Raw genomic sequence first — 124,267 nt, 5'->3', positions numbered from 1 at the left:
GCTGTGACTCAGTAAAGGCACAAACAAATGGTGGGAATGCTCGTGTCCAGTTTCCTATTGAAGTTTTGCGACGTCGCAAACACGAACATAGCGTAATAAATACTTTCATTTGTATTGCCGCATAAGGGCAAAAAGTAAGAAACCCTAAACAACGTATGTTTAGTATAATGACGAAACAAAAGCAAAACCCTTGTGGATTATAAAGGTTAAGTTATAGCACAAGGCCGCATGTCGCAGGAGTTTTCAACGGCGTTCTGCTTTAACACAAATCACGCAAAATTTTCTCCCCTCCAAGTATTTGTATTCAGTACAAAAATGAAAAATACGATATTTTTAGAATTGTGGTAAATGAAAAAAAAATGAAATAAATGACAAATATACACACGACACCTGAAGTTGATAACAAAAAGTCTTGGAAGTAATTTAATACAGCCTTACAACGATTGTCGTTCTTTGTCAAGTATTTTAGAAACGAAATTAAAAGAGTAAGGTCGTGTTTATTTACAGACGTCCGTGTTGAAAATACAAAACTATAGAAACAATAATACAAAACTAATGAAGCGAAACGGGTGACGCGGGAAAAAAGAAAAAGTGTTTGGGAAGTCACACTGCAGTAACATTGCTTCTGTGCACTAGAGTCATATATTGACGATGGATACGTAATGTCACATATATTTACATTTCATGATGCTTGTGTTACAAAGATAAATCAATGAAGCCTTTTCACAACAATGCCAATATCATAAAACCGTAGTTTAGTGTTATGTGATTGATAAAGCTATATATTTCGCAATATATTCGTTGAACACATATACATTGCAGGCGAAAAGTTACTATTTCAACAACAAAATATCTTGTTACAACACTGTGTCTATGGAAGCAACGGTTCTCTGTTGCTTTCCTTCGTTGCCTCAAAATGATTTTCAACTATTTCAAGCGAATTATCACTTTCAGTCGCAGCCGTCTGAGTTTCGTTTCTTTGCATTAATACTGGATCCATGCATTCTCTTAAGTACATCTGTCTCAGGTTTTGTAATCTTTGCATAAGCCATGTTGGTACTGCGGTTAACGTAGCACCAGCAGCACCAAGACCCCCCGATATCAATCCTTCAGCTAACTCAGTGGCCAACACAGAAGTAGCAGCTACAGCTGCCAATGGAGGGGTAAGTACCATCAAGCCCCTGCAACTGCACCGCTTGTGGCTGCATTGCCGATTTTGCCACTTTTTTTACGACCTTCTCGATGCTCGACCTCCTCATAAAACTTGTTGTTCATGAGTTTTCCGGCACACGAATCTCCACTAATGCAATTCAGTAACATCACGATAAACATGGCCACATTAAAAAAAGTATTTTTTTGCTAGATCTGACCTTTTTAACGTTTTTTGCCCATTCATTTGCAATGTCTCTGGCCATCTGTCGACCAATGTATATCTGCAGCAGGAATGCATGATTAGTTACTTTATATAATTTTTTGAAATATATGTTCAAACAGCACAGACCCACAGACAGATAAATTTAATTTATCCGTACACATGTCATTTAATGCTTATTGTTCTGTGGTGCGTACTTTAATTTTTTTTTTTTTATATGGAGTGATGTCATCAACGAGGTTTCCTTGGTTTAGAGTTTTCATTGCAGCAGACGTTTCGATCATAGACTTAGTTTCAAAATCATTTCCGTTTTCAAAAGTATTCTGTAAAATAAAACAGTTAAAACGCCACTGTAATGTATCAATTAAAGAAACACTTTGTTTTAACAATCAAAATATCAGAATATTTTATGCCATGCTCAGATCGCATATAGGCCAACCTGTGACATGCTATCCTTGTAGATTTTGAAACATATTGACACTTTTGTTTTCCTAACGGAGACTCAGCAGCGGATTAGTACAAAATATGATGAATAATCCTAAGTCGTCAGTCTGTTTCAAGTTTATACGACATACACAGTTCGACTATCTGTGCAGGCATCATTTTTTAATTCAATTTAAATCCAACAACTTTCCCACACTTCAATGCCATGTATTTCTTTCCAATGTCTGTGGTCAACGTTAAACATTTAAATAGATGTAATTTTTTTTAATGTTGCTACAACGACGTTGTGTCCACGCTTCTGGTTTTAGAAAACATGTTTCGCTTTTAATTAAATCATCTTCAGTTCTACGTTTCATCATTTTAGCATTAAACTATCTCTTTTCTGTTTATTTTGTTTGTAGAACTGAAGATGCTTTAATAAAAAGCGAAACAGGTTTTATAAAATCAGAAGCGTGGACACAAAGTTGTTGAAAATAAGTTGTTGATAAAATGCATTCCTTGTTATAAGCTTGAATATTGCAATCCAACGCAGTTACAATCCGAATATAAAACAACCTCATTGCTGATTCGATTCAATGAGGGAATTCGTTACAAGGTTAACTGGTTCGTGCAGCTACACCTCCTTCACTGTTACCAAACGTTGCAGGAAGGAATTACTGATCGCAAGGTGTCGCTATAACACTACGCCTATACATTACAAAGCAAGCAGTTATCGAAAATGAAACTGCGGTTTTGGTTGAGTTCACATCGACCTAGACCTAAAAATACGCTCTCTTACTTTTTGATGATAGTTGGCATTCGGCCCCACACCAAGATGACAAACTGTTCCTGATTTGTGCCCACGATAACCAGGGTTAATATCCCTGTGTGGTGTAAAAAGCTTTTCAGTTGTAATGCTGCTTATTGTAAAAAAATTTGGCCTTTAAAATCGTTTAACTATTTACGATAGAACGTCAGCACGAAAACCTAAACGGGAAAAACAACGAGTTTAAAAACACCTTGGTAGTTACGTCAGCTGTGTTATTGCGTTTTGAGAGATCGAAAGTTTATGAGGAATTGAGAACAATACGCGGAAGACTTAGAGTATCTCCATAACAAATTTCCTACTTAAAATGACCATCTGTATAGTAGAGCTCGGTTTATAAAAATTCGTACAAATCTGAAGGTACAAATGCATAACATCAACAATTTACTGCCAAACATATTTGCATTCCATTATTTTACCAAATGCTTTGACGCAATAGTATTTTTTTAAATGATGGATTTTGTTATAAGGTTAACTGGTTTAAAAAACGTATTCGGATAGTTTGTTTAATAACATAGGTCAGAGACAAAATGTTAGGCATGAAACAAAGTATTCGGACAATCCGGGGAATCGTCTTATCCGGATAAATTTATGGCGCAAATCGTATCCGAATTAACCGAGTTCTACTCTGGTTATAATGGCAACAACTGTATCTAATTTACATAAATATCTGGTGACGATCAAAATCACCCACTTGGCTTGTACAGCGGGTCGGGGATTTCTCGTCTCTCTCAACCGATGCGTGACGAGGATACGGAGGTTTGTAATACAACGTCTCGGTATCGACACAGGGAAAGCACCTGCACACAAAGTCATTCCCTGTCTTTTGTCACCAAGTAAAGTTCTAACCATTTTTCCACATCGTCCAATGCAAATTTTAACCAAAGTTCTTGGTTTGTGATTTGAAATTGTTTAGTGATACCTGCGACCAAACAAACCCATTCGAGCCGTTGTTACATATCTAAAAAAAAATAGCATTTAGAATCAGAGAAAAAGAAAATTCTGTGTCAGCGTATCTGATTTTAAGATTATCAGTGATTACTGCAACCGGAAAATCAATGTTCCCATTTTTTGGCTGAATTATGATAAATTTTGATCCAACTCTTAACATGTGCGTGTTTTATGTTTTATGCTCGTAAATTGAAATATAGCAGTGATTATAAGGTTTGTAATTTCCATGGAAAATAGACAGGACCGCCTATTTTTATAACCAGTATGCGTAGATATCGTTTTCACAACCTCGCGCAACCCTATCCCAGGCAGGTGTTGCACTCGGGTTAGTAGAAATATACGGACCAAGGTACGGACATAGGAGTGAGATGGTGAAACACATCCTGTTGTGTTGCTGGGAATGTGGAGACGATTTGGGTTCGTTCTTCACCACGTAGGAAAAAACACGGTGTGACGTCACGCACCTGCGTCGCTATGGTTTATGTATCAGTTGTGAATAAATGTCTTCAACAGGTTGACAATTGGTACCAGGTGATGTTAGCACATAAATATATTTATTGGAACAAAGAGCGTAATTTCGTATTTAAATCAGTGATTCTCACCTACTTAGACGTAAGAATCAAAAGCAAAGCTTCAAGTTTGTAAGGAGTCGCATAAAAACGACACAAGTTGATGAGAAATGACTTGAAGAGAAAAACAAACCAACAGAACGCAGCAAAATTACACAAGTAGCTGTTGAGAATCAACTGCTTTAAATCATTTAAAAAAAACAGTTACCTGTGCTTTTTAGTAGTCAATTTAATGTCTCGGTAACAGGTATTAATATTTGCTTATATATAATAAACATGCTTTGCAGGATATTGTTTAAATGAGAAGTTCATCAGTGGAACCGGTGGGAAATGACGCAACTTTGGATTTTTTTTCCATTATTTTTGTTCAGTTTTCCTCTTGCTTGTTCGGAAAGTAAGTTCTTATTTCAAAAACATTTATTTCTACGCTTGAAAATGTTAATGATTTTTTTCAAGGAACACTTGCTACTATAGTAGGAGAGAACAAGGCCCGTATTTATCCACCATTTTCATGTGGGGAAACGATTAACGTACAGAGTACGTATCCATGCTCACCAATGAAAACACAAATACCTCATATTTCAACTTGATTTATTTGCAGATAACAGGTTGAGTGCGATTGACATTACATACAACACTAGTACCCGTAAGTATTCAAAACATTACTTGTGAAACAATCATTTGTATTCCGTTTATTTCCAAACGAGAAACATAAACAAACCTGCAGCATTCGTTAAACTCATTGTGGAAACTTTTACCGATTGAATACAACAATTGATGTGTGACGTCATATAATATCACATTATTACGCAATGAAACAACAATACGTTACAGTGACGTCACTTGTGCTTTTCATGCAGTCACTTGTCAATACACATTTCATGAGGGAATGTGTTACAACGCAAATCAATACAAAATTGCTGCTAAATACGGTAAGCACTTGTTTATTAGAGGTGGTTTGTATGCATTTTGTTTTCACATTTTTGTATGAATAAGAAACCAAACGAATTACATTCGTTTTTACAAATTAAAGTTTTCAAGGACTTTTAAAATTATTTTATTATATCAATAAAAATTTTCTCGCAAATTTCGGTTGTTTTAGAAAGCTTTCACGTGATTTCCCGCAACAAAGAAACTTTAAAACTTTGCAGATACTTCACCTAAATCACAATGCAATATTAAGTACATCGATAATTGGAATGAAATCTCCAAGAATCTCTACCAAAAGTTCAAGATCACTGGAAAATGTAAAATCTATGTTTATATTTCATGTTTAACTGTGTTTTATCACAACATTCGTTTTTAACCCAGGGGAAGGTTACAGGGTGGTGTTTGAGGTTCGCCCATGCATTGAACAAGGTAATTTATAGATGTATCCTCTAAGTAAAAAAACAAACATTAAATTATGTTTATAAACAAACAAATAGTAACTAAGGTTTTATGTCAAACTGTACTATCTGCAGCAGGAAATCAGGAATACGCAATTACAACTGAAACCACGAACAAAGGTAATAAATACTAGAACTCGGCTTGTATCCAAACTTAGGTTTTCTGCATAATTACTGTAACTAACATAACAAAAATGTGTTGGCAGTTTGGGTCTGTTTGCACTCTGTTGTAATTAAAATGTTAAATAGAATGGTGTTACAACTACACAACCGGAAAATGCTACGATTCCAAAAAGGTTAAATTTGCAGGTATTTTTTTAAACTTCTATTCGCATGATTTCATATAAACGCAATACGTGGACAAACGTGTGGTCAGCGCATTGCGTGTAACAGCGTTTATTCAATAAGCGGTCGAACTTGATCATTATTTTATTGTTGAAAATATTTCTTCACAGGAAATTGTACTTTGGATAATTTGGAAAAATGGAATCAGTTTTCGTGTTCCAGATTCACCGGTAATATTTTGTTGTTTAAATCTGGGTTTCTGAAAACATTTCGCGACTTTTTTGTATTTAATAAAATTTCGGCGTCCCTTTGTGTTAAACAGTCGCTTATTTTTTTGTTATATTCAACTGTAGTTTTAACAAAACGGGTAAAACGCTTAACAGACCTAACAGAGTGACCCAACATACATGTCTGTAGATGTAGTAAGTTAATTTTATTAACTCCTAGTTGGTAAAATTCTACTGTGAAATATTGTGTACTAACTGTACTGACGATGCTTACATAAGCGAAATCGATTTTTTACAATAAATCTGCTGACTTCAATCTGAGCCTTGTTGCTTCATGATATATGCTAACTGTACTGTTGTTATGTTGGAAAATGTACCTGTAAGTTTTCAGTTGGTAAAAAAGGTTGATGTCAGTCATTCTTGCTACAACTACCCCTTTCTTTTTACATACAGTATCAAAAAACAACGACCACATATTTGAGATATCACCTTGCTTTGCCGACGACACCATAGGTAACGTTTAAACCAGCATTAAATAATCTGTGTTCCGGATAATCAGAAATCCTTAACAATTAATGTTTTTCCCTTAAAGTGGAAATGCAACCACATTGCACCGAATCAAGAGCCGAGATTCAGTTTCAAGGTAAGAAACGTTGTTACCTTATATGGTGATAGGTATGCAACCGCAGGTAGAGGTAGCAGGAGTTTTGCATTACACGTCAAATTTCCCCGAAGCGCACCAAAGGTAGTGCAGTCCGTTAATTTTATGCAAAATATTTTTATTTTTTCTCTCGTTACAAAACTTTGCTCAAACCCCTCTCCTGCGTGTATTTCTAATTACTATGTTTTATTCATTGCAGATCATGCAACGTGTACAGTTTCCTACGACACGAGTGAAGATTGTTCACATATTCAAGGTCAGGGAAGTAACGACATTTAATTCTGTTCGAGGCAAAATAAACAAAAGTTTAGTCATTCCATTAAATGAACCGATAAAGGGTTTAATTGCATATTTTAAACTTAGCAAGTTTACTAAAATTAAATTTATTCCCGTCCTGTGCTGAATCTCGCGAAAAATTCAGCAGTTCAGCAACAAAGAACTTACTTGCTCTAAACTTAGTGCAAAACACAAAACTTATTTTCTTGCTTATTGACAAAAATAATTTAACATTGTGCTGATTTACAGCATCCAGTAGCCATGCGGGAAACTACTGCAAGCATCAAAGTGGGCTGCCAGGTTAGTTGTAAACTTCGGTATCTTAAACAGCCATAATTGTTATGTGACAACCTCACAAAGCTTCTGTTAACATCAAAACGAATCAACTTACGTTTTTAATTCAATCGAACAACTAAACACAAGATAATTCTTTCTTAAATACTTGCGTTAAACGAATGCACTAAATTTACACATTTAATCCCACAACATCTATTGCATATTTTGTAGCTTGCACAAAAAGTTATGGTCTCTGGCATCATTTTCTACAAACCGACAACTGTTCCGACATCGCATCTCAACTTCAAACTTGTGCCAAGAATTCACAGGCATTCACCTGCAGTTGCTTCAATAAACTCCCAGGATGGTGTGAAGATAGCACAAATACCAATATGACTTCAACTGTGGGAAAGCATTACTGGAGAATGTGTCAAGGTAACGAGAGTACAACTGCCAAAACTATTGACAACAAACACAAACCGCTATCACATTATATAATCGCTTTCCGTTTTTTTTGACTTCGTGTCGTATGTGACGTCAGATGGAAATAACACTGAAATTCGGGTTCGTCTCTGCTCCACGATCTCAATACCGACTACCGATGCTGCAAGTTATTCCGAACCAACCGCGTCTAACCCGGTACAAACATCTAACCACCTGCAACTATTCACAACTACCAACCAACCATTGGAAACTACCCGTCTAGTTGACACAACATTAGTCAATACAACAATGGTAATAGATGGCACCACCCCCAAGCCAGGTAACAATTGTACATCACTAACAGGCATAAGACCCGCAATTAACCGACGTAATTATTTTCAGACCTGGTGATGGAAGCGAATAATTTCAACCCTCAAGATGCCGATGACGTAAATAATATTGAAAATCTGATCAAACGTATTGCACTATCTGATCTTCCGCCAAACGAAACCATCCACGGTCATTTGTACGTTAAACGGATTCAAATTAAAGAAGGGCAGAAGCAATTCACCACCATGCAGGAACTTGGCTCAGCGCTCATCCAATTTACATTACAGACAGACGGGTCGGCTCAAATCGTAGCTTCTGCGTTTGTTTTCAACACAAACTACTCACAAGTGGTTAAAGGATCATCTCCCAACCGTGATGCTCTCATCAAAACCGAATACATTGTTCCTCAAAATTCCACCTTCATTGTTATTATTGGACTAAAGGTCAACAAACCCAATACCAAAACCACTGACGATGATGAACTTCAGGGCAATGCAAGATACACATTATCTTCTCCTTTACAAGAAACCACCTGCAGGAAAATGAACGACGACAAAAAGAAAATCAACAAGATGGCGCCACTTTGTCTCTTCTTCGACCGAATGAAGAAGGAATATTCGGATCATGGTTGCTCCACATCCCAGGATGCAGGAACTGGGAAGGTCACGTGCAAATGCAACCACCTCACCTTGTTCACCGTCCTCCTGGCCGTCAAAACTACAACTATTCCAAAGCATTTGAAGGTATGAGTTGTGTTCCCAACATGCCATGTAGTTTGCACCAACCCTAAGTAATATTTCTGTTCTTTGTGTTTCCAGATCACCACTTACGTCACCGAATCTGTATCCATTGTCTTCCTGGTCATCACCATAGCAACGCTGTATCGTAACCGACGCAGAGGTGACAGAGTTCCTGTTCAAATAAACTTGGCGGTGGCTCTCCTTCTTCTTCACGTGATCAATCTGTCACATGATCTCTTTACCATGCATGATCAGTTATGCATGGTGGGCACTGCAGTCAACCATATTTTCTTGCTTTGCAGCGGTAAGTGCTTGGCCCAACTAACAAGATACCTCATCTAAACCAAATCAATGTGCTGGTGTTCATTAGGAATGTGGTTTCTGATCGAGGGAATACGACTCTTCATGGCTACCTCCAATCCAATCGACTTCCAAGCCCAGGATGCAAAACATCGACTCAAGTACTTTATGATCTTCGGATGGCTTCTTCCCGTCTTAATTGTGGGAATATCCGCACCCGTGGGATTCCACTTCGGCGTCTACATGAAACCACAGCCTTATTACGAGGCGTGCCACCAATATCAAAACAACACTTCACCAATTCCCAAGTACGACAGCTGGTTGGCTCCCAACACTCCGGTTTTCTACACTTCCGTCATCACTCCTCTTGCTCTCGTCCTTCTTATCAACCTCCTCATCATCGTAAAGACATCGTACGTGAACTTCACCTCCCGAAGGATGCGGAACAGAGGAGATGACCCTGATCAGGAAGATGCAAAGAGAGCTGGAAAAACGTTCATTTTCCTCTTCTTGCTGCTCGGTGGAACCTGGAGCTTGGCATTCTTCACTGGTGAGTTTCGAAGTTCCCAGTGTATCTATATTAGTGCTATAAAATCCTTGCTGTGTTTCAGGAATCGGAAACGAAATCTCGAACGAGGTTTTCATGTACATTCACAGCTTAGTGAACGGGATGCAAGGATTCGTCGTCTTTCTCATCTATTGCGTCATGGATGACGTCATCCGCCCGACGATCCTACCGTGTAGTAGGGCATGAACAGCATAAGGGCATGTTCGATGAACTTTAAATTGCAAATATTCTCTCGTAATTTGTAAATATGCGAAACCTTGTTATTGGCACAAGTGCAAGTGTTCAATATTTCACCGCAGTGTTCGTATTTCAAACAATATCACCCTTGGTTCTTTATTCCCTGCAAATATTGAACTTCCCAGTCAACATTCCGTTGCAAATGTTTGGATTTTTTTGACCAAAGTAATACAGCTTTACCAAAACAAGATCCCCATGTCGAGTTCGTACATTGAACCATTGCGCGATAATTCCGTCCAACCCTTTTATCTCCATGCTTTGGTATTTAAATTCTTGCGGTTATTAAAACCGTGCTCTGCATTGTTAATCGAAATTTCGCTGATTCTTTCGCTGTACTTGATTTTTCGTAACTGCAATAAGTTTATAATTTTACGCAATTACAGCAAACGTATGTGAATAAAACCGTTAATAAAATCCCAGTTGGGAAGGTGGAAGTTATCCTGTACAATTAGGGGAGGAATATAAAGTTTCTATATGAGAGGATATGACTTTTAGCGCTTAAAATTTAACATGGTGTATCACATAGGTGCAGCCTTTGAAGGCTAAATTTTTGAAGACTAAAAACCGCCTGTTCTAACAAAATGTTTTGCAAAATAGTTGTAAAAGCAATGAGAGATTTCAAAATACATACCCGAACAAAATTGTATGAATCTTGAAACACTGCAGCGAAGAAAAGAAATAATGTTAAAATATGGTTTTGCCTCCAAGGAGTTTCTTATCACGAGAAAAAGGGCAGACCTTGAGGAAACGACATGTAAACTAACAAAGATTTGCTCTAACGTTACGTTGCCTCTACGCATTTCTATGCCACCCATTTTCTGTTTATGAACTCTTTGAACCAACAAATATGACAAAGAAGTAATTAACAGCACAACCGTTTGTATATTTCCACAAAGGTTTATTTGCATCGCAGGCATTGCAACCAATCAGGATCAACATTTTTTTAAGATCCCCGTTGAGGTTTTAAGCTAACGACCCTAGGCCATCTCTGATATCAACGGCAAATGTTTCGAGAAATGAGAGTTTGATTTCTTCGAATCGCCTGTATAGTCCCTATGTCTAACGGAGACTCAGCAACGGATTTGTCGCGTCTGACCCTAGACTGTTTTTCTTGGGCGACGCTGTCGGGTTAGTTTAATTGGCGTGTTTTGAAACTGGCTTTACTGCTGCAGAATAAGCTGTTGACAGTCTGCTCACTTTTTTTAATAATAATTCCGTTACCACTGTACAGTACTTCACACATCACAATCAACTATGACGTCACAATACACCGTAACTTGATGTGTAACCACGTAATTTGTGACATCACCCCCTATTTAAGAGAAAACATCGTTTTTCGAGAACTAACACAAAACAAATTACGAAACACAAAGAAACACCACACAGCGATTTATGTACAAAAGCCGTACAACTTTTACCAACGTTGTTGTTACGACCTACTAAGAAAATCGGCACCAACATTCTCCGAACCCTTAATATACTCAAAGCGAATGCGATAACTCTGCAAATACATCGCCCAGCGCATCACACGGTCATTGTCATATTTTGCTGAGGATAGATACTTCAGGGAATGGTGATCCGTTTGCAACACAAACTCGCAACCGTAAAGGTAAATCCTGTACCTTTTAACTGCCCATATGATTGCAAGGCACTCCTTCTCAATAGTCGAATATGCCGCCTCCGCGGGAGACAACTTCCTACTTGCGTAGCTCACGGGGTAGAGTCTTCCCTCATGCTGTTGCAGTAGAACACATCCTATTCCGGTTTGGGACGCATCGGTTCGCAGAACAAACTCCCTGTGAACATCAGGCAAGCGCAATATCGGCTGACTTGTCAACATGCACTTTAAGGTTCCAGACGCACGTTCCTGTGCATCACCCCAAACAACTGCGTTCGGCTGTCCTTTCTTCGTTAAGTCCGTTAACGGTGACGCAATAGCCGCGTAGTTGGGGATAAAATCTCTGTAGTAACCTGTAAGACCAATAAATGAGCGAACTTCCTTCTTCGTCCCCGGCCGTTTCGCTCCTTTGATTTTCTCGACATTTCGGTCGCTTAATCCAAGACTGCCATCACACACACTGTGCCCCAAGAACTCGACAGTATGAGTCCCCACTACACACTTTGACGGCTTAATGGTGACACCTTTTTGTTTTAAGCGGCCGAAAAGTGCTTTTAGTGAGACAAGGTGATCCTCCCACGTTTCCGTGTGTAGCAGTATATCATCGATGTAACAATCAACGTGGTCAAGGCCCCGAAGCAACATCCGCATTGCTCTCATGAACGTTGCCCCCGAGTTTACCATACCGAACGGCATTTTAAGAAACTCGTACGTACCTCCGCTGGTGACAAACGCCGTTTTGGGGACGTCTTCGGCTGCTACTGGCACCTGCCAGTATCCTTTGGAGAGGTCAATCTTCGTAAAATATTTACTTCTAGAAAGCTTCTGAAAAATCTCTTCCGCCGTGGGCATCGGCTCTGGATCGAATATCGACAGCTTGTTTAACTTGCGATAATCGATACAAATTCTGTTGGTCCCATCCCTTTTCTTCACGATGACCACCGGCGAAGCATAAGCGGAACGCGAACGCTGTATTATGCCCAGTCGCATCATTTCCTCAATGTCCTTTTCGAGCTCCTGTCGCATGTGGTAAGGCACGGGATAAGCCTTAGAGCGCACAGTATGGTCGTCAGTCAACTCAATTCGATGCTCAATGAACTCCACACTTCCTGGATTGTCGCTAAACACAGATCCGTTCTGTCGGACGAGTTGTTCCGCTTGCTTGCATTGCGCCTCGTCAAGTTGTTCTCCATAGGTCACCTGGTCCGAACCACTTGCAACGAGAGCGGTCGCACACGAATGGGAATCCTGTCCGCACCTTTCTTCCTCAGCTGGGCCTTCCTTACCCGAGACATGTCTCTGTATGTACTGTTTTAACAAATTTATGTGGAACTTCTTTGTCTTTCCATTAATGTCAAGCACGTAGTCGTTGGTACCAAATCTTTCGAGAACGGTAAATGGACCTTTCCAGTGCATTAACAGTTTGTTGTGGTCGGTTGGGAGCAATAGAAGAACTTTATTGCCTTCTTTAAATCTCCGCGGTTTGGTTTTCCTGTCAAAGTACTGTTTGTACCGACTGTGTGATTTTGACAGTTCTTCTTTGGCTAACTGCAAGGTGTTTGCGATCCGATTCCTTAAGTCGACCACGCACTGGTAGCTCGACTTAATATCGGCCGGCGTGTCGGGGTTTGTCCATATCTCCCTCATGATTGCCATTGGACCCCGAACCGTTCTTCCATAGAGTAACTCGAATGGGGAAAACCCCGTCGCCTCCTGTGGTACTTCGCGGTAGGCGAAAAGCAGTGGATTAATGTAACGGTTCCACTGTTTTGGCTGATCACAACAAAGCCTTTTCAACATCCGTTTCAAGGTACCATTGAATTTTTCAACCAGACCATTACACATTGGGTGGTATGGGGTCGTAGCCAAGTGTTTGACCATAAGGAGTCGTTCCACCTCTTTCATGCACTCAGATACAAACTGTGTACCGAGGTCGCTAAGAACCTCATCAGGTATGCCAAGACGACTATACATGTCTACAAGTGCTTCGGCGACGGACTCCGTTGTAATTGATTTCAACGCTACGGCTTCGGGATATCTGGTCGCATAATCCACTAACGTGAGTATGTATCGATGTCCATCGTCGCTTACTGGGTGAATTGGACCAATAATATCCACCGCGACTCTCCTGAAGGGCGTGTCTATCAATGGCGTCGCTTGAAGGGGTGCTTTAATGGCACTCCCCTTGCTTACAGTTCTCTGACAAATGTCACATGACTTACAATACCTCCTTACGTCACCGGCAATTCCAGGCCAATAAAAGTTAGTAGTGATCTTATCATACGTTTTCTTTATTCCCATGTGACCTCCCATAATGGAGTCATGGGCAACTGCCATTACTCTTTCCCTTAGTGTCGTAGGTACAACAAGCTGCTTTAGCCACTCACCGTTGTTAACTTTCGGATGCTTGTACATTCTATGAAGAAGGCCTTCTTTGACTTTAAACTTAGTCACCCGGTCACCTCGCACCAGTTCCTCCGTACTGTCCCACAGCTTGGCAAGCGAAGTTTCCTTCTTTTGAGCTTTTAGAAATGCTTGTCTATCACAAACAGACCATTTGCTATCATCAGCAACAACCAACGGAACCAATGCCTTCTTTTTGCCTCCTGATCGAGTTGTAGCAGCATTTGCTTCGCACCAGAATTGGTTAGGATTATCTGCATTCCGTACACCCTCGATATTTCCAAGACACAAATCATTCGGCGCCCTGGGCAAGCACAACGCCTCTACAGTTCCCGTGTAATACGGCGTATCAATAAATATTTTCGCTACTTCGGTTTGCACCACTTGTCCATCAGCAAGCGTAACAGATCCTTGCCTTTCGACGATATCCTTGGGGTCGACAAACCTTTTATTTACCAGCACACCAGTGCATCCAGTGTCACGCAAACCATAACAGGGTGCTTTCCCACAAAACCTTTTGTGATTGGCAGAGACGCTGCTTTCGCCTCCATAACCAAAGACCCTGAAACATTTGTTGGCCGCGACGTACAGTTCTTAGCAAAGTGACCTGTCTTGTCACATATGAAACACCGCCTAGGCGTTCTGCTATCAACTTGCTTACGCGGACAGTCCTTTACCTTGTGACCTTGGCGTTTGCAATGCGTGCAGAAATCACGCATGTCTCGATCGCCCTCTCGCATGAAGTTTTTGCCATCATTGGACATTTCTTTTCCATGTGCAGACAAAAAGTGCTCTGCTAAGGCCGTTAATTCATCCAGGGACTTAGGCGCCTGCTCTTTAAGGTAAGTCGCTGTTTCCTTGGAACAAGCTTTAAGGAACTGTTCTTTGATAAACAACTGCCTGGCACTTTCCCATTCAGTTGTGTGGTTTGAACTTTTCACCCACTTGTCAAGGTAGCCACCAAGACGAACGACGAACTGTACAGGGCTTTCTCCAGACTCCGGTTTTGACTCGCGAAACTTGACCCGATAACCCTCCTCCGTTAGATCGTAACGAAGCAAAAGTGCCCGTTTGAGTTGATCGTAATCCACGGCGTCTTGATCGGACAATCTCGAGTATACCTCCAACGCCCTTCCGGTTAGCAACGCACTCAGCGAAGTCGCCCACTCTGATTTGTCCCACTTGCTGTTAGCCGCAAACCGTTCAAAGCGCAATAAATAACTATCGAGCTCGTCTTTTCCATCAACAAACGAAGGCAACTTTGGTGTTTTCGTCCGACTTGCAGCAACGTCCAGACCACCGTTTCTGGTTTGGGCAAGTTGCAATTCAAGTCGTTTTAATTCCAGTTCAGCCTCTATTCGACGTTGTTCTACTTCACGCGCCAGACGTCGTTCTTCACGCTCAAGCGCTTGCTGTTCGTTGACAAACTTGATTAACGTCTCTCCAGTAAGCCCCATTTGCTTTCCCAACTCCGCCAGCCTGTCCATTTTGTATTTGCACAAAGACTTCAGTTCGATAAACTAACGCCAAAAAAATAAGTGTTTCCGGACGAGCCCCCAGATGTCGCGTCTGGCCCTAGACTGTTTTTCTTGGGCGACGCTGTCGGGTTAGTTTAATTGGCGTGTTTTGAAACTGGCTTTACTGCTGCAGAATAAGCTGTTGACAGTCTGCTCACTTTTTTTAATAATAATTCCGTTACCACTGTACAGTACTTCAGACATCACAATCAACTATGACGTCACAATACACCGTAACTTGATGTGTAACCACGTAATTTGTGACAGGATTAGTACAAAATATGATAAATAATCCTAAGTCGACTGTCTGTTTCAAGTTTATACGACATATACAATTCGCCTGTCTGTGCAGGCATCATTTTTTAATTCAATTTAAACCCAGCAACTTGAGCACACTTTATTGCCATGTATTTCTTTCCAATGTCTGTGGTCAACGTTAAACATTTAAATAGATGTAATTTTTTTCAATGTTGCTACAACGACTTTGTATCCACGCTTCTGGTTTTAGAAAACATGTTTTGCTTTTTATTAAATCATCTTCAGTTCCACGTTTCATCATTTTAGCATTTCACTATCTCTTTTATGTTTATTTTGTTTGTAGAACTGAAGATGCTTTAATAAAAAGCGAAACATGTTTTTTTTATCCAGAAGCGTGGACACAAAGTTGTTCTAGTAACATTTGAAATTGAAATTAAAGGTTAACTTGTGTCACGCGAAAGAAGCGTTGCTGGTTAGGTGGATTTCATAAAGCAAAAACATTTTATTGTTAAATAGATGTCGTTGCAGCAGTGTTACATGAGCATTGACGTCTACCATAATAGTTTTGTTTTATAATTAAGGAATATCAATTTCAAGTTTAATGTTGACGGGAAAATTTCTGAAATATTTCAAGTAATTTGTGGACGTACCAGATTAAAACGGATAATCTTTTCACGACTAGTCCTCACCTACAACAAGAAATCATACCACAATGACGAATAAAGTGCATTTTGTTGCTGACCAATGTAAAGGTGACGACCATGTATTGGACAAAGAAAGGCCGTTGTGAAGTGAGTTTGTAAATTATGGATCGGCAGACGACATAAAAGCACGCTATATTGTAATGGAAACAATATTTAAACATTTCTTGTGTTTTCAACTCAAACGATGAGCAACCTCCCCCTCTTCTTTATACCCTGAGTAAAATATATTCCTTGTTATAAGCTTGAATACTGCAATCCAACTCAGTTACAATCCGGATAAAAAAAATATTGCTAGTTCGATACAATGAGGGATTTCGTTACAAGGTTAACTGGTTCGTGCAGCTACACCTCCTTCACTGTTACCAAAGGTTGCAGGAAGGAACTAATGATCGCAAGGTGTCGCTATAACACTACGCCTATATACATTACAAAGCAAGCAGTTATCGAAGATGAAACTGCGTTTTTGGATGAGTTCACATCGACCTAGACCTAAAAATACGCATTCTTACTCTTTGATGATAGTTGGCATTCGGCCCCACATCAAGATGACAAACTGTTCCTGATTTGTGCCCACGATAACCAGGGTTAATATCCCGGTGTGATGCAAAAAGCTTTTCAGTTGTAATGCTGCTCATACTAAAAATGCTGGTCTTTAAATTCGTTCAACTATTTACGATAGAACGTCAGCATGAAAACTAAAAAGAAAAACATGGAGATCAAAAACACCTTGGATGTTACGTCAGCTGTGTTATTGCGTTTTAAAGCGATGGAAAGTTTAAGGGGGTGGAGAACAATACGCGGAAGACTTGGAGCACCTCCATAACATATTTCCCACTCAAAATGACCATCTGTATAGTAGAGCTCGGTTTATCCAAATTCGTACAAATCTGAAGGTACAATTGCATGACATCAACAATTTACTGCCAAACATATTTGCATTCCATTATTTTACCAAATGCTTTAACGCAATAGTATTTTTTAAATGATGGATTTTACTACAAGGTTAACTGGTTTAAAAAACGGATTCGGATAGTTTGTTTAATAAAATATGTCAAAGACAAAATGTTAGGCATGAAACAAAGTATTCGGACAATCCGGGGAATCGTCTTATCCGGATAAATTTATCAAACAAATCGTATCCGAATTAACCGAGTTCTACTCTGGTTATAATGGCAACAACTGTATCTAATTTACATAAATATCTGGTGACGATCAAATCACCCACTTGGCTTGTACAGCGGGCCGGGGATTTCCCGTCTCTCTCAACCGATGCGTGACGAGGATGCGGAGGTTTGTTGGAATACGACGTCTCGGTATCGACACAGGGAAAGTACCTGCACACAAAGTCATTCCCTGTCTTTTGACACCAAGTAAAGTTCTAACCATATTTCCACTTTGTCCAATGCAAATTTTAACCAAAGTTCTTGGTTTGTGATTTGAAATTGTTTAGTGATGTCTGCGACCAAACAAACCCATTCGAGCCGTTGTTACATATCTAAAAAAATAGCATTTATAATCAGAGAAAAAGAAAATTCTGTGTCAGCGTATCTGGTATCAAGATAATCAGTGATTACTGCAACCGGAAAATCAATGTTCACATTTTTTGGCTGAATTATGATAACTTTAATCCAACTCTTAACATGTGCGTATTTTATGTTTTATGCTCGTAAATTGAAATATAGCAGTGATTATAAGGTTTGTAATTTCCATGGAAAATAGACAGGACCGCCTATTTTTATAACCAGTGTGCGCAGATATCGTATTCACAACCTCGCGCAACCATATCCCAGGCAGGTGTTGCACTCGGGTAGGAAGAAATATACGGACCAAGGTACGGACATAGGAGTGAGATGGTGAAACACATCCTGTTGTGTTGCTGGGAATGTGGAGACGATTTGGGTTCGTTCTTCACCACGGAGGTAAAAACATGGCGTGACGTCACGCACCTGCGTCCCTATGGTTTATGTATCAGTTGTGAATAAATGTGTTTAACAGGTTGGCAATTGGTACCAGGTGGTGTTAGCACATAAATATATTTATTGGAACAAAGACTGTAATTTCGTATTTAAATCAGTGATTCTCACCTACTTAGACGTAAGAATCAAAAGCAAAGATTCAAGTCTGTAAGGAGTCGCATAAAAACGACACAAGTTGATGAGAAATGACTTGAAGAGAAAAACAAACCAACAGAACGCAGCAAAATTACACAAGTAGCTGTTGACATCAAACTGTGATTTTTAGTAGTAAATTTAATGTCTCCATAACCGGCATTTTTATTATTTTTTTGTTTTTGTAGGATATTGTTTTAATGAGTAAGTTCATCAGTGGAACCGGGGGAAATGGTGCAACTTTGGATTTTATTTCCATTATTTTTGTTCACTTTTCCTCCTGCTTGTTCGGAAAGTAAGTTTTTGTTTCAAAAACATTTATTTCTACGTTTGAAAATGTTAATGATTTATTCGAAGGAAAACAAATTTTAGTGGGACTGGAGAACTGGGTTCAAATTAATTCACCAATCCCATGCGGGGAAACGATTAACATACAGAGTACGTATCCATGCTCACCAATGAAAACACAAATACCTCATATTTCAACTTGATTTATTTGCAGATAACACGTTGAATGCGATTGACATTACATGCACTGGTAATCCTGGTAACAGTAAGTATTCAAAACATTACTTGTGAAACATTTATTTGTATTCCGTTTATTTCGAAACGAGAAACATAAACAAACCTGCAGCATTCGTAAAACTCATTGTGGAAACTTTAACGGATTGAATTCAACGATTGATCTATGACGTCATGTAATGTCTCATTATTACGAAATGAAACAACTGAACGTCACAGTGACGTAAATTGTGCTTTTCATGCAGAGTATTGTCTATACACATTTCATGAGGGAAAATGTTACAACGCAAATCAATACAAAATTGCTGCTGAATACGGTAAGCACTTGTTTATTAGAGGTGGTTTGTAGGCATTCTGTTTTCACTTTTTTGTATGAATAAGAAAACGAAACAAGTTACATTCGTTTTTCAAACTAAAGTTTCCAAAACTTTCAAAATTATTTTGTAAAATAAAAAAAAAATTCTCGCAAATTTCGGTTATTTTACCGCAATTTTAGAAAGATTCCACTTAATTCCCCGTAACAAAAAAACTTTGCAAACTTTGCAGATACTTCTCCTGAATCATACTGCAATATTGAAAAGATTGATGAATGGAATGAAATCTCCAAGAATCTCTACCAAAAGTTCAAGATTACAGGAAAAAGTAATATCTATGTTTACATTTGATGTTTAACAGAGTAATGATAAACTAATATTTTTTAAACTAATATATACAATCGTTGTTTAACCCAGGCATACATGATTTGGCGGCGGTGTTTAATGTTCTCCCATGCATTGAACAAGGTAATATATAGATGTATTCTCTAAGTAATAACAAAATAATAATTTTCATAAACAAACAAATAGTAAGTAAGGTTTTCATATTAAACTGTACTATCTACAGCAGGAAATCAGGAATACGCCATTACAACTGAAACTACGGACAATGGTAAGAAATACTTGAACTCGACTTGTATCCAAAACTTAGGTTTTCTGCATAATTATTGTATCTCATATGACAATAACAAGTTTGCGTTTGGGGTCTCTGTGCAATTTGTTGTAAAACTTTGTTTACAGAATGGTGTTACAACTACACAACCGGAATATGCTACGACTCCAACATGATTAAAGTTGCAGGTAATTTATAAACTTCCATTAGAACCCTTGCAGGTAAACGGTGTCACGTGGGCCAAGCACCTGTGTTTACACAATTAATAAAGTTGCTTCCAAACGTATAACATCGTAATGTGTAATATTTAATTTCTTCAATGTGCCGTGTCAGGCTCTGGTCTATACCTACAGTACTTGCTGGTGCACTGCCTCCATTTGCACGAGCTTTCGCGAGCTGCATCTCGCTTCATCAGTTGCTGCAAATGACGTGACAATAAATGCGTTAACGACGCTGTTTTTTTCTAATATAAATGTTTAACAGTCAGTTTCTTATGAAAACAGTGCACCAGCAAGTACTATGTGCAATATTGTTCTGTTACATTACATGCTCTTTTTCTCGTATAATGTATTGCCAATGTGACTCTGGTAACGGCAAAACATTTCTTCACAGGAAATTGTACTTTGAAGAATTTGGACGAATGGAATCAGTTTCCATTATCCAGATTCACCGGTAATATTTTGTTGTTAAAATCAGGGCTTCTTTAAACATTTGAGTTCGCGACTTCTTTGTATTGAATTAAATTTCCGCGTCCCTTTGTGTAAAACAATCGCCCATTTTTTGTTCTATTCAACTGTAATTTTAATTAATCGGGTAAAACGCTTAACAGACCTAACAGAGTGACCCAACATAAGTGTCTGTAGAAATATTACAGTTAAATGTTGTGTATTATACATACTTCACAGCACTAACTGCACTACACTTTGATGTTGAAAAATTTCTAGTGTAAGTTTTCAGTTGATACAAGCAAGTTTATACAAATCATTCTTGCAACACACCTTTCTTTTACATACAGTATCAAAAAACGACAACCACATATTTGAGATATCACCTTGCTTTGCCGACGGCACACCAGGTAACATTTAAACCAGCATTAAATAATCTGTGTTCCGGATAATCAGAAATCCTTAACAATGAATGTTTTTGCCTTAAAGTGGAAATGCAACAATATTGCACCAACTCAAGAGCCGAGATTCAGTTTAATGTGGGAGGTAAGAAACGTCGTTACCTTATATGGTGATCGGTCTGTGACCTCATATACAGGAAAGCTAACGTTATCGGAAGTTACGGAGGCATTGCAGATTGCATAGTTTCCTGCTGTTACGTAAAGTCGTTTTATGGCCCTTATTTGGATGAATTGTCTCAGACAACAAACTATTGTACAAGAAGGTCTAACTGTATAGCTCAAAAGCGGGTAATGCACGATTGCATTATGTATTTTTCAGTTTGTTCTCGTCATAAAACTTTGGTTTCGTTAGTTCAGACTTAAACTCCCTCATACCAGACTGTGTTTTTCTAATAACTGTGGTTTGTTCATTCACGACCACGACCTCAGCACCAACTACCGATGCTGCGACTTATTCCAATCCAACCACTTCTAACCCGGTACCAACAAAACCAAACCCAAGCTAGATAACAATTGTAAATCACTATCAGGCATAAGACCCGCAATTAAGCGACGTGATTATTTTCAGACCTGATGATGGAATCGAGTAATTTCAACCCTCAAGATGCCGATGACGTAAATAATATTGAAAATCTGATCAAACGTATTGCACTATCTGGTCTTCCGCCAAACGAAACCATCCACGGTCATTTGTACGTTAAACGGGTTCAAATCAAAGAAGGGCAGAAGCAATTCACCACCATGCAAGAGCTTGGGTCAGCGCTCATCCAATTTACATTACAGACAGACGGGTCGGCTCAAATCGTAGCTTCTGCGTTTGTTTTCAACACAAACTACTCACAAGTGGTTCAAGGATCATCTCCCAACCGTAATTCTCTCACCAAAACCGAATACATTCCTCCTAAAAATTCCACCTTCGTTGTTATTATTGGGTTAAAGGTCAACAAACCCGATAACAAAACCACTGACGATGATGAACTTCAGGGCAATGCAAGCTACACATTATCTTCTCCTTTAGAAGAAACCACCTGCAGGAAAATCAACGAGGAAAACCACAAGAAAAAAATCAACAAGATGGCGCCACTTTGTCTCTTCTTCGACCGAGTAAAGAAGGAATATTCGGATCGTGGTTGCTCCACATCCAAGGATGCAGGAAATGGGAAGGTCACGTGCAAATGCAACCACCTCACCATGTTCACCGTCCTCCTGGCCGTCAAAACTACAACTATTCCAAAGCATTTGAAGGTATGAGTTGTGTTCCCAAAATGCCATGTAGTTTGCACCAACCCTAAGTCATATTTCTGTTCTTTGTGTTTCCAGATCACCACTTACGTGACAGAATCTGTATCCATTGTCTTCCTGGTCATCACCATTGTAATGCTGTATCGTAACCGACGCAGAGGTGACAGAGTTCCTGTTCAAATAAACTTGGCGGTGGCTCTCCTTCTTCTTCACGTGATCAATCTGTCACATGATCTTTTTACCATGCATGATCAGTCATGCATGGTGGGCACTGCAGTCAACCATATTTTCTTGCTTTGCAGTGGTAAGTGCTTGGCCCAATTAACAAGATACCTCATTTAAACCTAATCAATGTGCTGGTATTCATTAGGAATGTGGTTTCTGATCGAGGGAATACGACTCTTCATGGCTACCTCCAATCCAATCGACTTCCAAGCCCAGGATGCAAAACATCGACTCAAGTACTTTATGATCTTCGGATGGCTTCTTCCCGTCTTGATTGTGGGAATATCCGCACCCATGGGATTCCACTTCGGCGTCTACATGAAACCACAGCCTTATTACGAGGCGTGCCACCAATATCAAAACAACACTTCACCAATTCCCAAGTACGAAAGATGCTGGTTGGCTCCCAACACTCTGGTTTTTTACACTTCCGTCATCACTCCTCTTGCTCTCGTCCTTCTTATCAACCTCCTCATCATCGGGAAAACATCTTATGTAGCATTAACATCCCGAAGGATGCAGAACAGAGGAGATGACCCTGATCAGGAAGATGCTAAGAGAGCTGGAAAGACGTTTATTTTCCTCTTCTTGCTGCTCGGTGGAACCTGGAGCTTGGCATTCTTCACTGGTGAGTTACGAAGTTCCCAGTGTATCTTTATTAGTGCTAAAAAATTCTTGCTGTGTTTCAGGAATCGGAAACGAAATCTCGAACGAGGTTTTCATGTACATTCACAGCTTGGTGAACGGGATGCAAGGATTCGTCGTCTTTTTCATCTATTGCGTCATGGATGACGTCATCCGCTCGACGATCCTGCTGTGTAGTAGTGCATGAACAGCATAAAGACATGCTCGATGAACTTTACATTGCAAATATTCTCTCGTAATTCGTAAATACGCGAAACCTTGTTATTGGCACAAGTGCAAATGTGCCTTTTGTTTTTTCTTCCCTGCAAATATTAAACTTCCCAGTCAACATTCGGTTGCAAATGTTAGCATTTTTTTGTCCAAAGTAATACATTTTGACCAAAACAAAATCCCCATGTTGGGTTCACACATTTAACAATTTAGTGATAATTCCATCCAACCGTTTTATTTTCTATGTTTTGTTTCTATGGTTTGAGCACTTAATATTTTATGATTTCCATGCTTGAGTATTTAAATTCTTGCGGTTATTAAAACCGTGCTGTGCATTGTTAATCGAAATTTCGCTGATTCTTTCGCTGTATTTGATTTTTTGTAACTGCAATAAGTTCATAATTTTACGCAATTGCAGCAAACGTTTGTGAATAAAACCGTTAATAAAATCCCAGTTGGGAAGGTGGAAGTTATCCTGTACAATTAGGGGAGGAATATAAAGTTTCTATATGGGAGGATATAACCTTTAGCGCTTAAACTCTAACATGGTGTATCGCATAGGTGCAGCCTTTAAAGGCTAAATTTTTGAAAACTAAAAACCGCCTGTTCTAACAAAATGTTTTGCAAAATAGTTGTAAAAGCAATGAGTGATTTTAAAACACACACCCGAACGAAATTGTATCAAACTTAAAAACACTGCAGCGAAACAACGAAATAATGTTAAAACAAGGTTTTGCCTCCAAGAAGTAAATTTACCTCGGCTTGTAGCCGCTGGTGTACGAGATCTGTTTCTGGGGTGTGACTGGAGGCTGAGAATCATTCGGTTAATTGCTAGAATGCGTCGTCCTTTTTCGGTTATAAGCTCGCACACGGCAATTCAAGGCAATTACACTCCGAATGAAAAAACAACCTCATTGCATTTTTTGGTTCCAGAAAACTCGGAATGAACAACAAAAATAATTGCCGTCACGAAAAAGGTATCCGACATCTTCCATTCCACGATTTCACTGGACCAATGGAGCAACTATTGAGGATATGAAGCCAGTCTAACTTTTTTTATTATTGCTGTGACTCAGTAAAGGCGCAAATAAATGGTGGGAATGCTCGTGTCCAGTTTTCAATTGAAGTTTTGCGACGTCGCAAACACGAACATAGCGTAATAAATACTTTCATTTGTATTGCCACATAAGGGCAAAAAGTAAAAAACCCTAAACAACGTATGTTTAGTATAATGACGAAACAAAAGCAAAACCCTTGTGGGTTATAAAGGCGTTCTGCTTTAACACACAAATCACGAAAAATTTTCTCCCCTCCAAGTATTTGTATTCAGCACAAAATTGTAAAAATACGATATTGTTTTGTGGTAAATAAAAAAAAAAAATTTGCGTGATTTGTGTGTTAAAGCAGGACGCCGTTGAAAACTCCTGCGACATGCGGCCTTGTGCTTGTGGTAAATAAAAAAAAATGAAATAAATGACAAATATACACACGACACCTGAAGTTGATCACAAAAAGTCTTGGAAGTAATTTAATACAGCCTTACAACGATTGTCGTTCTTTGTCAAGTGTTTTAGAAACGAAATTATAAGAGCAAGGTCGTGTTTATTTACAGACGTCCGTGTTAAAAATACAAAACTATAGAAACAATAATACAAAACTAATGAAGCGAAACGGGTGACGCGGGAAAAAAGAAAAAGTGCGATTTGGGAAGTCACACTGCAGCAACATTGATTCTGTGCGCTAGAGTCATATATTGACGATGGATACGAATAATGTCACATATATTTACATTTCATAATGCTTGTGTTTCACAGAGAAATCAATGAAGCCTTTTTTCAACAATACCAATATCAGAAAACCGTAGTTTATTGTCACATGATTGATACAGCTATATATTTTGCAATATATACGTTGAACACATATACATAGCAGGCGAAAAGTTACTATTTCAACAACAAAATATCTTGTTACAACACTGTGTCTATGGAAGCAACGGTTCTCTGTCGCTTTCCTTCGTTGCCTCAAAATGATTTTCAACTATTTCAAGCGAATTATCACTTTCAGTCGCAGCCGTCTGAGTTTCGTTTCTTTACATTAATACTGGATCCATGCATTCTCTTAAGTTTGGAGGAACAACTGTCTCAGGTTTATGAAATCTTTGCATAAGCCATGTTGGGACTGCGGTTAACGTAGCACCAGCAGCACCAAGACCCCCCCGATATCAAACCTCCAGCTAACTCAGTGGCCAACACAGAAGTAGCAGCTACAGCTGCCAATGGAGGGGTAAGTACCATCAAGCCCCCTGCAACTGCACCGCTCGTGGCTGCAATGCCGATTTTCTCCCTCTTTTAAAAAAAATGTAGATACCGGATCTACTCCAAAATATCCTTCCTGCGAATTGTATTTCGATAATTTTGCATCGATAAATAAAATAAAATACTTTCTACATACTTTCTATATTAGTTTGTATGCATATTAATTTAAGTAAGTACGAAAACAGTCAATAAACGAATGTTAAAACTAATTTCTCGTAAAACACTATTAAAAACTAACACACTTTACCGTAAAAAAATGCAAAGGAAATAGCATGAGTTTTCCGGCACATGAATCTCCACTAATGCAATTCAGTAACATCACGATAAACATGGCCACGTTAAGAAAAGTAATTTTATGCTAGATCTGACCTTTTTTACGTTTTTTGCCCATTCATTTGCAAAGTCTCTGGCCATCTGTCTACCAATGTATATCTGTAGCAGGTATGCATGATTAGTTACTTTATATAATTTTTTGAAATATATGTTCAAACAGCACAAAGTCCCACAGACAGATAAATTTAATATATCCGTACACATGTCATTTAATGCTTATTGTTCTGTGGTGCGTACTTTTATTTTTCGTCTAAAAATGTTCGATTTTATTCGTAGAGCCAACAAGGAAAGCAAAACAACAATAATTCATATAATTTAAAGCCATCATTTTGTTACTTTTTCAAAAGACTTGTTTTTTTTCAATATTCAAAAATACACCAAGAGCTTTTTCATTACAAAGCTTTGTACTTGTTTCGTTTAAAAGTTATTGTATGAAAGTATCCTCCTAATTTCAAAACCATACCTCACACTGTGGTACGATTTTGTTCTTGAACTTTTTTAAGTATGGCGAGTCTTCGCTGATCGGATTTTCCCGTATTAGTTTTAAGGTTGTTAACTTGCTTTTCTCATCATATTTTTCTTTCATATCCTGAACATTTAATTCTGGGACCGATTGGATGAACTGTAGCGCAAAATAAAATGCAAAAAGTCTTAGGTCAACAAAATTTCATGCAAGTTTATATCAAATAAACACTAAACATTTTTCCTACTCACGTCTTCCATGAGCTTTTTGTAAAACTCAAAGCAATCTTCCAGTGGTTTCGCCATAACACTGTTCATTTGTTTCTGCAACGCATGCGCCAAGTGTATAAGGATACGCATAATGTATTAGCTAAAATTATATATACTTTTATCTGCTTAAGCCTCAATTCCAGCAGCACAGCTTAAAATTGGCCTTCATAACTTGTTTTGTTCAACAATTTGTTGCTTTAGCATGTCGATATATGGAGTGATGTCATCAACCAGGTTTTCTTGGTTTAGAGTTTTCATTGCAGCAGACGCTTCGATCATGGACTTAGTTTCAAAATCATTTCCGTTTTCAAAAGTATTCTGTAAAATAAAACAGTTAAAACGCCACTGTAATGTATCAATTAAAGAAACACTTAATTTTAACAATCAAAATATCAGAATATTTAATGCCATGCTCAAATGGCATATAGGCCAACCTGTGACATGCTATCCTTGTAGATTTTGAAACATATTGACACTTTTGTTTCCATGGCGAAGTCGACCAAACACTAATAAAAACAGTGTTTTTAAATGTTTTCACTTTTCAAATGGACACGGACTACATTTAAATTGCTTCGTGTGTTAAATAGGAAGTTTTTGTGTATTTTTTAAACCAAATAAGACATCAATAAAATCACTCATGTTAGAAGGTTTCACACCGTTAAAATTAGCCTTATTGAACCCTTGTATCATAAGTAGACCGATAATGATGTATGTATACGTTGTAGGTGTAATCATATTATTTTTATTATTGGTCTACATATTTGAAAAAACTGAACTACACACCTTATATTCTCTATTAATTTTTTGGCGTAACATCTCAACATATGTACTTAAGTCTTCAACGAAAGCGTTTTCCGACAAACTATTAGTGGCATTTGACCTTTCCTCTTTATCTTTTACTTCTAAATCTTCTTTATTTGTGCCTTCCATGTCAAGAAACTGACAACAAAAGATTGTTTGCGACATAAAACCAATAGTTTTTGCCAGAATAAAATTCTATAACTGATGTAAATTGGGAAAAAAATTAATAAAACGGAACAGCAAACAATAGTTTTGGGATAATCTCACTTGTTTCATGTTTTTCTTGTAGTTTTTCAAACAGGCAGTGACTTTTTTCTTCATCTTTAAATCAAAGAAATTCTGAAAACCACGATGAAAAAAATTTAGATATTCTACCACGGATTTCTTTCCTGGGGGTTTAAAACTCATATAACGGAGGGTTTCAGAAACGATCACCTTAAACGAGCTTTCCGGGGCTTCAAGCCTACTTGGTGATGAAAGTGTTTCTTTCAGCTGACTTGCAATGGCGAGGAATTCCCTTCCTTTTGGTGCAATTTCAAATGCTCGTTGTATGTTAACGGTTGAAAACAGATTGTTTTTAAACTCCAGCAATCTAAGCCACGCTTCTTGGTCTATGTCTGCAGGTATAACGAGATATTGTATTAAACTAACAAAATACAATAAAAAAGTTTTGTGCATCACTACCATTAACGCGTTTGGAGTCGGAATTATCCACATTTTTTCCAGGACAAGGCATTAAACAGCATTCCTTTTTATCGTAGAATGAATTTAGACATTCCAATTGAGGTTTGAGATCAACTGTATCTGCAAAAGACTATACCGGAGTTGCATGGAAATCTGCAATTTTTTTTTGCAGTCCCCCATTTCGAATATTTGCATATTTAATCATAAATATTGCTTTCGTTTTGTTTATTACTTGGAAATATGTGTTTCCCCCTTGAAAGCCATGATCGTGATCATTTGTGTATTTCCAGTCTCGAACCAACACCGTCAAACTCTGGATAAACCATATGCAGAACATTTTAAAAAGTTTTGTATAATATACGAGATATATATTTTAAGTATGTAAGGTCGTTGTAGAAAAATACAAATCCTAAAAAAACAAAGACTCACCTTTGTGTGTTTTGGAAGGTCACATGTGGATTCTGCGTGAAGCGTTAAAGCCTGGAAAGCAAAAAATTGAACAATACCTATAGTATAGATTTACTGCCTTCGCAGCTAAGCTGGATCAGCTACTTTTTCCAGACAAGTCGGAACAAGATTTGAAAAATCAAGCTCCCGGTGAGGTTTGAACTCACTATCCTGGGCTAACCAGGCCTAACGCTCTACCAACTGAGCTACAGGAGCTTGGTGGATCACGGGGTATATAGTGACCAAGGTACACTGGTGCGCAAGCACACAACCTTCCAGACATCGTTTACATGACTGCGCATTGGGGCAACCTTGCCATTCATGACATTGCATGAAACATTACTGCGTTACCTATAGTGTAATAAGGTATTTTAAAAAGTATTGCACAAATAAATAGTTACATCTGTACAATGTGGCTCTTTTGGTTCTTGTTATTGCTTTATGCACAGTATATTTAGTAACACTGATTAAGTTCGATTTTTACTGATGATTAGTTACCAGCCATGTACTATCTGACTACATACATATATGATTATTGCAGTGCTTTGTATTTAACATACCACATTAAAAAAAATTTTGGAATGTGGTGAATACTTACAGCGTATGTATCCAAAACCGGAAACTTTAAGAAATCTTTTTCATTCATGATTTGCATATAACTGAGTGTCAAATTTATGATGAAGAGGTCGCCTTCCTTGCATTCTATTTTATCGCCAGCCTGTGTGCCTTCTGTGTCCATAAGAAAAACTGCAATCTGTCGAAACAAATGTGGCTCGTTTACATAGTGATACTTTATTTTAATTTTAATTTTAATGGCTTGTTGTTGAAGTTTTTTCAAAATTCACAGAAGAAGTAGATTTCACTTTCGAATATGATAGTAGCCAACTCACCTGAGCGCCGTTATCTGCAAACAGGAAGATTGGTTCTTTCGTCATATGAATTCCATTCGTTTGTGGTTTGAAAGTAAACTTTGATAGAAACAGTTGTGGTATTTCTTGATTCACGCTTTCAACCTAAACCTTGATAGATCAGTTTCTCTAGTAAACTATAAGCACGTAATTTCATCACAGTACCTCATTAACCTTAGTAAATTGTTTCTCTAACAAGTACCACAGAACGTTGAGTAGATATGACTTTCCAGTTCTTGTTGGTCCAGCAATGGAATAAATATCAATTGGAACATCCAGTAGTTCCGGTTTGTTGATGATTGACTCAAATACATCGTATTGAAACTCTTTGTTTTCGTTTGTTAAACAGCACACACGATCTGACATTTTTCATAACTTAGAGTTGTTTTATTTTTTCAAAAAAACCCTTCTGCAATTCCGATTTTGCAGTTGTGGTAATTGTTTCTTAAAAACTTTTCTTAGGCTGCTAGTTGTTTATCACGCTTTATCACTTTTTGTTGTAAAACAACAACTAGTATTTTAACATTAGCACCTCGCAGCTTGCATATTGTCTTCCGTTTTACTTAAGTTGCCAAAATACGTTTTATTCATGGGTTTCAATTTTGAATTTTTCAAAGGTCTGATTAAAAACTTATTGCGTAACTCAAGGATCGCACCATGGGGGTCAACGGAAATAATAGATAATAGGAAAAAGTTTGTAGCGAATGGTATTTAGGTTAAAAGTTGTCCATATGCATATGTGCTGATAGTAGTGTAGGATATAGCAACAAATAAGCTTTGCTGTCGCCGTATTTGACAGTTTGTTTGGATAAAATAATAGTTCAGATTTTAACTACGTTTTGATGTTTTTATGTACAAACATAGACAATATTACATAAATTTCTTTAGCTCAGACACCATGGTACGTGAAAATTCAATAAGTGAACAGGTTAAAAGCATTGCTACCAATTGAAACAAGAAATTTACTGCAACTGCGCTTTACAACAGTAACCCCTTCACATTAATATCATTGCATTTTTTTGATTTCTCGTAACTGCCCCTTGCAAATATTGCTTGCCTCATGTACTTCTCATCTAAACGTAGAACGTGCGAGGCTAATCAGCATTCGAAATACTACCCACTGTTATAAAAGTGCTATAGAAGCGAGTAATTGAAATTGTATACTTGTTTCTAAAGCCGCGTAATTATCCGCCAACGCTCACATTAGCTAGTTACTCATTGGGTTTGACTGCGTTTAACGCCTCCACATTTACGTATGCAGTGGCCAACGATTTTTAAATACCTGATTCAACCAATCCTACTCGTTAATTGATTCTGTTACATATGACCCTAACCATTTCCACCCTTTGTGCAATGTCACTATCACAGAAACGTTCATTTCAGGCTAAAAGTTTAAATAATACTCTCTGTATCCTCCAGTGCAATAGTATAAATTTTAAGCACCGGTGACGGAAAGAGACTTACCATGTACTTTTACAAATTTGAACACCACTTACTTATCGAATTACGCAACATGTAGATCAAAACACTTTCCGAACAATGCCTTAAAAAATAAATCAATTTAAACAAAGCAGAGGTGGCATCACTGACACGACTGTGTTGAATCACTTGTCCAAGCATTCCCCAGACGAGATGCGAAAATACCGGTGATATTTGAATACAAACTATTGGCTTTCACGAACCTGGTATACGTTCCGAGGTTAGACGAGCGATGGAAGCAGTCAGTTTTGTTGGGAATAGAAATGTTGCGCCGAAATATATTAAAAAGAAACTCCTTTCAAATAAACACATGCACTGCAATAATAAGTCTTAGTCATGTTGTTTTCTGGTAGAATGGAATCGTGTGCGGAGGGCGATTGTGTGTGACGTGATGTGGAAACTACCGCAAAGTTCCACGTATGTTGTGCGGATATTGGCATACAGCCATAATCTCGCTTACCAATGGTGATCGATAACATGTATAACAAAGGCAAGGAGATATTGCACCAAAGTTTGGGAGGTTATAGGTTGGGCAATTAAACTTTATACGTCAGTTGGCCTCCACGCATTTGTACGTCTCAGGTTTTCTGCTACTAAACAACACAACCCCCCAACTAGGACAAAGATATATTTGACCGCACAAACCTTTTTAAGTTGGCCGGAAAATTACATTGAAATATTATAAAATGGGTTACTTGACAGCAAATACTAAGATGTGATCGATAAAATTTGGTCCCAATAAGTTTTGCGTAAATCACGTGGTACGTATGTTGACTCACCTCTTTACTGCTACAGCATTTTAAGCGTATTGTTTGTATGCTGCTCAATGTTACCACAAAACTTAAACACCGCGTAAAGTAATCTACTTTAAGTACACTACCAACAGCACAACGGAAGCTATTTGTATTTTGGAGGAATGAAGGGACAAATGAATTAAAACAAAGTATAGAGATGGCAACACAGACACAGACACGGCAGTGTTAAATGACTTGTCGAGGCATCCCCAGATGAAACGTGAAAAAAAAGTAATATTTGAAACATATTTTTGGCATTCAAAAACCTAGTATAAGTTAAAGGTTAGACGAGCGATAGAAAAGCAGGCATTTTTCTTGGAAACAAAAATGTTTTCGCTGTACTGTAAGAAACTTATTTTGCAATAATAAGTCTTAGTCAACGGAGTCGTTGCCGATGTTGACGTAATGTCACAATCTCGCTTTGTGTACCTGGTGCTCGATAACCTGTATAACAAAAACATGGAGACACAGCATCAATGGGTCTCCACCAATTTGTACGACTCAGGTTTTCTGCTAATAAACTAAAAAAAACAACCAAGACAAAGTTATATTTGACCGCCCGAAACTTTATCAATCTTGTCAGATTTATTTGCGGTGGAGGGAGAATGTTTGGAATCTTTATTTATGTTTTTGGCATGGCCCAATACAGGCCCTATGGCCTCTCCCAGCTCGCGGTAAGGACATTTTTTGTCCTGGATACACAGCGGGGATGACGTACCAGTATTCCACAATTTAGCGACACGTGATAGTTAACAGACTGCGGACAGTCTACACCGTTTCGAATTTATCAGTGCAGCTGGTGATAAGTTTTAATTCAAAGTGTTTACTAAACAATATCGTTCATTTGCTACTACACGCCCTTAAATTTTATTCAAAATATTACTCTTTATTGTCTGTGATCAGAAACCAACAAACCCAATTTTAAAGATAATCATATTTCACACAACCTTTCACAAGCTTCATTTCGTGCTTTAAAAATTAAATCTACACTTCATGATCATGATATTCTTCTAAACCCGGCATACTTACTGTCTGAAAGATAACCACTAACATATCGCCCAAAAAACTTTGTTTATCTAATCACAATTTAGGCAGAAATAATAGCTGCATTCACTAGATGTTATTACCAGCATGATATGGAACTTCCAAACCCAATTCAGAGCTTAGTGGGAATTGCTATTGTAACGTTTAATTTTACTGGAGGCTCGTAGGACCTGCTTAAAACCAGTGTAGGGTATATGTACCTTTAGCAAAAATGAAAAAGCGAACAAAACGTTTATTTTCTTATCACGAGAAAAAGGGCAGACCTTGAGGAAACGGCATGTAAACTAACAAAGATTTGCTGCAACAACAGTAAGTATAGGTTAAAACGAAATTAAGTTTAAACGCTTTAGCAAAGGCACACGGAGACGCACCAAATACGGTATTAAGCGGATGTTCGCATGTTTTCGCAGTATAGCTTTGTTGCCCATAGTGATAAATTACAAAACACAGTGGCAGGTGAGTTAAACTTCTAACGTTACGTTGCCTCTACGCATTTCTATGCCACCCATTTTCTGTTTATGAACTCTTTGAACCAACAAATATGACAAAGAAGTATTTAACAGCACAACCATTCTTTATATTTCCTCAAAGGTTTATTTGCATCGCAGGCATTGTAACCAAGCAGGATCAACATTTTTTTAAGATCCCAGTTGAGGTTTTAAGCTAACGACCCTAGGCCATCTCTGATATCAACGGCAAATGTTTCGAGAAACGAGAGTTGGATTTCTTCGAATCGCCTGTGTAGTCTCTATGTCTAACGGAGACTCAGCAACGGATTGGTACAAAATATGATAAATAATCCTAAGTCGTCTGTCTGTTTTAAGTTTTTACGACATATACAGTTCGCCTGTCTGTGCAGGAATCATTTTTTAGTTCAATTTAAACCCAGCAACTTTCCCACACTTTATTGCCATGTATATCTTTCCAATGTCTGTGGTCAACGTTAAACATTTAAATAGATGTAAATTGTTTTAATGTTGCTACAACGACTTTGTGTCCACGCTTCTGGTTTTAGAAAACATGTTTCGCGTTTTATTAAAACATCTTCAGTTCTACGTTTTATCATTTTTAGCGTCTAACTATGTCTTTTCTGTTTATTTTGTTTGTAGAACTGAAGATGCTTTAATAAAAAGCGAAACATGTTTTCTAAAACCAGAAGCGTGGACACAAAGTTGTTCTAGTAACATTTGAAATTGAAATTAAAGATTAACTTGTGTCACGTGAAAGTGTTGCTGGTTAGGTGGATTTCATGAAGTAAAAACATTTTATTGTTAAATAGATGTCGTTGCAGCAGTGTTACATGAGCATTAACATCTACCATAATTGTTTTGTTGTATAATTAAGGAATATTAATTTTAATTTTGATGTTGACGGAAAAATTTCTGAAACACTTCAAGTAATTTGTGAACGTACCAGATTAAAACGGATAATCTTTTCACGACTAGTCCTCACCTACAACAAGAAATCATACCACAATGAACAATAAAGTGCATCTTGTTGCTGACCAATGTAAAGGTGACAACCATGTATTGGACAAAGAAAGGCCGTTGTGAAGTGTGTTTGTGGGTTATAGATCGGCAGAAGAGCTAAAAGCTTGCTATAATATAATGGAAATAATATTTTAAACATTTCTTGTGTTTTCCACTCAAACGATGAGCAACCGCCCCCCTTTTCTTTATACCCTGAGTAAAATGCATTCCTTGTTATAAGCTTGAATATTGCAATACAACGCAGTTACAATCCGGATAAAAAAAATATTGCAAGTTCGATACAATAAGGGATTTCGTGACAAGGTTAACTGGTTCGTGCAGCTATAACTCCTTCACTGTTACCAAACGTTGCAGGAAGGAATTAATGATCGCAAGGGGTCGCTATAACACTACGCCAATACATTACAAAGCAAGCAGTTATCGAAGATGAAACTGCGTTTTTGGTTGAGTTCACATCGACCTAGACCTAAAAATACCCACTCTTGCTTTTTGATGATAGTTGGCATTCGACCCCACACCAAGATGTCAAACTGTTCGTGATTTGTGCCCACGATAACCAGGGTTAATATCCCGGTGTGGTGTAAAAAGCTTTTCAGTTGTAATGCTGCTTATACTAAAAATATTGGCTTTTATATTCATTTAATGACATATGTCTGAGACGAAATGTTAGGCATAAAACAAAGTATTTGGTCAATACGGATAATCGCCTAATCCGGATAAATTTATCGAACAAATCGTATTCGAATTAACCGAGTTCTACTCTGGTTATAATGACAACAACTGTATCTAATTTACATAAATATCTGGTGACGATCAAATCACCCACTTGGCTTGTATCGGGCCGGGGATTTCCCGTCTCTCTCAACCGATGCGTGACGAGGATACGGGGAGGTTTGTTATAATACGACGTCTCGGTATCGACACAGGGAAAATACCTGCACACAAAGTCATTCCCTGTCTTTTGTCACCAAGTAAAGTTCTAACCATATTTCCACATCGTTCAATGCAAATTTTACCCAAAGTTCTTGGTTTGTGTTTTGATTAAAATTGTTTAGTGATACCTGCGAACAAACAAACTCGATGTGAGGATGTAAACACAAAACTTGATACACGAATATAGCTTTATTCGTTTCACATCTGTAAATAATAGTTGGGGCATTTAGAATCAGAGAAAAAAGAAATTCTGTCTCAGCGTATCTCGTATCAAGATATATCAGTGATTACTCCAACCAGAAATCCCAATGTTCACATTTTATGGCTGAATTATGATAATTTTGATTCAACTGTTAACATGTGTGTGTTTTATGCTCTTAAATTAAACCGTAGCAGTGATTATAAGGTTTCTAATTTACATAGAAAATAGGCAGGACCGCCTATTTTTAAAACCAGTATGCACAGATATCGTTTTCACAACCTCACGCAACCCTATCCCAGGCAGGTGTTGCACTCGGGTTAGTAGAAATACACGGACCAAGGTACGGACATAGGAGCGAGATGGTGAAACACATCCTGTTGTGTTGCTGGGAATGTGGAGACGATTTGGGTTCGTTCTTCTCCACGGAGGTAAAAACACGGCGTGACGTCACTGTTTGGAGCCTTTACGTTGGTATCATAAATGTGTTCAAAGGTTGGCAATTAGTACCAGGTAGTGTTAGCACATAAATATATTTATTGGAACAAAGAGTGTAATTTCGTATTTAAATCAGTGATTCTCACCTACTTAGACGTAAGAATCAAAACCAAAGCTTCAAGTTTGTAAGGAATCGCATAAAAACGACACAAGTTGATGAGAAATGACTTGAAGAGAAAAACAAACCAACAGAACGCAGCAAAATTACACAAGTAGCTGTTGACATTAAACTGTGATTTTTAGTAGTAAATTTAATGTCTCTAAAACAGATATTAATATTTACAAAGTTATATATTAAACATGTTTTGCTGGATATTGTTTAAATGAGTAAGTTCATCAGTGGAACCAGGGGGAAATGTCGCAACTTTGGTTTTTTTTTCCATTATTTTTGTTCACTTTACCTCCTGCTTGTTCGCAAGGTAAGTTTTTATTTCAAAAACATTTATTTCCACGTTTGAAAATATTAATGATTATTTTCAAGGAACACTCGTTACTATAGAAGTAGGAAAGCACAATGCCTACATTAATCCACCAATCTCATGTGGGGAAACGATTAACGTACAGAGTACGTATCTATGCTCACCAATGAAAACACAAATACCTCATATTTTAACTTGATTTATTTGCAGATAACAGGTTGAATGCGATCAACACTACATACAACGCTAGTACCCGTAAGTATTCAAAACATTACTTGTGAAACATTTATTTGTATTCCGTTTATTTCGAAGCGAGAAACATAAACAAACCTACAGCATTCGTAAAACTCATTATGGAAACCTTTACCGATTGAATACAACAATTAATTTGTGACGTCATAATAATATCTTATTATTACGTAATGAAACAACAGAACGTCACAGTGACATAACTTGTGCTTTTCATGCAGAGCATTGTCAATACACATTTCATGAGGGAATATGTTACGACGCAAGTCAATATAAAATTGCTGGTGAATACGGAAAGCACTTGTTTATTTGAAGGGATTATTTCCTTACTTTATTCGATTTCACTTTTTTTTCTAAACCAATCACTTTTTGGGGGAGGTAAAAATTATTGTGATTTTACCGACCCCTATCTTCAAACCCCCCTTCCTGCCTCCCCCATCCGGGCACCCATATGTTTTTAAATAAAATGGAAACGTGGAATAAGAGCATTGTTTTTATCTGCGATGTGGGAAAGATTTCAACAAAATTTCCAGCTTAAAAACCGTGATGCATGTTAAAAGTAATGACCTCAATTCACAATGATTAAAGAATAAAAATTTTTCTTTATTTAACATATAATTATGACCTCATTTCACCCAATCATTTACTAAACTATACCTGATATTAATCAAATTATAAGAACACTTTGCTATTACATTTGAAGGACACTACAAAATTGACAATGTCAATGACTGGAAAAGCATCTCTAAGGAGCTTTACCAAATGTTCAAGATCACTGGAAAAGGTAAAATTTCGTTTAAATACGTGCGAGGTTATTGACGTAAATCGAGATGTGTCGATGAACTCGTGTCTGGCCAAAAAGTTTCCCGGGGTAAAAATTATTCCTAAATATTTAAAAAGTTTTACGATTTGAGAAGCCTTTGTCATTTTTTACCCAGAGGCCAATGAAAAGGCGGTTTTTGATGTTCTTCCATGCATTGAACAAGGTAATATATAGATGTATTCTCTAAGTAATGACAAAATAATAATTTTCATAAACAAACAAATACTACGTAAGTTTTTATATCAAATTGTACGATCTACAGCAGGAAATCAGGAATACGCCATTACAACTGAAACCACGAACAATGGTAATAAATACTTTAACTTGACTTGTATCAAAACTTAGGTTTTCTGCTGACTTACTGTATCTAACATAACAAAAACAAGTTTGCGTTTTGGGTCTCTGTTCAATTTGCTGTAAAACTTTGTTTACAGAATGGTGTTACAACTACACAACCGGAAAATGCTACGACTTCAACACGATTAAAGTTGCAGGTAATTTATAAACTTCCATTCAAATTCTTGTAAATTGTATACTACGTGGACAAACGTGTGGTCAGCGCATTGCGTGTAACAGCGTTTATTCAATAAGTGGTCGAACTTGATCATTATTTAATTCTTGAAAACATTTCTTCACAGGAAATTGTACTTTGAAGAATTTGGAGAAAAGGGATAAGTTTCCGTGTTCCAGATTCACCGGTAATATTTTGTTGTTTAAATCAGGGCTTCGTTAAACATTTGAGTTCGCGACTTCTTTGTATTGAATACAATTTCCGCGTCCTTTTGCGTTAAAGAGTCGCCCATTCTTTGTCCTATTCAAATGTAATTTTGATTAATCGGGTAAAACGCTTAACAGACCCAACAGAGTGACTCAACATACATGTGTGTCTTGTCAAACATGAAACAGTCTTGTCTAACATTCTTCTTTTACATGCAGTATCAAAAAACGACAACGACAACATATTTGAGATATCACCTTGCTTTGCCGGCGACACCACAGGTAACATTTAAACCAGCATAAAATAATCAGTGTTCCGAATAATCAGAAATCCTTAACAATGAATGTTTTTACCTTAAAGTGAAAATGCTACGACATTGCACCGAACCAAGAGCCGAGATTCAGTTTAATGTGGAAGGTAAGAAACGTCGCTACCTTATATGGTGATAGGTTTGCAACCGCAGGTAGAGGTGGCAGGAATTTTGTGCTAATTTCCTCGAAGCGTACCACGTGTGCAGTCCGTTAATTAATACAAAATGTTTTTATTTTTTCTCTCGTTACAAAACTTTGCCGAAACCCCTCTCCTGCGTGTTTTTCTAATTACTATGTTTTGTTCATTCCAGATCACGCAACGTGTACAGTTTCCCACGACACGAGTGAAGATTGTTCAGATATTAAAGGTCAGGGAAGTAGCGACAATTAATTCTGTTCGAGGCAAAAGAAACAAAAGTTTAATTATTCCATTAAATAAACAGATGAAGGATTTGTTTATTAAAAGCTAAATTTAGTCGCGTTCTGTGGCGAATCTCGCGAAAAATTCATCAGTTCAGCAATAAAGAACTTACTTGCTCTAAACTTAGTGCAAAACACAAAACATATTTGCTTGCTTGTTGATAAAAATAACTTAACATTGTGTTGATTTACAGCTTCCAATGGCCAAGCGGGAAACTATTGCAAAAATCAAAATGTAATAGAAGGTTAGTTGCAAACTTAGCTATCTTAAATAGCCATAATTGTTATGTGACAACCTTGCAAAGCTTCTATTAACATCAAAACGCATCAACTTACGTTCTTAATTCAATCGACCAACTAAACACAAGATAATTCCTTCTTAAATACTTGCGTTGAACGCATGCACTAAATGTACACATTAAGTCCCACAACATCTTTTGCTTATTTTGTAGATTGCTCAACAACTTATGGTCGCTGGCATCGTTTTCCACACACCGACAACTGTTCCGACTTCTCATCTCAACTACAAACTTGTGTCAAGAATTTTCAAATATCCAACTGCGGTTGCTTCAATAAACTCCCAGGATGGTGTGAAGATAGCACAAATACCAATTTGACTTCAACTGTGGGAAAGCATTACTGGAGAATGTGTGAAGGTAACGAGAGTAAAACTGCCAAAAATATTGATAACAAACACAAACCCCTATCACAAATAACAATCGCTTTCCGTTTTTTTAACTTCATACCGTATGTGACTTCAGATGGAAATAACATCAAAATTCGGGTTCGTTTCTGCTCCACGACAACCACGACCACAACCTCAGTACCAACTACCGATGCTGCAAGTTATTCCGAACCAACTGTTTCTAACCCGAAACAAACATCTAACCACACGCAACCAAACTCAGACAACAATCAACCTACACCAACCACCCAATTAGCTTATAAAACAGTTGAACCAATCTCAACCATCCCAAAGCCTGGTAATTACAATCTACACACATTGCCCACTGTTTTAAAATATCATGTCTCATCAGTGCAGCTGGCTGAGGAAGGTCTTGCCAGGTTAGAAGTTCGCAAACTGTTGTTTGGTTATAGTCTATTCCGCCTCCATTGGAAGTCCCCACAAATTGGAATACCTGACTAGTCACCACCTTTTGTAAATAATCCCAAGGCGTTTGTTCAACATATGTTGCTAAGTCTTTGCTGGCCGTAAAGACAACTGGAGGTTCCAAGAATCCAAACTTTCATCTAGTTACCGGACAACACCCTCAGTCACCAGCTGCACTGATGCGATTAATAGGTCGATGCAGTGTGTAATGTCTGTAACTCACTGATAATTAATGATATCTCCCTCCTACTAACGTTCATAAACACAGTGTGCATAGTTAATGGCATCTGCATAACCTGCACTTGGAAATGTTATTTGACATGTTTGCATTATATCATAAAATCATATAACCTTGCTTCTGTAACGTTTTGTTATCAGAAGTAATCTTGCGCTTGGAGGAGGAACTTAAAGGTTTCACTCAAACTAATGTCACAAAGAACAAGAAGTCTCTCCTGACTGACTTGGACAACTTGGCCACCTTCCTCGTCAACTTTACATCGTCCAAAGCTCTCGTGAATCAAACCACCACTCTTCAGGTGCCAGAATTGGCTCAAATAGAATTTGGAAAAGTCAATCGTGGCCCTTACAACTTTCCTGAGAAACCTGACTCCACTCAACTGCTGGCACTCAACTCCAGTATCGGTGACGTCACCACACGTAAGAAGCGAGCTTTAAAGTTGGTGGTGTTCGTTTTCACCAAATATTTCTTCAATCTCGACAAAATGATTCCTTTCTATTATCTTTCTCCCTCGGCTTCAACGTCATTCTGGCAAACCGGCAACATCACAAAATATCAGCCCAGTTCAACTGTTCATTACTTCGACTTTATGGTTTACATTCCCCCCAATCAACAAATCAAGGCAACAACTAAGTTTATTGTGGACATGAGAAGTAAGTAGAAGTTGTATTTGTAATGGTTCACCTCCCGTCCTGCCTGCATGTATTAAACGCAACATTAGCCCGATTTTAAGACAGTTTGCTACAAATAGAGCAGTTGTTAACATAAATATACGAACGCTTAAATCTTCTCAGTATGGTTTTACATTCTGACTTCAGTGAATCACTAACCACGTGCGTTCGTATCGATCACAGTTAAGTTTCTCTTCCAGACGACACCACAGTGGAATCAGTGGTGATACCGAGTTTGTTCAAGATCTACAGATCATGGTTCGAGTTGGTCGAACACGATTTCGTCTGTCAACGGTTGGACGTGAACCTCACATTCTTTACATCTGATGGTTGTACGAGCAAGTCTGTGAACGGTGTGGTGACGTGTTCGTGCGATAGAACCGGGATGTTTACTGTTGTACCTCGGATCGTCGCACGAGTCAGACCGGAAGGAATTAATGTGAGTGGATGAGATTGGTCTGCACTGTATAGTTTTACATTTCATCAGAATCTTAACGGTTGAACCACGTATATTGTCTAAATTGTGCATGCCATTCCAATTGCTAGCAGCATGTTCTTGTTATATCAGCGTTAAATTATATTTACCAAGGACACATTGAGGCACTAAAGCATGAAGTACAAATTTTCGTGTGAAAATATTTGAAAATAGAATGAAAAAATCCTGTGTCCACGTAACCACGTTTGCTTCAACAACGTCAATAATTTTTCTAAATTTTACGGATTGAAAAAGTCATGATGACAACATTAACTGCAATTAAACAAAATTATTTTCCCTTGAGACTTTTGTCGCCATTTTGATTTTCAAATAATATTTCAGGTAATCTTCTACACTGGAATGGTCGTGGGATCGCTTCTCCTCTTCTTTACAATGCTCAGTCTCATCTCGATGTGTTCACGGGTTGTGATAGAGAGAGTGCGTGTGCAGATCAACTTGGTGATATCTCTGTTCCTTCTACACATTGTCATCTTGGTCGAGGGTCGAGCGATTCAAACCAAAGAAGCGTGCGAGGCGACAACTTTCATTACACATTATCTCATGCTCACAACAGGTTGGATTGTGGAACATAACTCACGGTTTTTTTACATCTTTAATATGAACAAAATAGCCAAAACAATGCTGGAAAACTTCATGATTGTAGAACACAATCGAAACGTCTGCATGAAGTTTTCCAGCATTGTATTGGCTATTTTGTTCATATTAAAGGTTGGATTGTATTTTAATCAAGCTTTATGTTTTCACTGATTGACGCACTGTCAGTGAAAAATAATGTTAATTTGAAATCATGCAACGCTCGCGAATATAAATCGAAAATAGATTTTTCCATTGCGCTGCTGCTAAGCGTTGTTTGACGTCACAATCACGCAGACTCGCGGCAGCGAACGCATTGTTTCCTGGTAATATGAACCGATAAACATTCACTTCCTATAAGCGCTAAATGCCATAACGCTGATGGCGCAATCATTATTCCAGTGAAATCCATCACCCGTGTTGTTTATTTCTGCAGCTTGCTTCGCTCTCACAGAGAGTCTCACCATCCTGTCCAACTTGGACGGTCGATCTCTCCGCTTCGTTAAACTCAACCAATGCAACGTCATCACCTCACAACTCCTCCTCGGTTGGGGACTTCCCCTTCTCATTGCGACGGTCGTCATGGCGGCGAGTTCGCCCTCGGGAAACTACATCTCATCCAGTCCGCTCGGTGGTTACGAACGCTGCTGGATCAAACCCGGTTCCGCGGCGCTTGTTGTCGGGGTAACGGTACCCGTAGCAACCATCTTCGTCTCCTGCTTCGTCGTCTCAGCTCTCACCTTCGTCTTGGCTTTACGAGCCAGGCGTGACGCGAACATCTTGGAGGGTTCTCGCAGAGCTACAACTTATGACGTCATGACGGTGGATGACGTAGACTTGGATCACGTGATACGGATGTTGGTGGAGAACGTGTTGATTTGTTTCGTCCTGCTCGTACCCTGGATCCTCTACTTTATACCTGGTGAGGTTTTAATTGTTCCTACACCTGAGAACATTCCAGTTTGTAAGTCATCTGTTTGCTTTCACCAGAGTTCTTAAAGTTAAAACAACACTGGGGAATTATAACCCCCGTCCATTTATTACTCCTTCCTAACATGCAATACTCACAGTCATTGTCTCTTTACAGGCATACACAACATTGACGTCACAGTTGCTACCATGTACGTCACAATGACGTTTATTGGAACCCAGGGAATATTCGTTTGCATCAGTTACGTCATAGTGAGCCGTGACGTTCGTCCGCAATGTGATGACAGAAATTATCCTGAGCGTTATAGTCTCTACTGGTACGGACCGGAGGCAGGGAACGAAGATCCCATCCAGCTTAATACTTACATGGAGACAATCGAATAACTGAAAACTATGGTGGGGGAAATAACGATCAAAGCAAATCGTTCATGCGTGACAAATTTGAATGTTAAATGAAGTTGCAAAAAACTTCAGATCCAATATTGAAGTTTAATGAAGCTTTTTTTGCAAATATTTTTAAAACACCATCTTAGGAGGCCACACAATTGTATGACACGTCATAGATTGTATGACACAATATCAGTGTTTGGGTACCCATGCGTTAAATCGCTTTTACGTCAATTTATTTTGTTTGTTTTATTGCATTTTCTATTATTGTATTTGGTTTCCGTGTAATCCATAAACTGTAAAAAATTGGATTTAAAAAATAAAAAAAAGCCCAAAAAATATATCATAAAAAAAAAATTAAAAAAAAACTAAAATTACAAAACGACAAAAACACAAATATATCATGGAGAATGTACCGTCACGTTTGTCTTTAACTTGTAATAGTTGTTTTTCATGTCAACATGTTGAACATTCCTCCGACCCTCATTTCCATTTCACTGAGTTTGTCGTGCTTTGCTGGCTGCTACGTTTCTAGAAGTCATGAATCCCGACCCCCTCTCAAGAGTGAGTTTCATTTTTCCATTTTTCATTTACAATTTAGCGACGAAACAACCTCCCAACATCTGTTTTTGGTTAAAATTAACCTACTACAAGTTACTCAAACATATTCAGTATGAGAAGTAAGCTATCTCATGCATTGCCCTTGTGTTGTATCAGTTTCTTGCTTGTGTTTCTCTTCCATTGTCGTAGCATGCGCGCCACTTAATATATTTCCACCTGTATTTCGTATGTTCGGTCGATCAAATCCATTTTAGTTTAGAATTGACAAAAAAAAAATTAGAAGACAAACGTGAGTTGTATTTAACATGACGTCATGCTGCGTTGTTGTTTTTCTGTGTAACGCGGTTTTGTCTGACGGTTTTTTGCTTGCTGCAAAACGTCTGCATTTCCCGGACTTTCCGTTGTTTCACTTCTCGCGATATATCAATATTTGATTTCTATGATTGAGTCTAACCAGAGTTTTCGAAAGTGTGTCCCGCGGAACCCTGAGCAAATATAAAAGATTCCTTTGACCACAATCTGGTCTTAAGCAAAAGTTGAAGTCTACTTTCTAACGTTCTGGGGGTTTCTTATCAATTTATATAACCTCTCAGAGTTCCGCTGATATCAAAGTTTTGGGAAACACTGGTTTAATCCATTTCCTTGTGTTCTGTTTCAGTGTTTCACTTTGCCTGAATGTCGGTTCCACATTCACCAACTTAGCATAATTTTCATTTGCTGTAAATATTTTGTTCATGTAAATAGTGGACTCGGTTATTACGTTCAGCACGTGATGTTAATTTGATTTGCAAACGTTGGCTGTTAAGCCTTCACTTAAACTTTGTGCTTTAAACAGTGAATTTCCCAAAGTCCACCTGGCTTATTATAAATAATTGTTGCCTTCAAAACAATAAAATTTAAATAAAATAAATAAACAGTTACGGAAATATCAGTTGTCGATTTAAATGTTGATCATAAGATGTTGATTTGCAATTACACGACAAGCTGATGTTACTTTATTCGACATGGTTAAAATAAAACAACGCCAACCTAAGCTGTAGGGTTTGCACCGCTGATGACGTTTCGCTTAAAGGCAGACGCAAAATGGTGATGATTCGCGGCAACGCAACACCTCTGCGCATTGTGGTAATTTGCCTTTTTCATGATTTCGTTATTCAAACTATCTGTATAAGGATCAGTGTACATTACCTTATTACAACACCCTGAAGAATAACCTTCTACATAGAATCATGAAAAGAGGGGATTCACCGTGCTTTGCATTTCGCCGGATGTGGCGCTAAATATATGACGTCACAAGTAACCGCGTAAATTTTGCGTTTATTGCATTCGTGTAGCAATTTTAAAATGCAAATGTAAGTTGATGCCATGCGAAAACGCTATAAAGACGGGATTTCGTACAAGAACCTCCAAGCAGGTCCTAAAACAGGCAAATATAACGTTCTATGGGTATCTTCAGTTACTGTGTTGTTGAACACAAAAAGTGCAAAAATGTCTGAAAATCTGAATACGAGTTAGGAAAGGGGTTGGGATCATTAGACTTTCCCCAACAATTACTTGTTGCTAATTCTCGTGGCGAGAAAGAAATCCCGGAGCCGGCAACGAAATGAAAAAAGTATTATTGCAATAACTATTAAGAAAGTAACAAAAGTGACGTCACACAGCATGTACCTGGCAGGAGTTACGTCACGCACTCTTAGTATGAGTTAACACGGATTTCAACTTCTGGCCAGGGCGTTGTTTTTTATGATGGAGAAATCTTTATGAAACGATGACAGTTATAACGACCGCTAAACACGTCGTAACATCCGATGAAAAACACGAGGCTTGAAATTGTCACTGAGGTTTAGCAACAAAGGGAGCGGTGCCGGTGACGCGAAACACGAACCTTGTAAACCAGCATAATTAATGGAGATCTCGAAACTTTGTTCGTCATATCAGTTACTAACCGCGTTTTCGTTTGTGTGCCATTGAAACAGACACAAAGAAGTGAATTAATGCTCTGAACATGTCGTGAATTACGTTACAACAGTGAACAACATTTAATTTGTGGTATCTTTCGGTCGATCCGTTGGTTACCCTATGCTGAGTACCAAACAACAGAGACGAACCACCGTGGAGCGCACTGTGGCCAAACAACTGTTTGGGATCCAATTCAATTTGCAGGTTTCCAATTTTAAAGCGTAATTTTCCAAGCCTTTTATACAAAACCAGTACTGCCAGTAATTTTGTTTCACGAATTGAACGTAAGTTGCGTTGCTGTTGCTACCAGTCATATTGTATTTACATTTAATCTGTTCTTAGACAAAGACAATATGATATTCGGTCACAATATATTTCAGACGCTAAACACAATTTTATAAACGTCAAACATATTTTCGTACAAGAAAAATATGCCCGGTTATGCTTTAGTGTTTACAATATGTACGAACGCAAGAACCAACTTTTGACCTAATAGATTTTCATCAATCAACTGAACTTCCTTCCTTTGTTGCCAAAAGTTAAACAGCGTGGTTGACGACTTTGTACAGCAAAACCCCTCCCTTAACTAGGGTCGTGGTTGTTTGCTGTGGATGGGTGGGGGAAGTTATAGAGAAGCAAACCCAACCAACTTTAATCGAGTTTTAAAGAGAAACTTTTAGTATAAATGGAAGGAAGTTGTATAAGCAGGCGCGCAATAATTTGTTTGTCGCCCCAGAGCAGGATATCATTATCAGATCACATTACTTATATTTCCTCCGTGTGTCGTAACGACAAAAACAAACGTTTTATATTTCGTTTTAATAAAATTTTCTTGTTGGTTGCATTTAAATGGCGAAATCGGTTGAAGTTCAGTTTGTGGCTCTGCCATTTGTTTGTCATGCGATGATATTGGCTTCACAGAGTTGCGCGTGACCTGCGCCTACGTGATGTCTTCAGCTTGTTACTCTTGTTGCCCGTGACTTAAACTATTGAGGTGATTACCCAGGATCGTATAGAACGTTGCATAAAGTTTGCAGGCACAAGTGTTAAGTTTGTTGTGTTGGGATTCATGATGCGCTAAGGCAGGTTTGACAGCAAGAAACAGGGCCAGCCAATTTTCCAGGTCTTTTTTAATTGAATCCACAAAATTAAAACTTAACGCTTGTTCAACTGCATGCCGCGTTTAAACTTTTCCTATTAAAATTCGATTAATTTGTTGGCAGGGACAGGGGGTGGATTACCCAGAGTTGGTCGGTGGTCCACAATATTGACAGCATAGTGAGTTACTTACATCAGATAAAAAGTGCCGATGTTGACTGGAGACCTAAAGTATCATGTGATGGTTAAACATACAAGTTTTTGTTTCCAACAGTTTAAAAGATATTGAACATTTTGATAGAACTGTGCCTACCATGAATGTAAAGAAGGTCGTTGCTGGATTCGTTTTTGCTCTGCTTGTGACAGAAGGTCAGTGGTTGTTCACTCATGACCTGGGAATTACTTAAAGTGTAGAATATTCTGGTCATGTTCCTTTAACTTCAGTGCCATCTGCTGTCGTTAAAACGAATAATTCAAGTTTAACATTTCTATTGTAAATAAGGTTTAAACGTGTTTTCATGTTGAGTGCATATGCAACACGTTTGTGTGTCATAACATAACGATAACACACACATTCTAGACCACAATTTTCTGCATCCAATATTGTCGGTCCCTGAAACAAGCATTTTCATTGGCAGGTTGTTCGATCAAGTGCTACATGTGCAATTATTCGTCCAACGATAAAACGTTGTCAGGATGTTACGGACCAAGTGTCAGCAACAATTTCCTGACAAACTGCTCAGTGAATACAACAGGTTGCTACGTAACCACCACTTTTATTTCTGGTGAGTTAGTATTGCCGGTATGCACAACAACACATACACATTGCCAGAACATACATTTTGCCCTATGGGCGTTGTTAGTGGATGAAGAAATGCAACAGCAAAATCTATGAACGTTTGAAAAACAACACGACAAAATTCATCCCTGCATTAGACCAAACTTTTTAGGTGAAATCGTTTCGATGCGTAAATAAAAATGTTTGAGTGCTTCAAAATATTATTTGGAGGTTGTATGCTCGGACAATCTGCTACAAATTTCAATCGAAACTCGTAAATATAAGCAATTAACAACTCTAATTCAAGCAACCAAAGGATTTCATTGAGCTATAGTTCAAAACAAATTGGTAATTTAGGAGAAAAGTTTTTATATTTTTTCATAGGTACGAGTTCTCCCGACATAAAAAAAATATCCCTGGGCTGTGGGACGAAAATGAAAGGATGCAGAAAAAGTCAATTATTCGGAGTCGAATCAGAAACATGCTCTAAGTCGTGTTACACAGGTGGGATTTGTAATATAGGAGGTTACTGTTCATGACTCGTATTATATTTTCCTATATTTTGGGTATGTTAGTCTTAATGTGTGCTGTTGATTCCAACCATTACGACTACTTTTATTTGAATTGTTGCTTTTAGAATACTGAGGATGCCGCATAGGCGAAATATATTTTTTTAAAAAAATCCTGGTTGGACGATTAAGTAGAAATCTAGGCCAGTCCTAGTTATCACTTTTTGAAAGAAATTTAGTGTTTTTATCCCAAAACCATCCCAAGTTGTCAATGGGAGATCTGCGCTTTTTATAAACGTTTCTAGATGTGAATTAGATGCTACATTACGTATAGTTATTACGTAATGTATGTTGGTAATTTTTACCATAAAGTTGTTTTTTTATAAACATTTTTATATCCCTATATTTTGTGGCGCAGATGGTTGCAACATCACAAACGGATCAAGAAAAGTTTCAACGAACAAATTCCTCCTCGTAACTAGTTTCGTAACATTACTAATTTCACTCATCTCTGGTTAAAATACACGGTATTCGTGGAAATGTATTCAAGGTTTAAACAGACATTGAGTAATCATTGTTAAATGTGTCAATATGAAGCTGTATTGTAGTTATATTTCTGCAAATTATTTTGAATGTTTTAATGTGTACATTTTTCCAATGCATTTGTAGTTTATGGTGTGTGTGTGTACAAACAGTTATGTGTGTAAAAATAACATTATAACATCCTCCATATGGCCTCCATTTTATTCCAAATATTGAGGTATTTGTGAGGGGATGCGGTCATGTGACAATTGATATGAGTATTTTGACAACGCGCTGTGGTGTGTTTTGTTGGAGCGAACATATATTTTACTCAACACTGTTCTTTACCGCCATCATGTGTCTTTATTACTGCAACTTTTGGCCGCTAGACGACAGAAGTGAGTCGGTCGATGGTTTTTTCCGCTGCAGTGTAGAAAGGGCAGACCAACAACAAAATTTTTGATAAACACGGAGTCCTTCCCTTAATTCAGACCCAACCATTGGTTCAAATGAGGTCATTTTTTCAACTGGACGCTCGAGGTGACAACGATTTCTCCGTTTGAATCGAACGATTGTTGCGAAATAACTGCTTTCATTGAAGCGTTTAGCGGAAATAAAGAGGTAGAAGTGGATAGTTTGCTTGTGGCAGTTGTGATGTGAAAGGTACGGGAATAGTAAATTGCTATCTAAAAATTATCCAGTGTCTGCTACCAGTATATCCAGTATAACGCTATTGATGTAACAGCAGTTTGTTAAATTAAAAATCCGCAGAAATTCCAACTTGTTTTCTTAGGCTTTCCCAAATATAAATCGAGGTGGGTATGTTATTCACTTCACGTATTACTTTATCTTGCTGGTTAGGCGAAGATGTACATGTGACGATATACATGTGACGATATACAAGTGACGATATACATGTGACGATATACATGTGACGATATACATGTGACGATATACATGTGGCGATATACATGTGACGATACACATGTGGCGATATACATGTGACGATATACATGTGACGATATACATGTGACGATACACATGTGACGATATACATGTGGCGATATACATGTGGCGATATACATGTGACGATATACATGTGGCGATATACATGTGACGATACACATGTGACGATATACATGTGACGATATACATGTGACGATATACATGTGACGATATACATGTGGCGATATACATGTGACGATACACATGTGGCGATATACATGTGACGATATACATGTGGCGATATACATGTGGCGATATACATGTGACGATATACATGTGGCGATATACATGTGACGATACACATGTGACGATATACATGTGACGATATACATGTGACGATATACATGTGACGATATACGTGTGACGATATACATGTGGCGATATACATGTGACGATATACATGTGACGATATACATGTGACGATATACATGTGACGATATACATGTGACGATATACATGTGACGATATACATGTGACGATATACATGTGGCGACATGCATGTGACGTAAGATTGGGAAGCCGCGGAAAAAGCAAATTGGCAAATATGGGACGTTCCCTAAAAAGTTTTGGAAACCCTGAAATAATGGAGACAGGATTTATTTAATAAACTGCAGAATATTCAGGAAACCCCAAACATCGCACGTGACCTTATCAGGGGCGTCACGGTTCGCTGCTCGCTTTGTTCGTTTCCGGCAGCAGTTTCCCGGGGCAACTAAAAATAGCACGTGATTGTCACGAAATCTTGCGACGCGTTTTTACCCCCGACAACGTTCGGAACTAATCAGGTGGAACGGTTAACATTCAATTATAAAAGGAATTTTGCCTCCTTCATAACTTATCACGAGCACCTGTTGCATTCAAAACAACAGATTTGTTCGTTTCAAACCAAACAACGCTACCTCCGTGCTCTTTAAAACCGTCTTGAATACATCAGGTATGCCAACCTTCAAACAGTTGCATGCACAGCGTAAATCCCAACGAACACAAGATGTTAGTTTTGTTTATTCAAGGGAAATATCAGACGAGGTATTTTCAACTTTATAGCAGATACGCACAGAACACAGGATACAATTTGGAATAGGTCATTCGAGTGCGTTGCAAGGAATGATCCGCGATCGAGTGCGGTTTAAAATAGATCGAGTTTCCTTCCTTGGCCCTGGGTGAAATTCCCAGGTAACTATACAAGCTCCCATGTTAAATGAAGCGGAAAGTTGGGAGCAATTCTCGTTGAATAGACGGTGGTTGCTGTAGAATCGGGGAAACCCATCAGGGTTCCCGCAGAACGGGATGTCAGACATTTGCATTGAAGTCTGGCTGCAAAGAAATAAGTTTTTTACCAAAAAATTTATTCGACTTAATTTAGTTTCAGGAAGGAGCGCTTTATACAAATGAGATATTGAGTTTAAATCGTAAATCTGTCAAAAAGTTGCTACGACGAGTGACATCGTTGCCATTCAGCAAACATTCTTCTGTGGGGGATGAAGAATCTGTAAAAGATAAAGATGAGTTAAATCCAACGTTACAACGCCGCCATACACGAGAAATTCAGATAATAGTTGGGACGCGAGAACAACACAGATCTTAGGTTGAAGGAAGTTTATTGTTGAGAATTGGGGGAATTCAAATCAATGCGAGGTTCCCTTTATAAAGTCAATGGCATGAAGGAGACATTGGATGAACTTCAACAGAGACTACAGCGGCCCGATATAAATTCAACATTCAATCGGCAGTTTTGTGACAAACCGATGGAAGCCATTGAGTTGCAGGTTTCAATGTTAGGTTGGCTGTACTTCCTGCGGCCTTTTATTACTTCTACCTAACATGCAATACTCACAGTCATTGTCTCTTTACAGGCATACACAACATTGACGTCACAGTTGCTACCATGTACGTCACTATGACGTTTATTGGAACCCAGGGAATCTTCGTTTGCATCAGTTACGTCATACTGAGTCGTGACGTTCGTCCGCAATGTGATGACAGAAATTATCCTGAGCGTTATAGTCTCTACTGGTACGGACCGGATGCAGGGAACGGGGATCCCATCCAGCTTAACACTTACATGGAGACAATCGAATAACTGAAAACTATGGTGGGGGAAATAAAGATTAAAGCAAACCGCTCATGCGTGACAAATTTCAAAGTTTGAAAAACTTTAGATCCAATATTGAAGTTTAATGAAGCTTTTTATTGCAAAAATTTTTAGAACAACACCTTTCAAAATTGAGGTCGCACAAATTTATGACACGTTATAGATTGCATGACACAATATTAGTGTTTGTGTAACCCTGGTTTAAAGTCGGCCGCAATCGTTTTTTACCTGCGTTTTCTGCCTTCAAAATTCCATGCCTTGAAATGCGTTCAATCGCTTTTACGTCGATTTATTTGGTTTGTTTTATTGCATTTTCTATTATTGTATTTGGTTTCCGTGTAATCTATGAACTGTAAAAAATTCGATTTTAAAAATTAAAAAAAAGCCCAAAAAATATTATCAAAAAAAAAATAAAATTACAAAACGACAAAAACACATATATATCATGGAGAATGTACCGTCACGTTTTTCTTTAACTTGTAATAGTTGTTTTTCATGTCAACATGTAGAACATTCCTCCGACCCTCATTTGCATTGCACTGAGTTTGTCGTGCTTTGCTGGCTGCTACGTTTCTAGAAGTCATGAATCGCGACCCCCTCTCAAAAGTGAGTTTCATTTTTCCATTTTCCATTCACAATTTAGCGACGAAACAACCTCCCAACATCTGCTTTTAGTTGAAATTAACCTACTACAAGTTACTCAAACATATTCAGTATGAGAAGTAAGCTGTATCATGCATTGTCCTTGTGTTGTACCAGTTTCTTGATTGTGTTTCCCTTCCATTGTCGTTACATGCGCGCCACTTGTAATATATTTCCACCTGTGTTTCGTACGTTCGGTCGTTTAAATCCATTTTAGTTCGGAAATAACAAAAAAATTTAAAAGACGAACGAGTTGTATTTAACATGACGTCATGCTGCGTTGCTGTTTTTCTGTGTAACGCGGTTTTGTCTGACGGTTTTTTGCTTGCTATAAACGTCTGCATTACCCGGACTTTCCGTTGTTTCACTTCTCGCGATATATCAATATTTGATTTCTATGATTAAGTCTAACCAGAGTTTTCGAAAGTGTGTCCTGCGGAACCTTGAGCAAATATAAAAGATTCTGTTGACCACAATCTGGTCTTAAGTAAAAGTTTAAGTTTACTTTCTGACGTTCTGGGGGTTTCTTTTCAACTTATATAACCACTCAGAGTTCCGCTGATATCAAAGTTTTGGGAAACACTGGTTTAATCCATTTTCTTGTGTTCTGTTTCAGTGTTTCACTTTGCCTGAATGTTGGTTGCACATTTTGAATATTGGTTTGACGTAATTTTCATTTACTGTAAATGTTTCCTTCATGTGAATAGTGGGTTCGGTTATTACGTTCAGCATGTGACGTTAATTTGATTTGCAAACGTTTGCTGTTAAGCCATTACTTAAACTTTGTGCTTAAAACAGTAAATTTCCCAAAGTCCACCAGGCTTATTATAAATAATTGTTGCCTTCAAAACAATAAATTTTTGTGACATTGCTGAGTATTTCGTAACAACAACTTCAAAAAGTTTGTTTGTGTCGTTTACTGCCGGGGAAATACTTCAACGTAATCCACGAACAGTTACGGAAATACCAGTTGTCGATTTAAATGTTGATCATAAGATGTTTGCCCGCAATTACACGACAAGCTGATGTTACTTTATTCGACATGGTTAAAATAAAACAACGCTAACCTAAGCTGTGGGGTTTGCACCGCTGATGACGTTTGGCTTAAAGACAGACGCAAAACGGTGGTGACTCGCGGCAACGTAACACCTCTGCGCATTGTGGTAATTTGCCTTTTTCATGATTTGCTTATTCAAACTATCTGTATAAGGCTCAGTGTGCATTGCCCTTGTTTACATAGAATTATTACATAAGGGGATTCACCATGTTTTGCATTTCGCTGGATGTGGTGCTAAATATATGACGTCACAAGTAACCCCGTGATTTTTGCGTTTATTGCATTCGTGTAGCAATTTTAAAATGCAAATGTAAGTTGATGCCATGCGAAAACGCTATAAAGACGGGATTTCGCACAAGAAGCTCAAAGCAGGTCCTATAACAGGCAAATATAACGTTCTATGGGTATCTTCAGTTCCTGTGTTGTTGAACACAAAAAGTGCAAAAATGTCTGAAAATCTGAATACGAGTTAGGAAAAGAGTTGGGATCATTAGACTTTCCCTAACAATTACTTGTTGCTAATTCTCGTGGTGAGAAAGAAATCCCGGAGCCGGCAACGAAATGAAAAAAGTATTATTGCAATAACTATTAAGAAAGTAACAGAAGTGACGTCACACAGCATGTACCTGGCAGGAGTTACGTCATGCACTCTTAGTATGAATTAACACGGATTTCAACTTCTGGCCAGTGCGTTGTTTTTTATGATAGAGAAATCTTAATGAAACGATGACAGTTATAACGACCGCTAAACACGTCGTAACATCCGATGAAAAACACGAGGCTTGAAATTGTCACTGAGGTTTAGCAACGAAGGGAGCGGTGCCGGTGACGCGAAACACGAACCTTGTAAACCAGCATAATTAATGGAGATCTCGAAACTTTGTTCGTCATATCAGTTTCTTACCGTGTTTTCGTTTGTGTGCCATTCAAACAGACACAAAGAAGTGAATTAATGCTCTGAACATGTCGTGAATTACGTTACAACAGTGAACAACATTTAATTTGTGGTATCTTTCGGTCGATCCGTTGGTTACCCTATGCTGAGTACCAAACAGCAGAGACGAACCACCGTGGAGCCCACTGTGGCCAAACAACTGTTTGGGATTCAATTCAATTTGCAGGTTTCCAATTTTAAAGCGTAATTTTCCAAGCCTTTTGTACAAAACCAGTACTGCCAGTAATTATGTTGCACGAATTGAACGTAAGTTGCGTTGCTGTTGCTGCCAGGCGTATTGTATTTACATTTAATCTGTTCTTCTGGCACAATTAAACGCATAATTTTGTTTCGCCTGCTATCCAGGCTTTACCAGGGTAAGACAAAATAATATTTGGTCACAATATGTTTCAGACGCTAAACACAATTTTATAAACGTCAAACATATTTTCGTACAAGAAAAAAATACCCGGTTATGCTTTAGTGTTTACAGTACGAACGCAAGAACCAACTTTTGACGTAATACATTTTCATCAATCAACTGCACTTCCTTCCTTTGTTGCCAAAAGTTAAACAGCGTGGTTGCCGACTTTGTACAGCAAAACCCCTCCCTTTACTAGGGTCGTGGTTGTTTTCTGTGGATGGGTGGGGGAAGTTATAGAGAAGCAAACCCAACCAACTTTAAGCGAGTTTTAAAGAGAAACTTTTAGTATAAATGGAAGGAAGTTGTATAAGCAGGCGCGCAATAATTTGTTTGTCGCCCCAGAGCAGGATATCATTATCAGATCACATTACTTATATTGCTCCGTGTGTCGTAACGACAAAGACAAACGTTTCAAATTTCGTTTTAATAAAATTCTTGTTGGTTGCATTTGAATGGCGAAATCGGTTGAAGTTCAGTTTGTGGCTCTGCCAATCGTTTGTCATGCGATGATATTGGCTTCAAAGAGTTGCGCGTGACCTGCGCCTACGTGATGTCTTTAGCTTGTTGCCCGTGACTTAAACTATTGAGGTGATTACCCAGAACCCTATAGAACGTTGTATAAAGTTTGCAAACACCAATGTTAAGTATATTGTGTTGGGATTAATGATGCGCTAAGGCAAGTTTGACAGCAAGAAACAGGGCCAGGCAATTTTCCAGGTCTTTTGTAATTGAATCCACAAAATTAAAACTAAACGCTTGTTCAACTGCATGCGGCGTTTCAACTTTTCCTATTAAAATCTGATTAATTTGTTGGCAGGGACAGGGGGTGGATTACGCAGAGTTGGTCGGTGGTCAACAATATTGACAGCATAGTGATTTACTTACGTCAGATAAAAAGTGCCGATGTTGACTGGAGACCCAAAGTATCATGTGATGGTTAAACATACAAGTTTTGTTTCCAACAGTTTGAAAGATATTGAACATTTTGATAGAACTGTGCCCACCATGAATGTGAAGAAGGTCGTTGCTGGATTCGTTTTTGCTCTGCTTGTGACAGAAGGTCAGTGGTTGTTCACTCATGACCTGGGAATTACTTAAAGTGTAAAATATTCTGGTCATGTTCCTTTAACTTCTGTGCCATCTGCTGTCGTCAAAACGAATAATTTAATTTTAACATTTCTATTGTAAATAAGGTTTAAACGTGTTTTCATGTTGAGTGCATATGCAACACGTTTGTGTGTCATAACATAACGATAACACACACATTCTAGACCACAATTTTCTGCATCCAATATTGTCGGTCCCTGAAACAAGCATTTCCATTGGCAGGTTGTTCGATCAAGTGCTACATGTGCAATTATTCGTCCAACGATAAAACGTTGTCAGGATGTTACGGACCAAGTGTCAGCAACAATTTCCTGACAAACTGCTCAGTGAATATAACAGGTTGCTACGTAACCACCACTTTTATTTCTGGTGAGTTAGTATTACCGGTATGCACAACAACACATACACACTGCCCGCTGTAATAAGGGAACATACATTTTGCCCTATGGGCGTTGTTAGTGGATGAAGAAATGCAACAGCAAAATCTATGAACGTCTAAAAAACAACAAGACAAGATTCATCCCTGCATTAGACCAATCTTTTTAGGTGAAATCGTTTCGATGCGTAAATAAAAATGTTTGAGTGCTTCAAAATATTATTTGGAGGTTGTATGCTCGGACAATCTGCTACAAATTTTAATCGAAACTCGTAAAAATAAGCAATTAACAACTCTAATTCAAGTAACCAAAGGATTTCATTGAGCTCTAGTTCAAAACAAATTGGTAATTTAGGAGAAAAGAAGTTTTAATATTTTATATAACAGGTGCGAGTTCTCCCGACATAAAAAAGATAACGCGGGGCTGTGGGACGAAGATGGAAGAATGCAGAAAAAGTCAAATATTCGGAGTCGAATCAGAAACATGCTCTAAGTCGTGTTACACAGGTGGGATTTGTAATATAGAAGGTTACTGTTCATGACTCGTATTATATTTTCCTATATTTTGGGTATGTTAGTCTTAATGTGTGCTGTTGATTCCAATCATTACGACTACTTTTATTTTATTTATTGCTTTTAGAATACTGAGGATGCCGCATAGGCGAAATATATTTATTTAAAAAAACATCTTGGTTGGATAAATAAGTAGCAATCTAGGCCAGTCCTAGTTATCACTTTTTGAAAGAATATTAACGCTTTTATCCCAAAACCAATCCAAGTTGTCAATGGGAGATCTGCGCTTTTTATAAACATTTCTATATGTGAACTAGATGCTACATTACGTATAGTTATTACGTAATGTCTGTTGGTAATTTTTACCATAAAGTTGTTTTTTATAAACATTTTTACATCCCTATATTTTGTGGCGCAGATGGTTGCAACATCACAAACGGATCGAGAAAAGTTTCAACGAACAAATTCCTCCTCGCAACTACTTTCGTAACATTACTAAAATCACTCATCTCTGGTTAAATACACGGTATTCGTGGGAATGTATTCATGGTTTAAACAGACATTGAGTAATCATTGTTAAATGTGTCAATATGAAGCTGTATTGTAGTTATATTTCTGCAAAACATTTCAAATGTTTTAATGTGTACATTTTTCCAATGCATTTGTAGTTTATGGTGTGTGTGTGTACAAACAGTTATGTGTGTAAAGATAATATTACAACATCCTCCATGTGGTCCCCGTTTTATTCCAAATATTGAGGTATTTGTGAGGGGATGCGTTCATGTGACAATTGATATGAGTATTTTGACAACGCGCCGTGGTGTGTTTTGTTGGAGCGAACATATATTTTACTCAACACTGTTCTTTACCGCCATCATGTGTCTTTATTACTGCAACTTTTGGCCGCTAGACGACAGAAGTGAGTCGGTCGATAGTTTTTTCCGCTGCAGTGTAGAAAGGGCTGCGACCAACAACAAAATTTTTGATAAACACGGAGTCCTTCCCTCAATTCGGACCCAACCATTGGTTCAAATGAGGTCATTTTTTCAACTGGACGCTCGAGGTGACAACGATTTTTCCGTTTGAATCGAACGATTGTTGTGAAATAACTGCTTTCATTGAAGCGTTTAGCGGAAATAAAGAGGTAGAAGTGGATAGTTTGCTTGTGGCAGTTGTGATGTGAAAGGTACGGGAATAGTAAATTGCTATCTAAAAATTATCGTGTGTCTGCTACCAGTATATCCAGTATAGCGCTATTGATGTAACAGCAGTTTGTTAAATTAAAAATCCGCAGAAATTCCAACTTGATTTCTTTAGGCTTTCCCAAATATGAATCGAGGTGGGTATTTTATTCACTTCACGTATTACTTTATCTTGCTGGTTAGGCGAAGATATACATGTGACGATATACATGTGGCGACATGCATGTGGCGTAAGATTGGGAAGCCGCGGAAAAAGCAAATTGGCAAATATGGGACGTTCCCTAAAAAGTTTTGGAAACCCTGAAATAATGGAGACAGGATTTATTTAGTAAACTTTAGAATATTCGGGAAACCCCAAACATCGCACGTGACCCTATCAGGGGCGTCACGGTTCGCTGCTCGCTTTGTTCGTTTCCGGCAACAGTTTCCCGTGGCAACTAAAAATAGCACGTGACTGTCACGAAATCTTGCGACGTTTTCCTATGGTTTCAGGGCTTGCATTGGATGACGCGTCTTGTATGCAAAACAGGTGATCAGTATTTTATAACCAGCATTCATCATGACAAACTTACTGACAAGAAAACTCAAACCAAATAAACTGTTAAAGCAATAAATCAAATATGGGCTTTGAAATGGTGACGTTGTATAAATACATGGAGGCAGGTTGCATGAAAGCCTCCCCAAATGAAATGGAATAGAAACAGTTGATAGCATTCATATTGTTTCAATACACATGGTAACTGGCCACCAGCTTGAAAAAAAGCACCACAAACTTGATCGTTGCAAAGACGTTTCGACGTCAATTGAATAATGTTTACCAATCGTCCAAACCCTCAATGTTGTTTCCAATGTAAACGCTTACATCAGAAACCAAAATCAACCACAACTTGAGAACTTGAAGATTGCAGGCTTTGACGTGAGCATGGTATGCTAGAGGTAAGGGTCCGTGTTGTTGGGTTTGTTTATCCCACATCTCGTATGGCACCTGAGGAAATTCGTCTCGCGTTACAGTTGAATGAACAATAATGACGCGTTTTTACCCCCGACAACGTTCGGAACTAATCAGGTGGAACGGTTACCAACCAATTATAAAAGGAATTTTGCCTCCTTCATAACTTGTCACGAGCACCTGTTGAATTCAAAACAACAGATTTGTTCGTTCCAAACCAAACAGCGCTACCTCCGTGCTCTTTAAAACTGTCTTGAATACATCAGGTTTGCCAACCTTCAAACAGTTGCATGCAGAGCGTAAATCCCAACGAACACAAGATGTTAGTTTTGTTTATTCAAGGGAAATATCAGACGAGGTATTTTCAACTTTATAGCAGATTCGCACAGAACACAGGAAACAATTTGGAAAAGGTCATTCGAGTGCGTTGCAAGGAATGATCCGCGATCGAGTGCGGTTTAAAATAGATCGAGTTTCCTTCCTTGGCCATGGGTGAAATTCCCAGGTAACTATACAAGCTCCCATGTTAAATGAAGCGGAAAGTTGGGAGCAATTCTCGTTAAATAGACGATGGTTGCGGTAGAATCGGGGAAACCCATCAGGGTTCCCGCAGAACGGAAAGTCAGACATTTGCATTGAAGTCTGGCTGCAAAGAAATAAGTTTTTTACTTAAAAATTTATTCGACTTAATTTAGTTTTAGGAAGGAGCGCTTTATGCAAATGAGATATTGAGTTTAAATCGTAAATCTGTCAAAAAGTTGCTTCGACGAGTGACATCGTTGCCATTCAGCAACCATTCTTCTGTGGGGGATGAAGAATCTGTAAAACATGAAGATGAATTTGTTAAATTCAACGTTACAACGCCGCCATACACGAGAAATTCAGATAATAGTTGGGACGCGAGAACAACACAGATCTTAGGTTGAAGGAAGTTTATTGTTGAGAATTGGGGGAATTCAAATCAATGCGAGGTTCCCTTTATAAAGTCAATGGCATGAAGGAGACATTGGATGAACTTCAATAGAGACCACAGCGGCCCGATATAAATTCAACATTCAATCGGCAGTTTCGTGACAAACCGATGGAAGCCATTGAGTTGCAGGTTTCAATGTTAGGAAGGGCTGTATTCCTGCGGCAACAACTATGTAGTTGTGGTCAATGTTGATGATTTACGTGTTGTGGCATTGAAATGATGGACATTAATTTATCACTGCATGTTGAACCCTGACTTAATGGTAAACAGGCTGTTGTGGCTTCGGGTGGTTGTACGGAAATTCTTATTTACATGACGTAGTTAATAAAAATTAGTCTAACTTTACATTGATCCGCAGCAATACTTGTAGACAAATTTACGAATTAACTTAACGAAGCCCTCGGAAGGCCGCCGTATTGTCTCGCATGTATGCAAATAATTTGGATCAACATAAATTCTTTTCATGATTCTGGAAATAGACAAGCTAGGGCGGTTTAAAGCCAGAATCTCGTGAGGATTAATCAGACACATGTTTGAAAGTGTTGTTGTGACTTGAATATAAATGGTGTAAGGAGTCGGTCATGCCTAGTTTGAACTCCAGTTAATTGTGATTTTTACGTGGGGAAAATTAAACTCGAAAGATTCCATGCTTGCTTTTGAGAGAAAAGTATTTGTCTCATACAAAAGTCAACAGAATTAAACCTTGGAAATACATTGTTTCCCAAATAGTGGTCAGATACAAAGGGTAGAAATCGTTCTGATCGTAGTAAATATGAGGGGTGATGCTCGGATAATTGAAGAAATATAAGATGTTTTTAAGATATTGAAACTTATTATCAACCCTGGAAAACAAGATTCACGAGAATAGAAATAATCCGAACGAGCTCGGATTGAAGTTTGGGAGAAAAGCAACCATCGGCTAAAGTGGTTCCGCATCACCAGTTTGACGTAAACCTTTTTTTGCTGCGAGAATTCGTGCAACTTTTTTGCGATGCAGAGTGTCGTGGAGCGTGGTATGACTGTTAACAGAGTGTAGTTAGCTCGGAGGCTTTTGAATGGAAACCACAGGTTTTTGGAAACTCTGTTTCTGCAATTATTGCGAGAGTAATTGGGATGAAACGAAAAGTTTAAAAAGTAATATCAGGTGCCCGTAATGATGGTGTAAGGTCAGGTGTGCATGTTGCATTTTATTCTGCAGTTCTTAAAACCGTTGTTTAGCGTTGTTGCAACAAGCAGAAAGCTAGGGGCTATGTGAAGAAACTATATGTGGTGTCCAAACCAAGCCCCGATTATTCAAAGCACTTTTGACCTGAGATTGAACCAGGTTTGCATAAATTGAGGAAGTTTGTGTATAAACAAAGGCATTGGTTAAGCATTCGCGAGGGTTACTGAACTGTCCACAAGCCTTGTGATGAATAGATTGAGACGGGCAAAATATCACTAAAGGTTTCGTGTTGTAGGTCAATATATTTCACAACTTTCTATGATCGCTGACTTATTTCCGTGCTTTGTTTAGGGTTGAGGTCAACAAGCAGTTTTAAGCGTGGTGGCGATTTGGGGGAGGGTAGAAAACATATAGCGGTCATCAGATCACATACAAAGCTGTCAGAGTTTCCAGCAAATGTACATGACCATATACGTACGCCTTGTATGAAACTGGTTTGAATTAGGTGGTTTTTGTTCTAAGCTTAGTTTGGTATTTATCAATACTGCGGGCTGATAATCACTTGGTTTAATACTACAAGAATGTATGACTAACTGTTGTGACGTATTTTGCCAAACGTCTTTTGTGATTACTAAACCTTTGAATGCTAAACAAAATCTTTTCAAGTGAAATAACAGTTGTAAAACAAGTTGGCATTTTAAATAAGGTTTAACCACATTCGTCCGATCACGTGTACATAAGTTTCTTGTGGATCATCGCACGCAAGTTTCAAGTCGTCCAAAATCGTATTGAGTTAAATCTTTATTTAGATAGATTCAGTTGCAGAGGATGTCACGACTCTTCCCGACGGGTTCCGTCAAAGTTTCGCTTCCGCTTGCAAGGTTCGGTGTCAAAGGTCTAGTACTTCTGCGTTTACTTGCATTGATGACCAACATGTTACAAGTGTGGTGTTACACAACACAGCAAGTGGGTGTGGATGAATCAAACCACGTCACTTGCGCCTGCGGAAGTAATTGAATTTGTTCCTCACGCCAGATGCGTTAAGCCCATCGATAACAGATAGACGATAGCTGCACAGTCAGTCGTGCTCTCAATTGAAACTAACGACTCATGGGATTTTGAACGATAAACATCAGATGAATCGGGTATACTTTTCCACGTGTTTTCGTATTCACATTTGAAAGCTTTTCTTTCAAAATCATCCAAACACTTTTCTTCGGGGAATATTTCTGTGGGAAAAGCATTGTGGCAACATCTCCCATGGCAACAAACCCTGACACGCCGCGAATCACGCGTAAACAAAGCATTGGTACTTGACTCGTTGTTCAGCGTGAAGTTACCCGCAACTATAAGCGGTGCATACCGAACGAAACGCAACTGACGCTGTAAGTGCAAAGGTCCAGGGTGATAAGTTGCATTGAAAGGTGCAGAGGAAGCCGCTGTAGATTGTTTGCAGGGTCGAATAACACCGAAAATATCCACCAGTGCACGCTGCTGACGTCACAACAAAAAAAGGGGACTCGAAAGGAATTCCCGTCCCGTATTTAAAGTTTGAAGGGTGTTCGTGATCAAGATTGCCTGTAGAACAGTTTGAAGCTTCACGAGAATATATGAAAACTCACCCACTCCATCGGATAGTGACAGATTGATTGGTTTGTTGCCGGTAGATCGTCAAGATGTTTCCTGTTATGTGCAAACCATGTATGTTTGTCTGCTATGATTTGTGCGCTACGTCACGTGTGTATATTTAGAAAACGTTCTTTGGAAAGACGCGGAGCCGAGTCTCAGACTAAAATTGATTTAGATATTTTGCGCATTTCCGTGTAACTTGCCTGGCAGCATACGGTGCATGGGTTTTAGGCATTCTTTCAGCATCAGTTTGTTACAATGCTTCAGAAAACAGGTAGGATCAGCTTTAACAGTAGCGGTGCGAACTTATATACTGTATCACTATCTCTATATAGATATGACGGGTCATGCAGAAGAATGGGCAGTGATTCTGTGACGTAACGGAACACGTAGTTTGATGCATTGTGAGTTGTCCAAAGTGAAAGGTGAAATGAATGCGAATTATCCAACACTGCAGAGTTTCAACGCGCATGCAGAAGCTGTAGAGTGGCAACGAGGATAGTTGTTCACACTTTAAAGAATAACTCGATTATTTTGTTGTTAGTTAAAGAATGGTGTTTTCTATTTATAATTATTTCATCACTAATGGTTTGTTGGACGTTTTTCATGTGCAAAGTTAAGCCAGTCGACTTTAATTGAAAGGTTATTACGTCATGCTGGTAGGTGTTGGATGACAAACTTTATTTAAAATTGTCATCTGTTGTGAATGTGCGTTGTAATGAAAATGAAACTCAGACCAACAACACAACTGACGACTTCGCTTCAACATATAATGAATACACGTTGATAAAAATTAATTGCAGCAAAATTTAATCAAGAAGATATTATGTCTAAATAAAAAAGTCGGAGTTAAAATGCTGTTGATCATAATGCCTGTAAACGTTTCGAACTCATACAGTGTTCATCATAAGTGCTGATGATGTATGAGTTCGAAACGTTTACCGGCATTATGATCAACAGCATTCTAGCTCCGACTTTTTTATTAAGACTACTTAACTCCAGATATTTTGCACCCAAAGATATTACGTTTACCAACAAAATATCGGAATATATTTATTGATTTGGAGGATGTGCTTTTGTGAAATGAATTGCAATTTAATATGACCTCGTGTCAAAACGCGGTTTTATTTTAGGGAAAACCTGTTCCGCTAAAAGCATCATCAGTTTTGCTTTCACACACCATTTTATTTCATATTGTAATTTTAATGTGAAGTTTCCATCTGTGTCACGCACAACAAGCGGCGTTTGAAAAAGTTGCATTTCAGGTAGAAAATATTAAATATTGTCACTAAATTTGCAGCATGTGATTAACGTGTGTCATCGTTGAAAGTCCAACTGCCCACACCCACACGCATGTTAACTGTTGGACGGAGTGGGTTGAAATGCGGGCACTTTATGTCAGTTCTACATCATTGCGTGTTTTAATGTATTTCCGTGGCGTGTTGCTACACAGCATATCATGCGTGTGTGGTCAATGCCTTTGTTAGTTGCAGTGCTCGGAAACTTGCGGTATAATTGCGAGAACCTTGAGTGTAAAACGTTGTAATTTTAAAATGTACTGCTCTTCTGCCATGAAATATACGTGCTGCATTTCCTGATGAAGTCTCGCCGCATGGCAGACGAAACGTCGAAGAAATACAGCATGTGTATTTTATGCCAGAAGAGCAGTACATTTTTAAATTTCAATATGCCTGGCAGCAACAGAAATTTCGTAAAACATTGTGTTAAGCATCTTAGTTACTGTGGTGTTAACAGCAACGGGATAGTTTGGTGCTGAGATTGTTTACTCACACAAGCATCTCTTTACACAGTTTCTAACTTGACAGAAATTCATGCAGAATTCCGAACAAACAAGTTTGTGTGGAGGTGCAGTGGCCCTGGGGGGAAATCAGTAAAGCGTATTTTGTGGGGCTACTTTGATTTTATTCAAATCATGTTGCTATAGGAACCACACGTCACAACGAATACGTCACTGCGCACTGTTGAGTGACGTGGACAGATTGTGTTAAATTCGAAAACTCCGATTGTTTCCTGAATACAAATGAGCCGCCTAAAATGTTTCTAGTATTTTTGTAAAGCGGCCAAGGTTGGTAACAACATAAACGCAATTGTGGTGAGAGCCAACCTTATTGAATAAATTACAAAAGCATGTCGTTTATTAGGTATCGATATAACAGGTATATTTACTTTGCTGACACCACTGCAACAAATCAAGTTCTTCCAAAACAATAGGTTTACCGCCTGAGGTGACCTTGATATAGTGGCAGATAAATCTTAGCGCTAATACCGAGCAACCGAATCGCACCACCGTTGCCAATCTAATATGTTTGTGATGTGAACGTTATGACGTAATTTGACGTCGGGTCCGCGCAGGAATTTTGTGACGTACATCGGGAATATGTACGCCGGGAAATGAGTTTTTAACTGCCGCTGAGGTTTGTTTAGTTGTCGGGATAAGTCAACTAGACAAAAGCATTTAAATCTTATCTGTGTGTAGTAAAAGTGCACTGAATATAAATAAGCCTTTGTCGTTTTAGTGCTTAAAAGATAATATACCTTAATTAAAAGATAGCTAAAAAGTTTAAACACAAAATATATTTATTGAATGCTGTGTTGTCTGTCATTTTTCTTGTTAACCTGCATTGAAAATTAACGTAATCATCATCACTATGAGAGTGGCAGTCTCACTTCTGGTGCTCAGTTCGTTGTTTGCTAACTCGATGACACAAACCAACGTGAACAACATTTGCAGTAAGTAATCAATATTTTAGAAAACGCCATGACAGAATCGTCCAAATACCTTCGATAAAAGCAATCCCTGTAACACAATTATAAGCGGCATGGTTTTATGTAAAAGGTATTAGCATTTTTTTGTGCTATGATGTGTGTTTAGCATATAAAACGTACTTTTGTGTAAATTTAGAGAATAGTTTTATTTATACGTTTTCGAAGTAAGTGTCGCAACATGAGGCGAAAACAAGGTTATTTCAAGGTGATTTATTTGTTCTAGGTAGAGGAGACCCCTCCTGTCCCACTTTGCTGTGTACGCCGTACAATAATTTAGTAAACAGTATATGCGGTAAGTTGTATCAATTTTACCGTGGCATATTGCCTGAATGTGGCATATTACTAGTCTGTGCCATGTTTCTAGTTTCTGACATGTTATTCGTCTGTGGCATGTTACTTAACTGTGACATGTTACCAGTCTGTGGCATATTACTAGTCTGTGGCATATTACTTCGCTATGGCATGTAACCGGTCTGTGGCATGTTACTTAAATGTTATATGTTACTAATCTGTGGCTGGTTATTAATCTGTGACATGTTATTCGTCTGTGGCATGTTGCTTGACAGTGGCATGTTGCTAGTCTGTGGCATGTTACTAGTCTGTGGCATATTACATAACTGTGGCATGTTACTAGTCTGTGCCATATTACATAACTGTGGCATGTTGCTAGTCTGTGGCATGTTACTAGTCTGTGGCATATTACCTAACTGTGGCATGTTACTAGTCTGTGGCATATTACTTAACTGTGGCATGTTACTTGATTGGGGCATGTTACTTGACCATGACGTGTCACATGTTTTACAGAATTTGCTCCACTCAACCGAGATGCTTATGTTTACCTCGGTATCAACGGAGTATGTAAGTTGGTCTTCTATTAAACGACTAAATTTTCTGGTATGTTTGTTTAGAATCAAAACGGAACATTTTTTTGTTTCAGGGGATGGCGGAAAAATCCACGGGTTGCACATATCAAGTGAGTTGTTACATTGTTGTGGTTGTTGAAGTTTTATAACCGCCCGTGTATTTTGCAGGGCTAAACTGTTCCGGTGAAGCTTGTTGCTTGAGAAATATACCAGATGTCAACAATTCGGGCGCAGTTGAAGTGAAGATGCAATTCCCTCCCGGTAAACGCAGAAGTTAATTTAGTGCCCGAAAAAATCACTTGTTAACGATATACCGATTTTAAGTTTATTATAAAACTCTTTTTAAAGGTCTTTCTCTCCTACCAAACCAAACAGACATACGACTCTATGCCAGTAATTGTAAGTAATACAGACCTATTTCCGTTTAGTTTTCCTCCATTTTTACTATGGTCTGTTGTTGATTTGTTTTAGGCACGGCGAGACAGGAATCCCCCAACGATTGCCTCAATCTGTCGTCCACATGCGGTGAGTGTTAAAACGTATCCATTTTAGTTTTCGCATCACGATTTTTCCCAAGCATGGCAATCACAAAGCAATTTTGTTGCAATTCTTTGTTGACTTCAGTTTATATTAATTTGAAAAATATTTGTTTAAACTCACAAAGTTGCGATGGAAGCTGTGGTGCTCTGTGATTTCCCTGCGCATTTCCCCAGAACATAAAGTTGTCCAACGAATAAAACATTGGCTTTCGCTTTCGGTAATACCAATACCAGTTGGCGTTGCTACAGGTTCAAGTACAACGAATCCAGTGGAAGATACAACAGCATCAGAAACAACAACAATTTTAACTACAACTGAAACCGAAACAATTCAGAAGCAAACCACGTCATCGCCCAATGAAACAACAGCAACAACACACACCGATAAAAGTTCAACAATAACAGAAACAATATCTGTCACAGACGGTACAGAAACTTCTGCAGAAACAAGTACAGCGGCGGGTACCACAGCTCCTACAACTCTCTCCACTGTTGCCACAAGAACCTCTTTAAAAACAGAAGCAGAAACAACACCAACACCAGGTGTTACTTCTTCCATGATAGAAAGTAGTTTTTCATCTTTACAACAAGAACCTAGTATTTTACGGACAAGCATGGGCATGGTTACTTTGAGTGCTTTTGATTTTACCTCTGCAATTGACCAATCCACAACACAAAGCATGTCATCCACAGCACATTCAACAACTGTGTTAAAATCCACACAACCACCCGCCACCATTGCAGACACCACACAACCACAAACCACCATTACAGAAACCACACAACCACCAACCACCATAACAGAAACCACACAACCACCCACCACCATTTCAGAAACCACACAACCACCCACCACCACCACCATCACAGAAACCACACAACCACCCACCACTATTACAGAAACCACACAACCACCCACCACTATTTCAGAAACAATACAACCACCAACCAGTATTACAGAAACCACACAACCACCCACCACCATTTCTGAAACTACACAACCGCCCAACACCATTACAGCAACGACACAACCACCCACCACTATTACAGAAACCACACAACCACCCACCACCATTACAGAAACCACACAATCACCCACCACCATTACAGATACCACACAAACACCAACCACCATTTCAGAATCCACACAACCACCCACCACTATTACAGAATCCACACAACCACCCACCACCATTATAGAAACCACACAATCACCAACCACCATTTCAGAATCCACACAACCACCCACCACCATTACAGAAACCACACAACCACCCACCACCATTACAGAAACCACACAATCACCCACAACCATTACAGAAACCACACAATCACCCACAACCATTACAGAAACCAAACAATCACCCACCACCATTACAGAAACCACACAATCACCCACCACCATTACAGATACCACACAATCACCAACCACCATTTCAGAAACCACACAACCACCCACCACTATTACAGAATCCACACAACCACCCACCACTATTACAGAATCCACACAACCACCCACCACCATTATAGAAACCACACAATCACCAACCACCATTTCAGAATCCACACAACCACCCACCACCATTACAGAAACCACACAATCACCCACAACCATTACAGAAACCACACAATCACCCACAACCATTACAGAAACCAAACAATCACCCACCACCATTACAGAAACCACACAATCACCCACCACTATTACAGAATCCACACAACCACCCACCACCATTACAGAAACCACACAATCACCCACCACCATTTCAGAAACCACACAACCACCCACCACTACAAAAGAATCCACACAACCACCCACCACCATTTCAGAAACCACACAACCACCCACCACTACAAAAGAATCCACACAACCACCCACCACCATTACAGAAAGCACACAACATACTACCACCATTACAGAAACCACACAACCACCCACCACCATTACCGAAACCACACCATTAAGTACTAAAACGCCGGCAAACTCAACCATAGAAGCTACAACCAGCAAAGTATTCCCTGCTGTAACCAGCTCTGGTGACAATGCGCAAAGCTTCGCCACTGACAATTCTACAATGCCGCATGTTATTAAAAACGAAACTACAGCCACTATGCCTGGGACATGGCATGGCTCTAATACGGACACTAATCCAACGCAACACTTAACAGCTTTACCGACCACAACCCCAACAACAAGCTCGCTCGCTACGTCATCCACAACAAGCATGCAACACACTGATTCCAGCTTGCCTTCCACCACCATAGCTGCACCAACATGGTCAACCACAACACCAACAACCACCTTTCCTCCAATAGATTACAACGACATTCTAAGGAATATTTCCGATCCTGTAAACGAATATATCATGGCTGTACTCAACCTCACTCAAGTGGGGGAACGTATTGAGGATTCGGACATCGGTGAGGTTAGCGAGGGAAACTTTTCCCAGAGCTACTTCAAGCTGATGATCGCCGCTTCCAACACAACACGGATTGGTCTCAAGGCGGTTCAATATTCACTGCGCTATGATGACGCAAGTTTTGCTTCGCAAGAACAGAGTGGTGAATACAACACCATGACAACCGCCTTCCCCAATGCACCCGGGTTAAGCATTGTTGTGGTTGACTTGGACGCAAGTGAGGTGATAGAAGCGACTTTGAACTTCACAATCCAACTCACCGCAACCACCGTGGACCCGCGGGATGTTTCTGGACTTTCACCACAAACCACCGGAGATTTAAGTGTAACCAGGTTTAAGCAAGTGGAAACATTGTGCGGTTTCTTCAATGTCACAACAGGGAAGTTTTCGACCAACGGATGCAGTTTGATTGGAGGAAATGTTTCGAGTGTTTCTTGTCACTGCGATCACACAACTTTATTCGCTGTATTGTTGTCAGTTCAAACTTACAACATTCCTTCCACGGTTAAGGTAAGTTATGACTCAATTTTGTGAAAAAGCAGAATAGTCGTTTTTAGGGACAAGCCTCCTTTCACAGGGTGATAGTCTGATAGTTCCGTCCCGGTTAACAAACCTCGCATACCAAAAAAAATTTGAAATCGCCTTCGAGCACGAAGGTGTTTTTTGCGTCTAAAAATATTTTCCCTGAAACTCCCCTCGTTGGTTGAATGCGCACGTGCAGCAGACCGTGAAGGTATGTCTGTGCAATGTTCCGTCATCAGTGTGAGAATAAGGTTTGTAACGGGGTTTCCTTCACTAAAACCCAAACAATTAGAACCAACAAGCATGTCCAAAACTGCCCCAGCCTTAAACCTCCAAATAAAACACCTGATGTCCGTGTCAAATACATCGGAAGACATTCGAGAACAAATAATAACAAAAACAATTGTTTTCAGATCCTCTCTTACGTCACAGAGTCGATTTCTATCCTTTGTCTTCTCGTTACCTTAGCAATCCTGCTTGGAGTGCGAAAAAAAGTTCGCAGCGATCGAACCGTTGTGCAAATAAACCTGTCGGTCGCACTCGTCTGTTTCCACATTTTCACACTGTTTCAGGACGTGGCGCTAGAGAGCAACAGATCGTGCGAGTTCGTCACCGTGGCAACGCATTTCTTTCTCCTCGCCACAGGTTTGCACACCGCTACAGAGCATTGTGACGTGTTAATCATCATTCGACATCATTTACTACAAATTTCATCTTTTCAGGAACCTGGATGCTGTGGGAAGGTCTGACTCTCTTCGTCAAAACCACCGACAAAATTCTTTCCCTCAACAAAAAAAATCCACGCAAAGTTGCCCTGACCAAATTAGTAATAGGTTGGGGAATTCCCCTGCTTATCGTGGGTCTCTCGGCGGCGATTGGATTTCCCACCGGACGTTACATGGACCAAAGTCAATCACAGCAGTACCGGGAATATCTTCGATGCTGGGTGGGAAACGATTACAACGCTCTGCTCGCGTCTGTGTTCATTCCAATGGCCGTCATATACCTTGCAAACGTCATAATAGCAGCGCGCGTCATCTGGTTCGTTCACAAACTTCGCAGCAACGCCAACGAGTTGAAACCATCGTCGGGAGCTCAGCGTAACGTGGGGGAGGCGGTCCGCAATGACGCTGAGAACGTAGCGGCTACGTTAAAGGTGTTCCTATTACTGCTACCTGTGCTGGGAATTCCCCTGATTTTTGCCTTCTTGACAAGTAAGTTTTTGCGAAAGAATAAATGTTTCGGTTTCGTCTTTTCATGCAAGGTTTTCGGGTCGTTTGTTAAGGTTGGATTTCTCAGTGCTTTTTCACCACTAACCGTTGTCGATTTGTTACAGGTGTGCAACCGTACGAAGCATCTGTGGTATTTATGTACATAAACATAATCCTGAACGGTCTCCAGGGATTCTTCCTTCTGCTGGTTTATTGTGTGTTCGGCAGTGAAGTTAGAGAAGCAACATTACGAGGATTCCGAAGGATCAAACAGCAGTATCTCACCGATACCAAAACAACACATGTACAGAGCAAGGGAACTCCAAGCACACACTCAACCAACACAGGTCCACGATCAGAAGAAAAAGCATGATAACGGCGGGAAATATGTCCCCGAATCGCCGTGGCGCGAAACAAATATTTGGTGTATAATTTTGGTGCTTGCCGCCACGCGACGTCACATATCTTGTTGTTGTTGCTTTTAATATTTTTATTACGTTTTCATGTTTCCAGTGTTTACGCCCACGTTTATTCACGCTTGCAACAAATGTTTTTCGTGGTTACTTAGTGTGAATATTTCGTTGGTATGTTACTTATAATCGCGTTGATACCGCTTCTTTCCCAGTTATTTACCATAAAAAGTTTTTGATAAGATCGTTTTCAGTTCGCATATATCCTAAACTTTTTCCTATGCAACTTACTTCGCACTTGTACAAAGATCAAAGCTTCAATAAACCTTGTTCATGTATCACTTAACTTATGACCACACCGGTATTCGAACCCGTGACATCCCGGCCAGAAATCCCGATCAGGTTTCTGTTGAATATATATGTGTGAGCCGCCTTGACCAATGTTACAAATTCCTCGCTAATCACACTTTCTATTGAAAACGTTTTAATTATCTCATCACCAGAGATACAGACAAAAGCACAGGGAAGACCCGTTGAACACAACAACAATGTGTGATTAGCGCCAGTACAAAATTTACTGCTTTGCTATGCAGTCACTCGCCCATCAATTTTTTTCTTAACCACACCGGGATTTGAACCCAGGATATCCTGGCCACGAATCCCGATCAGGTTTTCTTCTTGGTATACGGGTCGGGTGCTTGACCAATGTTGCGGTCCGACTGGACCGTTCAGAAAGCGCTCTTGTCTTCACCATGCGGTCATATTTTTACCCGAAGACATCCGCATGAAATTTATACTGCAATATTTTCATACAAACACAAACGACAGGTGAGTCGTTGTGTTCAGTCACACAAAAACATATTTCAGTGAAATTTAACTTAAAACAATCCAGAAATAAGTTGGCTGGGAGTCAAGCTTAAAATTAACCACCGTAAAAGGAATCATTTTTTACAGTGCTTGTATACTGAAACGTAGAGATGTTCTGTAGTTTTGAGAGGTGCAGACAGTTTGTACACACTGTTTCTACCTGTAATTATGTAGTTTTATTCTTGAAATACACCGCGTCCAATTTCTTTGTTTTTCCGTAGGATTTATAAATTAATTATTCTGCGGTATTTGCATCTCATCATATATCGGGTTACACTCAGGGTTGACGTTGTTATTCGAGCAGCACACGGGTGTTGCGAGGACGTCCATGGTTTGCATGCTTAGTTTTACTTGGAACAGGGTAGGGGAATTTGCTGCGACAATATATTCAAACCTGCACCAAGCAACGTAGGAACTGACGTCACGTGTGGGACAGAGGGTTGCTTCTATAGGAAGTATTGCAATTAATCAAAACATGTTGCCCGGCTATGATTATACACAGGGTGGTGGTTATTAGTTGACCACAATAACTTGGTTTGAATTAAAAGCTTTGAGGACTTTTTGATGTTTTCTGTGTTAGAATCTGAATTGCACAATTTAGATTTGAGGAAATTAAGCATTTGTGATGTTGCGGTTACTTGGAATAATTACTTCTATGATTGCAGATAATAGAGTGGTGAAAGTACTTGGCAAGACGTCTTCAATGCATAATTTTGTTTATATATTGTTTGTTTTAACTTCTATCGATTCTACCTCGAGCAATCCACTGTTACCGGCAAATTACTGCAGTAAGTGGAAATTTATAATGACAAGAAGTTTTAAACAAACACTGAATTAGGAAGTGCTCAATTGACCTTAGGTCGAAACAGTGGCTCTATCTAAAGCTCGCTGAAACATTCTTGGCTATGTTGCTTCTACTTAATTGTAGTTCTTCTTAGCACAAGGACAAACTTGTTTCGTGCAAGTCGACAATTTGAAACTGCAAACGGTATACGATAACGTAAACATTGTGACGAAAACCATCTTCAGCATTTAATCTGTGCAGTTTTGGCAAAAACCGCGAACCAACTTTGTGTTATTAGTTATCATGCACAAGTAGTTAACGTAGCGGATATTGTCAGGTCGAGGACCCTTGAACTGTACAACGGTGTTCTGTCGGTTCGCGGCTCTACGTCGCAACGGTGACACTTTATACGACTGCGGTAAGTTGAGATATTCGGTCAATGCATGATAAGGAATATGAAGTCACCAAGTATAGATAAAAAAAGTTTGTTGCCAATGCTGCCAGGGATATTACTCAATATTTAAAAGCATCTCTGGCATGAAAACTACTTGTTTGGACGAAGTTTCGGCCGTTACACAATGAAGGTCTGTTGTATAACGCCTGAAACGTCGTCCAAACAAGTGGTTTCTTGCCAGGGGAGCTTCAAATTGGTTAAAAACAGGCTTGTTTATACATAATGTATTGAACAAATGTGGGGCTCAAAGTGGATAAGTATAGGACAAGATATCAAACACAGTCATTTGTACTAAAGCTAAAAGCCAAAGTGCTTCGCCCGGTATGCTTACCAGCTTTGCCTTTCATAGTTAAAATTTTGTTTTGCAACTATTGACATTTTATGAGTTAATATTTCTTGTTATTGTTCCAGTGTTTGCCCCCCTCAATACAAGCGAGCCGGTTTTCTTCGGGCAAAACGGCAACTGTAAGTGACTTAAAATATATTGAGGTTTGCTACTAGAGATCTAATCTTAACTTTTTTTCGACTTAGGGACGAACATCGGAGTTATAAAGAATCTTCTCGTATCAAGTAAGCCCAGCATTTGTAAAACGCATGAATGTAGATTGTTTGTTGGACGCATGAATGTTGGTTGTGTTGCGGTTATACCATGTCTAATCTTATGCTAGTTGCCTGCAAAGTTCATCACATGAAAGATAAAGACTTAATTGACGATGGAAATAAACACCCCTGTATTTTGACAGAAAGTCAGCTTGTTGGAAGTGATAGATGTTTCACATCTATCGCATTAATCTCATCTACAAATGTTACCTTAAAAATCCAGTTCGAGGACTCAAGTAAGTTCTGGTATTTTCCTGAGAAGCCAAGACGTGTTGCTAAATTAAATTTATTTTTAGAAAACGTCAATCTAACCGGGAATATTATCTGGTTTCAAAGATCTTGTGAGTTTCTTTGAAAACTTGTCGTTAAAAAGAACTTAAAACTTATTCTCTGTTGTAAATACTAATATTGAAAACTACGTTTACTTAAAAAAAGCAAAAATTAACACGTTTTTTTACAAATTTGTGCATATTGTATCTCTAACTGATATTTCAAATACTTCCATAAAAAATATGTCGATTGTTGTGAAATTCGTGATAATAATGGAAAGCCTTCCTAAAAATTAGGTGTCAGAGACCTCATTCTTAATCCCAATCCCTGCCTTGACCTGAGCCTATCGTGCAGCAGTAAGTAACTTATCGTAACATTTCATACTCAGCAAGTGAATTTCTCCCGTTGTTGTGGAAAAATGTCGTAACTTGCAGAAAATAGTTCGGGAAAAACTGAAACAGTTTTAATGCGCAATTGTTTAAGTTCCGCCTGAAACATGACAAATATTGAAAGCAATTTTTGCGTTGTTTTCTGAAGAGCGAGAGATGTTTCTATGACAAATAACAAATATTATTTCACGTAATTAATAGATTTTACAAACACGACCTCAACCCCGTTCTCAACATTACATCCGGTGACAACATCCACACCGGCCACGAGTCCATCACTTCCAACAACTCCAGCAATCACAATTTCCAACGAGAATTTGAAGCAGATTCTCAACTGGTCGAACACAATCGAAGTCACTGTACTTAATTTGACACAAGTCAAAAACGAAACCATCATCATCAGAAACGTCACAAGTCCGGTGCAAGCGACTCTTTCCAGCACTTCCTTCAGTGGGTTGACACAAGTTGGAGCAACAGACCAAGCATTGGTTGCTGTCGTCGCAACTGAATTCAGCCTACCACAAAATGCACAGAATCAATCAACGCAGAGCAACAACCAGTATTTGACTACAAGCACATCTCCATTCCCTGGCGCCCCCACACTCAGTGTCACAATAGTAGATTTGGTCACAAAGGGAATTATAAATGGAAAACTTTTCTACACAATAAAACTACAGAACGCTGCCGCCGAGGCGAAATCCTTCGTGCAAGCAACTGTGTCCAACAACAGCAAGCAAAACGGTCAATTCGGGGTCACCAGAATCAACAAAGTGGAAACATTGTGCGGTTTCTTCAATGTCACAACAGGGAAGTTTTCGACCAACGGATGCAGTTTGATTGGAGGAAATGTTTCAAGTGTTTCTTGTCACTGCGATCACACAACTTTATTCGCTGTATTGTTGTCAGTTCAAACTTACAACATTCCTTCCGCGGTTAAGGTAAGACACAAAAAGATGCTGCACTGCCGCCTCCAACAATTTACAAATTGTTCGATTTTATGTTTCCAACTTTTAAAGTCACAGAGGCAAAATGCGTTTAACATAAAGTCAGGAGGGAAAAAGTGAAGTATTTACTGGATCACAGTGTGTCATTTATTCGTTTAATAACACTACGGACAGGTGTAGCCTCCATACTTCACATATTTCTCATATGAATCATTTGCAAACCAATCTAATAACGTTTATATTGCGGGCATTGTTTATCATTTATTACGCTGGGCTGCAACCAACGCCCACAAGCTTTGTGACGTAAAACCTCATCCGTAATAATTTGCTAAATTTGCGCGTCGCACTAGCGTAACCTCACCATGGCTAGTCAAGCAAAGTTCACACACCTAAATGCTCTTTGCACAAAAGTCACGCTAGCTCATATTGTTGTGATTCTATGCATTGCACTTTCTCCATAGTTTAAGGCATCTAACAAACCGAAACATTAAAAGCAAAATTTATAATTTCACCGCAAAATGTTTGTTGCCAGCCTGGTTAAAATTTGATTAAAATGCTGACGGCCGATCAACAAGCAATGCGACAGGTCGTCTTTCCCCTACGTCACAGAGGCGTTTTTTTAATTCTCGGGAATATTTAGCAAAACTTGGATAAAATCAGGGTTTTTCAAACTTAATTTTTCAACATCTGATTTTAGAACAAAAATATCCCATATTATCATGGCTTCGTTTATGTAATGAGGACATTCAACTTGAATTCTTGTGTTTCCACAGTTAATCTCTTACATCACGGAATCAATCAGCGTGCTCTGTCTCGTCGTAACCGTAGCAACGTTGACGTCGGTGCGGAAGAAAGTACGCAGCGATCGAACCGTTGTGCAGATAAACCTCTCAATCTCGCTGTTGTGTTTCCACGTGCTTAACATCGTCAACGAGTGGGCGCTAGAGAACAAGGAAGCTTGTGTGTTTGTGACGTTGGCGACTCACTACTTCCTGCTTGCTAATGGTGAGGTGTCGGGTTGCACGTCGTTGCTGGGGAAGTGAAAGCTCGTTTGTTAATATAAACACGCCAAGCCTGCAGTCAATATTTATGGCGGTTTCTAAACGTCCCTTGTGTTAGGCGCGCTGTCATTCATTCCTGTCACCCATTCTTTCATTAGTTTAATAAAATTGTGTCACTTGGTTACGAAAATACAAAGAAACGTTTACCTTTTACCAGTGAATCTAACCCACACCGCAGAAAACATGTTTTATTTATTCAAACGTTGCAGCAAAAAATGCCAATTATCAGTTTCATAATATAGTAAGGTTGGTCTGTTCCCACTGTTACATGCCAATACACGTGACGTCACGGCTTACGCGAGCTATTATCTGTGACGTCAGCCAGATCAGTTCCATATTTTTGAACCTGGAGGTTGGTGCCTAAAAGTTTAAATCAAATAAAGCATGTCTATAATTTGTGCAGTTGTTGTTCATTTTCTTCATTCTCAAAAACAATTCGGTTACTGGCTTCTTTTATCCGCGTACTATAACACGTAAACAATTCCCGCAGAAGATACCTCAGCACGAAAGCATGTTTGTCAACAATAATTTTTCAGGAACCTGGATGCTGTGGGAAGGTCTGACTCTCTACATCAAAACCACCGACCGAATTCTTTCCATGAACAAAAGAAATCCACGCAAAGTTGCCTTGACTAAATTAGTAATAGGTTGGGGAATTCCCTTGCTTATCGTGGGTCTCTCGGCGGCGATCGGATTTCCCACCGGACGTTACATGGACGAAAGTCAATCACAGCAGTACCGGGAATATCTTCGCTGCTGGGTGGGAAACGATTACAACGCTCTACTCGCGTCTGTGTTCATTCCAATGGCCGTCATATACCTTGCAAACGTCATAATAGCAGCGCGCGTCATCTGGTTCGTTCACAAACTAAAGAGCAAAGAACTGAGACCATCTGGAAGTGATAAAGGTGGAAATGTTGAAAACATCGGAGCAGCCATGAAAGTTTTCCTCATGCTCTTCCCCGTTCTGGGGGTTCCCCTCATCTTTGCATTTTTCACAAGTGAGTACCAGGTTGTGGTTTTGTTATAGCAAAGTGTTGACGAATTTTGTGTTTTGCAAGTATATAAATTCTTTAAAACTATGAGTCACTGTGTTTATTACAACAGGTGTCCAACCGTACGAAGCATCTGTGGTATTTATGTACATAAACGTCATCCTGAACGGTCTCCAGGGATTCTTCCTTCTGCTGGTTTATTGTGTGCTGGCAAGCGAGGTAAAGGAGGCGGTCGGTCGATCCTACGATAGGATCAAGCTCCGATATTCGTCTGATGATCCATCAAACACACAAAGACTCACAAGCATTAACTCTAACACCGTACCCTCGTGAAGCAATCTCCTCTGCAATCTCCTCATCAAATTGTTTAAATTTGGGAAAGTCTGCATGACAAGACAGTGGAGTTAGGTTCGAGACGTTGTTTATTTCAACGAAATATATTTGCTTTGAGCGAGGCAGCTGACTGGTTTAGGCCTGCGGAAATGCTGCTTGTGACATTCATGATCATTGTGTGGAAATATCCACGTTTGCTTTTCCCCAATGCCTACCCAACACTTTCGCCACACAACTGTATGTTGGGTTTTGTAAAGCGAACATCCTAAAGGCTATGAAACTTTCGTTTCTTCTTTCAGTATTGTTTTACAGGTTTCCATTTTTTTATTTTGTATCGTTGCAATTGTTTGAACCCACATACTACTGTAAGCATTGACGACGGATTTGCTAACGAACGTCAGACAAGGATATCAGCTGTGTTATACCAGTGTTGTTAGTCTTGGACTTTGCCACTTTTCGTGTTTTAGCACTGATACAACTTTCAGCTTCTGGTTTACAATAATTATATCTTTTATGACAAATGTTATCCAACTTTATTTCAAATGCTTTAAAACAATATCGCTATTTAACGATGCTGGTTCCGCAAATAGAAGATTTTCTTTCAAATAACAGGAAAAATATAAATAAATCGAAGCGAGATGTTTGTTGGAATAAAGGTCCGTCAACAACGCAATTATCGCCTTTAGGTTATAACAAGCAGCATAAGAGTACAATTTCAATTGTTTGGTTAAGGCAACTTAACTGTCCAATATACGCATGTACGCTGGTCATAAGTTAACCGGGTATAATGTCCTGCATGACTTTAATCATCGGCTTCGTGCGCTTGCAATTCTATCGCAATACCTGCTTCTACGTCAGCAGGCGCACATGTGCGTAGCAACAGAGATTTTGTGATGCGATGAACCCGAAACAGTGGGAGGTGTGAGATATAAATAAAACCACAGGCAGATGCTGGCAATCCTGAGTAAATGCTATTTACATACGTGAAACGAGCAAAGGGTTTTGTGCAGGTTTTTTAGTGGTCATTTATCATCATTTGTGGTTGAGAATAGACGAGTGTTTATGTTATGAATAACTCCTGATAGCTTTATGGCAAATAGAGACAGAGTAACAGATGTAACAACTTCCAAAATGAATCTCAAGTTGTTTGTTTTCAAACCTTGTAAAATAAACTACTTGGGTTTTCCTTCAGACAGTGCATAGAAATATCCCAGCAGAATAAATTTGCGTTTTTTGCGAAAGGTTGAATACCGAGAATTTAAATTTCACAGCCGTCAGACGGCGTCGATTAAACAAAATACCTTTAATTAATGGCCGTTAATGTGATGCGACAGCTTAATTTCGTTCTATTTCGGGCTTTCGTGCGATGGTTGCACTTTAAATAAGCAACTCTTCACATTTATCAGCAGTCGTTACCTTAACGACCGACCGCCAGTTTCGTTTGCCCCTCGCTTATACTTGGAACAGCGCAATGAGTAACTACGTTGGCAGGAGGAAGCGGTTAAACGCTGCGAAATATCAGTTTACAAAAAAGCCTCCACGCCAAGCAGGCGCAGGAACTACCGTCACGTTTAAATGATGGTAGGTTTTCATAATGGGAAGTCCTGCAGTGAAGCCACGCAGTCAGCGCGCGCCAAGGCAGTAAACGAAGTGTTTTGTTTTGTGCAAGAGGTGAAAAATGGTCACTGGGAAAATGTTGGGCAAAGAAATAGTTGCAGAGAATAAAATACCACGGCGTGAATGTGTGTTGATTTCTACCAAGTGAAGAAGAAAGTTGTGTCAAGACAGTGATTCTCAAACTTTTTCACGTGAGACAAAAGATTCAACACACTTGCGACATACCAGCAGTTATAAGTTATCAGGACGATTAGTTTCTCGGTTGACAATTTTCACCCGTAGAAGGCTGACTCAACTTCTAATGTTCAACCGTTTTTTTTCCACTAATATCACTGATTGTTTTGCTTACATTGTTAATGAACTTCAGTGGGACGTCAATACGAACAGTTTGACAACCACTGTCTAGGGGTAGAAGGAGTTCCTTTGCTTGTTTAACATACACAGTTTCTTTACAGACTTAGTCCAGTCTTTGTTATCCAAACCAACGATGGAAACGTTAGGTCGACTTACTCCACATCACAATGCTCGTGACGTAGCACGGGGTCGTTACGTCACAGTTTTGGTTTTAATCGGCGCCTTGTTTGGTGGAGCTTTGACCCTTGACCCGTCGAACTATTGTGGTGAGTTTATTTTATTTTAAATTCTTGAGTATTTATACATTTATGTGTTAAAATAGAATGTTGTTGTGTTTCAGGTCGTGGAGCGAGGAATTGCGTCGTCCTCCTGTGCAACTTCAGCGGTGTAATTCCATTTCCCTGCGGTAAGAAAAAAATATTATTGTTGGGGAATGTTTGAATGAAGAAAGACACGTGTTTCGAGTTTGCGAGAAAAATAAACCGAAACTATGGGTGTATTTTGTTGTATGACCAGATCAAGTGTAATAAGCGTGTTAATGTGGCGGTTCTTTGCCAAGTATTAACATTCTTTAAGATATAAAAATGAATCCGGAATTATTTTAGACAGCAATAGAAAAATACAGTCTATACAATAATGCGTTACATTAATCTCCAAATGATTAAACGCGGCAAAACATGAGCAAAATGTTACACCAACGTATTTAATTATAAGTCACCTACATAGTTGTATGAATATTTAGCAGTTTCACACGGTAAGAATGTTTGGAAAATTCGGTTAAAAAATTCCTTTCCTTTCAGTTTTCGCTCCTCGGAACGAATCACAAAAAGTTTACGATGGATCTGGTGGGACGTGTATGTAGACCCCTTGTTGTTAATATTAAATTGTTGACCTTTGAATTTATTCCAATGTTAGTGTGGTGCGCTTTTCATTTTTAACCAATAATAGTTTTTGTTCCGCTGCGTTAAAACAAGGCGATTACAAACTTCAAATTGCGGTTGTACTTCCGTTGTTCTACGTTAAGCAGATCTTAGCGTGCGACGCGTTTGGAAAGTTCGCGGCATTTGTGGCCAATTATAATTCTATCCGGACGTTGTTCCCATGTTTTATAACTTTTACAGAAGGATGTCTTTAGTTGTTATGCGCCATATTTATTTCAAAAAAAAAACTCCAATTTCTCTGTTTAAATTGTTGCGCGACGTCTAATGTATATCGACAATCGATGCATCGCATTATTGTCAAGTGATGTCACTACATCCAACAACATTATTTGCATGTCGACTAAAATGATTAAAATTGATCCAAAGCACGACACTGTCTGGATTTCAACATGATTGAGATGATTTTATATAAACTATAAACGTTGTCGTTTCATTGCAGGGAATGGCGCCAACATACTAAGCCTAAATATATCAGGTAAATTATTTGCTGAAAGTTTTAAGCAGAAGTCAGGCGATAAAAAAAACTCAAATCTCTCAATGTAGAACAAAACTGCGCTGGTAGTGGATGTTGTATGACTTCCATCAATGGCACAAACCCTGATGCAAATGCTCCACAACCTCCTGTCAACGTATTGATGCAGTTCTTGACCGGAGGTAAGAACAATTAGAGTTAAAATATTTCATATCTCTGTTTCTCAACTATCTTCACACGGGTTCAGTAAGCAATAGTAAGAGTGAAAATGTCTGTAACTCACATAATGCAAATAAGAATTATTCAATAATAATTTTCCAACCTTACCAGCTAACACGACTGAATAACAAAGTGTGTAACGCATGGTTGCACATTCCTTAATAATGGTATGTTGGATAATACAAGGGCACAAATCAATGTACCTATTACAATGCATACAGAACCCATTACATGCTATTCGCTGTTAGCATTATAGTAACAATACTATTGAAGGTTTAAACTGCCAAGCTACCAAGCACATTATGTGGCTGGGATAAGCTACAGTAAATCTTTCCAAGCTGTTATATACAAAGAAGGTTGTTTTGTCATTGTGCTGTATTGTTACGTCATTATCCGAGTATGAGGTTATGAAATTTGAAGTTAAACCTTACATGAAGTATTACCGTTTCCGACAGGCGTAAAAGCCAGAAGGTTTAGCTGCATTATTAATTGCAATAATCAGGCACGTGTCAATTAACCATTGGCTCCCGAAGAATGGAAGAGGTTAATCTCATCAGCACTGACTTACAATAATCGGCAATTCGCCAAAAATATCCATATCTGCGTATTTAAACGCAGAGAGCATCAAAGAAAAGTATTATCAAAGAATTTATTATGGAAGCGGTCAAATATTGCATTTGCTTTAATTGTTACAGGATCCACCCCCAGCGTCCCAGGTTCAGGATATACGATTTCCATACAAGGATATGAAAAGTGTAAGAAGGATTGTATTTGATTGACGTTGACCATTAGAAACTTACAAGGAAAAAAACAAAGCCGCTTTACTGGCAGAATTTGATTTAATTTTAAGTCGTAGACACAAGGCATTATAGATGTTTTCAGATAAATTAACATTTATCAGTTATATCCAAACTTCTTACCATTCGCCAGTTTTAAATACTGCTTAACACAATTTTATAGACTTTATTCAGAATCTTTATGTTTAAATAGATCAACAAATATTATTTTACCTACATATTCTTAATTAATGCATCATGTGACAAACCCATACTTTTGATGAAAGTATAACTTTTGCTTTTATTTGGTGGTTTCTTACATGAAGTTTAATTGTGTTCATTATTACAGGTTTCCCAGTGATTCCCAACCCCTCATTTGCACCAAGTTACTTATCACAAGAACCAACCACTTGCCTCAATCTATCAATTTACTGCAGTAAGTTGTTTACAAAAATAATTGTAGCATATGTAATCCAAAAAAAGATGATTTACGAAACGTTCTTGCCCTTTTTCATTTGTTAAAGCATCAATATTCTAGTTGGTTTGTTAAAAACATTTAGAATTCAAGGAATCGGACATTCGAAAGTGTTGGTTGTTTTTTCCAATAACATTAATGACCAGAAAAAAGTAGTTTTCTTATTCTAGTGGGGGAGCGAGTTCAAAACGTATTATGGCGCAATAACAGAGGGTACCAGATAAAGCACGCTGGTGATAAACGAAAACCAATATTCAAAAACCCTTTTTCTCCAAATGCACCCTATTTTCAGCATTGCAACATATTCTAGGAAGTGACGCAACTTTCTACAATCCGTAACACAATATTTTCTTGACCACAGATTTTACTGTTGCAACCCCAACAACCATTGCAGCCACAACAACGCCGCTGACAACACAATCCATGACGACACCACCCATAACCACGTCATCCATGACGTCAAGCCCTAATGGAAACCGCACAGCGACCACAATAACCCCAAGTCAAAGAATTACAGACAGTCAACCAACCGTGCCACCAAACAACCAGATGACCACCATTAAACCAATCACAGACCAGAAGTTAAAGGAAATTGTCAACTCGTCCAACGCAGTGGAAATCTCCTATCTAAACTTGACACAAGTTAAAAACGAAACAATCATCATCAAAAACGTCACAAGTCCGGTACAAGCGACTCTTTCCAATACTTTCTTCAGTGGGTTGACGCCAGTTGGAGCAACAGACCAAGCTTCGGTTGCTCTCGTCGCAACTCAATTCAGTCTGCCGAAAAACGTACAGAATCCACCAGTGCAGAACTACTTTAATTCTCTCATTACCAGCACAGCTCCATTCCCTGGCGCTCCCACTCTCAGTGTCACAATAATAGATTTGATTACAGGGAAAATTGTAAATGGAAAACTTTCCTACACAATAAAACTACAAAACGCTGCCGCCGAGGCGAAATCCTTCGTGCAAGCAACTGTGTCCAACAACAGCAAGCAAAATGGTCAATTCGGGGTCACCAGAATCAACAAAGTGGAAACATTGTGCGGTTTCTTCAATGTCACAACAGGGAAGTTTTCGACCAACGGATGCAGTTTGATTGGAGGAAATGTTTCGAGTGTTTCTTGTCACTGCGATCACACAACTTTATTCGCTGTATTGTTGTCAGTTCAAACTTACAACATTCCTTCCGCGGTTAAGGTAAGTTGGCCAATAATCACATAGACTTAGAAACACATTTTATTAACTTCTCAGTTCGTTTGTGATACAATGTTAACCTTCAATAAGAATGGTTTTGCCTACTTTTGACATTGTCGGTATACTGGCTTATTTTCTATGACAAATTAGAATAAAATGTTTGCATAAATTAAAGCAAACGAAAGTTTAATGTTCGGTAAAATCATTTAAAAGTTGACTGGTGACAAATCGCCTGAACAACGCCACAGCCATGTTTTATAAGCCTGCCTTGCCGTTGTGATTAATAGCAAAGGAAATAACGTCAAAGGCTTTACTGAGAAACCCCCCCTGTCCCCAAGCACCATAGCAGTACTTGATCCTTTCCTTGACACCTTCCCAGTGGAGGTTTTTACACAAGTTCCTTCATTCCAGTAAACACAACCTTAATTACAACCCAACAATCCCAAAAGGCTTAAATTTTAGTTTTACCAAAGTTCACTTCGGTTCAAGATATTTCACTACCAGTGTGCACATAAATTAATCTTTCGTTTTTTGAGGTGATTAAGTGTCTGGTTTTAAATGACAAAGGGTTTAAATTACCACTGCCTCACTCAATCGTTTATTTATATGTTAATAATTATCTGACTATTTTGGGCGACACTTGATCACCCTGTACCTTTCATTGTTACGTCACACATGCGCGCAATAAACCGTAATTAAAGTTTGAATCAGCAAAACCAAACTCGATTAACGTGAAAATCAGTGGGCAACGGTTCATCTGCGGTTCAAGCTGGTAGAGCGTTCGAAAAAACAACAATTTGAAATGTCACTTGCTCACATCCCACATGTAAATATTACCAATTATTTTACACAATAAAGTTTATATCTAACTACATTCCGGTATCGATTCTTGAGCGAAAACAAATCAACGTTTCTTGAAAAATTTTACCTTGAAGTGAAAACTTCTCAGTGGCAGAATTTAGTAACCTCTGTAGTTGCCTGGATCACGAACTTCGGAATTATAACCAGAAGTTACCAACAATTTAACTGTCTAGAATTAAAATTGACGTAGATTTTAGTTTAACCGATGTTTCGCCGTTCTTTATCATCGTGGACAGCAATTCACCATGTTTACAAATGCAGTAAAAACCAAAGAAAAAAGATTTCGTTGGCGCCGCTTGTGGCGTCACGTGACAGTGAATGCAATGGGGCGGAACGATTTCAACAAGTTGTTTTGCATCTTGCCTTTGACGCATAGGTTGTTGTAGTGGATGTATAACTGGAACAACGAAAGTGCTTAAATTATCATGCCTTCGTTTATGTAATGACGACATTCAACTTGAGTTTATTTGTTTCCACAGTTGATTTCCTACGTCACGGAATCGATCAGCGTGCTCTGTCTCGTCGTAACCATAGCAACGTTGACGTCGGTGCGGAAGAAAGTTCGCAGCGATCGAACCGTTGTGCAGATAAACCTCTCAATCTCGCTGTTGTGTTTCCACGTGCTCAACATCGTCAACGAGTGGGCGCTAGAGAGCAAGGAAGCTTGTGTGTTTGTGACGTTGGCGACTCACTACTTCCTGCTTGCTAATGGTGAGGTGTCGCTTGTCACCGCGTATTTAGAATGATAATATTTATAATTTACCGATATTTCTCCCTGAAATGTATCTTCCAAGGTATCTCTGATCCTGAAACCTGTTTTAAGACAGAATTCCATTTAGTAAATCTTGGAATGAAACATTTCCAATGCAGTCTTGATGTCAACAATGTTTACATAAAATCCAGAAAAAATGTGCCAGAAAAAATGACCCAAATTTGAACGAAATTGATAGGCAGCCGCACTGTCCTCAACGTATCAAAAAATACCAAATTTTGACTGCTCGTCAGTTGATAATCATTTTTATTTTACTCTCTTTCGTTCACAGGAATTTGGATGTTGCTGGAAGGTCTGACTCTCTACATCAAAACCACCGACCGAATTCTCTCCATGAACAAAAAAAGTCCAAGAAAAATCGCACTTACCAAGCTCCTCATAGGTTGGGGAATTCCCCTGCTTATCGTGGGTCTCTCGGCGGCGATTGGATTTCCCACTGGACGTTACATGGACGAAAGTCAATCACAGCCGTACCGGGAATATCTTCGCTGCTGGGTGGGAAACGAATACAACGCTCTACTCGCGTCTGTGTTCATTCCAATGGCCGTCATATACCTTGCAAACGTCATAATAGCGGCGCGCGTCATCTGGTTCGTTCACAAACTAAAGAGCAAAGAACTGAGACCATCTGGAAGTGATAAAGGTGGAAATGTTGAAAACATCGGAGCTGCCATGAAAGTTTTCCTCATGCTCTTCCCCGTTCTGGGGGTTCCCCTTATCTTTGCATTCTTCACAAGTAAGTTCTTTGTTCCGATTCCAATTCATTTCGCTTCACACAATAGGCATTCTATGACGTCACATGATTACGTAATTGTTTTTGCTGGCCAATATGAAAAAGTGATTTTTGTAAATTTTTTTTGGCAAAATAGCCAAACCTGTCCAGGTTTTTTATTCTTTAATCACAGCCGAACCTGTTTATAAATTTAATTCAACTTCCTAGTAATGTCGGGGAAAGTGACTGATCCAGCTAGGCTGCAAACCTTCTACTTCCTACAAACATGTTTCTTTGATTACAACAGGTGTTCAACCATACGAAGCATCTGTGGTATTTATGTACATAAACGTCATCCTGAACGGTCTCCAGGGGTTTCTACTTCTGCTGGTTTATTGTGTGCTGGCAAGCGAGGTAAAAGAGGCGGTCGGTCGATCCTACGACAGGATCAAGCTCCGATATTCGTCTGATGATCCATCAAAGACACAAAGACTCACAAGCACTTACTCCACCACCGTAGCCTCGTAAATGTCAGCACGAGTTGGCGGGAAAATCGAAATCCAATCCCCGTCAGAAAAACATCGTTTGAAAATTCATGGCAGAATTGTTTTGTGTTAATTGTGATTGGATTTTAATTTTTCTTTTCCACATTTTAGCACTTACCGCAACAAAATGCCTCGGTTTAAAAACATGCATTTATTTTTATATTAATCCGCACTTGCCAGTGTTATCGTCAAATAATCCCAACCCTTATTAGGGACAAAAATCTACACAACTGATGTTAAATTAATTTGCAAATGTTTCGATTGTAAATTATTGTCAGTGCGAAATGCGAGCAACGCTTATTACCTGGAGACAAACCACAACACACATGGCCAAGCAAGTTGTGTCTGTTTTGGTTCCTGGCAATTATTCCTATTTTTACAACCAAATCTGATCGATTAACTTAATGAAGACGAATAGCCGGCTTAACATTGGTAAAGTATACGTTTAATTGTGTCAGAAGAACAGATTAATTGAAATAAAAAAAAATATTCCGTTGGTTCAAATCAACCCATGTTGTAATTTTTCTTTAATGTTGCAGAATTCGTATAAGCACAGATCTGACGTTTACCCACGTGTGTCTCTGTAACTCTTATTGTTGTACATATGACGTAATAAACGCGTTTTCAGTCTATTCTAAAGAGTAATTATGACGTCATGCGACAGGACGTCCGTCACAATTCACGCTACCAGAAGTAATCGCGCTTCTGCATTATTTTCTCTGATATTGCTCATTGTCACGTCACTGTATACAATAACTGTGTTAAGAATATGAAACAAACGAATGCGGGTGAATTTAACCTTATGTCGTCCAGCCTTTGCACAGTCTCCTTCCCAGTCTAACATTTTTCATTTATGTGAAGAGCAGAATTTATTTGCAGTAAATCCACTTTGATTTCTGTAAACAAACAACTTTGTAACAGCACTTATACTCGTAACTAAGAGTTGTTTGCGCACGAAGCGAAGTGAAAATGTACTTTCTTTTACTTTTGTGCGCAACATTTTTGCTTCCCGCCATTTATGTCAACTCTTTGTAAACCATGTGCATTGTGGAGGTTCGATCTGGAGGTTTTCTTGATTTTACAAACAATAACACATCGCAAAAAATTAAACTTATCTTTAATTAAAGTTCGTAATTTTTTTGATAATTCAGTTGTATCACTTTTACGGATACTTGGGGCTGTATAAAATCTCGGAGAATTCCGAAGTTTCTGATTCTGTTTGGATCTCATTGATCAACTCAAATCCAAATGTTTATGATGTTTGTGTATTAATAATGTTGTGATCATTTGAGGCAATGCGGATTGATACGTTATCCTGTACAGCGTTCGAATATATTGTTCTTTTTAATTTGATTCTGTCAACTTAAAGGCGCATGTTATTTTTTTGCAGCTCTGTAAAGTGTTCATTGTTTACCGACGACTTTCCGTTGATTTCTGTACATTTGTGCAATACATTTACCTTTGTAATGTGCAGAGTGTGCAGAAAGGTAGTGACAAGTCATAGCGGTTCACAGAGGCGGTTTCTCGTGTCATAGATAGAACTGCGATCAAATATGGTGGCTTTGTTTCCAACTGCGATGAGACGAAATGTCAATGAGAGCGCTTCCGTCAGATTCAAGTGACGTAACAATGGAGACATTTAGAAAACACGAAAACGCGATTCGAAAATATAACAATGCGAGGTAATAGGATCGGATTTAAGTAAAGAAATACCGAAAACACGCGCGATGTTCCTTTCACGTCATCGACATTCCAGTTAAATTTTCAACGCAACGAGACTGAAGCCACACGAATTTACGCAAGCTGCTGAATGAATACGCAGTGAATTGTGACTGCAGTTCAGTTTGAAGCCTGAGGTTAGTCGCCGTACAACAAGAGGTGCAGGAGTGTTGATATTTACGCCGTACAGCATCTGCTCATTGCTTAGATCTGTGGTTTCAAACTTTTATAAACTGGTGACGCGCTCATCCATAATATCCTTAAACGTTACAATGATGCACCAAAAAAATGTTAATCTTTTTAGAGATATTTATAATACTGACTGTTTTTTTATGCGGACAAATTTAATGACGTAATATGACGATTCATTAGTGATCCGCGTAATGGCTGAGAAGTCACGTAGTTTGTTACAGAAACATAATTCGTACAAAGCGAATCATTTATGTAATGATGAGGTGATTTGCCACATGGAAATGCAACGTGGTGAAGGAGAAATACTTATGTTCTGCAATGTGTTAAAGCCGACAATCTTAATATCACAATTACACTTTATTAAATACACAGGTTTTTCTAAAGGTTACCGCAAATATGTTTTCCCACTTGAGAATGAAGATGCTAAATCGCTGTGTTCTACGTCACAAAATTCGTGACGTAGAGCTGGTTCGTTACGTCACTGCTTTGGTTTTAATCTGTTCATTATTTGGTGGAGTTTTAACCCTCGATCCGTCGAATTACTGCGGTAAGTTCGTTTAAAATTTAAGTCGATTTAAATTTGTGTCGAAGTTTTCTTGAAACTGAAACTAAATCTATCTTCGCATTTTTTATCAAGTATTTTGAAACAAGGTGGCGTTATTTATATTTATTGGGTTAAAATAGAATGTTGTTGTGTTTCAGGTCGTGGACCAAAACATTGCGTCGTCCTCCTGTGCGACTACAGCGGCGGTGGGACAACGTTTCCCTGTGGTAAATATTTATTATTTTAGCCATTTTTAGGAACTATTGACATAAATCTGAGAAATGTGTTGACGAACAATATATATGGTTTCAATAATTCAAGTATGCGCCACAAGTGTGCGACGTTTTTATCGTTAAATTAAAAAATGTGTGAGGTGACTTCGTAATATTTGACGCTGAGAAACAAAATAATCCGACAACGCTGTACATGCAACACAACCAATATGAAGCTAGGAAAGCTATAGTTTGTTTGATAAAACATTTCTAGATTGAAATGAAAAGTTTCTTTTAACATTTTCAGTTTTCGCTCCTCGAAACGAATCACACAAAGTTCACAGTGGATCTGGTGGTTCGTGTAAGTAAACTCTTGTTACGTTGTTGACGTTTAGTTTGGTTATTAAGCTTGAACTACTTGGTTGTTGGTTAAGGCAGTTGATGATTGATGGCGGTATGAACAAATTTGTGTGAAAATCGTCGGATGAGTCGAACTAACCGAGATTAATAATTCGGGAACGATTGACATAGAACAGAAGTATCGAGAACTAAAAAAATACTTAGTATTCAATTGACATCCATGAGAAAATAGCATCTAGACTGCGTTACGTACATTTCAAATTATTCCTGATTGTTCCGTAATAGTTGGGTGTGTCCCGTACAATAACATGGCAGTGCTGCTTCGGTTTTAACGTGGATGAGTTGAGCTTTCATAAACTACCAACGTTGCCGTTTCATTGCAGGGGGTACCAACGAAATAAACCGCCTAAATATAACAGGTAAATTATTTATTAAAACATCAGAAATTTCCCGATAAAAATCCAACTGTCGATGTAGAGCATACGTGCACTGGTAGTGGATGTTGTATGACTTCCATCAATGGCCAATCTTCCTTAAATGCTCCACACCCTCCTGTCAACGTATTGATGCAGTTCTTGATCGGAGGTAAGAACAATTAAAGTTAAAATATTTCATATCTCTGTTCCTTAGAACACCCAACAGACTTTATATGATAGTGCAAATTATATGAAGTGTGCAAAGCACGAATTAATGTGAACGAATTTGAAAATTATGTTCGGCGCGTTTTCAAATTAGGGCAAACTTTAAATGGAAAATTCCACAGTTTTCCAGACATAATCCGCAATATGGAAATGCATATGTTTCTCTCACCAAGTACTTTCAACAAACTGTTCATGTCATTGATAGCTCTACATATTCCTTGCACTAAATAGTATCTGGTCATGCAGAATCATAGCTATGTATTTTTGTGGGGAGTTTCCCAAGCGACAGCTGGTGCATAAACAAAGGCTTTTGTTTTTTGGTCAGTTTCCAATTGGACTTTTTAATTAAGCCGGTTTAAATGAAACTCAAAGCATTGTTATTTAACAATATAACAATCACCTATTGTTACGACATCATACTACTACAATTCAGACGCAAAATACTGTACACAGTGATTTTATGCTCTCGAAAGTTGCATTTACGTGGCATGGGAAGTTATTTGTATCTTATACAAAAGTAATTTCACAGGTTGAACACTAAACACACCGGAACGTTTGAGTCAAACCTACAAGAAAAGTTTTGCATACATTTTCCTATTTTAAATATTAAATGTGCAAATCATGTCAAAATATCAATTAGTTTATTGTTTCACCTACAACATAATAACTGTTCGGTTTCGAGGTGAATATGCCGAAGGACGATTTACGTTTGTATTTCAACAGCGTTATCATTAGTATCATTATCACCCCCGACCTACAACCTACTTCCAAAGCTTGCGAGAGCGAAATGAAAATGATTTCGCCGGCGAAAACGCTCAGCGGCAAGTCGCGGGTGTATTACGCCGAGAACTCGCAAGCCCGCGACCTCTTGTGAACAAAAGCTCACGTTTCCATTCTTTGTACTGAGTGTACGCCCGCACGCCGGCAATGAAACTAACAAAGAATCCGCCGGCGCAAAGCGTGAGTGTGGACCCGGCCCTTAAAAATAATCGTTTGTTTATCAGGCCGGCAGGACATTTTTTTGTTTGATTTCAGACAAGCGAAGGTACCATAAAATTTTAAATCATATGCAAATCCTGTGAAATTTTCAGGTGCTTTCTTGCCTTTCAACAAGAATTGCTGTTTTTCAAAATTAATTTAACTGAACTTAAATGCTCATACATGGGGATTTCCCTCCCAAGCAATTGTCCAATATAGAAATATACTTGTGCATGTGGTTGCCATTGTATATGAGCACATAACACACGTTATAGTTGTTTTAAAATCAACTTAATGTAGAAACAATGCGAGTGCTTTCTGATTGCAGGATCCATCCCCAGTGTTCCAGGTTCGGGATATGAGATTTCCATACAAGGATATGAAAAGTGTAAGATACATTGCTTCATTAACATTGACTGTGGAATATATGCTAGATTACAATGAAAGTAAAATAGTTTGACTTACTGGTAGAAATTTAAGGGTTTGTTATTTTAAAACTTGTTGCAATGCAGTTTTAAAAACCCAGTAGGGCCTACAATCTAAAGTTGGCATGACACATTTTCCTCTTTAAATAATATTTCCAACCATTTTTTGTTTTTGTGTTCGTCATTACAGGTTTTCCCAATGTTGATCCTCCGCACTTATCAGCTTGGTTATCAGGAGAACCAACCACTTGCCTCAATCTTTCACTTTACTGCAGTAAGTTGTTTACAAAAGAATTTTATAAAAAACAATGGAAAACAAAACACATTATAGGCAACACTTTCTGTGTAAACTTCCATTCGTATATTCCAACAAGTCAAAAAATGTGTAACAGATGATCAAAATGGGAATTTTTTTTTCGCCTGCTGGCATCGTCAGTTCTGTCTTATTCAAACCAATGTACATTGGCTGATTCATGCAGTGTTTGAGGACAATTAAGAAAAAACTTTTGTGGGGAATAGTTTATGACACACTGAAAAATTAAAGTAAAAAAATAATTCTGAAATGGCATTGCTGTTTACCGCTAAGGGACAAGCTGTTTATGGCATACAAATAATTATTACATTGTTTTATAATGCAAATATAATGCAATAGTAGCTCAAAACATGTTTTGAAAGAATGTTTCTTGCATTTGAACAAACCATAAGCAGAAATGGGACTGAATGAAAATGATTGTTGATCTTGATATCATCAGATTTCTCAACTTCCACCCCACAATCTTCAACTACAACCAAAACATCCATCGCCACTCAACAACCAACAAACACTAGTGTTCAACCAACAACCACCAGTGTTCAACCAACAACCTCCAGTGTTCAACCAGCAACCACCAATGTTCAACCAACAACCACTAATGTTCCATCAATAAATTATGCTCAGTCAACTGTTCCAGGATATGTTTCCACTAAAAACATCTTAATCCAAGTTAACAATACCCTAAATTCACTGTCTGGCTCACTGTCGACAATCTCTTTCTATGATGTTACCTTACCTGTCAGCAATTCTTCCAAAGGAGTCGTTCAAACTGAACTTCTGCAGCCAGAATCTAACACTGTTGCCTCACAATACACAAGTGAAGTTGCCGAAGGTGATTATAAGAACCAAATCCTTCCAGTACCCAACACACCACTCCTCAGCTTCATCGCTTTTAATCAAGATGGTAAAACATCTGCTCAGCTAAAGTTTGTCATTTACCACAACAACATTGGAAGCACTTCAAACATCCAAAACAGAGAAATACTTCAAATCACAAGAATCAAATTTGTGACGTTGGAGTGTGGATTCCTGAACACTGACACCAACAAGTTCGAAACTACCGGTTGCAATGCCTTGCACATTAACACAAGCAGTGCAACGTGCTTCTGCAACCACACAACAATCTTTGCTGTCCTACTTTCCATTAGAGCTTACACAGTACCTTCGACTGTCACGGCAAGTTTTTTGATGTGTTGCCTTATAATGTTACTTGGCTTTATATCAAAAAGAAATTATTGGTGTTACAATTGTGCCTGGACCATAGCTGGTCTCTTGGGAAGTTAAAACAGTGAACAGCAAATACATAAATAAAGTCACGAGATTAAAGAAAACTTTGGAATGAAATTGAAATATTTTTACAGCTTCTCTCTTACATCACCGAATCGATCTCGGCCATCTCTCTGATTGTCACGATATCTATCCTGGTGTTGGTTCGCAAGCAAGTCCGCAGCACCAGAACCTTCGTGCAGATAAACCTTTCTATCTCCCTCATGTGCTTTCACATCGTCACTCTCTTTCAAGACACAGCTGTCCGCAACAGACGAGCATGTGAATTCGTAACCATGGCAACACATTTCTTTCTTCTCTCAACCGGTGAGAAAGTTTTTCTTCAAAATATCAAAGTTTATGTGTGGTAAAAATTTAGGTAAAACCATGAAATTTTGACCTCTGCTGTCAAGCTTTTGTTTTCATTTGAAAAAATACATTAGTTACTGCAATTGTAGCACTTACAAACACCATGACATCATATCGGTCATTTTTAAGATTTGTTTCATGATAATCAGGTGCCTGGATGTTACTGGAGGGAATGACAGCTCTCCTCATGACAACTGACCACATTATGACGATCAGTAGAAACAACCCTAGGAAAATGGCAGCAGTGAAATTATCAATCGGGTGGCTCATTCCTGCCCTGTTTGTTGCTGGAACAGCTGTCATAGGGTTTCCCACCAACAGGTACATGGACATGACCAACTTCGATGAGTACGTCAGGTGCTGGGTGTCATCACAGCATGGCACACATCAAACATCAGTCATCTTTCCACTGGTGACCATCTTCACCATAAACGTGCTGATCGCGGCGCGTGTCATCTGGTTCATGCACAAGTTACGTGGCGGACCGGTCAACACAAGTGGAAGGGAACAAATCACAGCACAAGATTTCAGAGCTTCCTTAAAATCATTCCTTCTCCTATTTCCTGTTCTTGGCTTGGGGATGATATTTGGAATCCTTACAAGTAAGAAGACAAACTCTTTCATTGCTGTTGCAGTATTAGTTCATGTAATGTTTGATTTCTTTTCAAAGTATGGTATCATTTATATATCTTCCTATCAGATAATATACATCCCAAAAAATCCTGCTTAACCTCTGGGCTCCTGTAGCTTAGTCAGTAAACTTAGGGATCCCAAGGAAATCCATAACATTTTTCTTGCTGTTACAGATATTGAACCGTACGAAGCATCTGTGGTATTCATGTACATAAACGTCATCCTGAACGGTCTCCAGGGATTCTTCCTACTCTTGGTTTATTGTGTGTTCAACAATGAGGTGAAGGAGACAATGAGACGGAAGTGGAAGCGGGCTAAACTTAACTTCACCACTAGTGGGGGCACCATACAACATAGCAAAACAACCAACAGCACTCGTTCAGCTTCATCACAACCTGCACGCTCCACCACACTCTGTCAATCAACCACTGATTCTACATTACCACACATCGATAAATCAACACACACTGCACATGAAATTTCAGCACAAACAGCACACATTGATAAATCAGCACACACTGCACATGAAATTTCAGCACAAACAGCACACATTGATAAATCAGCACACACTGCACAAAAGAAATCAGCAAACACAGCACATGAAAAATCAGCACACACTGCACAAAAGAAATCAGCAAACACAGAACATGAAAAATCTGCACATATTGAACATGGAAGTGATGGCAAGGGATCAGGTCCTGGTCCAAGCAAACCATATCTGGCCCCGGGTTTTGCTCAAAAACTCCTACTTGCACAAGGCCCCATAAAATACAAAACAAAGAAAGGAAAAATAATTTTAAAATCACACAAGTAATTTTTTGAAGTTTTGTTCTTAAAGCAAAGACTTTCTAATATTCTGTTTGTTTGTAGTTCCATACAACAATTTTTCCAATGCTTTATCTTCTGTTTAGCTTGAACCTGCAAATCATGATAAGAACAACTGACTTTAACATAAGCCTACATAACATGGCATACATAAGCTTACCCAACATTCACAGAAGGCTGTTTTGACAGCCTGTGCCACCAACTTGGGCTTTCGATAATTGTGTATATTTCTAACTTCACATTCACCTACTTACTTACACCACAAACAACACCTTGAACCCTGTGAAGAAAACACATGTTATCATCTTCTGTTGGTCTGCCTAACGTTTGGCAAGAAACCACATTGGACCGGTTTCTTGTCAGATATGAAATCTTTGTTTGTAAAAAGTGTGATGTTGTATTGATTGAGAAAGCGCTTTTAGTGTTTCCCTTCCCAAGTGTTTGTTTCAACAAAAAAATATGTTGTGATCCAAAGTATTTTTAAGTGTTCCCAAGTTCAATACTTTTTATTTGAAATGCTTGTGTTATGTAGGTAACTGACTGTGCAATTGAACATCTTGGTGTATTTTAGCTGCCTTCTGATGATTAGACTATGTGTTTTATAGATTAAAATATGCATAAAAATCAATGAAGTTGCACACTTAATGCTTAAATATCATTAAATTTACAAACTGCCAATGAAATGTCATAAGTCAAACTGTGCAGTTGATACGTTGAAATACTGTACTTTATTTTGTGTACCAACTATTTTCAACATTTCCCTTCTGTGTTGTCGAAGAATGACTTTTTAATGAAAAGTGATATCGATAATTTTATTTGTCGTATTAACTTCTCCGTAACTAATCCATTTCAAATAAGTTTCCATGCAATTGTTTCCTCTGCTAGTTTATTGGTTTAACTTTTTGGCAATAAATGTGGTTGTACGGAATTCGGAATACCGTATTTAAAGTTCATAGAAAGTGTGTGGCCAGTTGAGCTGTTTTAAGACTATGGAATTGAGGATTTATAACAAATATTTGCACAGTTAAAAACCCTATTTTCCACATCTGAAATCATTGAAGGCGAGTGTCAGTGTTTCCAAATTAGGCCTAAATTTTAAGGACATTGTCTGTAGTTAAGCTATATAGCCCCAGCAAAATCACTTACGTCACCATTGCCTTTCTACCGACATTTAGGCACCTTAATTGGACGCAACGCAAAGCGCACTGGGGGCCTTTCAGGCCCAAAGGTCCTGCTTCAAACCAACGTTTATCTGACAGCTGTTAACACAATAGAGCCACTATACCATGTAACATGACGTAATAATTCGGGAATGTGACGTATTTGCTGCACCTGTAACAACAGTTAGTTGATGTTGCGTTAGTTTGTTAGTTGCCTGGACATTAGGTTTCCGCTACGTTTTTCCAATTATTTGGTGGTGTTGGAATTTAAACGCATTATTTTGTATGCAAATGATGCTACAATGTCTATGTCAGCTGATTAAATTCCGTCCGATATTATTCAGTAATATTAGACACGCCCAAAGTGTACATTTCCACATTAAGTGTTTTAAATTCTCATTATGTCGTGTTAAAATTTAAACAAAAACATTTTGACGTCAATTCCTGTTTCTGTATTGGTTATTGACGCTACCCCTTTCTACATAGGAACAAACACGAGTTTAACAACGGAAGTGCGTAATTATAAACGTCGCATATCGATAATTTACATTTTAAAAGTTATTTTGCCGAAGCAGACTTATTTTGTAGTGTTGGGAATTCGGGAGACCAGTATTGTAAAGTAGTTTTTTATTCTTCTAAAACTGACTTCGACTCTTCGTCAACAATTACAGTTGTGACGTAATCATCCAATTTCGACTTCCGAACTTTGCATTCGCTCTTTCGTCGGTCACGTGAGTAATCGATCCCGAAACGAAGGAAGTGACGCACCTGTCACGTGACACTGTGAATGGATTTTTACAATTGTTACATCATAATACCTTTTCTGGCAACCATCGAAATAACGAATGATCAAAGAACGCAATAGTGACACCTGGTGGCAATTCACTTGGTGTTTGAAATCCTGCAACAAAAACACGATATAAGCTACGTTTCTTATGGTTTGATTGTTTGTAATCGACTGACAGTTTCTATCGTTAGCTGAAACCATGTGTTATTGGGTTTTCACTTGAAAATACAAAGTGGTGATTACGAACGGTAGATACTATTACACCGGGTCACAAAGTTTTCGCCAAACTTGATCCACATATAAACCTATGTAACATAGAAATCCAGGCAAGGCAATAACTTTGTGACCTGGTGTAGTAGTGATTTCCATTACAAACAGGGCATTGAAAGCTACAGCATCTGGGAATAGTTGAGCTGTCTTGTAATATAGCCGCGGTGGTTTAGTTTGGTTGTATCCAGTTTGGTGCATATTAAAATAAACATCGTTTGTAATCGTAAAGTACAGTCCTGGTAAACAAATGAGGTTTTCGTCCCAACCTGTCAAAAATGAGACGAAATTTCCAACCAGAACAGCCACAAGGAACCCCAGACATGGATAATATGCATACGACAGGGAAAACACTTCGGCTATTAGTGGTCGGTTGTGGTCGTCTGTGGTTCCGTTCAAAACTACAAAAGCAATGTAAGTGATAAAAATGTAATTATTGGAAAATTAAAAACAACTCTTTAAAAGGCCCAAAAAGTTCATGCTAGTAGTTCGTATATGTGCGTGTTTATATGATATTGATTTGTTCATGCTATCAGGGTCGCTTGTTGCCACTCTGGCATTTGTCCCCGTGATAGATGCGCAATTAGTCAATAAAGGTTGCCCGACCTGCAGTCTAGTTGCCTATGGTTCCAGACCTAAATTATAGGCGTTCTGCATACTTGCTACGAAGCACCCATTTCTTGCAAGAAATTATGGCAATGAATTATAGATTTTTGACTATTTTTTTTGCGTCCCAGATACAACATTGTGAAATTGGAATTGGAAATATACGAGAGTGTTAATTTTAAAGTTGTTCTGGTGCAGAGAAGGGTTTAAATTTGACTAAATATTAAGCCTGGTAAAATCGGCAACAAGTTATTTAAGAATTTGTAAATGTTTGGTAATTTTTTAATAGAGAGGAAAAGTTGTCTGCACCAAACAGTTCGTCATTGGTTCTCGCGTACAACCTGGAGAGACAGGGGAACACAAGTTTATACAAACCACTTATGTTGGCATACGTCGTGTTCATATCGTCCAACACACAACCAGATATTTGCAGATCCAACTTCCTTGTGTAGTCGTTTGGGATCGGATAAAGTGGTTTCCCGATCACACACGTGGTTGTGGCAGCAATTCCCGCAACCACTCCACTTATTGCACCCTGGCAATGGAATGAAGAAGTTTCAAAGGAATTTAATTTGAATGTAACTAAATGTTATAGCGCAACGGCACTGTTTGTATCCGTCTGCTTATTTAAGAGCAGCAGAGTTGTTTGTGAATTTGTCTATGAATCGACAATACCGGACAAATGGATTTTTATCCAACGTATTAATACAGTATGGTATATTTGGTTGAAGTATAGGTTGGGAAAATCTTAAATGTTAGGGCAGGAATTGACAACCACATGAGACTAAGATTTGATGTTTGTAGTAAAATCTGGTACTCGGTTGTAAATATTATCTTCATTTCATCGACGTCAAGTTACTGCAAGTGTTACGTGTACATGAAACTATTGCGTTGTAACAAAACCACGTTAGAGCAATGTTTATTTTTGCATTACAGTGTTTGCACGAAAAACTCACAATACGTACCACTGAGTTAACCCAGGGAAATCCCCAACCCATCGTAAAAAGCCCCAGGCTTGGTCCCATAATGACCCCATTAACACTCAGTGCTGCAATAAGAATATCTCCCAGGTGTGCCACGAGACCGACCACAGCGAGGCACGCGCAACCGTAAAACACAACCAGAATCTGCATGAACAACAACATATACTTATTTTAACATGACAGTGTTAATAACAATATGGGCCAGTCTATTTATACTCAGAAACATACAGTGTGATTTGGATCTTAGAGTTTTTAATAAGTTACTTGGTCAATACAAACCACATAACAGTATTTCATATTACGATTGTTTCGCTGCCAAATCTATAAGACGTGATAGTGATGCAGCGTTATAATATTTGACTGGATAACCCTTACGGTTTGATTGTTGTCCTTTCCACTTTATTGTTTTGTGTGCATTTGTTTTTTTTATGAAAGTTTTCCTCATGTTGTTCCCTATTCTGGGTGTTCCCCTCATCTTTGCATTCTTCACAAGTAAGTTCTTTGTTCCGATTCCAATTCATTTCGCTTCACACAATGGACATTCTATGACGCCACACGTTTACGTAATTGCTTATGCTGGCCAACATCAATTAGTGATTTTTGTGAATTTTCTTTTGGCAAAACAGCCAAGTCTGTATAACTATATGTTAAATTCCACAAAACGATCTGTGGACAGCTCAGATGGTGGAGGGGTCTTTGGCTTTCAAATAGATCCAGTTTTTTGTTCTTTAATCACAGCCGAACCTGTTTATAAATTTAATTCAACTTCTTAGTAATGTCGGGGAAAAGTGACTGATCCAGCTAGGCCGCAAACCTTCTATACTTCCTACAAACATGTTTCTTTATTACAACAGGTGTTCAACCGTACGAAGCATCTGTGGTATTCATGTACATAAACGTCATCCTGAACGGTCTCCAGGGGTTCTTCCTTCTCTTGGTTTATTGTGTGTTGGCAAGCGAGGTGAAGGAGGCGGTCGGCCGATCCTACGACAGGATCAAACTCCGATATTCATCTGATGATCCATCCAAGTCACAAAGACTCACAAGCACTTACTCCACCACCGTAGCCTCGTAAATACCGGCACGAGTTGGCGGGAAAATCAACATCCAATCCCCGTCAGAAAAAAATCGTTTGAAAATTCAGGGCAGAATTGTTTTGTGTTAATTGTGATAGGATTTTAATTTTTCTTTTCCACATTTTAGCACTTACCGCAACAAAATGTCGAGCCTCGGTTTAAAAACATGCATTTATTTTTGTAGAAATACGCACTTTCCAGTGTTATCGTCAAATAATCCCAACCCTTATTGGGACAAAAGTCTATACAACCGATGTTAAATTAATTTGCAAATGTTTCGATGGTAAATTATTGTCAATGCGAAATGCGAGCAACGCTTATTACCTGGAGACAAACCACAGCACACATGGTCAAGCAAATTGTGTCTGTTTTTCGTAATTATTCCTATTTTCACAACCAAATCTGATCCATTAATTTAATGAAGACGAATAGCCGGCTTAACATTGGTAAAGTATACGTTTAATTGTGTCAGAAGAACAGATTAATTGAAATAAAATAATATTCCGTTGGTTCAAATCATTCCATGTCGTAATATTTCCATAATGTTGCAGAATTCGTAAAGGCACAGATCTGACGTTTGCCCACGTGTGTCTCTGTAACTCTTATTGTTGTACATATGACGTAATAAACGCGTTTTCAGTCTATTCTAAACAGTAATTATGACGTCATGCGACAGTGCGTGCGTCACAATTCACGCTACCAGATGTAATCGCGCTTCTGCATTATTTTCTCTGATATTGCTCTTGGTCACGTCACTATATGAAATAACTGTGTTAAGAATATGAAACAAACGAAACGCGTTTCCAGTAAATGCGGTGATTTTAACCTTATGTCGTTTGCACAGACTTCTTCCAGTGCAACATTTTTCACTTATGTGAAGAGCAGAATTTATTTGCAGCAAACTCACTTTGATTTCTGTAAACAAACAAGTTTGTAACAGCACTTATACTCGTACCTACGAGTTGTTTGCGCACGAAGCGAAGTGAAAATGTACTTTCTTTTACTTTTGAGCGCAACATTTTTGCTTCCCGCCATTTTTATCAGCTCTTTGTAAAACCATGTGCATTGTGGATGTCCGATCTGGAGGTTTTCTTGATTTCACACTCAATAACACATCGCAAAATATCAAACTTATCTTTAATTAAAATTCGTAAATTTTTGGATAATTCAGTTGTATCACTTTCACGGATACTTGGGGCTGTATGAAATCTTGGAGAATTCCGAAGTTTCTGATTCTGTTTGGATCTCATTGATCAACTCAAAATTAAATGTTTATGATGTTTGTGTGTATTAATAATGTTGTGATCATTTACAGCAATGCGGATTGATACGTTATCCTGTACAGCGTTCGAAGATATTGTTCCTTTTAATTTGATTCTGTCAACTTTATGTCGCATGTTATTTTTTGCAGCTCTGTAAAGTGTTCACTGTTTACCGACGACTTTCCGTTAGTTTCTGTACATTTGTGCAATACATTTACCTTTGTAATGTACAGAATGTGCAGAAAGGTAGTGACAAGTCATAGCGGTTCACAGCGGCGGTTACTCGTGTAATAGATTGAACTGCAATCAAATATGGTCGCTTTGTTTCCAACTGCGATGAGACGAAATGTCAATGAGAGCGCTTCCGTCAGATTCAAGTGACGTAACAATGGAGACATTTAGAAAACACGAAAACGCGATTCGAAAATATAACAATGCGAGGTAATAGGAGCGGATGTAAGTGTAGAAATACCGAAAACACGCGCGATGTTCCTTTCACGTCATCAACATTCCAGCTACATTTTCAACGCAACGAGACTGAAGCCACACGATTTTACGCAAGCTAATGAATGAATACGCAGTGAATTGCGACTGCAGATCAGTTTCAAGCCTGAGGTTAGTCGCCGTACAGCAAGAGGTGCAGGAGTGTTGATATTTACGCCGTACAGCACCTGCTCATTGCTTAGATCTGTGGTTTCAAACTTTTATAAACTGGTGACGCGCTCATCCATAATATCCTTAAACGTTACAATGACGCACCCAAAAAACGTTGATCTTTTTAGAGAGATTTATAATGTTGACTTTTTTTTATGTGGACAAATTTATCAACGTAATATGACGATTCATTCGTGATTCGCGCAATGGCTGGGAAGGCAGTTTGTTACAGAAATATAATTCGTACGAAGCGAATAATTTATGTAATGATGTGGTGATTTGCACCATGGAAATGCAACGTGGTGAAGGAGAAATACTTGTGTAGTTCAATCTGTTAAAGCCGACAATCTTAATATTATAATTACACTTTATTAAATACACAGGTTTTTCTGCAGGTTGCCGCAAATATGTTTTCCCACTTGAGAATGAAAATGCTAAATCGCTGTGTTCTGCTTCACAAAATTCGTGACGTAGTGCTGGTTCGTTACATCACTGCTTTGGTTTTAATCTGTTCATTATTTGGTGGAGTTTTAACCCTCGATCCGTCGGATTACTGTGGTAAGTTCGTTTAAAAATTAAGGCGGTTTAAATTTGTGTCGAAGTTTTCTTGAAACCGAAACTAAATCCTTCTTCGCATTTTTTATCAAGTATTTTCAAACAAGGTGGCATTATTTATATTTATTGGGTTAAAATAGAATGCTGTTGTGTTTCAGGTCTTGGACCGAGAGATTGCGTCGTCCTCCTTTGCAACTACACCAATGGAACGACATTTCCCTGCGGTAAGAAAAAATATTATTGTTGGGGAATATTTGAATGAAGAAAGACACGTGTTTCGAGTTTGCGAGAAAAAGAATCCGAAACTATGGGTTCATTTTGTTGTGTGACCAGATCAAGTGTAATAAGCGTGTTAATGTGGCGGTTCTTTAAGATATAAAAATGAATCCGGAATTATTGTAGACAGCAATAGAAAAATACAGTATATACAATAATGCGTTACATTAATCTCCAAATGATCAAACGCGGCAAAACATGAGCAAAATGTTACACCAACGTATTTAATTATAAATCACCTACATAGTTGTATGAATATTTAGCAGTTTCACACGGTAAGAATGTTTGGAAAATTCGGTTAAAAAATTCCTTTCCTTTCAGTTTTCGCTCCTCGGAACGAATCACAAAAAGTTTACGATGGATCTGGTGGGACGTGTAAGTAGATCCCTTTTTGTTTATGATAAATTGTTGACGTTTGAATTTGTTTCAAGGTTACTGTGGTGCGCTTCTAACTTTTTAACAATAATAGTTTACGTTCTGCTGCGTTAAAACAAGGCGATTACAAACTTCATTGCGGTTGTACTTCCGTTGTTCTATGTTAGAAGATCTCGGAACTCTCATTCTTTCCCAAGCATTATCGCGTGCGACGCGTTTGGAAAGTTCGGTATTTGCGACCAATTATAAATCTATCCGGACGATTTGTTTCCATGCTCACAACGTTTACAGAAGGATGTCTTTTCTTGTTATGTGCCATACTTTTTGAAAAACTCGAATTCCCTCTTTTAATTGTTGCACGACGTCCAAATTAAAATCCACAATCGATGCATTGCAAGGTTGTCAAGTGATGTCACCATATCCAACAACATTATTTGCATGTCGACTAAAATGATTAAAATTGATTCTTGTTAATCCATGGCACGCTGTCTGGTCTTGGATGAGATGAGTTTATATAAACTATAAACGTTGTCTTTTCATTGCAGGGGGTGGCGCCAACATAAACCGCCTAATTATAACAGGTAAATTATTTATTGAAACTTTGATCAGAATTTTCACGATAAAATTCAACTGTTAATGTAGAACATAACTGCACTGGCATTGGATGTTGTATGACTTCCATCAATGACAACCTTCATTCTCCTGTCAACGTATTGATGCAGTTCTTGACCGGAGGTAAGAACAATTAGAGTTAAAATATTTCATATCTCTGTTCCTCAACTCTCACACACGAGTTTAGTAAGCAATAGTAAGAGTGAAAATGTCTGTAACTCACATAATGCAAATACGAATTATTCAATAATAATTTTCCATCTTTACCAGCTAACACGACTGAATAACAAAATGTGTACCGCATGGTTGTACATTCCTTACACCAATAGTATGTTGGGAAATACAAGGGCACAAATCAATGTACCTTTTACAATGCATACAGAACCCATTACATGATATTTGCTGTTAGCATTATGGTATCAATACTATTGAAGGTTTAAACTGCCAAGCTACCAAGCACATTATGTGGCTAGGATAGGTTACAGTAAATCTTTCCAAGCTGTTATATACAAAGAACCAATGAATGTGGCCCATTTAAATGAGTGCTGAACGATATTGTGCACGACAGTTATGCTCCCTATTACCTAGTTTAAAGGTTGTTACGTCATTGTGCTGTATTGTTACATCACTATCCGGATGTGAGATTATAAAATTTGAAGTTAACCTTACATAAAGTATCATTGTATACGGCAAACGTTAAATTTTGCCAGAAGGTTTAGCTGCATTAATTATTGCAATAATCAGGCACGTGTCAGTTAACCATTGGCTCCCGAATGTTGAAGATGTTAATCTCGTCAGCACTGAATTAGAAAAATTGGCATTTCGCCAAAAATATCCATATCTGAGTAGGCCTATTCAAAACGCAGAGACCTCAAGTATTATAAAAGAATTTATTATAGAATCGGTGAAATGTTGCATTCACTTTAATCGTTGCAGGATCAACCCCTAGCTTCCCAGTTCCACTATATACGATTTCCATACAAGGATATGAAAAGTGTAAGAAGGATTGTATTTGATTGACGTTGACCATGGGAAACTTACAAGCAAGCAAAAAAAGGCTGCTTTACTGGCAGAATTTGATTTAATTTTAAGTTGTAGACGTAAGGCATTATACATGTTTTCAGATAAATTAACATTTATCAGTTATATTCAAACTTCGTACCATTCACCAGTTTTAAATATTTTGCTTAACACAATTTTATAGACTTTATTCAGAATCTATTATGTTTAAACAGAATAACAAATATTATTTTACCCACAATTCCTTAATTTATGCATCATGTGACAAAAACATACTTTCAATCAAGTAAAACTCATGCTTTTATTTGTCGATTTCTTACATGAAGTTTAATTGTGTTCATTATTACAGGTTTCCCAGGTAAACCATATGCCGCAAATCTATTATTCCAAGGACCAACCACTTGCCTCAATCTATCATTTTACTGCAGTAAGTTGTTTACAAAAATAATTATAGCATATCTAATCCAAAAAAATGAGATTTACGTAACGTTCTTGCCCTTTTTCATTTATTAAAGCACCAGTATTGTAGTTGGTTTGTTAAAAATATTTAGGATTCAAGGAACCAGACATTCGAAAGTGTTGATTGTATTTTCCAATAACATTATTGGCCAGAAAAAAGTAGTTTTATTATTCTAGTGGGGGAGCGAGTTCAAAACGTATTATGACGCAATAACAGAGGCTGCCAGACAAAGCACGCTGGTGATAAACGAAAATCAAGATTCAAAACCCCTTTTCTCCAAATACACCTTATGTTCGGTATTGTAACGTATTCTAGGAAGTGTCGCAACTTTCTACAATCCGTAACACAATATTTTCATATCCACAGATTTTACGGTTACAACCCCAATAACCATTGCAGTCACAACAACACCGCTGACAACACAATCCATGACGACACCACCCATAACCACGTCATCCATGACGACACTACCCACGACGACTCCCTCATCTCCATCCACTTCTGCCGTGACGTCAAGCCCTAATGGAAACCGTACAGCGACCACGATAACCCCAACAAGTCAACCAATAACAGCCTTTAAACCAACCGTGCCACCAAACAATCAGGTGACCACCATTAAACCAATCACAGACCAGAAGTTGAAGGAAATTGTCAACACGTCCAACGCAGTGGAAATCTCCTATCTAAACTTGACACAAGTCAAAAACGAAACAATCATCATTAAAAACGTCACAAGTCCGGCACAAGCGACTCTTTCCAGCACTTATTTCAGTGGATTGACACAAGTTGGAGCAAAAGACCAAGCAATGGTTGCTGTCGTCGCGACTCAATTCAGTCTGCCGACAAACGTACAGAATCCACCAGTGCGGAACTACTTCAATTCTCTCATTACCAACACAGCTCCATTCCCTGGCGCCCCCACTCTCAGTGTCACAATAGTAGATTTGATTACAGGGAAAATTGTAAATGGAAAACTTTCCTACACAATAAAACTACAGAACGCTGCCGCCGAGGCAAAATCCTTCGTGCAAGCAACTGTGTCCAACAACAGCAAGCAAAACGGTCAATTCGGGGTCACCAGAATCAACAAAGTGGAAACATTGTGCGGTTTCTTCAATGTCACAACCACGAAGTTTTCGACCAACGGATGCAGTTTGATTGGAGGAAATGTTTCAAGTGTGTCTTGTCACTGCGATCACACAACTTTATTCGCTGTATTGTTGTCAGTTCAAACTTACAACATTCCTTCCGCGGTTAAGGTAAGTTGGCCAAAAATCACATAGACTTAGAAACACATTTTTATTAACTTCTCAGTTCGTTTGTATTACAATGTTAACCTTTAATAAGAATAGTTTTGCCTACTTTTAAGTAGTGTCGGTATACTGGCTTATTTTCTGTGACAAATTAGAACGAATTGTTTGCAAAAATTAAGGCAAACGAAAGTTTAATGTTCGGTAAAATCATTTAAAAGTTGGTTGGTTGCAAATCGCCTGAACAACGCCACAGCCAAGTTTTAGAAGCCTGCCTTGCCATTGTGATTAATAGCAAAGGAAATAACGTCAAGGGCTTTACTGAGAAACCCCCCCTGTCCCCAAGCACCATCGCAGCACTTGATCCTTTCCTTGACACCTTCCCAGTGGTGTTTTTTTACACCAGTCCCTTCATTCCAGTAAACACACAACCTTAATTACAACCCAACAATCCCAAAAGGCTCAAATTTTAGTTTCACCAAAGTTCACTTCGGTTCAAGATATTTTACTACCAGTGTGCATATAAATTAATCTTTCGTTTTTTTGAGGTAATTAAGTGTCTGGTTTCAAATGACAAAGGGTTTAAATTACCACTGCCTCACTCAATCGTTTATTTATATGTTAATAATTATCTGACTATTTTGGGCGACACTTGATCAACCTATACCTTTCATTGTTACGTCACACATGCGCGCAATAAACCGTAATTAACTTTTGAATCAGCAAAAACAAACTCGATTAACGTGAAAATCAGTGGGCAACGGTTTATCTCCGGTTCAAGCTGATAGAGCGTTAAAAAAAAATAACAGTTTGAAATGTTAACTGGTCACAACCCAGCACATGTAAATATTACCACACTTTTTACACAATAAAGTTTATATCTGACTATATTCCGGTATCGATTCTCCAGCAAAAACAAATCAACAATTTTTGAAAAATTTTACCTTGAAGTGAAAACTTCTCAGTGGCAGAATTTAGTAACCTCTGTAGTTGCCTGGATCACGAACTTCGGGATTTCAACCACAAGTTACCAACAATTCACATGTCTAGCATTAAAATTGACGTAGATTTTAGTTTAACCGACGTTTCGCCTGATTCTTTATCATCGTGGACAGCAATTCACCATGTTTACAAATGCAGTAAAAACCCAAAAAAAAGCTAACGTTGGTACCGCTTCTGGCGTCACGTGACAGGGAATGCAATGGGGTGGAATGATTTGAACAAGTTGTTTTGCATCTTGTCTTCGACACATGGGTTGTTGTAGTGGATACATAACTGTAATAAAAAAAATGTTTAAATTATCATGCCATTATTATGTAATAATGACATTCAACTTGAGTTCTTGTGTTTCCACAGTTAATCTCCTACATCACGGAATCGATCAGCGTGCTCTGTCTCGTCGTAACCATAGCAACGTTGACGTCGGTGCGGAAGAAAGTTCGCAGCGATCGAACCGTTGTGCAGATAAACCTCTCAATCTCGCTGTTGTGTTTCCACGTGCTCAACATCGTCAACGAGTGGGCGCTAGAGAGCAAGGAAGCTTGTGTGTTTGTGACGTTGGCGACTCACTACTTCCTGCTTGCTAATGGTGAGATGTCGCTTGTCACGGCGTATTTAGAGTGATAATACTCATGCTTTACCGATATTTCCACCTGAAATGTATCTTCCAAGGTTTGTTTGTGGTTTAAAATCTCTGATGCTAAAAAATGATAAGTTTTAAATTCCATTCAGTAAATTCCATCTTGGAATGAAACATTTCCAATGCAGTCTTGATGTCAACGATGTTTACATCAAATTCTGCATATGTGCCAGAAAAATGACCCAAGTTTGAATGAAATTGAACGGGCCGCCGCACTGTTCTTACCATAAAAAAAATACCAAACTTTCGACTGCTCGTCAGTTGTTAATCATTTTTTTTTACCCTCTTTCTTTCCCAGGAATTTGGATGTTGCTGGAAGGGCTGACTCTCTACATCAAAACCACCGACCGAATTCTTTCCATGAACAAAAAAAGTCCCAGAAAAATCGCACTTGGCAAGCTCCTCCTAGGTTGGGGAATTCCCCTGCTTATCGTGGGTCTCTCGGCGGCGATCGGATTTCCCACCGGACGTTACATGGACGAAAGTCAATCACAGCAGTACCGGGAATATCTTCGCTGCTGGGTGGGAAACGATTACAACGCTCTGCTCGCATCTGTGTTCATTCCAATGGCCGTCATATACCTTGCAAACGTCATAATAGCAGCGCGCGTCATCTGGTTCGTTCACAAACTAAAGAGCAAAGAACTGAGACCATCTGGAAGTGATAAAGATGGAAATGTTGAAAACATCGGAGCAGCCATGAAAGTTTTCCTCATGCTCTTCCCCGTTCTGGGGGTTCCCCTTATCTTTGCATTCTTCACAAGTAAGTTCTTTGTTCCGATTCCAATTCATTTCGCTTCACACAATAGGCATTCTATGACGTCACATGATTACGTAATTGCTTTTGCTGGCCAATATGAAAAAGTGATTTTTGTAAATTTTTTTTGGCAAAATAGCCAAACCTGTCCAGGTTTTTTATTCTTTAATCACAGCCGAACCTGTTTATAAATTTAATTCAACTTCCTAGTAATGTCGGGGAAAAGTGACTGATCCAGCTAGGCTGCAAACCTTCTACTTCCTACAAACATGTTTCTTTATTATAACAGGTGTACAACCGTACGAAGCATCTGTGGTATTCATGTACATAAACATAATCCTGAACGGTCTCCAGGGATTTCTACTTCTGCTGGTTTATTGTGTGCTGGCAAGCGAGGTGAAGGAGGCGGTCGGTCGATCCTACGACAGGATCAAACTCCGATATTCATCTGATGATCCATCCAAGTCACAAAGACTCACAAGCACTTACTCCACCACCGTAGCCTCGTAAATACCGGCACGAGTTGGCGGGAAAATCAACATCCAATCCCCGTCAGAAAAAAATCGTTTGAAAATTCAGGGCAGAATTGTTTTGTGTTAATTGTGATAGGATTTTAATTTTTCTTTTCCACATTTTAGCACTTACCGCAACAAAATGTCGAGCCTCGGTTTAAAATCATGCATTTATTTTTATATTAATCCGCACTTGCCAGTGTTATCGTCAAATAATCCCAACCCTTATTAGGGACAAAAATCTACACAACTGATGTTAAATTAATTTGCAAATGTTTCGATGGTAAATCATTGTCAATGCGAAATGCGAGCAACGCTTATTACCTGGAGACAAACCATAACACACATGGCCAAGCAAACTGTGTCTGTTTTGGTTCCTGCCAATAATTTCTATTTTCACAACCAAATCTGATCCATTAACTTAATGAAGACGAATAGCGGGCTTAACATTGGTAAAGTATACGTTTAATTATGCCCAGAAAAACAGAATAATTGAAATAAAAAAATATTCCGTTGGTTCAAATCATCCCATCTCTTAATTTTTCCATAATGTTGCAGAATTCGTAAAGGCACAGATCTGACGTTTGCCCACGTGTGTCTCTGTAACTCTTATTGTTGTACATATGACGTAATAAACGCGTTTTCAGTCTATTCTAAACAGTAATTATGACGTCATGCGACGGTGCGTGCGTCACAATTCACGCTACCAGAAGTAATCGCGCTTCTGCATTATTTTATGTGATATTGCTCATTGTCACGTCACTGTATAAAATAACTGTGTTAAGAATATGAAACAAACGAATGCGGGTGAATTTAACCTTATGTCGTTCAGCCTTTGCACACTCCTTTCCAGTCTAACATTTTTCACTTATGTGAAGAGCAGAATTTATTTGCAGCAAATCCACTTTGATTTCTGCAAACAAACAACTTAGTAACAGCACTTACACTCGTACCTAAGAGTTGTTTGCGCACGAAGCGAAGTGAAAATGTACTTTCTTTTACTTTTGTGCGCAACATTTTTGCTTCCCGCCATTTTTGTCAAATCTTTGCAAACCATGTGCATTGTGGAGGTTCGATCTGGAGGTTTTCTTGATTTCACATTCAATAATATATCGGTTTGCACATTTAAATATGCGCTAAAATTCAACCTATCTTTAATTAAAGTTCGTAAATTTTTGGATAATTCAGTTGTATCGCTTTCACGGATACTTGGGGCTGTATGAAATCTTGGAGAATTCCGAAGTTTCTAATTCTGTTTGGATCTCATTGATCAACTCAAAACTAAATGTTTATGATGTTTGTGTATTAATAATGTTGTGATCATTTAACGCAATGCGTTTTGATACGTTATCCTGTACAGCGTTCGAAGTTATTGTTCTTTTTATTTTGATTCTGTCAACTTTCTGGCGCATGTTATTTTTTGTAGCTCTGCAAAGTGTTCATTGTTTACCGACGACTTTCCGTTGCTTTCTGTACATTTGTGCAATACATTTACCTTTGTAATGTGTAGAGTGTGCAGAAAGGTGGTGACAAGTCATAGCGGTTCACAGAGGTGGATTTTCGTGTAATAGATAGAACGTAACTGCGATCAAATATTGTGACTTTGTTTTCAACTACGTTGAGACGAAATGTCAATGATTGCGCTTCCGTCAGATTCAAGTGACGTAACAATAGAGACATTTAGAAAACACGAAAACGCGATTCGAAAATATAACAATGCGAGGTAATAGGAGCGGATTTAAGTGTACAAATACCGAAAACACGCGCGCAGTTCCTTTCGCGTCATCAACATTCCAGTTAAATTTTCAACGCAACGAGACTGAAGCCACACGATTTTACGCAAGCTGCTGAATGAATACGCAGTGAATTGCGACTGCAGATCAGTTTGAAGCCTGAGGTTGGTCGCCGTACAGCAAGAGGTGCAGGGGTGTTGATATTTACGCTGTACAGCTCCTGCTCATTGCTTAGATCTGTGGTTTCAAGTATTTATAAACCAGCGAAGCGCTCATCCATAATATCCTTAAACGTTACAATGACGCACTAAAATGTTGATCTTTTTAGAAATATTTATAATGTTGACTGTTTTTTTTTGGGACAAATTTAATGACATAATATGACGATTCATTAGTGATCATTATCGCAATGGCTGAGAAGTCACGCAGTTTGTTACTGAAAAATAATTCGTACAAAGCGAATCATTTATGTAATGATGAGGTGATTTGCCACATGAAAATGCTACGTGTGAAGGAGAAATACTCGTGTATTTCAATCTGATAAAGCCGACAATCTTAATATCACAATTACACTTTATTAAATACACAGGTTTTTCTAAAGGTTACCGCAAATATGATTTCCCCACTTGAGAATGAAAATGCTAAATCGCTGTGTTCTACGTCACAAAATTCGTGACGTAGTGCTGGTTCGTTACGTCACTGCTTTGGTTTTAATCTGTTCATTATTTGGTGGAGTTTTAACTCTCGATCCGTCGGATTACTGCGGTAAGTTCGTTTAAAAATGAAGTCGGTTTAAATTTGTGTCGAAGTTTTCTTCAAACTCAAACTAAATCCTTCTTCGCATTTTTTATCAAGTATTTTGAAACAAGGTGGCATTATTTATATTTATTCGGTTAAAATAGAATGTTGTTGTGTTTCAGGTCTTGGACCGAGAAATTGCGTCGTCCTCCTGTGCGACTACAGCGGTGGTGGGAAGAAATTTCCCTGTGGTAAATATTTATTATTATATTAAGTCATTTTCAGGAAAAAAGAAATGTTTTTACGAGCAATATATAAATGGTTTCAATATTTCATGTATGCGCCACAGGTGTGTGACGTTTTTATCGTTAAATTAAAAAATGTGTGAGGTGACTTCGTAATATTTGACGCTGAGAAACAAAAATCATCCGACAACGTTGTACATGCTGCTCACCTTTTGATGATAACACAACCAATATGAAGCTAGGAAAGCTATAGTTTGTTTGATAAAACATTTCCAGATTGTAATGAAATATTCCTTTTAACATTTTCAGTTTTCGCTCCTCGAAAGGAATCACACAAAGTTTACAATGGATCTGGTGGGGCGTGTAAGTAAACTCTTGTTACGTTGTTGACGTTTAGTTTGGATATTAAGCTTGAACTACTTGGTTGTTGGTTAAGGCAGTTTATGATTGATTGCGGTGTGAACAAATTTGTGTGAAAATCGTCGGATGAGTCGAACTAACCGAGATTATTGATTCGGGGACGATTGCGCGACAAGGAATAGGAGTATTGTTTATTTCGATAAAAAAGCCGAATAAGTGGTAATAATTATAAAGTATTAAGTGAAAATAACAGAAGTTTCAAATTGCAGTCAGCTGATTTATTAGTAATCGTGAAAAATGGATTTCGCCTGCACGGGCATCGTCAGTTTCTGCAAATTCGAAATTTTCAAGTTAACACAGAAAGCTATGCGGTAAAAATATATCAAAGAATGAAATAAAATAAATAACATGAATTAAAATAAAACTACTAAAGTTAAAAAGCAAGAAATCCTGTACTGCTGCCTTCACTATGCACTACACTGCAATAAAAGGTGTTTAGACTTCTGTGGCGCAAAGATAAGACTAGCCGAATGACATGACACGCAACACAACACATGAGAACGTAGATAGGGCGATGATAAAAACCATCAAACAGAAATACGTTGCAACCGTGGGACACATCAATAAACCGGTGTTTCTAAAATGCACAATGTCGCTAATGTCGCTAATGTCGCTAATGTCGCTAATGTCGCTAATGACGCTAATGCCGCTAATGCCCGCTAATGCCCGCTAATGCCCCGTTTTGTGAATGATGCTGCTATGTAGCTAATGTCGCTAATGTCGCTAATGTCGCTAATGTCGCTAATGCCGCTAATGCCGCTAATGCCCGCTAATGTAGCTAATGCCGCTAATGCCCGCTAATGCCAGCTAATGCCGCTAATGCCCGCTAATGTAGCTAATACCGCTAATGCCCGCTAATGTAGCTAATGCCGCTAATGCCCGCTAATGCCAGCTAATGCCGCTAATGCCCGTTAATGTAGCTAATGCCGCTAATGCCGCTAATGTAGCTAATGTAGCTAATGCCGGGCATTAGCGGGCATTAGCGGCATTAGCGGGCATTAGCGGCGTTAGCCACATTAGCGCCATTAGCTCCACAAGCGGGCATTAGCTACATTGGCGGGCATTAGCGGCATTAGCGGCATTAGCGGCATTAGCGGCATTAGCGACATTAGCGACATTAGCTCCACAAGCGGGCATTAGCTACATTAGCGGGCATTAGCGGCATTAGCGACATTAGCGACATTAGCGACATTAGCGACATTAGCGACATTAGCGACATTAGCGACATTAGCGACATTAGCGACATTAGCGACATTAGCGACATTAGCGACATTAGCGACATTAGCGACATTAGCGACATTAGCTCCACAAGCGGGCATTAGCGGCATTAGCTACATTAGCGGGCATTAGCGGCATTAGCTACCTTAGCGGCATTAGCTACATTAGCGGGCATTAGCGGCATTAGCTACCTTAGCGGCATTGTGCATTTTAGAAACACCCTCAATAAACCATCAACAAGATATTATTCAACGAATTCTGGAAATGATCATTTTTTGGATGTTTATTGAGGCCTGCGTAAGGTTTAACCATTTGGCTTCGCAAACATCCAGCCTGTTAACCATCGGTTGCTCAACAAATGTCACTGCAAAACAGCTTTCAATGGGCTGGTCCTTACCTGACGAGGGGTGTGCGCTAAAGTAATGGTGGCGCAGGGCCGGTACTCCCCGTTTTGCCTGTTGTCATGTTCCAACCTGACCTATGTTGCGTCCATCGTTTTGAGAATTTATTTTTAGTCTGACCAACGTTGCAACGTAAATGCCATAACTTGCACAGGTCAGGTGTTGCGTTAGTTTGTATTCTTTACCTGTGTTTGTCGTTAAATTGGTCGTTTCACGTCAATCGGCTAGTCTTATCTTTGCGCCACAGAAGTCTAAACACCTTTTATTGCAGTGTAGTGCATAGGGAAGGCAACAGTACAGGATTTCTTGCTTTTTAGTAGTTTTATCTTTGTTTTAATTTATTTTATTTATTTTATTTCATTCTTGGATTATTATAGAAACTGCGCATGCCCGTGCAGGCGAAATCGATTTTTCACGATTTTTTTGGTCCATAATAGTTGCGTGTGCCCCGTACAATAACATGGAAGTGCTGCTTCGGTTTAACGTGGATAAGATTTATTGTTATAAACTATAAACGTTGTCGTTTCATTGCAGGGAATGGCGTCAACATAAACCGCCTAAATATAACAGGTAAATTATTTATTGAAACTTTGATCAGAAATTTCCCGATAAAAACTCTCTCAATGTAGAGCATACGTGCACTGGTAGTGAATGTTGTATGACTTCCATCAATGACGCCCTTCAGTTACCTCTACCTCCTGTCAACGTATTGATGCAGTTCTTGACCGGAGGTAAGAACAATTAGAGTTAAAATATTTCATATATCTGTTCCTTAAAACACCCACAGATTTATAATGCAAATTATATGAAGTGTGCAAAGCACGAATTAATGTAAGCGAAATTGATAATTTTGTTCGGCGCGTTTTCAAATTAAGGCAAACTTTAAATGGGAAATTTCACAGTTTCCAAGGCATAATCCGCAATATGGAAATGCATATGTTTCTCTCACCAAGTACTTTTAACAAACTGTTCATGTCATTGATAGCTTTACATATTCCTTGCACTAAATAGTATCTGGTCATGCAGAATCATAGCTATGTATTTTTGTGGGGAGTTTCCCATTGGTCTTTTTAATTGAGCCGGTTTAAATGAAACTCAAAGCATTGTTATTTAACAATATAACAATCACCTATTGTTACGACATCGTATTACTACAATGCAGACGCAAAATACTGTACACAGTGATTTTATGCTCTCGAAAGTTGCATTTACGTGGCATGGGAAGTTATTTGTATCTTATACAAAAGTAATTTCACAGGTTGAACACTAAACACACCGGAACGTTTCAGTCAAACCTACAAGAAAAGTTTTGCATACATTTTCCTATTTTAAATATTAAATGTGCAAATCACGTCAAAATATCAATTAGTTTGTTGTATCACCTACAACAAAATAACTGTTCGGTTTCAAGGCGAATATGCCGAAGGACGATTTACGTTTGTATTTCAACAGCGTTATCATTAGTATCATTATCACCCCCGACCTACAACCTACTTTCGAAGCTTGCGAGAACTAAATCAAAATGATTTCGCCGGCGAAAACGCTCAGCGGCAAGTCGCGGGTGTATTACGCCGAGAACTCGCAAGCCCGCGACCTCTTGTGACCAAAAGCTCACGCTTCCATTCTTTGTACCGAGCGTACGCCCGCAGCAATGAAACAAACAAAGAATCCGCCGACTCAAAGCGTGAGTGTGGACCCGGCCCTTAAAAATAATCGTTTGTTTATCAGGCCGGTAGGGAATTTTTTTGTTTGATTTTAGACAAGCGAAGGTACCATAAAATTTTAAATCATATGCAAATCCTGTGATGACCTAAATTTTCAGGTGCTTTCTTGCCTTTCAACAAGAATTGCTGTTTTTCAAAATTAAATTAACTGAACAAAAAATGCTCGTACATGGGGATTTCCCGCCCAAATAACTGTCCAATATAGAAATATATTTGTGCATATGGTTGTCATTTTAAGTGTAATGAGCACATAATATATTTTGCATATATGATAAATACTTACACATACATTTATTTCATTGTAAAGCCCGTTATGTTGTATTAAAATGTACTTAATGTAGAAACAATGCGAACGCTTTATAATTGCAGGATCCATGCCCAGTGTTCCAGGTTCGGGATATACAATTTCCATACAAGGATATGAAAAGTGTAAGATGCATTGCTTCATTAACATTGACTGTCGAATATATACTAGATTACAATGAAAGTAAAAAAGCTTAACTCAACTGGTAGAAATTTAAGGGTTTATTAATTTGAAACTTGTTGCAATGCAGTTTTAAAAACACAGTACGACCTACAATAAAAAGTTGTCATGTAATATTTTCCAGTTTAAATAATAATTCCCACCACTTTTTGTTTTGTAACTAACCACACATCCTAAAATTTATATGAGGATTTGGTGATTTTGATTAAAAAATTTATTTGAAAAAATCTTTTATTTCTTGGTTTCTTACATGAAGTTTAATTGTGTTCATCATTGCAGGTTTCCCAGGCGAATCATTTGCCTCAGCTCTTATACCAAGTGAACCAACCACTTGCCTCACTCTTTCACTTTACTGCAGTAAGTTGTTTACAAAAGAATTTTCTAAAAAAAACAATGAAAAAGAAAACAACAGGAAACAAAACACATTACAACCAACACTTTCTGTGTAAACTGAGTAACAGATGATCAAAATTGGAATTTGCTTTCACCGATCAGTTCTGTCTTATTAAAACCAATGTACATTGGCTGATTCATGCAATTTTTGGGGGAACATTTATGAAAAAACTTTTTTTTGGATAAATTAAAAAAATAATTCTGAAATGAAATTGCTGTCTACCGCCAAGGGATAATTTGTTTATGGCATGCAAATAATTATTACATTGTTTTATTATGCAAATAATAAAGTAGCTCAAAACATGTGTTGAAGAAATGCTTAATTGCATTTGAACAAAGAACAATAGAACTGAATGAAAATGATTGTTGATCTTCATATCATCAGACTTCTCAACTTCCACCCCACAACCTTCAACTACAACCAAAACATCCATCACCACTCAACAACCAACAAACACTAGTGTTCAACCAACAACCACCAGTGTTCAACCAACAACCTCCAGTGTTCAACCAACAACCACTAATGTTCCATCAATAAATTATGCTCAGTCAACTGTTCCAGGATATGTTTCCACTAAAAACATCTTAATCCAAGTTAACAATACCCTAAATTCACTGTCTGGCTCACTGTCGACATTCTCTTTCTATGATGTTACCTTACCTGTCAGCAATTCTTCCAAAGGAGTAGTTCGCGCTGAACTTCTGCAGCCAGAATCTAACACTGTTGCCTCACAATACACAAGTGAAGTTGCCGACGGTGATTATAAGAACCAAATCCTTCCAGTACCCAACACACCACTCCTCAGCTTCACCGCTTTTAATCAAAATGTTAAAACATCTGCTCAGCTAAAGTTTGTCATTTACCACAACAACATTGGAAGCACTTCAAACATCCAAAACAGAGAAATACTTCAAATCACAAGAATCAAGTTTGTGACATTGGAGTGTGGATTCCTGAACACTGACACCAACAAGTTCCAAACTACCGGTTGCAATGCTGTGCACATCAACACAAGCAGTGCAACGTGCTTCTGCAACCACACAACCATCTTTGCTGTTCTACTTTCCATTAGAGCTTACACAGTACCTTCGACTGTCACGGTAAGTTTTGTGATGTGTTGTCTTATAATGTTACTTGGCTTTATATCAAGAAGTAATTATTGGTGTTACAATTGTGCCTGGACCATAGCTGGTCTCTAGGCAAGTTAAAACAGTGAACAGCAAATACATAAATAAAGTCACGAGATTAAAGAAAACTTTGGAATGAAATTGAAATATTTTTACAGCTTCTCTCTTACATCACCGAATCGATCTCGGCCATCTCTCTGATTGTCACGATATCTATCCTGGTGTTGGTTCGCAAGCAACTCCGCAGCACCCGAACCTTCGTGCAGATAAACCTCTCTATCTCCCTCATGTGCTTTCACGTCATCACTCTCTTTCAAGACATCGCTGTCCGCAACAGACGAGCATGTGAATTCGTAACCATGGCAACACATTTCTTTCTTCTCTCAATCGGTGAGAATGTTTTTGTTCTAAATATTAAAGTTTATGTGTGGTTAAAGTTTAGGTAAAACCATGAAATTTTGACCTTTGCTGTCAATCTTTTGTTTTCATTTGAAAAAAAACATTAGTTACTGCAATTGTAGCCCTTGCAAACACCATGACATCAAATAGGTCATTTTAAAGATTTGTTTCATGATAATCAGGTGCCTGGATGTTACTGGAGGGAATGACGGTTCTCCTCATGACAACTGACCACATTATGACGATCAGCAGAAACAACCCAAGGAAAATGGCAGCAGTGAAATTATCAATCGGGTGGCTCATTCCTGCCCTGTTCGTTGCTGGAACAGCTGTCATAGGGTTTCCCACCAACAGGTACATGGACATGACCAACTTCGATGAGTACGTCAGGTGCTGGGTGTCATCACAGCATGGCACACATCAAACATCAGTCATCTTTCCACTGGTGACCATCTTCGCCATAAACAAGCTGATCGCGGCGCGTGTCATCTGGTTCATGCACAAGTTACGTGGCGGACCAGTCAACACAAGTGGAAGGGAACAAATCACAGCACAAGATTTCAGAGCTTCCTTAAAATCATTCCTTCTCCTATGTCCTGTTCTTGGCTTGGGAATGATATTTGGAATCCTTACAAGTAAGAAGACAAACTCTTTCATTTTTGTTGCAGTATTAGTTCATGTAATGTTTGATTTCTTTTCAAAGTATGGTATCATTTATATCTCTTCCTATCAGATAATATACATCCCAAATGATCCTGCTTAACCTCTGGGCTCCTGTAGCTCAGTCAGTAAACTTAGGGATCCGAAGGAAATCCATCACATTTTTCTTGCTGTTACAGATATTGAACCGTACGAAGCATCTGTGGTATTTATGTACATAAACGTCATCCTGAACGGTCTCCAGGGGTTCTTCCTTCTCTTGGTTTATTGTGTGTTCAACAATGAGGTGAAGGAGACAATGAGACGGAAGTGGAAGCGGGCTAAACTTAACTTCACCACTAGTGGGGGCACCATACAACATAGCAAAACAACCAACAGCACTCACTCAACTTCATCACAACCTGGACGCTCCACCACACTCTGTCAATCAACCACTGATTCTACATTACCACACATCGATAAATCAACACACACTGCACATGAAATTTCAGCACAAACAGCTCACATTGATAAATCAGCACACACTGCACAAAAGAAATCAGCAAACACAGCACATAAAAAATCAGCACACACTGCTCAAAAAAAATCAGCAAACAAAGCACATGAAAAATCAGTACACACTGCACATGAAAAATCAGCATACACTGCACATGAAAAATCAGCACACACTGCACAAAAGAAATCAGCAAACAAAGCACATGAAAAATCAGCACACACTGCACAAAAGAAATCAGCACTTACAGCACATGAAAAATCAGCACACACTGCACATGAAAAATCAGCACCCACTGCACAAAAGAAATCAGCAAACACTTCACATGAAAAATCAGCAAACACCACACAAAAGAAATCAGCAAACAAAGAACATGAAAAATCAGCACACACTGCACATGAAAAATCAGCACACACTGCACATGAAAAATCAGCACACACTGCACAAAAGAAATCAGCAAACACAGAACATGAAAAATCTGCACATATTGAACATGGAAATGATGGCAAAGGATCAGGCCCTGGTCCAAGCAAACCATATCTGGCCCCGGGTTTTGCTCAAAAACTCCTACTTGCACAAGGCCCCATAAAATACAAAACAAAGAAAGGAAAAATAATTTTAAAATCACAAAAATAAGTTTTTGAAGTTTTGTTCGCAAAGCAAAGACTTTCTAATATTCTGTTTGTTTGTAGTTCCATGCAACAATTGTACCGATGCTTTATCTTCTGTTTAGCTTGAACCTGCAAATTATGATAAGAACAACTGACTTTAATATGGGCCTACATAACATCGCATACATAAGCTTACCCAACATTCATAGAAGGCTGTTTTGACAGCCTGTGCCGCCAACTTGGGCTTTTGATAATTGTGTATATTTCTAACTTCACATTCACCTACTTACTTAACACCACAAACAACATCTTGAACCCTGTGAAGAAAACACATGTTACCATCTTCTGTTGGTCTGCCTAATGTTTGGCAAGAAACCACATTTGGTCCAGTTTCTTGTCAGATATGAAATCTTTGTTTGTAAAAAGTGTGATGTTGTATTGATTGAGAAAGCGTTTTTAGTGTTTCCCTTCCCATGTGTTTATTTCAACAAAAAAAATCTGTAGTATTTTCACCACTATTGTTTATATGCAATATGTTTGTTTTTTTGCAAAGCTAGATTTCGTTGATGAATTGATGCATGTTCTGCTCATTATAGAAAACATAATTTGTTTGTGGCACATTCCATTTTCTTAACATGGCACATTTTTGCATGTAAACATGTATTTATGTTGTGATCCAAAGTATTGTTAGTTGTTCCCAAGCTCAATACTTTTTATTTGAAATGCTTGTGTTATGTAGCTAACTGACTGTGCAATTGAACATCTTGGTGTATTTTAGCTGCCTTTTTATGATTAGACTTCCGTGTTTTGTAGATTAAAATATGCATAAAAATCAATGAAGTTGCGCACTTAATGCTTAAATATCATTAAATTTACAAACTGCCAATGAAAGGTCATAAGTCAAACTGTGCAGTTGATATGTTGAAATACTGTACTTTATTTTGTGTACCAACTATTTTCAACATTTCCCTTCTGTGTTGTCGAAGAATGACTTTTTAATGAAAAGTGATATCGATAATACTAATTTGTAATATTAACCCTCTCCGTAACTAATCCATTTCAAATAAGTGTCCATGAAATTGTTTCCTCTGCTAGTTTATTGGTTTAACTTTTTGGTAATAAATGTGGTTGTACAGAATTCGCAATACCGCATTTAAAGTTCATAGTAAGTGTGTGGTCAGTTGAGTTGTTTTAAGACTATGGAATTGAGGATTTAAAATATACATTTGCACAGTTAAAAACCCTATTTTCCACAACTGAAATCATTGAAGGCGAGTGTCAGTGTTTCCAAATTAGGCCTAAATTTTAAGGACATTGTCTGTAGTTAAAGCTGTAGCCCCAGCAAAATCACTTACGTCACCATTGGCTTTCTACCGACATTTAGGCATCTCAATTGGACGCAACGCAAAGGTCCTGCTTCAAACCTGAGGGTTGCGTGGTACAAATGAAAAAAAAACACCAACATTTATCTGACAGCTGTTAAAACAATAGAGCCACAATACCATGTGTCATGACGTAATAATTCGGGAATATGACGTATTTGCTGCACCTGCAACAACAGTTAGTTGATGTTGCGTTAGTTTGTTAGTTGCCTGGACATTAGGTTTCCGCTACGTTTTTTCCAATTATTTGGTGGTGTTGAAATTTAAACGCATTATTTTGTATGCAAATGATGCTACAATGTCTATGTCAGCCGATAAAATCCCGTCCTATATTATTCAGTAATATTAGACACGTCCAAAGTGTGCATTTCCACATTAACTGTTTTAAATTCTCATTATGTCGTGTTTAAATTTAAACAAAAAACACTTTGACGTCAATTCCTGTTTCTGTATTGTTTATTGACGCTACCACTTTCTACATAGGAACAAACACGAGTTTAACAACGGAAGTGCGTAATTATAAACGTCGCATATTGATAATTTACATTTTGAAAGTTCTTTTGCCGAAGCAGACTTATTTTGTAGTGTTGGGAATTCGGGAGACCAGTATTGTAAAGTAGTTTTTTATTCTTCTAAAACTGACTTCGACTCTTCGTCAACAATTACGGTTGTGACGTAATCATCCAATTTCGACTTCCGAACTTTGCATTCGCTCTTTCGTCGGTCACGTGAGTAATCGATCCCGAAACGAAGGAAGTGACGCACCTGTCACGTGACACTGTGAATGGATTTTTACAATTGTTACATCACAATACCTTTTCTGGCAACCATCGAAATAACGAATGATCAAAGAACGCAATAGTGACACCTGGTGGCAATTCACTTGGTGTTTGAAATCCTGCAACACAAACACGATAAACGTTACTTATGGTTTGATTGTTTGTAATCGACTGACAGTTTCTATCGTTAGCTGAAACCATGTGTTATTGGGTTTTCACTTGAAAATACAAAGTGGTGATTACGAACGGTAGATACTATTACCCCGGGTCACAAAGTTTTCGCCAAACTTGATCCACATATAAACCTATGTAACATAGAAATCCAGGCAAGGCAATAACTTTGTGACCTGGTGTAGTAGTGATTTCCATTACAAACAGGGCATTGAAAGCTACAGCATCTGGGAATAGTTGAGCTGTCTTGTAATAAAACCGCCGTGGTTTAGTTTGGTTGTACCCAGTTTGGTGCATATTAAAATAAACATCGTTTGTAATCGTAAAGTACAGCCCTGGTAAACAAACGTGGTTTTCGTCCCAACCTGTCAAAAATGAGACGAAGTTTCCAACCAGAACAGCCACAAGGAACCCCAGACATGGATAATATGCATACGACAGGGAAAACACTTCGGCTATTAGTGGTCGGTTGTGGTCGTCTGTGGTTCCGTTTAAAACTACAAAAGCAATGTAAGTGATAAAAATGTAATTATTGAAACATCAAAAACAACTCTTAAAAAGGCCCAAAAAGTTCATGGTAGTAGTTCGTGTATGTGCGTGTTTATATGATATTGATTTGTTCATGCTATCAGGGTCGCTTGTTGCCACTCTGGCATTCGTTCCTGTGATAGATGCGCAATTAGTCAAAAATCAATAAAGGTTGCCCGGCCTGCAGTCTAGTTGCCTATGGTTCCAGACTTAAATTATAGGCGTTCTACTTACTTGCCACGAACCGCACCCACTTCTTGCTAGAAATTATGACAATGAATTATAGATTTTTGACCGTTTTTTTTGCGTCCCAGAAACAACATTGTGAAATTGGAGTTGAAAATATACGAGAGTGTTAATTGGTCTGGTGGTGCAGAGAAGGGTTTTAATTTGACTAAATTTTAAGCCTGGTAAAATCGGCAACAAGTTATTTACGAGTGTGAAAATGTTTGGTAACTTTTGAATAGAGAGGAAAAGTTGTGTGCGCTAAACAGTTCGTCAATGGTTCTCGCGTACAACCTGGACAGACAGGAAAACACAAGTTTATACAAACCACTTATGTTGGCATACGTCGTGTTCATATCGTCCAACACACAACCAGATATTTGCAGATCCAACTTCCTTGTGTAGTAGTTTGGGATCGGATAAAGTGGTTTCCCGATCACACACGTGGTTGTGGCAGCAATTCCCGCAACCACTCCACTTATTGCACCCTGGCAATGGAATGAAGAAGTTTCAAAGGAATTTAATTTGAATGTAACTAAATGTTATAGCGCAACGGCAC

The 124,267-nt window shown here is 38.5% G+C and overlaps 9 protein-coding genes and 1 pseudogene across 10 annotated transcripts; 9 read left to right on the top strand and 1 right to left on the bottom strand.

Moving 5' to 3' along the window:
* Positions 1-11,281: 11,281 nt before the first annotated feature.
* On the bottom strand, positions 11,282-15,360 carry LOC145889013 (uncharacterized; annotated as a pseudogene).
* Positions 15,361-21,611: 6,251 nt separating this feature from the next.
* Positions 21,612-23,334, top strand: LOC145889012 (adhesion G-protein coupled receptor G2-like). Its single transcript, XM_082979887.1, has 4 exons — positions 21,612-22,280; positions 22,356-22,581; positions 22,648-23,130; positions 23,192-23,334. The coding sequence occupies exons 1-4, from the start codon at positions 21,612-21,614 to the stop codon at positions 23,332-23,334; spliced, it is 1,521 nt and encodes a 506-aa protein (XP_082836013.1).
* A 12,972-nt stretch (positions 23,335-36,306) lies between these two features.
* On the top strand, positions 36,307-38,515 carry LOC145889010 (uncharacterized). Its single transcript, XM_082979885.1, has 9 exons — positions 36,307-36,433; positions 36,496-36,579; positions 36,644-36,688; positions 36,904-36,966; positions 37,386-37,466; positions 37,621-37,668; positions 37,768-37,812; positions 37,940-37,999; positions 38,442-38,515. The coding sequence occupies exons 1-9, from the start codon at positions 36,370-36,372 to the stop codon at positions 38,513-38,515; spliced, it is 564 nt and encodes a 187-aa protein (XP_082836011.1). The 5' UTR covers positions 36,307-36,369.
* LOC145889328 (uncharacterized) lies at positions 38,149-44,587 on the top strand. Its single transcript, XM_082980267.1, has 12 exons — positions 38,149-38,203; positions 38,442-38,504; positions 38,584-38,640; positions 38,846-38,902; positions 39,149-39,199; positions 39,407-39,610; positions 39,716-39,937; positions 40,444-40,956; positions 41,175-41,413; positions 41,792-42,023; positions 42,480-42,965; positions 43,131-44,587. The coding sequence occupies exons 3-12, from the start codon at positions 38,589-38,591 to the stop codon at positions 43,355-43,357; spliced, it is 2,283 nt and encodes a 760-aa protein (XP_082836393.1). The 5' UTR covers positions 38,149-38,203; positions 38,442-38,504; positions 38,584-38,588; the 3' UTR covers positions 43,358-44,587.
* Positions 44,588-46,798: 2,211 nt separating this feature from the next.
* Positions 46,799-57,987, top strand: LOC145889765 (uncharacterized). The gene is made up of 5 exons (XM_082980795.1): positions 46,799-46,874; positions 55,759-56,001; positions 56,271-56,417; positions 56,812-56,931; positions 57,356-57,987. The coding sequence occupies exons 2-5, from the start codon at positions 55,845-55,847 to the stop codon at positions 57,454-57,456; spliced, it is 525 nt and encodes a 174-aa protein (XP_082836921.1). The 5' UTR covers positions 46,799-46,874; positions 55,759-55,844; the 3' UTR covers positions 57,457-57,987.
* On the top strand, positions 47,257-48,793 carry LOC145890556 (uncharacterized). The gene is made up of 4 exons (XM_082981664.1): positions 47,257-47,347; positions 47,617-47,763; positions 48,141-48,260; positions 48,684-48,793. The coding sequence occupies exons 1-4, from the start codon at positions 47,293-47,295 to the stop codon at positions 48,782-48,784; spliced, it is 423 nt and encodes a 140-aa protein (XP_082837790.1). The 5' UTR covers positions 47,257-47,292; the 3' UTR covers positions 48,785-48,793.
* A 6,712-nt stretch (positions 57,988-64,699) lies between the features above and the next one.
* LOC145888826 (uncharacterized) lies at positions 64,700-100,791 on the top strand. 2 transcript variants are annotated; one of them, XM_082979690.1, is made up of 11 exons: positions 64,700-65,606; positions 65,866-65,934; positions 66,447-66,500; positions 66,580-66,615; positions 66,674-66,766; positions 66,854-66,904; positions 66,977-67,030; positions 67,294-69,974; positions 70,400-70,631; positions 70,709-71,200; positions 100,383-100,791. In XM_082979690.1, the coding sequence occupies exons 1-11, from the start codon at positions 65,525-65,527 to the stop codon at positions 100,601-100,603; spliced, it is 4,065 nt and encodes a 1,354-aa protein (XP_082835816.1). In that variant the 5' UTR covers positions 64,700-65,524; the 3' UTR covers positions 100,604-100,791. The 2 variants fall into 2 exon arrangements, with proteins under 2 accessions (XP_082835816.1, XP_082835814.1); XM_082979688.1 differs by lacking the exon at positions 100,383-100,791 and adding an exon at positions 71,323-71,948 and having other exon boundaries at positions 64,708-65,606.
* Positions 74,362-78,304, top strand: LOC145888835 (adhesion G-protein coupled receptor D1-like). Its single transcript, XM_082979702.1, has 5 exons — positions 74,362-74,548; positions 75,173-75,909; positions 76,689-76,920; positions 77,513-77,977; positions 78,084-78,304. Exons 1-5 carry the CDS (start codon positions 74,362-74,364, stop codon positions 78,302-78,304), a joined length of 1,842 nt encoding a protein of 613 aa, XP_082835828.1.
* On the top strand, positions 79,971-88,709 carry LOC145888829 (uncharacterized). Its single transcript, XM_082979693.1, has 12 exons — positions 79,971-80,112; positions 80,377-80,541; positions 80,616-80,681; positions 81,076-81,129; positions 81,656-81,691; positions 81,760-81,870; positions 82,603-82,662; positions 83,033-83,119; positions 83,520-84,361; positions 85,699-85,930; positions 86,263-86,727; positions 87,011-88,709. The coding sequence occupies exons 2-12, from the start codon at positions 80,409-80,411 to the stop codon at positions 87,229-87,231; spliced, it is 2,307 nt and encodes a 768-aa protein (XP_082835819.1). The 5' UTR covers positions 79,971-80,112; positions 80,377-80,408; the 3' UTR covers positions 87,232-88,709.
* On the top strand, positions 92,545-121,704 carry LOC145888828 (uncharacterized). The gene is made up of 5 exons (XM_082979692.1): positions 92,545-92,593; positions 106,185-107,077; positions 108,425-108,656; positions 109,006-109,470; positions 119,699-121,704. The coding sequence occupies exons 2-5, from the start codon at positions 106,247-106,249 to the stop codon at positions 120,646-120,648; spliced, it is 2,478 nt and encodes an 825-aa protein (XP_082835818.1). The 5' UTR covers positions 92,545-92,593; positions 106,185-106,246; the 3' UTR covers positions 120,649-121,704.
* Positions 121,705-124,267: the final 2,563 nt, after the last annotated feature.

Source organism: Ascidia mentula, chromosome 2 (genome assembly GCF_947561715.1).
Source record: "Ascidia mentula chromosome 2, kaAscMent1.1, whole genome shotgun sequence".
Classification (NCBI taxonomy): domain Eukaryota; kingdom Metazoa; phylum Chordata; class Ascidiacea; order Phlebobranchia; family Ascidiidae; genus Ascidia; species Ascidia mentula.
Note: the sequence above shows the minus strand (reverse complement) of the source record. Positions and strands in the feature narration are given on the sequence as shown.

Coding starts and splice junctions, on each gene's coding strand:
- LOC145888826 (XM_082979688.1), top strand. CDS start 65,525: ATGAGAGTGGCAGTCTCACTTCTGGTGCTCAGTTCGTTGTTTGCTAAC. Junction 65,935..66,446: donor TTTAGTAAACAGTATATGCG/GTAAGTTGTATC, acceptor CATGTTTTACAG/AATTTGCTCCACTCAACCGA. Junction 71,201..71,322: donor GATTTTTGCCTTCTTGACAA/GTAAGTTTTTGC, acceptor GATTTGTTACAG/GTGTGCAACCGTACGAAGCA.
- LOC145889765 (XM_082980795.1), top strand. CDS start 55,845: ATGTTGACTGGAGACCCAAAGTATCATGTGATGGTTAAACATACAAGT. Junction 56,002..56,270: donor TGCTCTGCTTGTGACAGAAG/GTCAGTGGTTGT, acceptor TTCCATTGGCAG/GTTGTTCGATCAAGTGCTAC. Junction 56,418..56,811: donor AACCACCACTTTTATTTCTG/GTGAGTTAGTAT, acceptor TTTATATAACAG/GTGCGAGTTCTCCCGACATA.
- LOC145889012 (XM_082979887.1), top strand. CDS start 21,612: ATGGAATCGAGTAATTTCAACCCTCAAGATGCCGATGACGTAAATAAT. Junction 22,281..22,355: donor CTATTCCAAAGCATTTGAAG/GTATGAGTTGTG, acceptor TTGTGTTTCCAG/ATCACCACTTACGTGACAGA. Junction 23,131..23,191: donor GAGCTTGGCATTCTTCACTG/GTGAGTTACGAA, acceptor GCTGTGTTTCAG/GAATCGGAAACGAAATCTCG.
- LOC145890556 (XM_082981664.1), top strand. CDS start 47,293: ATGAATGTAAAGAAGGTCGTTGCTGGATTCGTTTTTGCTCTGCTTGTG. Junction 47,348..47,616: donor TGCTCTGCTTGTGACAGAAG/GTCAGTGGTTGT, acceptor TTTCATTGGCAG/GTTGTTCGATCAAGTGCTAC. Junction 47,764..48,140: donor AACCACCACTTTTATTTCTG/GTGAGTTAGTAT, acceptor ATTTTTTCATAG/GTACGAGTTCTCCCGACATA.
- LOC145889328 (XM_082980267.1), top strand. CDS start 38,589: ATGCTACGACATTGCACCGAACCAAGAGCCGAGATTCAGTTTAATGTG. Junction 38,903..39,148: donor AGATTGTTCAGATATTAAAG/GTCAGGGAAGTA, acceptor GTTGATTTACAG/CTTCCAATGGCCAAGCGGGA. Junction 41,414..41,791: donor TCAGACCGGAAGGAATTAAT/GTGAGTGGATGA, acceptor ATAATATTTCAG/GTAATCTTCTACACTGGAAT.
- LOC145889010 (XM_082979885.1), top strand. CDS start 36,370: ATGTCGCAACTTTGGTTTTTTTTTCCATTATTTTTGTTCACTTTACCT. Junction 37,467..37,620: donor GTTCAAGATCACTGGAAAAG/GTAAAATTTCGT, acceptor TTTTTTACCCAG/AGGCCAATGAAAAGGCGGTT. Junction 37,669..37,767: donor TCTTCCATGCATTGAACAAG/GTAATATATAGA, acceptor TACGATCTACAG/CAGGAAATCAGGAATACGCC.
- LOC145888829 (XM_082979693.1), top strand. CDS start 80,409: ATGGAAACGTTAGGTCGACTTACTCCACATCACAATGCTCGTGACGTA. Junction 83,120..83,519: donor CAATCTATCAATTTACTGCA/GTAAGTTGTTTA, acceptor TCTTGACCACAG/ATTTTACTGTTGCAACCCCA. Junction 86,728..87,010: donor TATCTTTGCATTCTTCACAA/GTAAGTTCTTTG, acceptor TGATTACAACAG/GTGTTCAACCATACGAAGCA.
- LOC145888835 (XM_082979702.1), top strand. CDS start 74,362: ATGTCTAATCTTATGCTAGTTGCCTGCAAAGTTCATCACATGAAAGAT. Junction 74,549..75,172: donor AATCCAGTTCGAGGACTCAA/GTAAGTTCTGGT, acceptor CGTAATTAATAG/ATTTTACAAACACGACCTCA. Junction 77,978..78,083: donor CATCTTTGCATTTTTCACAA/GTGAGTACCAGG, acceptor TTATTACAACAG/GTGTCCAACCGTACGAAGCA.
- LOC145888828 (XM_082979692.1), top strand. CDS start 106,247: ATGACGACACCACCCATAACCACGTCATCCATGACGACACTACCCACG. Junction 108,657..109,005: donor CTACTTCCTGCTTGCTAATG/GTGAGATGTCGC, acceptor TTTCTTTCCCAG/GAATTTGGATGTTGCTGGAA. Junction 109,471..119,698: donor TATCTTTGCATTCTTCACAA/GTAAGTTCTTTG, acceptor TTGCTGTTACAG/ATATTGAACCGTACGAAGCA.